This window comes from Panthera uncia, chromosome D1, assembly GCF_023721935.1.
Source record: "Panthera uncia isolate 11264 chromosome D1, Puncia_PCG_1.0, whole genome shotgun sequence".
NCBI classification, from domain to species: Eukaryota; Metazoa; Chordata; class Mammalia; order Carnivora; family Felidae; genus Panthera; species Panthera uncia.
The window spans coordinates 109835696-109979414 of NC_064808.1; the positions used below are offsets into that span (position 1 = coordinate 109835696).

At 46.6% G+C, this 143719-nt stretch overlaps 4 protein-coding genes across 4 annotated transcripts; all 4 read left to right on the forward strand.

The window, feature by feature from the left end:
- Positions 1-1621: 1621 nt before the first annotated feature.
- LOC125929798 (interstitial collagenase-like) lies at positions 1622-16965 on the forward strand. Its single transcript, XM_049641300.1, is given in 13 exon segments — positions 1622-1721; positions 2131-2373; positions 2467-2617; positions 3068-3193; positions 4193-4348; positions 4732-4849; positions 6262-6383; positions 6890-7051; positions 7636-7709; positions 7711-7741; positions 7907-8005; positions 16529-16555; positions 16682-16965. Coding segments are annotated over 13 exon segments (1692 nt in total). The 5' UTR covers position 1622.
- Positions 16966-24967: 8002 nt separating this feature from the next.
- Positions 24968-37129, forward strand: MMP8 (matrix metallopeptidase 8). Its single transcript, XM_049614292.1, has 10 exons — positions 24968-25444; positions 27372-27616; positions 28181-28329; positions 28417-28542; positions 31078-31239; positions 33161-33278; positions 34019-34152; positions 34721-34874; positions 35772-35875; positions 36031-37129. Exons 1-10 carry the CDS (start codon positions 25310-25312, stop codon positions 36132-36134), a joined length of 1431 nt encoding a protein of 476 aa, XP_049470249.1. The 5' UTR covers positions 24968-25309; the 3' UTR covers positions 36135-37129.
- A 3274-nt stretch (positions 37130-40403) lies between these two features.
- Positions 40404-53112, forward strand: MMP27 (matrix metallopeptidase 27). Its single transcript, XM_049614306.1, has 10 exons — positions 40404-41529; positions 42326-42564; positions 43661-43809; positions 43899-44027; positions 46967-47128; positions 47302-47422; positions 48689-48819; positions 49874-50033; positions 51050-51153; positions 52359-53112. Exons 1-10 carry the CDS (start codon positions 41428-41430, stop codon positions 52592-52594), a joined length of 1533 nt encoding a protein of 510 aa, XP_049470263.1. The 5' UTR covers positions 40404-41427; the 3' UTR covers positions 52595-53112.
- A 38025-nt stretch (positions 53113-91137) lies between these two features.
- Positions 91138-141896, forward strand: MMP20 (matrix metallopeptidase 20). Its single transcript, XM_049614319.1, has 10 exons — positions 91138-91404; positions 99093-99340; positions 103330-103478; positions 104894-105019; positions 105782-105943; positions 108563-108704; positions 119738-119874; positions 121080-121236; positions 140655-140758; positions 141668-141896. The coding sequence occupies exons 1-10, from the start codon at positions 91279-91281 to the stop codon at positions 141766-141768; spliced, it is 1452 nt and encodes a 483-aa protein (XP_049470276.1). The 5' UTR covers positions 91138-91278; the 3' UTR covers positions 141769-141896.
- The last annotated feature ends 1823 nt before the right edge of the window (positions 141897-143719 follow it).

Here is a 143719-nt window from a genome sequence, read left to right on the forward strand (position 1 = left end):
CTCAACTTTATGCTGATTTAATGTGCTCCAAAGAGACTTGAACTTTCAGTCATCTGTGTGGGAGAACAGAAGTAAAACCAGTCAGTTCTCACTAGTCATAGAATACAAAGCATACTTCTAGGTCTGTGTCAATAAAATTAAATAATATAACATCATGGTTTGGTTGGAGGCCCTGTGAATCAATATTTAATAATGATCTATCTATCTATCTACTTATCTATCCATCCAACTATCTTTCTATCTGTCTTCTCTCAGTAACTCATTCAAAAGCCAAGATGTCTGCATCATTCGCTGAGATGTACTTAGAGCTTGGTTGCCTGTTTTGTGTTCGAAAGACCTGGGTCGCAGACCCTCCCCAGCCAGGTGGTGGCTTTGCAACCTCAGGCCTGTCCCCTTAATTATTGTGAGGAGCTAGCTTCCTCATCTATCAGGTGGAACTAACGATATCCACCCTAAGTGCTCTATAGAAGTGTGGCGAAGACGAAGTTAAGCTCACGTTGTAAAAGGCACGAAGCTCTGCAGACGTACGTGTGGTACTTTTCATCCAGTGCGCATTTGACCAAGAGTTGACTAATTGACGAAAAGCAATAGATCAAACTAGTTGGCCTCATAGTAAATTAGGACAGAGGCATGAGTAACCTAGACAAATAAAACAACAATGCATCATGTGAAAATTCCTCTGTCCAAATTGAGGCAAATTCAGCAAAACAGAACATAATCTGTTTCATAATCAGAACCTGATTCACAGAAAAGGGATCTGAAGGCAGGAAATCAACACACATTAGGGAAGTCATAGTCTGGATTGCAGCATGACTAAGAGCCCACAGAGATGCCCCGGGCATCCCCATACATCTCAAACCTCCACGCGGGGGCAGACAAGTGAGGTCCTGGCTCGTCCCCGCCGAGGCTCTTCTTCAGAAGAGCCGCACCTGCCAGAGAAGGTCGGCTCGTGTGAGGGCGGCGCCCTCATCAAGGGTGTGCCCTAACTCGGAACACCTTCCGGATTATTTCATAAGGCACACCCGCGAGGAAACGTTTCTGGCCGCACACGAATAAAGCATGGAGACAGCGCGGAAGCGAAGTGACCTTCCCTCGAAACACCCACTCAGCAGCCACTCGCACTCTCACTGGCGTCTCTTAAAAAATTATTCCTCCCAAGGAGAGTAAAACACACTGAATCTCATCATCCAGGGAAGTGTTTTTGCAGATAATTGAACCTGTGAACTTCAGCTCCTTCGTCCAGTCCACACTTGCGGGTCCTCTCCGAAGGGCCCACGGCGGGAGTGGCTGCAAACTGTCCTTGCAAAGGAACCAATAAGAGAACTGTGTGGGGGGAAGTGTGTCTCTGTCGATGTCCTGTTCGATCATAATCACAAGATTGTAAAGACAAAAGGAAAGATGAAAGGTTACCCCGCTTGAAGTCACGATTCTTGAAAGTTGAGCCCACCCGTTGCAAATCAAGAGGATGCGGCTCTTCTGGGCAGATGTGCATCAGCTAGCCTTTGTTTTTCTGGGGCTGCAAGGACCCTACAAAAGGGGGAGCCCTAAGGCGAACACCCTGGAGCAGCAGGAGGTGGGGGGGCGTCGGAGGTCTTCCGCAGAGAAGGACAACCTAGGTGAGCATGCCCAGCCTTCCCCTGCTGCTGCTGCTCTGGGGCGTGGGGGTTCACGTCTTCACAGCGCCTGCTGAAACACGAGAGCGAGATGCCACGATGGTCCAGGTAAATGCTGATTCCCACACGCCATCCTCACGTTTTCCAAGGTCAAGGTCTAGAAGCTCAAGCAAGTCTGGGATTCATTCTGGGGTAACTACTTTCTCTGAAACAGATTCCCTCATAACAAAACGAAACATCTCTTTACACATCTGTAGACATTTCTTTGGAAGAGGGAAACAGAGAGAGAGAGAGTCCTGACTACCTTAACACTGACTTCACAGTGTTATTATTTATTGGTAAGCCTCATAAAGGCTATGAAATCATCACAGATGCAGACAGGTTTTTTCCCCCCTCTTTGCCCGAAATCTTCAAGACAAAAGAACTTCTCTATCCCCACAGTGAAATCCTGAAGATTTTCAGGAAGTAAATGAGAAGGGTTTCACGTTTCGTGTTTCGATATTTGCCTCCTTATCAGAAATACCTACAAAAGTACGACAACTTGAAGACTGGAACCAACAAATCTGGAAGGCAGAGAAACAGCGGTTTAGTGGTTGAGAAGCTGAAGCAAATGAAGAAATTCTTTGGGCTGAAGGTGACTGGGCGGCCAGATGCTGAGACCCTGCACGTGATGCAGCAGGGCTGGTGTGGGGTGCCCGACGTGGCTCCCTATGTCCTCACTGAGGGGAACCCTCGATGGGAACACACACACCTGACCTACAGTTAATGAGAACCGGCACCAGAGCAAGGACTCTATTCCCCATCAGAGCCATGACAGAGGAGGTCTGACATGTCTCTGTTTTATTTCACGTGAAGGATTGAAAATTACACACCAGACCTGCCAAGAGCAGAGGTGGACTGTGCCATTGACAAAGGTTTTCAACTCTGGAGTTATGCCTCCATCCTGACCTTCACCAAGCTCTCTGAGGGTCAGGCAGACATAATGTTATCCTTTGGGGAGGTAAGCCCTTCTTATCTCCCAAATCCATTCTGGACTTTACCTCCTGATGCTCGCAGGCCTTCTCCACTGGGGGTGGAGGGGTGTTGATTTCATGGGCCAAAGAAAGGAAGCTTCAAAGATCAAGAATAGCTTTGGGGGGCACCTGGGTGGCTCAATTGGTTGAGCGTCCGACCTCGGCTCAGGTCATGATCTCACGGTCCGTGAGTTCAAGCCCGGCATCGGGCTCTGTGCTGACAGCTCGGAGCCTAGAGCCTGTTTTGGATTCTGTGTCTCCCTCTCTCTCTGCCCCATCCCCACTCATACTCTGTTTCTCTCTTTGTCTCAAAAATAAATAAACATTATTATTATTATTTTTTTTTTTAAGAATAGCTTTGGGCTCTTTGTCACCGCCCTCGCCTTTCCCGGGGAAGCCAGGAATAACGGGGATACGCCCCTGCTGTCCTGTTCTTCACAGATCATGGTGATAAGTCCGACTTTGGCAGAATCAGAAGCCCGCTTGCTCATGTGTTCCCACCAGGAAGGGGCATGGGAGGAGGTGTTCATTTTGATGAGGAAAAAACATGGACTGATGACTTCAGAAGTGAGTCCACAAATTCTTCCTATTTCCCGCTTTTGTGGGTCAGTGTTTTCTCTACAAGAATGCCTTTAGTCAAGTGGGCCAGCTTTGTGATCAGCCTTAAATACTTTAGTAAACATAAGCTTTTATTAAAACTATAATTGGTTAGAAAGCCAATGGTAACTCTTTGATCTCATTTATTTTTTTTTAATGTTTTATTTACTTTTAAGACAGAGAGAGACAGAGCATGAGTGGGGATGGGGCAGAGAGAGAAGAAGACACAGAATCCGAAGCAGGCTCTAGGCCCTGAGCTGTGAGCACAGAGCCAACGCAGGGCTCGAACGCAGGAACAGTGAGATCATGACCTGAGCCAAAGTTGGACGCTTAACCAGCTGAGCCACCCAGGCACCCCTGGTCTCATTTATTTAAAATAAGGGAATATTATTTCTGCAAGTAATATCATTTTACCCACAAAAGTACGTTACTCTAAAAATGTTGCTAGGATGTTTTAAATCACACTGTCACAGATATTATTACATACCCAAATGGTTATTTTTGGTAAAGTGATTTGGGAGAATTTTTCTTGGTGCTTTCCTACATTATCTAAATTTTCAGAAGTAGACATAGAAGATAATATAAGATTTATGAGCAGAAAACAATAATAAATGTCAATAGAATCCTATTATTCCTCTAGAATATAACACTTTCTACCTTATTTTATGATAGTTATTAATCAGTGGGATTTTTCTTTGTCAGTTGAGTTTCTTCCGGGAATTATACTAGTCCAATCTCAGAAATTCAGACTTTCCTCAGCCCACCTAAAATTATTAAGACATTCTTCTTTCTTTGACGAAACGTACACACACACGTATACCCCACACAGACATACCACCAGCTACACACCAAATCTGCACAAAGAAAGTCAAAAATAAAGCTTCTGAGGTTTGGATGTTTATATTTCCCTCTTGGGTTCCTCAAAAGTGCATTCCAGTAATTGCAAACATGTTCTGTTGGTCTTTTTAGACTACAACTTGTATTATGTGGCGGCATATGAGTTGGGCCATTCCCTTGGACTACTCCATAGTGATGACATTGGCTCTTTGATGTTCCCCAGATACATCTACTATGGTGATGCCCTGCTGTCTCCGAAGGACATCGATGCCATCCAGGCCATCTATGGTGAGCACAAAGTAAAAATGCTGGACAAACAATTAGGGGTCTAGATGTGGGTTTCAAATAAACAGCTTTCAGCTGCGTCCTTTAACAAAGAGCCTTCGTTCTGCGGGGCAACTGGATGGCTCAGTCAGTTGAGCATCTGACTCTTGATTGTGGCTCAGGTCATGATCTCAGGGTGGTGAGATCAAGCCCTGGGTTGGGCTCTGTGACAAGTGTAGAGCCTGCGTGGGATTCTCTCTCTCTCTCCGCCCCTCCCCTGCTTGCTCTTTCGCTCGCTCGCCCTCTGTCTCTCTAAAATAATAAAAATAGAGGCTTCATTCTAAATGTTTTTGTGTTAACATAATATGCCAACTTGACTTACTTCAGAACTTCTATTTATTTTTTAGGACCTTCCAAAAATCCCATCCAGCCAAAAGAACCGCCAATCCCACGAGCCTGTGATAGCAAGTTAACATTTGATGCTGTCACCAAAATTCGTGGAGAATCATTCTTCTTTAAAAACATGTAAAAAAGAAAGAAAAAAAGAGGGGCCCCTGGGTGGCTCAGTCAGTTAAGCATCGGACTTCAGCTCAGGTCATGATCTCACGGCTCATGGGTTTGAGCCCCATGTCGGGCTCTGTGCTGATAGCTCGGAGCCTGGAACCTGCTTCGGATTCTGTGTCTCCCTCTCTCTCTCTCAGCCCCTCTTCCACCCATGCTCGCTCTCTCTCTCTCTCTCTCTCTTTCTCTCTCAAAAATAAATAAACATTAAAAAATTTAAAAGAGAGAAAGAAAGAAAGAAAGAAAGAATTGAAGAAAGAAAGAAAAAAATCACCATTAATACTGATTTATGCTTTTAAGTTGTTCTGACATTTTTGTTGAATGGTCTCTGTTTCTTTAGCAATATATTTTAATTGGTCATTTTAATGGTAGTGCATTTGCATGAAGTGATTTATTCTTCAAAAATTTTTATCACAGATAAGGGGCACCTAGCTGGCTCAGCCAGAAGAGCATATGACTCTCGACCTCAGGGTTGTGAGTTCAAGCCCCACGCTGGGTGTAGAAATTACTTAAACAAAAATAGAAAGAAGAAAAACAAATTTTTATCATAGGTAAGTCATTCAATCGCCAGAAAATTCATAAAGTCAAAGGCATTATAAGGCTTCCACTCCACACTGGCCCACAGGCAAACTTGTGGGTTAGGCAGACAGACAGATCACAGGCTTGTCAGTAATGGAGCTGGAACTCGTCTTCCAACTCCTTTCACCAACCCCTGAGCTGTGAAACTCCTTTCACGTTTCTGCTGTCTGGGATGATAAACGTGTTAGTGAGTAGGAACAAATAGGTTCTTCTGAGCAACACTGCTCAAATCAGATGTTTACACCGCGCTGAGGGCAATGTAGTCTAGGGCCCGAAAAGGAAGGTCCAGGGGATGTCAAGAGCTGAGAGGGATGATGGGGGCCAGTGCCGACACTGCAGGGGGCTTGGTGGTGGGTCCAGGGACTGCGAGCAGCAGCTGGGCCTGCTAGGAGGCTAACGAGGAAGGTTCTTTCCGGGACATGAGCCCTCTGGTCCTTCCCAAGGCTGGTGGCTCACTGTATACTTCCATTTGGTGTCTATGGTCTTCAGAACACTCCCGTCAGCCCACGTAGGAGCCTGTGCTGAGCTGTCACCCTGGTCCCCAGGACGTGACACAAACGCGGCAAAACTCCCAACCGGAAAACCCTACGATGGAGAAGCTTGGTCGGAGCCTCTCACACCTTCTTTAGCCTCGCCGGTCGGCCTGTGTCATCTGCTGGCATGTAGGATCTCTGTGAGATGAGACATCCCACAGGCAGAGGGCCCAGCATGTGGGGGGCAGACTCGTGTCCAGGGAGAAGAGCTGGTCATCAACCCAGGCTGCTGCGCTGACAATCTTTTCCTCTCTTCTGAATCAGGTCCTTCCTACGCACAGGTGTCTTCTACGAAACAGTGGATCCCGATGTCGTTTCTGACTTAGGTAACGGAGTAGACGCTGCTTATGAAGTTGCTAGAAGAGATGAAGTTTTATTTTTTAAAGGTAAAGCTTCCGGGGTTTTTTTTTGGTTGATGGGCTTATGAGTTACATGTTTCATCAGGTTTTTGTTGGTTGTTGAAAATTAAGGGGGCCATTTCCATAAGTCAAGAATCTTGAAACAGATCTAACGTGTGTGGAGAAAACAGGAGGGTTTATATACACACGAGGTCTCACGCTGCCTTCTTGTGAGGAGGTCGCGTGTTTGTGCTCATACTGCGGCATCATGACGTGCGATGCTCTGATGTGCTGGAGATGCTAAGCGAGCACATACCAAGTCCTTTGCCAGGAGCTGAGAGGGGCCTCCCGGGGAGACGCCATGGCCGCAGGACCCCTGTGCATCTGGGGAAGCCAGCCGCCTGCACCCCGGACAAATGCCTGGCTCGGGGACACCACACTTGGGAAAAAAACCCTGTATCCACCTCTCGTGAATGAGTGTCTGCGGGAAAGCCTGACTACTGTCCTCAGAGCCCTGGGCACAGTGTTTTCATGCTTGGTTTTTCTGTTGACAGGTGGTAAATACTGGGCCATCAAGGGGCACCGGGCACTGTATGGCTATCCCAGGGACATCTACAGCTCCTTCGGCTTCCCCCAAAGGGTGAAGAAAATCGATGCTGCCGTTCACGAGGAGGAGACTGGGATGACGTACTTCTTTGTTGCCAGCGAGCATTGGCGGCAAAGACAGGCAGATCACTCAGCGGAAGGAGTTGCCTTTTTAAAAATCATTCTCAAACCCTGCAGAACCTCCATCCTCCCTTGGTGAATGGACGCAGCTAGACCAAGAGTCACTCGGAAGCCTCTCTGTTATCATCACGCCATGTCTGTCCTTGCGAGGCAAGGGACCTGTAGGATGGAGTTGAAAAGGACGATAGAAAGCGGGAACAGAAAGGAACCTTCTTTCCCACGGTAGTTCTCCTTGATAGGGCAGACAATGGAGTCTGAGATAAAGTTTGAATCAGATTTTAGGGTTGATGCTGCTCTAGTCTGTTCCAGTCTCCCATAACCCTATTGAACTGGGACCCTTGCCAGTTGAAACCTATTATTTCCATGCTGGCAATGCACCCACTCACAACTGTCTACAGCGGTGGTTTTCTACAAAATGAAAATGAAGGCAGCCCCCACTTCTCAGATTTATTGTGAAGAGTTAAGGAAGCAGTATACTTAAACCACTCAGAACAGTGACTTGATACTTAATGCTGAGTATTACTTATTGTTATTAATCACACATTCTGAAATTTCTAATATTTTTTTTTTACCGGGTATGATGAAAACACGCAGTCCATGGATGTGGGTTTTCCCAAAGAGATAACTCAAGACCTTCCCAGAATTGGCAAAAAAAGTTGATGCTGTCTTCCAAGATGGAGGTAAAGATGTCTCCCTTTTGTGGCCATAGAAATGACAAATGTACTGTTCCTTAGATATGAAAGCAAATTGCCTGTGTGGAAATGGATATTTTTTTTCAAGAGTTCATGTGTAAAATCACCATCTATTTGTCTCATAGGATCGTTACCTTTCATTTTCTTCCTAAGATTTCTATTTCTTTCGTGGAAAAAGGCAGTACAAATTTGATCCTAAAACCAAGCAAATTTTGACTGTCCTGAAAACCAACAGCTGGTTCCACTGCAAAAGTAAATGATGATTGACTATCACAAAGGAGAAAAGAAAAAATACCCCTGATGAGCCCAGGGGAGGTGTTTCCCTGAGGACCCAGATATTTCAGTATTTTATTCTTGTCTCTCGGTGATACTGAGGCACAGGCATATGAGTACAATCTGATTTAACCTCGATCTGGAGATAGTCTGGGTTAACGAGATTGTACTCCTTCACGAACTTCCACACCGTAGCTTGACCTGAGTGCTGAGGGTCTCATGGCTGTAGCTCATCCCTAGGTTTACCTACAGAAAAGCTTTTTGTCAATATTCTATGATATTTTAAGTAATTATGCTTCTCAAGATAACACCTTCTCACATGTTGTGTCTCTAAGGCTAGGCAAGTTCACCATGAAGTTTGTGGGAGGACAAGATGTACAGAGTTTCAAGCACATTCCTTTCTCATGGCGGAGGCATCACCTGAGGGGAAGGGGCTGGTTATTGACCCACCTCTCTGGTTTTGATTATAAACTAAGCCTTAGGTCAAATAATGGAAGGGATTGGGACTGCCTGGCTGGCTCAGTCGGTAGAGCATGTGACTCTTGATCTCGGGGTGGTGAGTTCAAGCCCCACATTGGGCATAGAACTTCCTTAGAAATATATATATAAAGAAAAGAAAGAATAAAAATGAGCAGCTTTTTAATAAATAATCACAGTGGAAGGGATTTACTGAGCTTTGGCTGGGGGTCCCGGAGGGAGCCCTGGATTCGGTAGGTTTATGTATATTCCCTCAGCCCTATTGAGGTGACTTCTCTCCAATTTCTCAGTGACAAAGTCCAGAGCCTGAAGCCAGCACATAGCCTCAAATTTACTGCAGAAACATGAGCGGGCTGCTTAGACTTCTCCGCTATCATCCTAGCTATCTTCATCAGGTTAGGAGCTGGTCCCCGAACAGTAGCCTGAGGGCTCTTGTCCTCCAGGGACTGTTCCGTGCAGAGCACTCTGGGTGGGTCACATTATGCAGATACACTTTGCAGAGGCTAGTGATTGCTGCTGAAAAACAATCGAGACCGTGCAAATCCTCTCTTCTGCTCTTACAACTGATTTCTCTTAGGTTTCCTGATGCTGCTCTGTGCTCAAGGTGCCTCGATTTTATAGTGAACTATTTGTATAATGTTTGTGGTTGAGTATTTTCTTTTTCTGTTTACCAAGATAATAAATGCATGCTCAGTAATTCTGGGCAAGATGGCAAGCCGCCTGCGGGCTCCTTCCTGTGAATCAAAGGCACAGAAGTAAGGGGAGGCCGGTGAATCCTAGAATAGACGCAAGCGGGGAGAAAGCCTGAGCGGCATAGGAAGAGGAAACAGCACCGCGATGGGTGAGGGACAGCTGCCTCCTTGCGGGGGCGGGATTGTGGAAGCGGGTTCTACTGCTGCCCCTTCTCTCACGCGTTGCTGTGGACCCCACATAGGCATGGCAGGCCTGGAAGGGGCAGGACGAGCGAGAGACGAGGGGTGAGGTCAGGGCAGTGACCCTATTTCACGCTCAGCGAAGGCTCAGGTCCCTACAAGGCCCTCCAAGCCTGCTCTCTCTGCACCTGGTTGTCTAGCGTTCTCCCTCTTGGTTGCTGCATTCCAGCTTCACTGGCTTCTTTGTTATTTGTGGAGCGTGTGACATGTATTCGGACCTCAGTGCCTTTTCACCACGATTCCCCCAAATACTTGCATGGTTGAGTCCTTCACGTCTCCTGCAACTCTGCTCAAATGTCCTTCTCAGGGGGCCATCGCTGGCTGCCTCTGTCAGTAGTACAGTGTGCACCACCCCTCCACAGAGACGCGGAGTCCTGACTGTCCTACACCACTCTACAGTGGTCACCTTCTAGCATATTCTGTAATTCAGTCTCTCCTTACATCTGGTGTTTACTGCCTGTCTGCCCTCTACAAAGCAGGCTCGTGAGGACAGGGGCCATTGTTAGTTTCTGTTTGATGTTTGTCATTGTTATAATTCGGGAGCCAAGGAGGTACACGCAAAAAATTAACAAATTAATACAGAATTGAGGCGGGATGCCAGCGGAGCCGGGACGCCAGTAACAAGGTGTGGGGTCAGCTTGACCAGCTCCTGAAGGACCCGGCTCCCCGTCCCCCCAGCCCGGACACGGCAGCGGCTCCCAGAAATGCTCGGAGCCGGACACAGAATTTCTGAGCGGTTCCTGGTGGGGCGGGACCCACTGATGAGGATGAGAAAAATGAGAACAGTGGAGTGCGGACTGTCTTACCAAACATCTGCCCCAAGCTGCTTCCATTCTATCTTGGTCCAGCTCGCAGAGAACACGCCAGGACCCAGGCCTTAAAACCATCCACAGGGTCCAGGGAGACTGACAGTTTCGTGGAAATACTAGATCACAGGGGAAATGTGTGTTTCTAATACCTACATCTGACCAAGGACTTGGACCCAGTAGAGATAAAAAGTTCCTACAAAGCAATAATAAAATGACAACCCAAGTAAAAATACACAGAAGTCTTTTTTTTTTAATTTACATCATTATTGCCTATAGTGCAATAATGATTTCAGGAATCGAATCCAGTGATTCATCACTTACATACGACACTGAGTGCTCATCCCGACAAGTGTCCTCCTTAATGCCCTTTGCCCATTTAGCCCATCCCCCACCCACAACCCCTCCAGCAACCCTCAGTTTGTTCTCTGTATTTAAGAGTCTCTTATGTTTTGTCCCCTCCTTGTTTTTATATTATTTTTGCTCCCTTCCCTTATGTTCATGTGTTTTGTATCTTAAATTCCTCATATGAATGAAGTCCTATGATATTCGTCTTTCTCTGACTAATTTCGCTTAGCATAATCCCCTCTAGTTCCATCCACGTTGTTGCAAATGGCAAGATTTCATTCTTTTTGATTGCCGAGTAATACTCCATTGTATATATAGACCACATCTTCTTTATCCATTCATCCGTCAATGGACATTTGGGCTCTTTCCATACTTTAGCTATTGTCGATAGTGATGCTATAAACATTGGGGTGCATGTGCCCCTTCAGAACAGCACATGTTTATCCTTTGGATAAATACCTAGTGGTGCAATTGCTGGGTCATAGGGTAGTTCTATTTTTAGTTTTTTGAGGAACTTCCATACTGTTTTCCAGAGTGGCTGCACCAGTTTGCATTCCCACCAGCAGTGCAAAAAAGGTCCTCTTTCTCTGCATCCTCGCCAACATCTGTTGTTGCCTGAGTTGTTAATGTTAGCCACTCACATCTAATGTTAGGTGCGAGGTGGTTTCGATTTGTACTTCCCTGATGATGAGTGATGTTGAGCATCTTTTCATGTGTCTGTTTGCCGTCTGGATGTCTTCTTTGGAAAAGTGTCTATTCATGTCTTTTGCCCATTTCTTCATTGGATTATTTGTTTTTGGGTGTTGAGTTTGATAAGTTCTTTATAGATTTTGGATACTAACCCTTTATCTGATATGTCATTTACAAATACCTTCTCCCATTCCGTTGGTTGCCTTTTAGTTTTGCTGAGTGTTTCCTTCACCATGCAGAAGCTTTTTATCTTGATGAGGTCCCAATAGTTCATTTTTGCTTTTGTTTCCCTTGCCTCCAGAGACATGTCGTGTAAGAAGTTGCTGCGGCCAAGGTCAAAGAGGTTTTTGTCTGCTTTCTCCTCTAGGATTTTAATGGCTTCCTGTCTTACCTTTAGTTCTTTCATCCATTTTGAGTTTGTTTTTGAAAAATACACAGAAGTCTTAATCAAATCAAACTCTTCATAAAGGAAGACATATAAATGGCCAATAAACACATAAAAAAGTACTTAACATCATTAGTTATCAAGAAAATAAAATTCTTATAAGGCATTACTACAAAACCACTAAACTTATGGATATGAATGACTGAATACACTCAATGAGGAGCTAGAATATATATACCTTTCCTACGATATGGAAGTCACTCACAAAGTTAAATATTTACCTACCTTATGACCTCTTCAATATATTTTCCTGGGATAAATGAAAACACAAACCTACAAGAAGCTTGCTTGGGAAGGCTCGTAGAAGCTTATGCATGTAGCCCAAATCTGGAAAGAGTATATTCACGTGGTACAATACCATAAAAAAGGAGTATAAATGATCTACGAGTATACACCACCACACAGATGAAGCTAAAAACTATTATTCCAGGCAAAGACTACATATGCTTGGTTCCATTTGGATGACCTTATTGATTAGGAAAAGTAATCTGTAGGGAAAGAAATAAGAACAGTGGTTGAGTCTGGGGAAGGATTCAGATCGGGTGAGAAAGGCCATAGAGATCTTTCTAGGGCGATGGAAATGTTCTAGTTCTTCATGGGGGGGTGGGTTACACGGGCAGGTACATTTGTAAAATTCACTGAATTATGCACTTAAGACTTGTATCCTTCACTGTATGTCAGTATCTCAAAAGTATTTAAACCAAAAAGAAACTAACAGAAAAAATAAGTCTTAATCATTAGATAACTACTAAAATAATTAGAAATAGTGATTTACAAATCTTCCCCCAAACACTGGCCCAGCTAGTTCTATGGATTTTTTTGTGCAAAAATTCATTTCAAGGAACAGATGGCTCCAATATTACATGAACTCTTTCAGAGAAAACAGTGTGTATTCTACTATTACACACAGCAAATACGGACACACTTCACTCATTGTCCTATTAAATAAATGCAAATAAGACAAAACGGCCTACATCATTGATGCTTATTCCACATAGTCTTGGATACCTGGCTGACAATTAGGACAAGGAAAAAAAAAACAAGAAAAAAAATAACATGAGTTATAAGGATCAAAAGGGAAGAGTCCAAATTACCATTATTAGCAGGTCATTTGATCACTTCCACAGAAAAGCCAAAAGAGGGGCGCGTGGGTGGCTTGGTCGGTTAAGCGTCCGACTTTGGCTCAGGTCATGATCTCACAGTCCGTGAGTTCGAGCCCCGCGTTGGACTCTGTGCTGACAGCTCAGAGCCTGGAGCCTGTTTCAGATTCTGTGTCTCCTTCTCTCTCTGCCCCTCCTCTGTTCATGCTCTGTCTCTCTCTGTCTCAAAAATAAATAAACGTTAAAAAAAAATTAAAAAAGAAAAGAAAAGAAAAGAAAAGCCCAAAAGATCAAAACTCCTCAGACAGGTCAGACCTTTCAGTGTTCCCAAATATAACATCAACACATCAAAATCACTTATGCTCCTACACATTCACAATAAACAAGTAGATAAAATATAGAAAATAAAATACTGATAGCTACAGGAAAATCTATAAATCTAGGAAGTAATCTAGCAAAAACAGAGTAAGACCTCAATAAATAAAATTTTCAGACCCCTATTAAAGATAAAACAAGAAAAGCTAAAAAAAAAAGAGAGAGAGAGAGAGAGAAAGAAAAGAAAAAAAAAGAAAAGCTGATGACCTACTACTCCAAAGATGACCAACTTTCCCCAACTTAATTTGTAAGTGTAATGAAACTTCAATTAAATCCCAATGGGATTCTTTAGGAAACTTGAAAAACTGATTTTGAAGTGTTTACAAAAAAAAAAAAGCAAAGACAGAGAGAGGCCCCCCCCCCCCCCCGCCAGACATGTTACAAAACCACTGCGTTGCCAGGCGCAGAATGGATACAGAAGCAGAGATAGAAGGAAGCTAACAGAACCAAATATGAGTCCAGAAACACATCCTTGGTGTGACAGAGGTAGCGTCACCAACTCGAAGGAAAACAACGGATTATTATACGATGCCCTGGAGAAGACTGCATGGAATCCAGGAAAAAACCCAGATGCGTTAGATCTCTCCTCAGGTGTTCATGATTTATACATTTCACCACGTGTTTCCGGTCCTCTCCTGCTGGACACAGGGAAGGGTTACACGTTCCAGCCCATTTGCAGTGTTTTGGGGTCAGATCACTAGTTCTGGACAGTGAATTGGCAGTGTCCACCAATGGCGGACGTGTGAGACGAACCTCTGTTGCTTCGAGAGACATTAAAGAATTCAGGGCTTCTAATCCTAGAATAATTTAGCCTATCTTCTCTGATATAAACCACGTACAAAATTAAACTTCGAATGGATTTAAAATCTCAACGTGAAAGACAAAACTCTAAAAATAATTGTAAAAAGGATAGGCAATTTTTGCCACCTTAACGTGGGGAAGAAGGTCTCCAACAACACCAAAAACGCTGAAGCTCTATGGGGTGGGGCTGATAGGTTCGACCACATCAAAATTTCGACCGTATACCCGGGTAGCCAAGAGCAGGTAAAGGCATATCCAACTGTGCAATCAGAAAAATAGGAAATGTAGACAGGTTGTAGATTTCTACCCATCGAAATGGCAGAAATTGGAAGTTCTGGTAATCCTAAGGGCTCGTACAAACATGGGGGGCGGGGGAAAGATGTTCATTCTAGCTGGTGGCACCACTCTGCCCGAACCCCAGTGATTCCACTGCTGGGTGTTCATTCCGATCACGGTCCGCAGGAGAATTGTCGGAGGGTGACCGTTAGAGCAGGGTCGGTGACAACAGGGAGCTAGCCGCGGCCTGGGGATCTTTGCTGGGAGCTGACCAGGGTGATGGGACACATCCCCGCACGCGATCGAAATATCAGAATACCACGCAGCGGTGGGGGGCCACACACCAAACAGCACCAGACCAGCAGGGACTGACTCAAAGGCCAAGTGTGAGAATGAAGAGCCAAGGCCAGTGCCATTTATAAAAATAGAGAGTTTACACACAAAACGGGGCCATATGCTTTTCAAGAGATACGTGCAAATTTACATGAACCTTTGGAAGGAAACTGGGAGGATATATATTAAATACATTAGGTATTTGGTTTTTGTTCGGTGGCAAATCCTTTTTTAAGTTTGTATTTAAATTCCAGTTAGTTAACACAGTGTAATACTGGTTTCGGGTGCACAGAACGCGACTCAACACTCTGCACGTCACCCGGTGCCCGTCACAGCAAGTGCCCCCTTAATCCCCATCACCTGTTCCCCCATCGCCCCCACCTCCCCTCTGGTGACCATAAGTCTGTTCTCTATAGTTAAGAGTCTGGGTCTCAGCTGGCTCTCTGTTTCTTTTATTTCCTTCCATTTGCTTGCCTGTTTTGTTTCTTAAATTCTGCGTACGAGTGAAATCACGTGGTATCTGTCTTTCTCCGACTGACTGGCTTCACTTAGAATAATCCTGTCTAGCTCCATCCACATTGCTGCAAATGACATTTCATTCTTCTTTTTTTTCCTTTTTTTTTTTTTTTTTTTAGGTAGGCTTTACTCCCAGCAGAGCCCGACATGGGGCCCGTCCCGGGGCTGGAACCCACAACCCTAAGATGAAGACCTGAGGTGAGATCAAGAGTCGGGTGCTCAACTGTCTGAGCCACCCAGATGCCCTAACTTCATTCTTCTTTATATCTGACTAATATTCCATGGGGGGAGGCGTGTTTTAGGTGTGGTGTGGGTAAAGAAGAAAACAGTGATAAAAATAATAAAAGGAGTAACATAGACTAGTGAGGATAGTACAGCCTGAGGGGGAGAAAAAAAACAGAAAATAAGAAAATGGAAAAAATGGAAAAGAGAGGGGAAGAGGAGAAAGAAAAATTGAAAGAAAACTTTAAAAGCCCTAAACATTCCAAAAATAAATCATTTATAACGTTACCACCCAATGTTAAGCACCGTGAATATTTTGGCTCATAAACTTGTACTATTTTGATGCTTACGTTTTTCTTTATGAATATGAAAACACATTGTACCCAGGTTTCTATCGCCTGGATTTTCCTCCTAGCAAATGTCATGATATCAAGTAGCCTCTATATCATATTAAGTGAAAAAAGTCCTTACTGACCACCTACTATGTGGATGCTGCTTTATGCGCTTCGGCGGCATTGGCAACATAGTGAGAGCTGTCTTCATGGGGTTCACACTTCTGCTCAGGGAAGACAGACACAGAGTCAACGTAATTTAAAAAGAAAGCCTGTAGGAGGATGATACACGTTAAGGGGGAGCACGCAGGACGAGCGAAGGAAGAGTGTTGGGCACGGGGGTCCGCCGATCCCCGTAGCGTCGCAAGCAATAGGGTCAGCACTCACAGACCAGGTGTCCCTTGAGGGGAGACTCGGAGCACAGGAACGGGGCACTGATCGCCTGGGGGAGCTTGCTTGGCACAGGTCACCAGCCAGGGGGGACGCCCCAGGAGGGGACAGGCACCCCGGTGCACGTGAGAGCCGCGTGGCAGCGTGGCTCCGGCTGAGCGAGGAAGCCAGGCGTGGGAACTGAGGCAGCAGACGGGCCGAGCGGACAGGTCACCGTGGGCCGGTGTGAGGACTTTGACTTGGAACCCGGACGCCAGGAGCCAGGAGCACGCTGACCAAAGCAGTGCACGCTCACTGCTGCTGGAACACACGCCGCGAGGCACCAAGAATACAAGCAGGAAGCCTGGTGTCCGGGCACGAGATGACTGCGGTTCAGACCATGGTGGCAGCAGGGGACACACGTGACAGAAGGCACTTGTAGGTGTCCTGTTCTCCTCACAGACATCTCTTTTCTCGCAGGTTCTACTGGGCCCTGTCCTATTGGTGGTAGGTAGTTACTAAGCCTTCAACTGTTATTTGACGGACAAAATGTTTTCCTTTTACCATTTCCAAAGCAAATTGTGACTCACTGGGCCTCTGGGGACCTGCATATGAGGTCCACCTGTGAACCAGCATCCACTGCATTCGCTGAGCTGCTCTTGGTGAGAAAGCTGCGTGGCTTGGCAGCTGGGGGGACAGCCTGTGTGCCGGCCACCCCGTCACCCGGAGACCTGGCCCGGCAGCTGGGGGGGACAGCCTGTGTGAAGCACGTTCAGGCACTGAGTGTTGGCCACTGCGTGACCACGTGTGGCCTCTCAGTGACCTTGTACAACTGCTACCCGCAGCGTGACATCAAGAAGATGCTCTTCAGTCCCCGAGGGACAAAACTGCTTCGGGACTCCGTGGCTGCTCCGTGAATTCCCTGCTCTGTGTTCTCACCCACAGCAAACTGCGTTTGAACGAGCTTTGGCTGAGTCCCTAGTGCCCAGTCGTCCAGCTACCCTGCCTTGTTCAGAGCCTGGCCCGTCCTCCCCAAATGAGATGGTGGCGGTCTGTGCTTACGCTCCCATTCAGGGGCTGCCCGAGTGGACTCTGGGCGCCCTCTCCTGGCCTCGCACGGGCGTGACCAGCTCCAGCCACACCAGGGGGTACTGGTGTCCGGCATCCAGGTTTCCATGGCTTCCACGAGCCCAGCTCCGGGGTGTCTGGCATTTTACACTGGATACACCGGAGTCCTGGAAGCTTCTCCCGTAACTCATGGCAAGCTCCCGTATGTGCCACGAACACACAGAAAACTCCCTGTGTGGAGAGAACAACGCGATGACAGCCGTCACCTCTAGTGGAGGCTTAGGAGGATCACATTGATCTGTCGTGCTTAGGAGTGTTTGAAATTGCTTTTCACAGAAACGTGTGGTCCTGTATTACTAGAATATTTTCAACGATTTTTTGTGAGTCCTGTGAACTTCAGTTTATGACCTGCTTTCCATCCGCTGCCTCTAAGACGCACGGCTGTCGTGGGAGATCGTCTCTCACACGACTGACAGAAAACGGTCACTCTCGCTCCGGGTGCCGGGCAGTGGGCTGAGCCCCTCCCGTCACACCTGCACCTGCCTGGAGTCTTTACAGCGTTCCGGCCAGGGGGGCACCACTGAGGAGACCCAGGCTTCGGGATGGGACCCCGCGGCAATAAGTGGCTCATCAGGGATGTGAAACCGAGGCGCAGAGACTGAGGAACCTGTCCAGGGTCAGGTGAATGGAGGTGGGGGGTGGCGAAAGGTCAAACCCAGGCCTCCAGACCTTGGCCCCACCTGCAAAAGAGAGACTGGCCGCCTATGAGGACACCAGGCTCTTCAGTTCGGGCTCCACCCCCTTGCCCTAGGCAATCACACTCGCAGAACTGGGGACAAGGAAGAGCCAGAAGGTCCCCGTGGGGAAGGTCTCCGTGGGGACCTCAGTACACCATTTAAACAATCCTGAGATGACAGGTCAACTCTGGTCCGTGACTTCGCTGAGCTCCAACAGAAATAGCTTCGGAGGGGGCGTTATAAAACCAAACCTGGGCCCCCAACTCCATTTACCTGTTAGCTGGGTGACCTTGAATCACTCGCTTAACCTGTTTACATGAAAGTGACTTTGCAAAGGCTCTGAGGACAACCCCTGGCCTATAACGGGTGTCCAGTAGACATTTACGTGGCACAGTCTTCCTATCCAAAGTCAAACTGAGGACCGGGGTGGATGCAGGTGGTCCTGGGATTTTAGGACATAATCTCCTCAAACCCCAGGCCAACCCACAGATCCTCAGGCGCAATCACCCCACACAGTTACTAACCGCCTCCCGCTGAAAATGTTCCCGTTGAAAATGATGGCCTGCGGGAGGCGGACAAGAGCCCCCAAACGCCCGAATTCCAGGATGCCTAATCCCTGAGATCTGTGAACACGTTTGCTTACGTGGCTGAGCAGACTTTACAGGTGTGAATAAGGTTGAGGACCTTGACGTGGGGGAACCGCCTGGGTTATCCAGGTGGCCTCAATCCAATCGCGCAAATCCTTAAAGTGGAGAAACCCTTGCTGGTCGGGGCAGGAGGTGAGGCAGGGAGAAGAGGTGGGGAGAAGCAGGCTGGCTGGCTTTGCAGCCGCAGCAAGGGGCCACGGCCAAGGTGTGCAGGCCGCCCTGGAAGCTGGGAACATCTCCTCTGGAGCCTCCAGAAGGGACCGGAGCCCTGCTCACAGTTGGGTTGTAGTCCGGAGAGGCCCCCAGCAGATCTGTGACCACAGAACGGTGAGATGATCCAACGTCTTGTTTCAAGGGCACCGAGCTCGTGGGTAACTTGTTAAAGCAGCCAGAGGAGGCTGGGGCACTGCCCGGGACACACCAGTCGTCAGGGGGTAGGCTGTGTTTTTCTGGTATTTTAGGCCGAAAAAATTAGTTGAGATTCATTGACCCAGACGAGAACAGAGTCTAGTGGGGACTTTACAGGTGGGAGGCAGAGCTAGTCCAGAGGGGTTCCCCTCGACCCAGGCGGGGATGGGCTGGGGGGCGGGGGGCGGGGGGTGAGGAGCAGGGGCGCCGTGTGATGGTGTGAGGGTGTACGGAAGGGGGCGCACGGAGCAGGGGCGCCGTGTGATGGTGTGAGGGTGCACGGACGGGAGTGCACGGAAGGGGGCGCACGGAGCAGGGGCGTGGTGTGAGGGCGCACCGAGCAGGGGGCGCTCAGAGCAGGCCCAGCCCCCAAGGAAGGCTGACCGTGAGGACGGGAGCTTGGGGGGGGGGGGGGTTAGTTTTCCGCCCCAGGGGACACCCGCTGCTGGCAGACAAGGACAGGCCGTGTGGCAGGGTGCATGCTGCTGCAGAAACGCGGGCACGTCCGCGGACACCGCGGGGCGGTTCCCAGGGTCCTGGGGTGACGGGCGTCACAGGTGACGTCATCTCGCGGGATAGCTGGGCGGGAGGCTGGACACCGGACGGGAGAAGCTTCAGGAAAGACTCCGCTCCGGAAAAAGGAAATCAGAAACCGCAGCCACAGGCCAGGCCGGCTGACGGGAGGAGAGAGACTTTGGGGAGATCCACTCAGTGGCTTCCTGCCTCCAGCAGAGCCGCCTAGAGAAGTGGCATCGTGCCCTGGTGGGGACAGGTACTGACCATCCGTGCGGTCTCACCCTCCCCGCGCTCCGCCTGGGAGGAAGCACAGGCTGGAAGACCGGGTGGGGGTGGGGGGCTCCCGCTGCCGCCTGCAGCCATCCTGCATGCGCATGGCCACCACAGCTGCTCCTGTGCCCCACCTGTCACCCGCGGGACCACCCCCTCACTCATCGGGGCCCTGGATGTTAGCGGTGTGGACGCCCCAGGGCACGTGTGTGACGCAACGGTACCTCCGGCCTCCTCCACGTCCTTCCTCCCCATCCAGCCTGCCCCCCAGAGCTGTGTCTCCTCGTCCTGGAGGAAGACCCAGGTCACCATGCCCCTCACCCAAACTCCATCCCCCCCGGGTCTGCCCTGGAGGCTGTGGCCAAGGTTACCTGCACTGACTCGGCTCAGGAACCTACGGCGGCCGCTTCTCAGCGGCCTGTTGACGCTCAGTCCTGTCCCTCCACCGCTGGGTTCCAGCCACCACTGCAACTTGCTTGTCTTAATAAGCTGGACACACATTCACCAGGAACCGTGTTAACCCCCTGGTACAACCCAACCTTCCTCCTCTCTCTGCCCTAACCCACCACAACCCATCCACCCCAGCCTCCATCCCAAAATCCAGCCCACGTTCAGAATTCACCTCCTGGGCTTTGCTGAGCTCCCCAGTAGGATGTGACTGTTCATTCTTTTCAGCCCTGGAGGTGTGATGGTCCCCTCTCTTGTCGTATGTTCTCAATCCTCTTTGCAGCAAAGATTTTTTTCTTTTCTTTTTTAAGTTTTTTTTTTTTTTTTTTTTTTGAGAGAGAGAGAGAGAGAGAAAGCACATGTGGGGGAGGGGGCAGAGAGAGCGAATCCCAAGCCAGCTCACTGTCAGCACAGAGCTTGACCCTGGGCTCCCGCTCCCTGACAGCATGACCTGAGCCCAAGTCGAGAGTCGGACGCTCAACCGACCGAGCCACCCAGGCTCCCCACCGCAAAGGTCCTGAACTCCTTTTCTGAGTCACCCGGGATGCTCTCTAAATTGGCACATGCCTGGGAACCTCCCCAGAGACTCGGGCGCAGCAGCTGGAGCAGGGTGCACCTATCTGAGTTTAATGCACATCCTGAGGGTCAGCCAAGAGGGAGAACGGTTACCTCGTTTTGAGTTTTTCCTCACTGGGAGCAAAGGGGAGAGATGCTTGGAAGGATCCACAGAAAGGCCCATTTGGTGGCATCTCTGAACCTCCTTGTCCTTAACTTTAAGATAAGGATGCCAACCCCTACTTCCTCGGGTGGTTATGAAGCTTACGGGAGGTGAGAGAGACTGAACACCCGAGACCGAGTCCAGACGCCCACGCACACCTTTACCTCCGCCAACGGCAAAGACCGCTGGCTCGGCACAGGGGGTCATTCATGATGATTGGAGTGATTTCTATCCTAACCACTTGTGCTCTGCACAAGGAGTTACCACATGTCCTCTGGCTGCACCGGGCTCTGGACACGGACAGAAACTGCATGGAAGTTATTTCGTCACTCGGTGGCTTAACCGCGAACACTTCTCTTTCTGGAAAAGAGCTTTTCGACACTGCGACCTCGGTTCGCAAAATGGAAGCGCGGCCACCGCGTTCATCCCCCAAAGAGGACACCGCCCTGGAGGGTGTCCACAGGTGGTCACCCGCAGCGTCTCCTCTAATCGTCCCGAGGCCGTGCGAGGTGTCCAACGTGTGGAACTCACGACAACAGGAGAGCTGTGAGGAGTTGCACGAGTAGGAAGTGGCAAAGCTAAAAGTCGAGCCCACTGGGCACAATGTCAAGCGCAATGTTGTTTACGCTTCACCACAACCGACCCCAACAATCACCCTGCTAACCGGCTCACGTGTGTAGACCTCCATCCTGATCACAGAGTTAAAATGCGTGAGGCACAGGACGCGTTCCTTGGCTGCTATGAAGCAGATTAGCCGTGTGCCACGCGGGGTATACTTCCAGGCTTGGTGACCTTGTTTCCTACCCCAGATCACGTTCCTGTTAGCAAACTCCCACTCCGCCTCAAAATTCAGGCACACATCCACATGTCCGGCTTTCCCTGCCACCTATGCCCATCCCAGCTGCCTGGACCCATTTTTTTTTTTTTTAATTAAACAGAAAACAGACTAAATCTTGCAGTTTCGGTTCTTTGGGGCTAAGATGCAAAAGCGAACTACAACAGTACAGCTTGCGGTCGCTGCTGGGGGACAGCATATCGGATCATCAGACGAGGTTGCTGCCCAAGACGGCAATAGGGAGGCCCACCATTGCCTTGGATCGTCTGTCCAGAACTTAATTTCCTCCATCTTCTTACTCAATCCCAAACGCCTCTTCTACAGAAGAAAGCCTTCATTTTCTAACAAATTGTTTGCTTTTTTTTTTTCCAAGTAAGTTGACTTAAAAGGCAAATAGCCCCTAAATTCACACTAAAGTGTAAATGACTGACAGTCGACCTTTCCACGTAGTACATTTTCTGAGGGTAGAGGACCTGAAAGCAGTGTGGGCTCCAGGCATCAGAAGGGGTGAGGCACGGATGGCAGGCAGACAGGCAGTGGTCACGTGTGAAGGAAGGACTCAAAACCTGGAGGCCCACAAAACTTACGTCGTTTTTTCCACCTCTCGTCGCAGCTCCAGAAGCGTAGGTGACAAACGACAGGAGCATCTGGTGTAGAAAATCATGATTCTACAAGTCCACACGTAACCATGTGTTCACGGCATCGGGCCCTGCCACCCTCTGTCCCCACACAAGGTCATTACGGTATTACTGACTGTATTCCTCACCTGTGCTTCCCATCTCCAACTTATCTCTTTGATAACCATGGGTTTGTATCTCTTCCCCCTTTACCCACCTCTTCTGTCTCCCCGTCCCCTTCCCTCGGGCCACCCCTCATCCTCCATATTTGAGTCTGTTTCTGTTTTTGTGGTTGTTTGTGCATTAGGGTTTGTTTTTTTTTTTAAGGTTTAAGGTTTTATTTTTAGGTAATCTCCACACCCAACATGGGGGTCGAACTCACGACCCCACGATCCAGAGTCACATGCTGCATTGACTGAGTGAGCCAGGCACCCCTCATTTGGTTTTTTAGATTTCAAATATAAGTGAAATCATATGGTATTTGTCTTTCTCTGTCTGACTTATTTCACTTAGCATAATACACTCTCGGTCCATTCATGTTGTCACAATGACAAGATTTCATTCTTTTTTATGGCTGAGTAATATTCTATTATATATAATTATCCTATTATATATAATTTTTCACTATATATTATATATCTGTATTATATATATCCCATCTTCTTTATCCATTCATCTATCTACGGACACTTACGTTGCTTCCATATTTGGCTGTTGTAGATAATGCTGCAATAAACATAGGGGTGCATATATATATTAGTGTCGTCCTTTTCCTTGGGTAAATACCCAGAAGTGCATTACTAGAACATAAGGTCCTTCTATTTTTATTTTTTTGGAGAATTCTGTCTAGCATAACCTTTATACAAACACCACAAGTTTTGGATTCTTGCATAAATCACTGACCAGGATGTTCAGAAGAAAGTGCCTTTAGGAACCTTGTAAACAAGCCAATGCATCAAAATATCTCAACACAGGGTAGACCAGTGTTCAGGCAACCTTAGTGGGCAGAGGATTTGTCACTAGAGATCTAAACTGGGGGAAGCGGGGCACCTGGGTGGCTCAGTCGGTTAAGCGTCCGACTTCGGCTCAGGTCATGATCTCGCGGTCCGTGAGTTCAAGCCCTGCGTCAGGCTCTGTGCTGACAGCTCAGAGCCTGGAGCCTGTTTCAGATTCTGTGTCTCCCTCTCTCTCTGACCCTCCCCCGTTCATGCTGTCCCCCCCATCTCAAAAATAAACGTTAAAAAAATACTTTAAAAAAAAATAAACTGGGGGAAGCCACATCCTGATTAAGTTGTGCGCCTGGGACGGTTGACATGATCACGACCTTAGAACGGCTTGAAAAACCCGAGGAGGTTGCACACGCATTCAGGGCCTGGGCTTCTGCAACTGTGCACGTTTGCCTCGTGTTTGCCCTTCAAGGTCCAGTTCTAGCTCAACCTCGTCCGTGAAGCCTTCCTTGATTCCACCTTCCCCCACCATGGCTTTGTCCTCCAGACTCCCATAGCATTTCATCCCAACCCCTCTGACCTTCTCTCCCATAATCGAGTACCCGTCACAGCACCTGGCATATGCTGGGTCACAGGAAACATTTGGGTGAATGCAGGAATCTACACCAGGAGCCTTAATCTGCTGCCCAGATATGTTCTAACCTGAGACGGATTTCTTTGGATTTTTCCAAAGCTCATGAGAAACTTCTAGAGGGACCCGAACTAAGTACTATATAGCATCCCAAACAAAAGCCTATTTCCATATCAACACATGTCCTATGTCGTAAACATTGGTCATGTTGACAAACACATTTATACACCACACACCTGTCCTTGCAGGATATATGTAAATATATGCAAATGAACACACGCAAAGACTGTCTAGTGACATGATCTACATGTACATCAGAATAACTGTGACCAGGTGACATGATTTAAAACCTGCCCAGGGGCCCCTCAAAACCAGTGCAGCCCATTTGCAGCCACAGGGGCTGAAAATCCTCTCCCCACGTCTTTTCCCTGGGGGCACACGCACACACACCGTCTCGTCCTCCTCGGTGAACACAAGCCAGGGTCCCCCAGTTTGTTGCAGGCCTGGACCGGGTGCTCATCGTGGGGCAGCCGGGCTCCCAGGTGTGGCTGCTGGAGTGCCTGCCCGCTCGGAGTCTCAGGACCCATCGCTTGGATTGAGTCCGAGCCACCTCCCACCCCCCTCACTCAGTGCATGACGTACAAGTTCTCTTCTCCGGATCTGATCTCCTCTGCAAAATGCAGGACATGACAGCATCCCAAGGCCGTGCGAGGATGGCCGGACACAACAGATGTACATCAGGTACATGTGGGACGTCGTACGTACTCAACACACTGTGTATGCTTATCATCATCACTATTGCTTTCTTTGTCCTTCCCATGGAAAATCCAGCTTGCAGCCTGGGGATTCTCTAATACACTGACGCCCAACCCCCATCTCCCAGAAGCTGCTCCAGGACCCCACACGGGCCCTGCTTGCTGACCACACGCCCAGCCACGCTCTCCTCACATCCAGAGAGTCTCTGGGATCCCCGGCCCCAAGATAACTACCATGAATCCAACAACACCCCTGCATAAATTAACCCGGCCCCAGCATCTGCCACACCTAGGAAATGGAAACCCACAGGTAACTGCTGTTCTCGAACTTCAGGATCAAGCTTCCCTTCCTTCCCCTAGACCAGACAGCTTGGCAAGAGTAAATCCCTGACCAAAAAACCCCAAGAACAGAGAAGAGCAAGTTGCAATTGTTTTTCTGTTGCAGGACACCGCCAGCCCGCCGTGGAGTCCCACATCATGTTGTGGCCTTGCACAAGTCTCCAAGCATCATTAACCCGTGTTGCTTCATGTTGCTGATGGGGCAATTGTTCAAAACACAGCTTTTATAAGAGACCAGAAGAGGACCGTGAGGGACATCCGATCCGCTGAACTGGAGGGTACCCAGGAGGGGAGGACCCTGCCCCAAGGGCCAGAGCAAGGCCAGGATGGCGGTGCTTGTGGGAAAGGCCATGTTCAGTCTGACGATGCTTCTGCCTCTGCTCTCATTCCTCCTGCACCTCTCCGGGGCCTTTCCGGTACGTTGGGAATCCCCGGAAGAGGAGACCACGCAAGTCGTTCAGGTAAGTTGACAATCCGGCAGGCGCGTGGTTGACGTGCCGCTTATTAGGAAATCGTGTGGGTTGTTTCTTCTTTCTAGTTAAATCAGCCAGAATGGAATTGTGCAGTTGCTTTGTTTGAGCTTAAACGTCTCGTGTCAGGGGTTTGGAGGGCCCCAGGCGGGGCTCTTCGAACCCAGGAAAAATATTGCTGTTGGGCTCCCTCCGGCTGGGGAGCCGTTGAGCAGGAACGGTTTTAATTGCAAGACTAAATGATTTTCTTTCTCGCAAACCTAAGATTCCCCCGTTCGCTTATATGCAGCCCAGTGACTCCATGTCCGGTGTTGTCTGTACGGACTTGTCTTCACAGCCAAAAATCTCAGGGGGACTAGAGAGCATGAGGACAGGAAATCAGAAGGAACTAGAAAGCAATGCGTAGTGCAGTGAGACTTTCTACTCCAGATTCTGAGGCTGTCTACGAACTATTCCGGGCACCATCAAAGCCAAACCCATAGCTTTTCCCCTCATCCCACAGTACAAGAGTCAGACCACATTTTGAAGAAGCACCAGGAACGCTGTCACCGATTTGTCACGTGCAGTTTTCTTAGCGTTGCAGTTGTAGAAAAGCATTCTTTCTTTTGCTTTTTCCCTTTGCTTTGTTCTTGAATATATCTTGCAGTGAGAATACTAAGCCCCAGGCTAATAGCTAGAGCTCACGGAGTGCTTACTCCACACAAGACACCCCGCTAAGCGTTTCTCCAACACTGTCTCATGTCGACCTCACTGCAGCCCTGCAAGGGGGGATTATTGTTCCCACTGTGGACACTAAAGTGAGTCTTGAATGACTTCTGTGATGCGCCCCAAAACTCAGTTAATCTAAGGCAGAGCTAGTATTCGAACCCCAGCCTCTGTGAATCCCCCCTTCCCCATTTCTGTGCTCTGTCATGTGCCCCTAGCCCCTTCCAGAGGATCTGTGGTGGATAAGAGGCTAATGCCGATGATGGTGCCGTTGTCCCAAACCTATCCGGAGCTCTCGTGAAACTGTCCGTTCTCACTTGTGAAGCATCCAGAAGGTCTGGGACTTGAATGGGCGTCTCAGCAATTTCCCTCCACGCACGCACTTGCCTTTCTTAGCGACAGGGACTAAACCTTCTCTAGAGGAGCAAAAAGATACGTAAGAGAGACTCTGCATTGATGCAACTGATACCTTAAAACATCAACAAATGCGGGGGCACCTGAGCGGCTTGGTCAGTAAACGTCCAATTTCAGCTCAGGTCACGATCTCGCGGTTCGTTAGATGGAGCCCCACATCCCACTCTGCGCTCACAGTGTCAGCAGCGTCTCGTTGGGATTCTCTCCCCCTCTCTCTACACCCCTCCCTCCTTTTGTCAAAATAAATGAACTTAAAACACTTCAAGAAATTAGGAAGGCCTAGCCAGTCTCCTGACTGCATACGAGCATCTTGCATGCGGCCTTGGACCTCAACCCTTACAGAATACCTGTTTTTATGGTTTTTATTTTTTTTTTTAACGTTTATTTATTTTTGAGACAGAGAGAGACAGAGCATGAACGGGGGAGGATCAGAGAGAGAGGGAGACACAGAATCGGAAACAGGCTCCAGGCTCTGAGCTGTCAGCACAGAGCCTGACGGGGGGCTGGAACTCACAGACCGCGAGATCGTGACCTGAGCCGAAGTCGGCCGCTCAACCGACTGAGCCACCCAGGCGCCCCATACCTGTTTTTATGTATAAACATTCCCGGGAGCTCCGAATGGAGGGGCCGTGCTGACCAAGGGACAGCGTTCTCTCAACTCCGGGCTGCGACTCTGTGTTTGCTCCCGTGACTACCAGCTTGTTAGACGGTTGGGAGTGACTTAGGAAGGACGCCGGGAAGCCCAGAGCACCGACGGAGGTGACTGAGCGAGTCCCCTCACGTGTGTGTCTCGGCCCAGAGTTACCTGGAGAGGTTCTACCAGCTGCCGCGGGGCGAATACCGGTCCGGACGGAGCAACGGCACCAGTGTGGTTGTGGACAAGCTCAGAGAGATGCAGCGATTCTTTGGCTTGAACGAGACGGGGAAGCCAGATGAGGAAACGCTGGAGATGATGCGGAAGCCGCGCTGCGGGGTGCCTGACAACGGGGACTTCATGGTGACCCCGGGAAACCCCAGGTGGAAACATACGAACCTGACCTACAGGTGAGTTTCCCGAGCTTCGGGACGCGTTAGGGGTGTTCGCGAGCGTGTGTGACACGCCAGGCGCTGCCCCAGGACACGGGACCCACGGGACCCCGTGTCCCCACCCCGGGGAGACCAGAGTCTAGTGAGTGAGGCCAGGGGGGAAAGAGCAAAGACCCCACAGGCTCTCCTCACCCCAAAGCCTGGAGTTTTCGTGCTCCTCCTCCAAGTCTAAGGGACGATGGCCACATCAGACTGTCCCTCTGTGAACCCCCTTCAGGCCCCGACAAAGGCTTAGTCATTACTCCCCGCGTATCCTGATGAGAACGATCTCCGTCAAATACCACGATCTGCCGAGTCCCGAGTGGAAGGCCCTACATGTATTGAATCCCCCAACAGCCCTCTGAGAGGGGAGCTATGTTACGATCCTCCTCTTAGGAACAAAGACACCGAGTTTGAAGATACGGAGGGACTTGTCCGCAGCCCCGAGCCCTCATTAGACCCTGTCCAGGGGCAGCGCATCATGTCACTGACCCCCAGGTGGATGAGCTCAGTGTGGTGACACGCCTTGTGCTCATTTTGAAGGATCCTGAAGTACACCACGCAGTTGTCCCAGGCCAAGGTGGAAACTGCCATTAGCACAGCCTTTCAAATATGGGCTAACGCATCATCCTTGACCTTCACCAAGATCTCGCAGGGAAAAGCAGACATCGATATCGCTTTTTACGAAGGAGGTAGGCCCTCTGCCCTCGAGCTCAGTTTTACTTTCACGAGCTAACCTGAGACTCGGCAAGGACCTGATACGGGTTGTTCTATTTCAGATCATGGTGACAATTCTCCATTTGATGGACCCAATGGAATCCTCGCTCATGCCTTCCAGCCAGGCCCAGGTATTGGGGGAGACGCTCACTTCGATGAACAAGAAACATGGACCACAAATTTTGAAAGTAAGTTAACCAAGGGCATGTCCACATGCAGCTTCTGAGTGAACTTTGTCATGTTAGCAGCACCACGTAGATACATACACACATCCAAGGGGTTTTAACATTTCAAACCCACACAAATGGACCTTTTTAAAATTTCCCTACCTCATATTAGGTCAATTTAGGTTTTTGAAAAGCCTAAGGCTAAGTACTGACCTTGTTTCCTAGGATAGAAATCAAAAGGCTACAGACGACGGGTAAATCCAGCCGGTCCTGTTTGTATAAAGTTTTATTGAAACAAGGCCCCCTTGTTTATGTACCATCTATGGCTGTTTCCATGGCACAACAGCAGAGTTGAGTACCTCCTACAGAAGTACTCACAGAAATCACAAAGCCTAAAATATTTACTATCTAAACCTTTACAGAAAAAGTTTGCTGACCACTGCTTTAGGGTGTATCTTTCTTTTCATATTCTGAAATTTAATGATGTTTGGAAAAGGCCCCTATTTTTGGAAATCCAGAAACAGTTGGGTTCATTTAGAAACCTATCCCACTTGGAAATGAGCCGCCATCTTTCTTGTCAAGTTATGTCATCTTTGTGGAGCTCTTCTTCAGTGGTGTGTTCCTGGGGACAAACCAAACCTTTCAGGAGAAGACTCATGATAAGAGTCAGATCACCTGAAGGGAAGGATTGAGAATAAGGACAGGTGTATCTGGACCATGTGGTACTTCACAAGGCCACAAGTAACAGTACGCCACAGAACACATTCTAGAAAGTAGGAAAGGAACCTTTTATCCTTGCTTGGGACCTGTTCTTCCCACCATTTTCTCAAAGAACCAAGTTTCTCCCACCAAGTTCTCAAAGAACTTATTCTACCCAAGTCCCTGTGCTAGGAGCTGCCTATACCCTAAGACAGATAACACTCTCTGCTACTTAGAATTCCTAGAGCCCTCCTCACCGGTCCACATGGTCATTCCCTCTTAGCTGAACTAAATGACACAGGTTCCCACCTGGGCTCTTTACCTCAAGTCTCTGCTCCCTCTAATTTTTCCTAGCACGGCAGCAAAATTTATATTTGGAAAGCCTATCTTGGATTACATTACTCTCCTACTTAACCTTGCAGTGTTTACATTTTCTGCAACAAATAATATCCAAATACCTTTCCTTGGCATTGAAGCTCTCAGTAGTTTTACACCCTCATCTTTCATGGCTGTCTTCCTGTGTCGCATGCTGCAGCCACCTTGTGCATTCACCGTTCCCGCATGACAGTACCTGCTTTCCAACCTCCCTACATTTGCTCACATTGTGCCCCAAGCCCCCCCTTTCAAAATCTCTTTCTGTGCTATGTCACATGCCACCCCTCTGTTGTCTCGCAGCTGGAAATGAGGACATTCTCCTCAGAATCCCAACAGTCTTCGTGTCTCTTTCTCTAGCTGCTCTCCTCACTGTTTGGTGCTATCCAAGTTGTTGGCATTCATCTCTCCTTCTAGACTGTGCATCATGACAAATCCCCCACATCTGTTTGCCATTCAAGGCCCAACACTCAGAGATGTTTTTGGAGATGCATTCATGATTGCAAAAATACAAGGACGTGATGGTCAAGACAAAAATGTCTCGGAGCATGGGTAGAATTAGTGTAGGCTAATTGTCAATAGGAAGTTGAACGTTGTAGTTGGAGAATGGGGCTTGCCCTTGTACCTGGATTTGACCCCAGCTCTACCACTTATTATTGCAAGACCCGTAAGGAGATACCTGAAATCTGTGGGATTCAGTTCCTTTACTATAAAAACATTTCTAACAATACTTCATACGAATGTTGTGAGGACTAAATAGTATTATACTTCCTAGCATATGGAAAGTACTCTACAACCCTAGTTACTAATGTATAAGAGATAGGTGTGTAACAAAATGCTCAGCCTGTCTGTGAGATGGCCAGACTGAGAGATTCACATCATGAGTCAAATCCTCATGTGTCTGCTGGGCAAGTGAGGAGGTCTTGGACTTGGCCAAGGAACTTGGGTGCTAATTGCCAGGAGCGTGAACCTTGGAATTTTGGGTTCCCAACTGGCAAAGGCACTGTGCTCCTGGAAGTTAGAGATGGGGGAAGGAGCAGTGTTTGTCTGTTTCTGGAGGGGAATCCTTGAAGCTGCTTCGAGAATTCAGAATCTGGGAAGAGCTGGTGCCCGCTGAGACTCTACTGAAGCTGAGGGCTTGGGAGGCTGGAGAGGGCTGCTGAGCATCAAGAGACCATGGTGGCAGGGCCACCATGGTCTCCCAGCCTCAGGTCCACACTCATGGAGTACCAGAATCAGAATAAAGGCAACTTTTCTTGGTCCTAAGGTTTGATGCAAAGCTCACTTAATCTGAACGTGTAACTCCTACCTTGACTGATTCCAATCTCCATTTCTTCAGAAGCCTGCAGGGAAAATGCAAAAGAAGGCTTGGGCAGTGCTCTTTCTCCAGGAGCTTTTGGCTTGGAAGCTGCATTCCTTGAGATCAGAATTTCCTCCACCCTTGGATCCACTTGGAGCCATTCACCACATGTGCTTGCATTGCAGATTATAATTTGTTTCTTGTTGCTGCCCATGAATTTGGCCATTCCTTGGGGCTCTCTCACTCCACTGACCCGGTTGCCTTGATGTATCCCATCTATGCTGTCCGTGAACCCAGCACCTACACCCTCCCTCAAGATGACATCAACGGCATTCAGGCCATCTATGGTAAGGTTATCGGAAGAACACTGTGGTACACGGCGAGGTGTGGCACATCAAGGATGTTCTTCCCGGTCTTGTCTGTGGTGGTGGAAGTTGGAGGGCTCCTGGGGTCTGTCGGGAAGAAGGTACCGGTCAAATTTGGTGGATGTGCGCCATAGACTAACGCCAGGCAGGGACACCACTGAATTAGAAGTGCGTGTGGCAACAACAGATATGGGTCTTCAAAACTTTGTGCTTCGTGGAAAAAAAAAACAGAATGATGCATATCACACAGTGTTTAAATTACACAGTATATGATTCCACATACATTAAAGTGCATATAGGCAAAGAAGGCATTTCAAGAAACATGCCAGCAAGCAGATACATATTGCCCATAATAAAAGTGTTGTCTGTGGAGAACAGAATGGGAATAGCAGTGGAGGATGCAGAGAAAGAAACATCTTTTAAGGACATGGCTGATGCTCTCAGGGAGGGACACAGACAAGCCCAGATCTTATATGTCTCCTCCTGCTGCCTTCCTGGTCTCTAGAGGCTGTAAGAATGAGAAACTCATGAGAAGGTAGGAGGGTCTGTAAACCAGTGTGGAGCGGAGTTGGGGACAGCAGCACAGAACCAGGCACACCAGGAACCCCAGCTCGGGAACCTTCTCATGATGATAGAATTTTCCAGAAGGACGAGACCTGCTCCATCCTCCCCAACTCCTTTCCCCAAAAAACACCTCCTTCCTTTTCCCATCATTGTTTTAAATTCTCTCAGCTACTAGCATAGCCCTTCATTCTACAATGAAAAAACACATGAAAACACAAATACCCATAGGAAAAAAATACTGCTAAAATATGACTTAGGTTTATGCTACAGGTTCAAGGACCAATACCAGTTCCCTTCCTGAAGGTGGGTTTGGCAGGGAAGCAAGAAATGGATCCTGGGTGACAAAAATGTGGAAAGAACCAAGAAGGGGGAAAGGATGGGATTCGGATTTTAAAGTGGAGGGCGGGGAGGGGGAGACATAGAATTCAAATTGTCTTACTTCACAACTTGACCTGGACCTTTCTCTCTAAAAATCACCATGGTCGTTTAAAATAATGATAATAACTTTAAGAGGGCCGAATGTACATTCCCTTCATTGCCTTGTGAGATAGTCTGGTAGGGTTTCTCTTCATGCGGAAACCCTTCCCCTTCTGAGAAGCAATGGGGTACTCCAAGAGTCACACTGGATTGGGCTTTAAAAAGCTGCTTCTCTTTCTCCTCCTCCTCCTCCTCCTCCTCCTCCTCCTCCTCCTCCTCCTCCTCTTCCTTCTCCTTCTCCTCCTTCTCCTCCTCCTCCTCCTCCTCCTCCTCCTGTTTCTTCTTCTTCTTCTTCTTCTTCTTCTTCTTCTTCTTCTCCTTCTTCTCCTTCTGCTGCTTCTCCTTCTCCTTCTCCTCCTTCTTCTTCTTCTTCTTCTTCTTCTTCTCCTCCTCCTCCTCCTCCTCCTCCTCCTCCTCCTGCTGCTGCTTCTTCTTCTCCTTCTCCTCCTCCTCCTCCTCCTCCTGCTGCTGCTGCTGCTTCTTCTTCTCCTCCTGCTGCTGCTGCTTCTGCTTCTGCTTCTTCTTCTTCTTCTTCTCCTTCTCCTTCTGCTGCTTCTCCTTCTCCTTCTCCTCCTCCTCCTCCTTCTTCTTCTTTTTCTTCTTCTTCTTTTTCTTCTTCTTCTTCTTCTCCTTCTTCTCCTTCTCCTTCTTCTCCTTCTCCTTCTTCTCCTTCTCCTCCTTCTCCTTCTCCTCCTGCTGCTTCTGCTTCTTCTTCTTTTTCTTCTTCTTCTTTTTCTTCTTCTTCTTCTTCTTCTTCTTCTTCTTCTTCTTCTTCTTCTCCTTCTTCTTCTCCTCCTCCTCCTCCTCCTCCATCTCCTCCTCCTCCTCCTCCTCCTCCTCCTCCTCCTCCTCCTTTTTTAAGGACCTTCAAGCAACCCTGTCCAACCAACCGGACCAAGCACACCCACAGCCTGTGACCCCAGACTGACATTTGATGCCATTGCCACACTCCGTGGAGAAATCTTATTCTTTAAAGACAGGTATGCCATTAAACTGCTTCTTCCTTTGACTTACTTTCCTGGCATAACTTAGAACTGGCTTCTAATCAAGTCCCACTTTGCACATTACTCAGCTTTTCCTTTGAATTCTGTGCACATGACCCTTATTGGAAAGGACTGTGTTTTCTGGGTCACTCGAAACATCCAGGAAAATTTTTAAAAAAAGAAACCCTCCAACAGGCATAAACATTCATGTGTTGGTGATAGTATCACAGACATGGGCTCCACACATGGGTTTACTAGGCACAAAACCTCACCCAGTCCCACCCACCCAAATTCAGGCCAGTAAGTGGGAGCTATCCCTTCATAATCTGAGGGCAAATCATCTCCCTGGTTGAATTTTTCAATTTTCCATTGGCTGCTTTGTGATTGCGTAACCACAGGCTGGGCCTACTTGTACCACTTTTGCTGGAATACTCTAGATATTCTCAGTCATTTCTGTAGGGACAACGAGACTAATACAATGAGACTTGCCAGGGTGTGAGGAGGGGACAGGACAAAATGTAATCAGATAAGGTCATGCCTGTGACCTCCCCTAAACACTGAAGCGCCCCCCCCCCCCACATGAATGACATCCTGTAAAGCCCCGACCCTGTGCTGGTCACCGTGCTGGGAACCGTCCCACCCTCTCGGGGACCTGGTAGGGGCTGCACTGGTGCAGGACCCAGAGAAGCTGCCTACTCGGGCCACCGCATGCGGTCCTGTCCTTTGTGCTCTGCCAGGTTCTTCTGGAGAAGGCACCCCCAGATGCCAGAGGTGGAGCTCAACTTCATCTCTCTGTTCTGGCCGGCCCTGCCAGACGGCATCCAGGCCGCGTACGAGGACTTGGACAAGGACCTAGTTTTCCTATTTAAAGGTAACTGCCTAGGGTTTCATCTTATTTAGGTTGTCCCTGCAGGGAAGGGAAGGCTTCTCTGCAGCTCCCCCCACCCCCACCCCAGCTGAGAGGAGGTGAGCCGATGACAGCAGGTTATGCTGGCCAGACTTGTGTCAGGAGACCCGGGTTGGGTCCAGTTCCTGCCGATAACCACTGTGTGCACTTGAGCAGCTGTTCCCTCCTCAGGCCTCAGTTTCCCCATCTACAAACTGAGGAAACCTTACTAGACCCCCTGAGTGCTCTGTCAGCCCCATCCCCAGTATAATGTTCTCAGAGTCCCCAAGGCTCTAATACAGTCTCTGCATAGGAGTGTCAGGACGTAGGAAAGACCCAGCTGTGAGGCCCTGAATGTCAGGCTGAGATGCTGGAAATTTTGTAGGTGCTGGGGAACCACTGAGGCTATTACAGCCCAGTGAACTTGACCACCTTTGTCCGTTAAAGACTATTGTTCCCTTGCTGTTTCTATGATGATTTTACACCAAGAGGTGGTATCGATTTTAGAGGAATCGAAGAACCCTATCTAACATAAAACCTGAATCATTGGCAGGCAGCCAGTACTGGGCTCTGAGTGGCTATGACATTGAGCCAGGTTATCCCAAGGACATCTCAAACTACGGCTTCCCAAGCAGTGTCCGCGCAATTGATGCCGCTGTTTACTACAGGGGAGAAATCTTCTTCTTTGTAAACAACCAGTTATGGAGGTAAGGTAAACTATTTTTTTTGGTTAGAGGTTGAAATCTGTATTTACCTTGTCTACAACCACTAACAACCAGCGATCTGAGGATTTAAAAAAAAACCCAGGTGATCTTTCATAGGCATTTTATTTTCATAAAATCATCAGTGTTGCCATGGCCTTTGAAAATGTCATTTTTATAAAGTCAAAAAGCTTCACAATGGTATTGAGGATTCTATGTCAGGGAACAGAGCAAACCTTAATATGGTTCCAGGAAGGGATGCAAAGAAAAAGGCTAATTCTGTTATGAGTTAAATTCTAACACACTCAAGAAAATGCTGTTTGGATGGCCTGAAAAATGTGCTGTCTACATTGGACTTATCACCTCACTACTGGGGGGAAGGGGGGAGGAAGAAGAGGAGGAGGGAAGGGAGGAAAGCTGGTTATGCACCAATTAAGTAAATCCACAGGGAATACAAGCTTTTCTTTTTGAAAATCAGGTCGTGATCTCACAGTTTCTGAGTTCGAGCCCCACGTCGGGTGCTGTGCTGACAGCTCAGAGCCTGGAGCCTGCTTCAGATTCTGTGTCTCCCTCTCTCTAGCCCTTCCCCCAGTCACACTCTGTCTGTCTCTCTCTCTTGAAAATAAACAAACATTAAAAAAAATAAAAATAAGTAAAAAAGAAAATAACATTGTGCTAGCAATCAAAACCCTGTTTTAGAATTAATGCGACCCACCTATTTTCTAAATAGGAATGTGCCCTTAGGTAGAAAAAAGTTAACCATTCTTAGGCCCAGGAAATAAGACATAACAAAGACTGAATGAGAAAACATGTGTGAAGGCACTTTGTAAAGTATCTGTACTTTAAATAAAACTGTTATCATTACATACTATATTGATACATGGGACATTTTTGTTTCATCAGATACGATAACCAAAGAAAATCCATGCAAACGGGTTATCCCAAAAACATAGCAAGCATCTTTCCAGGAATAGAAAGTAGAGTTGATGCAGTTTTCCAGCAGAATCGTAAGTAGAAAAAAAAACCCTGATAATAAATTTGTTTACAGTCGTAAAATAGCACGTTTACGTTTCAATGTTGTATCGGAACAATTTTAATTGAAAATGTCTAAGACCTTCTACAAGCTAATTCAACCCTAGTTCTTTTTTTGCTTTTTGGGCAGACGTCTTCCTCTTCTTCATCGGACCCGCATATTATGCGTTTGATCTTAGCGCTCACAGGATTACTAGGGTTCAAAGAAGCAATAGATGGCTTAACTGCAGATAACGCTGAAGCAAAGTCACACGTGTCTGCATCAGTTTCCTGCGAATGGAAGGAAAGTCTAGTTTGCAAATTCATTTTACTGTGTCCTATTTATACTTTTCTCACCCATAAGTAATGTCTGCTGTCACTGTCCTCACTGGGCCTGTCTTCCATGAAAATGCATTTGGAGTAGTCCAGCGTCTACAGGGCTGATTTAGTTCTCACCTATTCCAGCTCAGGAGAAGAGATGAAGCCTTCCTGGTCACCTCATTGCTCACTATGTTGTTACTTATCTGACTTCTAGAATGCTCGTATATACCTGAGGCTCCTTAAACATGTCTTAATTATATCTGCTATGTACCGTTCAGCACTGGGTTCCAGTGAGACATAGAGCTCATGAACAACGTAAACAGAACCTCTTGCCTTTACTGAAAACGTGGTGCTATTTTCCAGTCTTGGAAAAAAATCCTGTTGACCCATGTGGTGGGTTGAATTGTGTCCCTCCAAGAAAGAGATATTGAAGTCCTAGTCCTAGGTGCCTATGAATGTACTCTGTTTGAAACTAGAGTCTTTGGAGATGCAGTTAGTTAAAATGAAGTTATCCTGGAGCAGGGGGGTCCCAGAAGAAGAGGGTCCCCGCACACACTGAGGGGGACGGTCACGTGAAGGTAATACAGGGCCTGGAATGATGCATCTACATGCCAACAACGGCCAGCACCCATCACAGGCCAGCAAGAGGCAAGGAAGGATCCTTCTCAGAGCCTTCAGAGAAAAGAATTTTATCCTCCTAACACCTCAATTTTAGACTTGTAGCTTCCAGAACTGTGATAGAATAAACTGTTTTTTAAGCAACCAAGTTTGTGATGCTTCCTTCTGGCAGCCCTAGTCCGTCCAGCAGCCAGGACAGAACATCTGCACTTGAGAAAATGAGTCAACACAAAATGACAAAGTTGATTATTGTCACCTTCCCCCGGAAAGGAGCAAGAAGGGCAGTACCACTTCCTCCTCCGCCTCCTCCCTGCTCTGTCCTTTTAGATTCCAAGCAAAAGGGCTAGTAGTTGGATTTCTTCTTCCCCATTTCTTTTTTTCCAGGGATACTCTGGGGGGCACCTGCTACCAGTAAGTGGGATTTACCGCACCAACACAACAGTGCTGGGCACAAAATACTGTGAAGCTCACGAAATTAAACTGAGCTTGGATGCATACATTTGATAATGGTTCTTTCCCACCAAGAACTGTAGGACTTCAGGGACCATACTGGCCAACCAAGACATCAAGATCATTATAACACCATATCGGCAGTTGTTAGAACGTAATGCAGATTATCACACATTAAATGAGTGCATTGTAAACTATATTTATTACCAGCACATTCTATTTTCTTATTCTGCTAGTTTTTAAATCCCGCAGATAATTAGTAGAATTTGGTATCTTATTCTGGTTCAAAAATTATTAAATGCATTTAAAATAAATATATTAAATGACTGACTTGTGATCCATAATTTCTTAAGATGCTACCACATGGTTCATATAAAGTATAAAAAGGAATAGCAGATTTTATATTTGCAGGCACTTACTGTCTTACCAGAATTATTACATTGACATTAATCTTTCAGATACCCTTTTCATTTACAAAATATTTTGTAAAGATCGGATTTTCTTTACAAATTCCCTCAAATATGTCAGCACATTTTTCTCAACTTACTTTCCGAGATGAGAAAACAAACTAGGATGTACTGTCATTCCATTCGTTCATTCATTCAACAGTAAGTAATCGCAGACATGCCCCAGGTACTGTGCTAGGGGAAGTGAGAGAGAGAAGAGTAATTCATTGCGTCAATATAACAAATGCAAAAGAACCTGTAAGAACAGAGTATTTCATTTTTTTTTTAATTTTTTTAAAAGTGTATTTATTAGGGGCGCCTGGGTGGCTCGGTCAGTTGGGCATCCGACTTTGGCTCAGGTCATGATCTCACAGTCCGTGAGTTCGAGCCCCGCGTCAGGCTCTGTGCTGACAGCTCAGAGCCTGGAGCCTGCTTCGGATTCTGTGTCTCCCTCTCTCTCTGCCCCTCCCCTGCTCATGCTCTGTCTCTCTCTGTCTCAAAAATAAATAAAAACATTAAAAAAAATTTTTAAAGTGTACTTATTAGAGAGCGAGAGCTGGGGAGGGGCAGAGACGAGGGAGAGAGAATCCCAAGCAGGCTCTATGTTGTCAATGCAGAGCCCGACGCAGGGCTCGACCTCCCAAACTGTGAGATCATGACCTGAGACAAAATGGAGACTCGAGCGCTTAATCAACCGAGTCACCCAGAACAAAGTATTTCATTTTTAACATTAGAGTCCATTTCAGACTATCATATTTCCTAAGACTTCTTACGTCTGTTTTTTCAGGCATGGAGGTAGGAGCTTCCTCTCAGAACACCTGCTTGTTGCGCTAACTAGTTATGAGAGGTTCTTGGCCCACCTATACATTTTTGAGAGCAGAACTGAGTTCCTTGTTATTTCTTTAACCATATTTCACAGAGTCCTAGGAAGTGAACAGCTATAGGAAGTGAAACAAAGAATTCCAAAATTGCTTCTCATTTTATAGTTCTCTTCTGGACAATATGTGGTATTTTCTGGCTGTTAAACTGAAGTTAACCTAAGAGCTGCCAGAATCTGAGCTTAGAACTTAATGCGGTTATTTTTTTATCTCCTTTAAATTTCTTTGAAACCAAAGCCCAAGTCCAGATGTTGCTGCAATTAATTCACTGGGGACGTGGTCCCAGGAAGCAAGAGTGGGGAGGCAGGCAGCCTGAGGTGGACGAGAAAAGCCAGTACAAATACGTGTGATCAAGTTTCCTACGATGGGCATTCTGGGCTCGATTCCAGCTGGACCCCCCGAGAAGCCAACCCAATCCCTTTTAACTGTTCACATCTCGAAGGGCTGGGAGGCTGGCGCACTCCTCCTTCACTTCCCTCCCACACAGGCGGCTCCTGGATGTCATGTGCCCTGGGAACTAAGCAGAAAGGGTCCCAGAGACATCTCCTACATCTGTTGGTGGGAGCTTAAAACGATGGGAAATTGGAGAAGTCTTCTCTGGAGAGATGTAACAGCCCAAGAAGGAAGCTTTATAGATTGTGACACTGTAGAAATCTCCAGGTGGCACATGTTGCTAACAGCCTACGTGACCTTTCTCCGCCTCCTAAGACCCCACTTGGATTGGAGGCAGCAACACATTCAGCTAAAAGACCAGATGCCATGGTCTTTATAGCCACATGGGGCCAGTGTTTCACGTCTTGCCAAAATGCATAAGCAGATTATTGCATGGGCTTCTCGAAAGAGACGGGGACCCTCCTTTCTCTGCCGTCCTCCTTCCTGCTCCCTGTAATGCGGACGCAATGGTCGGAGCCTACGCAGCTGCCTGGACCACGGAGCGCTGCACGGAGAGAGAAGTGTCCTGATGTGGATGCTGCCTGCGTCCTCGGGGTGGGGACTTGTCAGACAGGTCCTGCCCTTCCCAACCCGGACTGCTGCTACGTGAACGAGAAATAACTTTTATTTTATGAATCATCTGTCACCTTGAGTTCTCGTATGTTCAACCAAATCTTAGCCCAACTAATGCATCACACGAAGTGTCTGGCGCACACCCCACCTCCCCGCAGGGAGGGTCATCGGTTCGTAAGTCCTGGCCGTGCTCCCAGAGCCTCCCGGCAGCTCTCTGCTCTCTCGTTCTTGAATAGATGGCACAGCACAAAGGATCCAAACACGGGAGAACATTTTCCAGTGTTAAACACAGACACCCAGAAAGAAACGTTGAAGAAACAGAGGCAATTCTGGGAGTAAAAGAAGATGTCAAAATAAACTTAAAAATACTATAAGTTCTCAAAAGATAAGCCATATTTTACATCCAAACACCACTTAAAAATGTGAGAAAAAGAAAGAGTAAGTAAAATATTCAGAGAACATTGGAAACTAAAAATACAGCTGAAATAAGAAACATAATTGTTGGGCTGGGAAATAATGTTGACAGAAAACGGTAGTAGATATATTAGGAGCAAAGAGATTCAATCCAAGAGGTCCGATAGATATATGGATTCCAGAACGAGGAAGGAAAATCGGGTTGGAAGAAATTATCAAATAACATAGGAAAGTGCCCTTGAGGTTTTCATAATGACAGAACTGCTTACGCCCAGCAATGTTAACGCAAAAAAGAAAAGAGAAAAAAAGAAAAGAAAAAAGGAAAACCACATCAAAAGACATCATTATGAAATTTTAGGATATCTGCATAAAGAGAATATTTCCAACATTTTTCAGAAGCAAAAATATCAAGAATCAGAACAAAAGACTCCCCAGCAACAATAGCACATTCTAGAAAACAAGGAAAGACTACCTTCCACGTTCTACAGAAAATTTATTTCAGCCTGAAATTCTACAGACACACCCTCGATCAAGTGTCAGGATGGAATGAGGGACATTCTGAGGCATGAAAAGATTCCAAACATTCATTTTCCTTGCACTCTTTCTTAGACCAACCACCCCCATCTCGCTTGGCTGTCTACACATATATTTGCTCCCATTGGCCAGATTTCCTGTGCTTCATTTCTGCTGTGCTACCTGCTTCCTATGGCCTCCCTCCACACATCCTCTCTGGGGTTCAAATCGTACCCATTCTTCAAGATGCAGCGGAAGCCCCACCTGCCTGTTGCAGCCAGGACCTCCATTAACAGCGACCCACTCCCCCTACCCTTCTCAAGCTCTGGAATCTTCCCTGTACATCTTGCCACTTGCCTGTGTCTGGCATTCACGTCTGTGTATGTCTGAATTCTCCAACCAGATTGGAACAGTATCTTCTTCATGCTTCCATTTATGGTGACGGGCAAATACAGGTGCCCAACGAACATGTGAAGTTTGTCCTAGTTAATTAGGGTAATCTGATTCCTGAGTCCCGTGTCCTTTCACGACCCCTTTCTATCCAAGATATTCGGAAGGTTCGTTCAAAAGAAAATTATAAACTCTCAAGAATTTCGAACATAGGAAAACCTCCCAACTTCACAAGGACAAAAGTAACTTGGAGGCCGACTTGGTGTCCTATTCAATTCAGTAACGAGCAATGATTGTGTTTACTAAAAAAAAAAAAAAAAACAACTGCAGATCATGATTGCAAAATCAAGTCAACCTAAGGGGAAAAAAAAGCATATCATGACACACTTCATGGCAAGTGGTCCTTGCCTGTTACGAATTAAATAACGATACAAGCCAATTCATGCCACGTCTCACTGTTGTTTTCTAAATTCTGTGGCAACAGAGACAGGCTTCAACTGAAAAGAGAGAGGAATGAAGAGCCTTCTGCTTCTGTTTTTGCTCTGTGTAACATTTTCCTCTGCGTTTCCTACAGCCCGAAAGATGGACCCTGAGGAGAACATGCACCTGGCACAGGTACTGTCTCCATAAATGTTGATGTCGGCTATCTGTAAAAAATGAATTGTACCGATTGTCTTGGAACCTAAAAAGACAGCAAATTCTTCCAAAAGATTCCTGTACTTTCCCCCAGCTCCAAGGACACCAAGTAACCGTGTGCGGGGTGGGATGGGGGTGGGGAAGGAGATTTGCCACCATTTCTCATGACGGTTCCAAGTAAAGACAGAGGGAGGAGCAAGAGGGTGGCCCTGGGAGAAATGGACATCTCTGTACAACCACGGGGGCCCAGCTCTAACTCTAGACTGCTTACCCCCATATGCATGAAAAAGACATTGCCTTGGACATTACCTCTAAAGATCAGTCCTGTGAATTTGCCATGTTTGGTTACATTAATTAAATTTGCCAAATGAAAAACCACGTATCTCTTCTAGAATTTGTCCCAAGGAAACAAAATTTATAGGGAGTATAAGTGAAAGTAACAGCAGAAATGGGTAAGATGTGTGGTCATTTACCAAGCAGAAGAAGCTGATCGTCCTCTGTGGGGATTTGGAGCATGACAGGCTGTGTGCTTTGGAAGGTTCTGGTCACACACAGCTCAGCCACTTCTTGAAAATGGAAAACACAGGGTGACTCTCTCCTTCCTTCCTTTCTTCTTTCCCCGTCTGGCTCCTTCCTTCCCTGGCTCCTTATTTCTTTCTCCCCCCACCCCCCACCACTGCCCAAAAGGGTTTCAGGCAATTTTGTTTTATCCTGAGATACAGATCTGCTGTCTTGTAGTCTGTGCCTTTTTTTTTTTTTTTGTCTCCTTGGCCAGGCATATCTCAACCAGTTCTACTCTCTTGAAATAGAAGGGAGTCATCTTGTTCAAAGCAAGAACAGGACTCTCATAGATGGCAAAATTCGGGAAATGCAAGCATTTTTTGGATTGACAGTGACTGGACAGCTGGACTCAAACACTCTTGCAATCATGACGACACCCAGGTGTGGCGTGCCTGATGTGGGTCAGTATGGCTACACTCTCCCGGGGTGGAGGAGACACAACCTCACATACAGGTAATGACTCCGCCAACTCACTTCCCCCTAAGCCAAGACCTTGGGGTATAATCTGCGAGGAACAATAACAATACGAGTTTATTCTACCAAGCACCTGCTAGGTACATGGCCCTTCCCAGATGTCACTTATATCAATTCTCCCCACAAAACTGGGACGTCGGCACCACTCTGAGGACCACCTCAAACAGAGACACTGAAACAGAAGGTTGTTTGCCATAGTCAGTCTTACCAGCAGACTGGCTCTGACAGATTTGCTTTTGTCTCTGGCCTCGGCTGCTTCCTTGGCGGGACCAGAAGCACCGCCATCTGATTGCAGATGGCTGAAGGTGCAGGTGGAGTATGATCAGGAGAGAATGGGAGGAGCCTGGGGCACAGCCAGTTCATGTCATGGACACAGGTGGGTTAGAGCCTTCGGGTCTCAGATGGACCCCGGTGTGAAGTACGGAGTTTGCCCTCAGGCATGTCGAGGAAAGGGGGCTGGTCATTGGCAGGAAGAGGATGAAGCGTGCTTCTGACATGAATCAGTGGCCTTGACTTTGCTCTAGGGCCCTCTTGATAGACCCTAGAGAGGATTAGTTCTTCCTTCACTGTATTGGGTCTTAGGAATTAAAATAAAACTAGGTTTGGCAAGATAGGGAGTATAAACAAGAGGAAAATCTTTTTCTGAGTGAGTAATTCTTTAAGGCTCTCAAGGGAGACTCTTGAGACACATGCTCAAGGCTGATTTCCACAGGCATCTGAGAAAACAAACCTCCAATCTGTTTAAAATGTTTGTGTAATACACCCATGTCCACAGCAAGCACAGACATGACATTAATGCGCTCTCACTTCGGAGGTGATCTTAAGGACGTCATTTAACCTCTCTGAGCCCCATTTGTAAAGTGCTAGAAGACTAGCTGATCAATAGGGCAGATGGGAGGACTGGGTTGTATAGCTTTTGTGAAAGTAGAAAAGTATGATTATGATACACGTGCAACAATAGCACAATACTAGAAGTCACTGCGGCATACAATCGATAAGAAATTATTTTCTTTGTGTCTGTGTGTGCCTATGTGCATGTGTAACCACCAATTGGTCTATTTTTGAAATTTTTAAGAATCATAAACTACACTCCAGATATGTCACGAGCAGACGTGGACGAGGCTATCAGGAATGGCCTAGAAGTGTGGAGCAGGGTTACTCCACTAACATTCACCAAGACTTCCAGGGGGATCGCAGACATCATGATTGCCTTTAGGACCCGAGGTAAGGGTACAGCAGACAGAAAAGTATGCCTATTTTCATCTCTGGAGATTTGAAGAGGCTGACCTTCTCCCCTGTGAATTGTGTCTCAGTCCACGGTCGGTGTCCTCGTTACTTCGACGGCCCCTTGGGGGTCCTCGGCCACGCCTTCCCTCCCGGGCTGGGTCTGGGTGGAGACACTCACTTTGATGAGGATGAAAACTGGACCAAGGATGGAGCAGGTGAGTCCCATCTTCTTCCTGAACAAAAATTTTATCATTCCGCACAATCCCTGGAACGAATAGCTGTGCAATTAGTTGCTTTTTACTTCTCAATTCCACCCCCTCCCACCCCAGTTTCCCATATTCCAAGATGACATTGATGAAAGTATTCAGTATCCTTTCAGACAGTTGTGCTTGTACAGGTCAGGGCCTTATCCACACAACACGCTCCCAAAGTTGCTCATTCTGCTGTGATCAGCGCATTCTTCTTGTGCTCATACATCCATTCATACACCCACAACGCCTGAAGGTCCACTATGTGCCTGGAACTGTGCAAGGCATCGGACGGACCACAAAGTTGTACTAGAAAGTTTCCAGCCCTTCAGAGGTCATGATGTTGTGTGGTGCGAGGCCCAGACCACATAACCACCCCACAAGGCACAGTGTGCTGTGTGTTATACCGATAGTAGAAGTCATCTGTGGCTTCCAGATTGAAGAAGACTCTAGGGAGGTGGTCATCTTGAGTTAGTCATCGAAGGATGGTGCGTGAGTTCATGGCCTGTACAAGGTCTATTTAAAAGCATGAACTTCCTTCCTGCGAAGGAAGTTGACCCTAATCTTTACATTCAAACTATTCCTTCAGAGCAACTGTGTTGGTTTTATTTCTTTAAAACACCTGCCTGGTACTAAAATAAGAAATATTTTATTACTTTTCAAACAAACAGTAAAACTTTACTGCAGAAAACGTGCGTGCATCCAACAAAGGAGCAGTTCTCCGTAAACTCTCAGATTCTCCCCGTTGTTTTCTGTCATTGACTCCAGTTGCCTTGGGTCTGGTGTCTGGTTTCCAGGGTCCCAGGAGAGCAAGGCTATGGCTGTCTTTATGTGTGGTATACAAGATCACAGTTCAGTCCTGACCAAGTAACTCCAGATAGTCTGTGGGTCAATTTCATAGTTTGTTCAAATCAGCACGTGATAGATGCTCCACGTGTTTGGTAAATGAAGTCAATCAAAAATCCCTTACTCCACACCCACTATGATACAAATGGAGTAAATGTTAGTGTGCAAGACACAGACCCTGCCCTTCAGGGGTTTACAGTCTAGGGGACACACACTGTCAACTGGCAATTAAAATCAGTCTGACCAACACTGAGATAGAAGAAACAATGGCAATGTAGTAGGAGCATGTAAAAGAAATTTGAACCCAAACACAGAGGTCAGGGGAGGAAGTGATACCAAGCCTGCACTGAAGGCTAAGCAGGAACTCAGAAAGCAAAGTGGCATAGAGAGTGTTCTGGACAGAATAACCCAACCAACTCATGTACCAGGATTGTGGCAGAAGGCCAGGCTGAAATGGTGAATGGGACACAGACAACATAGTGTCTGAAAAACCAGGAGAAAGGTTTGGAATTCATTGAGATGACCTGAGTGTGAGTTATCTTTTCAATGAGTCACTCGTCCCGTCTTGTCCAAAAGCATACCCAGTGACACTGCCAGCCAGATAAGAGGTGCCAGCAAAGGCCAGAGCACAAAAGCATGAAGAACCATAAGAGAATTCTTGACCGGTCCAGGTTTGTTTTGTGCAAACATCATTGGACAAGGCTCCATCATAGAAGGCTCAGCCTTTTCTTTAGGATCCATAGGCTTGATTGCAAGTCCAAGGACAGTGTTATCTTTAGAACCTTACAGACCAGTGGGAGAGACAGCAGGATAAAAAGGCAATTTCACCATGCATGGCGAGCCCTCTAGTATGGGGAAGTACGGGGGATGGGGGGCGATGCATTGTGCAGGAGCTCATCTAAACATTCTTTCATGCAAACACCTGGAGATCCAGCAACCATGATTAAGCACCTGCTACTGATAGGTAGTTTAGTAACCACCAGGAGTAAAAGGCTGTTAAGACACAGTCCCTGTACTGAAAGGTTGCTTCATGCAGTCCTGTATGTGCTATGACACAATTAAGCACTGAGTCTATGGAAACACTGGATAGTAGGTGGAGGGATAAGAGAAACCTCATGAAGGAGATGACTCTAGTGGGGCTTCCTGAGCAACAAGTAGGAGAGCTAGGCAAACAGAGGATGGGGGAGATAATATTCTGGGTAGACAGAATGTAGGTGGTAAAATACAGAGATTAGAAGAAACATGCCTGGGTGGCTCAGTCGGTTAAGCATGTGACTCTGGATTTCAGCTCAGGTCGTGATCTCATGGATCATGATTGAGCCCCGTGGCCCCCCTCCAAGTAAACATTTAAATAACTTTTAAAAATAAGGACTATGGCACAAATGAGACATGCAAATGATTCAGTATGGTTAGCTCATGAAATATGAAATAAAATGTGAGGCCGGAAAAAAGGCAGGGACTAGATCATAAATGGCCATTTAAGATCTTTGGACTTGATCCAACAACAGCAGGGAACCTCTGAAGGATACAAGTAGGAGATACGTGATCCCATACAGTGTAGCCCAGCAACAAACAAAAACTGGTGGCTTCTGTTTTTTTAAGTTTATTTATTTATTTTGAGACAGAGAGTGTGCGTGTGTGCACATGGTGGGAGGAGAAGAGAGAAGGGTAGGGAGAGAATCTCAAGCAGGTTCCGTGCTGTCAGTGCGGAGCCCAAGGTGGGTCTTGAACCCAACTGTGAAGTCATGATCTGAGCCGAAATCAAGAGTTAGATGCTTAACTGACTGACCCACCAGGCGCCCCTCTATTTTCTACATAGGGTCCATTTCTGATACTCCTGCTTCCTGCCATGTACTTGCTCTGGGTCATATCTCTCCATGATATGACTAATACCAATTACTCGTATGGAAACATTTCCCAGATACATCATGGTGCATATGAGAATCATCCCCGCAATGGCAAGCCTTTTCTTCTTTCCCCTCAGTTACTTCGTAGTCTCAGATGTAACCCTTCTCCTTCTGGTTGACCCATATACCTATGTTTTTCCTGTTTTTGTTAAGGATTCAACTTATTTCTTGTGGCGGCTCATGAATTTGGCCACGCGCTGGGGCTCTCGCACTCCAATGATCAGACAGCTTTGATGTTCCCAAATTATGTCTCCCTGGATCCTAACAAATACCCGCTTTCTCAGGATGATATCAACGGAATCCAATCCATCTATGGTGAGCAACCATAAATCTGAATATACGTGAACTAAATAGGAAGCTTTCCAGAAGGGAAGTGAAAAAATCACTTCTTGAAATATCACCATGAAGAAAATACTTGAGTAAGATCCTTCTGTAGGTATTTCCACACGCCTTCTTAATTCACTGTGGTGTTTCTTTTCTCATCAAAGGGAGTCTACCTAAGGCATCTGCTAAGCCAAAGGAACCCACTGTCCCCCATGCCTGTGACCCTGATTTGACTTTTGATGCTATCACCACTTTGCGCAGAGAAGTAATGTTCTTTAAAGGCAGGTAAACCCTTTCCCTTAAACACCTCAACTTCCTGTGAATATTTTTCTTTCCAAGAGATTTGGGGATGAAGAGAGAATCACAGATAGTGAGAACACATTCCTCCTCCTTTACATTTTATAACTGCCCATAGCACTTGAATGTTTTATGATGTGTATTTATCTCTTGCTTGTTTGGTAAGTTAATTTTTAAGTGTTCGTAAGCATTTTTTTTTTTCATTGCCTTTGTATAAGAAGGTGTGGTAGAGTCACTTCCAGAGACTTCTTAGCTCAAATAGTACACCAGTCTCAGTGGTGCTGAAGCTGACCTATACCATTTCAGGAGCCGATCGTTAAATTTTGGGGACTTTTGCAAACCACTTCACCTCACTTTGGTAGCTTGAAACTGCCCATGGTTGGAGTATTTACCCCCTGGAAATCACCAAATGATAAAAATTAGGTCTTTTTCCTACTTAGGGAGGCAGTTGTTCACACTGTCTGAGTAGACCATTCCTTAATGTTGCCTCAGTGTGGTGGCTATAGTAGGAAATCTCTCTTCTCTTCTCTCTCTCTCTCTCTCTCTCTCTCGCCGTGCTTAACTTACTGGACTTGAATTGCAACACAGTAAGTCAGCTGTGTGTACCGTGACTGTATTTCCAGACCAAGCATTGGGACATAGACCATCTCACAAGGGTATGGGCACAATGGCAGAGTATCTGAGATCTGTCAGCCTCCACCCACAACTACACAGCACTCAGATGACATGCTCCTCACAGCAGAAGCTGCAGCCACCTGGGGGTCTCAGGGAGGGATCACCAGTGTGGGAAGGGAAACAGAATGTCAGGGCTTTGTGGGTCTCCTTCGTAGACTCAGAGCTTTACAGCCAGAGGGGAACATCTGAGAAAATACTATAGCATGCACTGATAACATTTCTTCATTCTAGCAAACATCAGACCCATGAGTTCCTCTTAGAATGCTTGGTGTTGCCTTCAAATCTTGAGTATTGCTGCTTTGGCAAAAATGAGGCCATTGATCTCTCAGAATTGACATTTCTGTGGGTAGGTTGCTACTCTAAGCACCCAGGAGAGTGGGCACAAAGGCACGTCCTGACCTTGACCGTCCAAAGGGTAGAACTGAGCCCACACCCACCTAAATTTGCCAAGGAAAATTGTGTTCATGCTCTAAATTACCTGATGAGAATGCTAGCCAGTTAAATAAGAGACCAGCCTAGGTTTACAGTGTTTTTACTGCAGTATAGGCTGCATGTGTAAAGTGGTTTTGTTTCACACAGGCACGTATGGAGGATCTATTATGACATCACTGACGTTGAATTTGAACTAATCTCTTCGTTCTGGCCATTGCTGCCAACGGATATTCAAGCTGCATATGAGAACCCCAAAGATAAGATTCTAGTTTTTAAAGGTAACGTTGCCCATCACGGTTTGTGTCTCTGGATGCCTGAACTGGTCAGTGGCTTTTCTGGTACCAGGAACATAATATTCATGCACGGGCCAAAGGGAGAGTGCTTCTGCCGTGACGTTGGGTTCCTGTTGTAAAGAAAAACTACCCAGGGGTTCTCGGTGACTGTGAAGACAAACATCATCCCAATTGCACGGGAGCTAAAAGAAACCTGCATGATAAAAACTAAAAACTATCTTTTTTCTACCAAATGAAGGTAACCCACTTCCCTTTTATATTCCCTTTCCACTACAGTCGCCAGATTTGGCAAATAACAGCACAAGATTACTTGAATTTCAGATAAAACACATAATGTTTTTAGTAGAAGTATGTCCCTTGCAGTATTTTGAATATACTTTTACCAAAAATTAGTCACTGTTTTTTAAAAAAAATTTTTTTAACATTTATTTATTTTTGAGGGACAGAGTGCTAGTTGAGGAGGGGCAGAGAGAGGAGACACAGAATCCGAAACAGCCTCCAGGCGCTGAGCTAGATGTCAGCATAGAGCCCAACACGGGGCTCAAACCCACGAACCATGAGATCCTGACCTGAGCTGAAGTTGGACGCTTAACCGACTGAGCCACCCAGGCGCCCCCAATTAGTCGCTGTTTATTTGCAATTCAAATTTAACTGGAATCTTATATTTAATTCAGCATTGCTACTTTTCATCTGGATTTCATCAGATTACTTGCCTTTGAGAATCCTTGGAGGCTGAAATTTAGGAGAACATGTGCAAACATAGTTGTCAGAGTTAGAGAAATGATCAATACAGTGAAACCAGTTGACATGCACACTCACGTGCATGAACACTATTAACTGTAGATGGATGTTATTTGTGTAAAACTAACGATTAAAGCAGCTCATGAAAGCAGTAAGAATAAATGGAGACATAAGATCACTAAATCTCTAGGCATTGAGCCTGAGAGATGACACATTCATTATTTTCAAACTGCTTTAGACAGCTCTTTTTCCCCCTAGGAAATGGATAAGATAATCACGTCCTCTCCTCTCTTCCTAGATGACAACTTCTGGATGATCAGAGGATATGCAGTCTTGCCAGATTATCCCAAATCGATCCATACACTTGGCTTCCCAAGACATGTGAAGAAAATCGATGCGGCTGTCTGTGACCACAGCCTAAGAAAAACCTACTTCTTTGTGGACATCTGGTGCTGGAGGTCAGTTTACAGACAATCAACCCCTTCATTTCATTCTGCAGAAAAATATCCACATAGCCTCACTTTAACACAGGCAGAAATAGAACTCACCTAGAGGCTTCTTAAAGCCAATTATGTGGGTGGCTGACATTCACCAAACAAAAGAGTGTGTCAGTGAGTCTGAAGATCTTTCTCCAACTTAAAAAAAAATAAATAAAGATAAGATGAAATAATAAAGCTTGTGAAGCCAACCAAATTGCCAATAACACAAACATATCTAGTGAAAACCTGTGAAAGCTCCAAGCTGAGTCCTTATTTGGTTTTTTTGTTTGTTTGTTTTTTTTGTTTTGTTTTAATTCCGGCTTCCACACATCACCCCGTGCACATCACATCACAGCAGGTGCAATCCTTAATCCCCGTCACCTCTTCTCCCATCCCCCCCCCCCCCCCCCCCCCCCCCGGTGACCACCAGTGTGTTCTCTGTAGTTATGAGTCTGATTCTTGTGGGCCCATACTTTGATTTAATAGTTCCCCAGGATAGCATCATTCTGCCTAACGATGTGGCTTTTATCCCTCATCTTTTCTTGTTTTCAAGACAATACAAAAGATTCAGCCAAACATAATTTTTGATATATTTTTAATTATAATTATTTTCAGAAAGAGAGAGAGAGCTGGGGAGGGACAGAGAGAGAGAGAGAGAGAGAGAGAGAGAGAGAGAGGGAGAATCTGAAGCAGTCTCCATCCTCAGCACAGAGCCCGATGTGGGGCTCAATCCCACCACCCTGGCTGGGATCAGGACCTGAGACGAAATCAAGAGTCAGATGCTCAACCAACTGAGCCACCCAGGCGCCCCAACATGTTTTTAATTATTTTAATTGTAATTATTTATTGTAATTATTTTAATTATTGACCTGATAGTTTTCCTCTACTAGAGGCTACTTCCTCTCCACATCCCAATTTGAGTCCAAGCAGTGAAGGATTAAGTCCTCCCCACCAAGCAAAGATCCCCTGTAAACCTTTCAAATCCATGCATCCAGGTTTGATGAAGCGACCCAAACCATGGACAAAGGGTACCCACGGAGGGTGGTGAAGTACTTCCCAGGAATTGGTCTCCGAGTTGATGCCGCCTTCCAGTATAAAGGTAAGCATCAATGCCTAACTTTTAGGATACTTGGAAGACTTTGCTGGCTGTGAAAGAAGGTAGCACAGACACGTAGGTGTTTCCATTTTAATGTAATTTTACTATTCTTTTTTTAAATTTTTTTAACGTTTATTTATTTTTGAGAGAGAGAGAGAGAGATCACAAGTGGGGGAGGGGCAGAGAGAAAGGAAGACACAGAATCCGAAGCAGGCTCTAGGCCCTGAGCTGTCAGCACAGAGCCCGATGCAGGGCTCGAACTCATGAACCATGAAATCATGACCTAAGCCAAAGTCAGATACCGACCAAGCCCCCCAGGTCCCCTGTAATTTTACTATTCTGGAGCGCACGTAATAATAAACTCTAACCAGGCAGACGTTCTCACAAACTGAATTAGTAAGTCCTAAATGATATTCTCTATTATACTATTTCAAATCTATGCATAAAGTACCAAAATTAACTTTACTTACCATTGATCCAAGATAGTCGCTAAAAGACACCCCCTGAAGAGTTTGAAAAGCTCTACGTGTTAAAAATGACTAAGCACATGCACTGAACAGTGACTCTCAAACTATTTAGTGCATAGTTTAATGTGCACACTTGGGGTTTGTGTGAGAAACTACAAATTCTTCAGAGTTTCCAAAAAAGATCTAGAATTGTGGGTAAGATCCAGAAATCTACAGTTTTAAATGAAACTTGCACAATTTAATGTACCATTGTAGCTGGTATATCTTCAGACTTTGACAATGAACCATAACCTAGAACATGGAGTGAGCAGGAGTCTACATTTTTTCTGAGTGACACCATCTTTTATTGCAGATAAATCTAACATAAAGCTTTAATACTTAAAATGGAGCAGAATGACTCGAGGAAAATGAGGATGTAGGGCCCAAGGCCATATCCACAGGATATGTGGCTCGCTAAGACACTGTTTTGAAACCTAGTTTGAGAACCTTTGGCATGAACCACAGTCTGGCTAGAAAGGTGGTAACTCCCTTGACATTCATGTTTCATACCTTGGCGTCTTCCTTGGGAAAATAAAAATAACGTTTTTCATGTGACAGCAGTAAAATAAAATATATCTCTATTATTGTAGAAGGTTCTTTTCTCTCCATAATGTCCAATTATTTTATTCTATACCCATTCAATTAAAAAGTGTGGAACCATTATATAGTTGTGCAAGGTAACATACGATCCCCTCTCTCTAGGATTCTTCTATTTCTTCCGTGGATCAAAGCAGTTTGAATATGACCCTAAGGCAAAGAACATTACCAGAATGATGAAAACCAATACTTGGTTTCAGTGCAAAGAACCATTAAACTCATCATCTGATTTTAGTGTCAGTGAGGAAGAAGTACACTCCGGAGGAGTAGAGATGTTTTATCGTATGAATGTAAACTTGCTTATTTTCAGTATTGTTCATGTGCTAAAAATATATATATAGTTATCAATAAATCATAGACCTAAAATAAACCTCAAGAGGTCTTTTCGTCTGAACTCTGCTTCACAGTGGAATAGAACTGTTGTTGAATGTAAGCTGCCCAACCCGGTTCTAAATATCTATTGCATAAAGACTCAACACATACTTTGAGCTGCCTGACTCTTTTTACAGGAAGTTATGATGTATAAGCAAAACTCGCACTGTATCGTAAGCCTACTTTGTGTTTGTGGACTTGGATAAGTAAGCCATGTGTCTTATAATAACTAAATACTACAGACATTAAACCAATCTTTAGCATCCTATTTTGTCTGGACCTTTGCAGTTGGAGAGGCCGCATAAACTGCAACCCTCGTCTGTACCCATGCTCTGAACCCACTGAGAAATAACGTTCAATCCTAAGAGCAAAATGGCACCTTTTTTACTGATAGAGCATATGTTAGCAACTGTAACTGTGGGCAAGCTAGCTTTCTAATATCAAATTCTAGAATAAGACATAGACTCAAGTCATGGGAAGAACTGGAAAGAAGCACATCCCCACAAGAATGTGAGCCCTCTATAGGCTGCATGGAGCCCAAAGAGAAAGAAAGAGGATGGAGCCACACGTGCCCAGTTTTTGCCCCCAAATTCACTAATAAATAAGTTATTCCACCTGCCAAAGAGGAGTGATCGCCTAGAGAAACCCAGGAGGTGTTACACAACAGGTGCTCCCCCAACAATTAGGAAACTAGAAGAAGCAGGAAAGTGGTGTTCCAGCCAACCACCCAAGCATAGGCCAACGCATGTAACCATTCCTTAGAGAGCTTAAAATCAGATTTTACACACACTGATCTCATGTACAAGAAATTTAGAGATTTCCTCCCTATGTTGAAAATCTATCTGTCACCTGAGCCTAAACCTATAAGTGGAAAGCTCCTGTCCTCTCTGCTACACCACTTATTTGTTGAGTTTCTAAATTCTTAATGCTTAGATTTTACCTTTACACCCTCAAAACTAAATGTTTGAATAAGCTCTTAATGAATTTTCTGACCCAGAAGATGAGAGGATGTCAGTTGAATTTGATTCTGATGAGATGATAGATTAAGCAGATACCAGCTGATAGAAAATATGCAGAGAAAATCTCAGGAATTACTACAACCACATTCCACCCCCCAACTTGAGTTCATTGTTCCCAGGTCCCTATTAGAAAAGGATATAGAAAAGAGCTATCACATGTTCAAAATAGAAAGAAAATTTTAAGAAGTATAGCTTAATACCTAGAATATAGTAGATACGAGGCTAGTCTTGGTGAAAACTAGTGCTGGAATAATCAAATATCCATATATACAGACAAAAAGAATCTCAATCCTTACTTCACACAGTTCACAAAAATTAATTCAAAATGAACCACAGATTTCTAGTAGAAACTTAAAGCTTCTAAAACTTCTAGTAGAAATATAAAACTTCTAAAAGAAAAAAGTTTTAAAAAAATTTTTGTGGCCTTAGATTAGGCAGAGATTTTTGGATAGGGCACCAAAGGCATGAGCCATAAAAGAAAACATTGATGAATTAAATTTCATCAATATTTAAAACATTTGCTCTTCCAAAAAATATTAAAAGAATGAAAATTCAAGCCACACACTGGGAGAAAATATTTTCAAAACATGTTTCTGATAAAATACTTGTATCCTGAATACTGAAACAATTCTTGTAATTCAAAAAGAAGAAGACAAACAGTTCAGTTTTTTAAATGAACAACATATTTGCTTTATGAGTGGCAAATAAACACATAAAAAGATGTTCAGTATCTTAATCATTTAGGAAACACTAATTCAAACCACAGTGAGATATCACTACATACCCAACAGAATGGTTCAAATGAAAAAGGCTGAAAATACCAAGTTCTGACAAGAGATAGAGTGACTGGAACTCTCTTGGAGTTAGAATAAAAAGTTGTATAGCCACTTTGGAAACTAGCTGGGCTAATCCTTATAAAGTTAAACATTCACTTACCATGTGACCTAGAGACCCCACTCCTAAATATTTACCCAAGAAAAATGAAAACACAGTCATATAAATGGAAGTACATGAAGTTCATGATTGCTTTATTTATGAGAGCTAATACTGGAAACAACTCAAGCGTCTATCAATCGGTAAACGGGTAAAGAGTGGTACATCCAGAGAGTGTAAAACTCACATGCAACAACGTGGATGAATCTCAACAGCATTTGGAAAATGAAAGAACCCAGACACAAAAGATTACATATCATATGATTCCTTTTATATGAAAAATTACAAAAGGCAAAACTGAAATGATAGAAGCTGATTGCTGCCTGTAGAGGCTGGAAGTAGGGGAAGGGACTGAACACAAAGGACCATAAGTGACAGAGATGTTCCATGTCATGAATATGGTGATGGTGACACTATGGAGCATATTTTTAGACACTCGGCATAAAATTAGTGAATTTTATTATATGTTAATTCTGCTTCAGTATCACTGATTTAAAAGAGTGGTGCAGGGGCGAGGGGGCTGGCGCCTGGGTGGCTCAGTTGGTTAAGCTTGGTTAAGCATCTGACTTCAGCGCAGGTCATGATCTCATGGTTCACGAGTTCGAGGCCTGCATCAGGTTCTGTGCTGACAGCTGAAAGCCTGGAGACTGTTTCGAATTCTCCCTCTCTCTCTCTCTCCCTCTCTCTCTCTCTCTGCCTCTACCCCACTCATGCTCTGTCTCTTCCTTTCTGAAAAATAAATAAAAGTTAAAAAAATTTAAGAATGGTGTGGCATACTGCTTAGTGGAATCTCAGATGTTGGTCAAGCTTGTTTTATGTCCTTGCACCTATTCTCAGATCAGTGATATATTATTTGTTATATTATATGTGTTATATATGTTATATTATATATGTTATATATATGTTATATATAGTATAATATTATATATTATATATTAAGTTATAGATCCCATGATATTATAATTTGGGAATCATCAGATTTGCCTGTAGGCAGTTACTTTCTCCTTGATTTTCAAGAAAAATATTGGTCCACAGGTGAGAACAAGACACAACTATAAAAATAATCCTGTTTTAAACCCAACGGAATATCTAAAAGTACAGTTTTCCAAGGAATATATGTGACTATTAGAATTATATTAAACATTTATAAGAATAACCCAGAGGTCAGATGATATCACTCAGTCTTTGAAATTGAAATAAACTTGACTTCCAAACTCCTATGGGGATTCTAAGATCATCCACCAAGCAACTGGGGAGAAACCATTCTAATTCTTACTGTCCCTTGGCCAAGCCACTTCTGGGCACCCAGCCCCTGCTCCTCCGCCTGACCCCTGCCCTGTTGTGCTCTATGAGGAACCCACAATTCTATTATTTTTTTCTTTCAAGATGTAAAGCAGTGAAGCTGTAACTTTGTTTTATCATCTCTTAAAGGTGCCATTAGGGGCTCCCCTTTCTTGGCAAAGCAATTTATCAAGGTATGTTTCTCTCCTAGAGAAGAGCACCAGAATACATGTTCACTTTACTCCATAAAGAAAGCATGTTAATTTCCCTTTGCTAGATTGGAAGCTGGACAAGATTCTGGGCTCTGGAGCCAGAGTGCTTGGGATCGCGGCTCAGTTCCTCCACTTACCAGCTGTGGAACTTGGGGCCAGTTACTGAGCCCTCTGTTCCTCAGTCTCTCCATCTGTGAGATGAAGATAGTAAGAGATCCAGGCTCAGAGTTGTCAAGAGTGTCCACAATTGGTACAGCATGCGGCATCAGGAGTTGAGGCGAATCAAGAGCTTGGTAAGTAGTGTCAGCCATCAGTATTTAGTTAGATGAGTTGAATAATTTATCCCAAACAGTTTGAAAAACAAGAAGCCAATCTCAGAGTTTCTCAAAACTGGAATAAAATATGAACCAATTCTTTCCCAGCTGTGCCATCCGCTTACTGGGAACAAATTAACTGGAACTACAGACTTTGTTCCAGTTTGCTGTGTCCTGACAGTTTTTTCAAGGGTCTGTGATCAGGTCTGGAAACAAAGAAACAGCTTAAAAAGCAAGCATGAACAAGACCATGTTGACAGCGGTACTCGTTTTGGAGATCTCGGCCGCTGACAGGGAACAGACGTGAGTTCACACGGAGAGAACATATTGGAATTTTCTCTTGCCCAGAGACAAAGAGGGAAGTCAACATGACCTTTCCCTTGTTGGCCATGAGCAGACTCTCCTAAGACATTCACCTGAATGAGTCACTTGTTGGAGAAAAATGGGAAGGTTTCGGTTGTGGTTTGCTTTGGTTCTGAAGATACTTTAAACACATGATGTGTCTTTAGGCTGAAATTCGGTCCCTTGTTGGTCTTCAGGTACAAAGAATCTTAAAAAGGAAGATCAGTAGGTATATCTATATATCTATATCTATATCTATCTATCTATCTATCTATATCTTTAACATACTTAAATTGGTCACGGAATCGTAAATTTTAAGTCTGTATTCACTCATCCAGACACCATCATCCATCCAAAGTTTCCACAAGGAAATAAAAATCCAGCTTTTCCTGATATGAACCACTTAGAATTCGATCTGTATAAGAGATCAGGAAAATCTGAACAGAAGAGTCAACACTGAAGTTAAGATTCCTTAAAAGTACAGAGTTTCCAGAACAGAGAAATGTTTCTGTCTGACTGCTCTTGAGAGTTTCATGCAGTTTTTATTGCTTCCTTGACCATAAAGCCAGATTTGGTGTTCATCTCAAGACTTAATCAACTATTTTTGTCTGTTTCTGAACTATAGTGTTCAATTTTATTGGTAATAAATAGTATAAGATTTATTTTCAATCTTGCTTATTTTTTTTTTACAAACAGTTCAGAGTTTCAGGTTTTCTATTCTATTTTTGAAACTCAAAAGGCAGAAAGAATCACATAGGGAGGGTTTCTGCTGGACAGATATAAGAAGATGAAATAGAAGGTAAAGGAGTCTAAAAGCCCTCTGGAACTGCGATGCCCGAGATTTGAAGGAATCACATATGAAAATGCATCCTAAATTGCAGGGTTCTTATAACGAATGCGATCTTGCCAAGAATCTTGTGTTAGAGAATCTGTTGAGATGGCTTTCAGTGAAGATGGCACCTTGTTATTTTTCACATAACATTTACCTGGTTGTATAATCGTGAATCAATGTCAATTTATTTAGTATATATTTATTCAGTGCCGGCTGTAGGCCAGATGCAAGTCTGTTGAGGCATATTCTTTCATTCAGCAAACATTTACTGAGTGCCTGCTGGATGCCATGGACTGTTTTAGGAGCCAAGGATATAAAAGTGTGCAAAACAGCCAAGGCCCTGACTTTCTGGGCCCTGTATTCTGGTCAAAGTGAGAAACCACAAATAAAAACAATTATAAACACGTCAAGCACGATCAACGCTTGGGGCCTCTGTGGGTGGGAACAGGGTGCTGGGCACTTCCCCTGCAGGGTGAGCCCACAGCTGGGTGCCATCATCCAGTGGGGGGCAGGGAGAGGCCAGGACCTGTCTCCCCTCCCTCTCTGCAGTCCCCATCATCTGCTCCAGTGGTACGGCCCCACCCTAACTTCTGGGTTGCTCGTTGTCCCCTCTGGCTTTCTCAGCTTCTCCCATCACTCATACGATTAATTTGCCGCATTAAATCCCTCCTCCCCCCCCCCCCCCCCCCCCCGTTTCAGATACTCAGTGATTTGTTTTCCCACTGACTCGTGACTAATACTTTGAGTAAGCCATGGCACATGTGGGGTGTTTGGGGACAAACTGCCCAGAGCCCTTCGTGAACACCTGAGCCCGAAATCTGAAGGAGCTCAGTAAGCAAACCATGTCTCTGGAAAATAACGCTCCAGGAAGAATGGTTCAGTGCAAAGGCCCTGAGGCTGAGTTGAATAGTGAAGGGGCTCCTGTGACCAGGGAGAACCTGGGGTCAGAGAAGGAGATTGAGGGAAGGAGACAAAGTTGTAGAAGCAGCAGGGAGACAGATCTTATAAGGTCTCATAGGTCACTATAGACTTTTAGAGTCTACAGAGATTTAAGAGGAGAAGCAACATTACTATTATTTGACCTGCATTGGCTGCCCTGTTACAGTAAACTGTAGGAGCCAAAGAGGAGAAGCAGGAGGCAGACTAGGAAGCTCCTGCCTCAGTCGAGGATCTTGGTGGCCGCGAGACATAAGCTGAGGGTGTGTGATTGGAGGGAGGTGATTGCATGGGAGGTGACTGGATGTGTAGTGTGCTATCAACACAGGAGTCACGTATAACCCAACTTTTATTTCCGAACATCTGGAAGAATGGAACGTCCCCTCACTGGGGCCACGAAACCCTTGACGAGAAAATCAGATGCTCGGTCTGAAGTTCGGAGGCAAATCAAATCCTGTCTCTGTGTGCAGGCACCGGGTTGGATTAGGTCCCCCGGGCAATGACCCACAGAGAGATGAGAAGAAATTGCAAACTGACCCCTGGTCATTAACAGATTAAAGAGAAATGGTGTGGGACATCCCAACCCCCATGGCAATTGCACTTAGCACGTGGGCACATCCGTCCTGCTGGGGGCTCATTCTCCAGGTGGTGTGCCCAGAGCCTGCCTCTCATCCTGCGTGACATACCACGGCTCTCGAGCCCACTGGTGGACTGTCCACGTTAGCATGGGGGCACGTCTGTAGAACAGGGATGAGGACCAGGGCAACACCAGCCCCCAGCTTCCCAGATTTAAACAAAGCAGAACTCTCCAAAGTACACGAAGTCATTTATGTCAACCATGTATATCTTGGTTTTATTTAGTAAACTTATGAAAACATAAATACATTTTTCATTAATCTGGAAAAATTTGCAAAGCGATCAAGCTTCCCTCGTGCCATGTTGAGGAGAGAACTGTTGTCCGTGCAGTGCAGGACCTCTGTCCCGTGCGTCCTTGGTAAACGGTCTGAGAGCCCAAATTCTGGCCCTGGGAGATGACTGAGACTTTAATAACTATTGTAAACTTGACTGACACTTTTTCTTTTTCTGTAAGAATGGAATTTTTTTTAAGAAACAGCAAAAAGAATCAATTCAAGACTTTACAATTAGAGGCAACGTTTCTTGAAAAACAAGAAAGCAAAATGAACCTGACTCCGCCGTTTTCCACCCCAGTCTCTGCATTCGAGTTAGAGAAACCGCTGGTCTCAGACCCCTGTCCCGAATGGCAAGAACAGTGGGTTATGGGAGTCACACACCTGCCGTGCCTGGTCACTCACTCACTGACCATTATCTCTAGCCAGTTCTACAAAGACTAAGTGATCACAATAGTGACCGTTGACCAAACACAACATGCTATTTGCTTTATGGCGTCTCGCTTGTCCTCACAGTCCCGTGAGAGCAGATGTTGTTGTGTTCTACAAATGAAGACATAAGGCTGGGAGGGGTCACCTTTCCCACCCAAGGCCACATGATAAGCATCAGGGTCCAAATCCTGCCCCATCTACTGGCCATCTTCTCCCAGAGTATGAGTGTCCCAGCACCAGGCCTGCCCCATTCCCCGAAACAACAGAGTCCCTTACGCACGCTCACCCGCGTCCCCTTCAGAACGGGAGTGTCCTCTTCGGCCCGCACTTAGCACAGCCATCGGCAGGGGCTCTCGCAATGGGTTTCCGGGCTTTTCTGCAACACGTTTCACCAAAGTCTGATTTCACGGTTGCTGTGGTTTCTTTTCTCAACGCGTGCAAAGGAAACAGAAGGGGGCACAGGACGTTCCCCATTGAGCAACCCACCAACACACAGGCGAGAAGCGCTAGAAAACTGGGCTTGGCCGCACGGGCCCCGAAGACCCACCTCAGACTGTCAGGGACCGTGGGGACCCCGTCCGTGTCTCAGCCGGCCCGCCTCTCAGCCTGGGCCCCCTTCACAGCAATACAAGGATCTAACTATACTGGTTTGCAAGCTGTTTGCCTAGAACTCCGTAAGCAAAGGATGACCACAGCGACAATCCCAAGTTTATACTTCACTGCCCGCTGTCACGTCTGTGATCTTGTCTGGTTCTCTGGACAACCCCGAGAGGTCAGGGGGAGAGTAGGTCCCTTGCGCGAAGAAGGAAGCTGAGACACCATCGTGTGCTTTGAGGCTTCGCAGGTGGAGTCCCCGTCCAGACACCTGGCTGGCACTCCCGTGTTCTTCTCCCTGGAACCTTCTTCCCGGCCGTCGGTGCCAGGAGGAGGCCCCCCGCCCTCTGAGGTGCAGGTCCCCGGGGCTGGGCTGGAGGTGAATTCAGAAGGCTTGGCTCCCTTTCACTCCCCGTGTTGGTGTTCCGTTCCCGGCTAGCAGCTCCAGTCCCTTGAGGGCACCTGAAGTGCCAGTGGCTGATGGCACCGCGGACAACACCTGGCCACATCCCCGGGACCCACCCTCCCCACAGAGAGACGTGGCACCAGTCTGCCGAGGAACATCACCTATGCCTCTGACATCTGCGAGGAGGGCACCACCTCCCCTCCTGGAAAACACAGAATGCACTTCCCGATTTCCGGCTTCGACGGTAATTCCCAACCTTAGACGCTCGCCCCGCTAACGACGACGCTTGACGGACGGGCGCGTGATCGGCAAACATGGAGGGCTCCCGGTTGTGGGGGCTGGGCGACCAGGGGCCCGCACGGCCGCGTCCCGCTGACAGTTCTCTTCCTGGTCCTGCCTTCGTGTGAGCTTTGGGTTTCTCCAAGGGCAGTAACCCCATCGTCAGGGCGCCTCCCCCATGACTGGTCTCATCCTAATTACCCCCCAAAGGCCCCACCTCCCAGTACTGTCACACGGGGGTTAGGATTTCAACACACCAATTGGGGGTGAGGGACACACACATTCAGCCCATAGCAATGCACAACTAGAACCGCCCTGGGAGCTTTGAAAATCGCCAACCGCGAGGCCCCTTTATGCCAGACCGATCTGGAATCTCGGCCAAGGTGGCCTGCGATTCTGCGTTTCCAGCGAGCTCCCGGGTGACGCTGGTCCAGACTGGTTGAGTAGCACTGACTCCCTGACTCAGCGGTTCTCGATGTCACTGCTATGGGAATTACCTGGAGGCTGCGTCACAGCACAGGTTGTGGGGTCCCCACCTCCGGACCTGCTGATGTAGCCTGTCCTGCACCGGCCCGACTTCGTCATTTCTAACAAGTTCCCAGGCATTGGATGCACCTGGACACCACACTCTGGAAACCACTAGAGTGTGCGTAGGTGGCCCACCCACCCACCTCCCCTCCCACGGCCTCCTGGGCCCTCCCTCCTGTGCTGTCCTGCTAACCCCATGCTGACCATGGCCCTGACGCCTGACAGCAGAAAGCACAACCATGGGAGGCAGGCAGAGGACCCCCCAGGAGCGCTGGCTACCCCGGGGGGTCCGTCTTGGGCCTCCACCCTGCTTTTGCCCTGCAGTGACCTCGCAGGCCGGAAGTCAGCATAGGCCCCGACCGGGTGTGGGGAGGCCTGTCGTGATCGTCCCTAAAGGGTGCACAGCTGGCCCCACTTTACATAACTCGTTGGCTGGCCCTTCACCTAACTACCTGTGACCGCATCACCATGCTCCTCGCCCTATAAAAGCCAGGAAGTAGGACCCTGATTCGGCAGAGGAGAGGGCTGGGGGGTGTCGCGTTGGACTACTCTCGTCCGGTCGTGTCATTTTTGGGTTTCGAAGGGCCTTCTCCATCTGGACAGTACTTTTCTGTTCCTCCTCCGCGTCCCAGCAGCTCTTCCCCTTGGTCTGCTCCATCAGTGCCTCTTCGGGATGAGGGATGAAGGTCCGGGCAGACGGGGATCCTTTGTGCCCCCACGGTCCCTCTGTGGGCGCCCCCAAACAGGAGCCAGATTCGCATATACTGGCGCTTCCTAAAGAGACAGCGTTCTGGCCGGCCCTGGGTTTGGGACAAGGGAACGAGGGAGGAAAGGTGGTTGTGAGGCGTCTTTCCGAGAAAGGACCAACACCCACCTGAACGCTGAGGGCTCAGAAATCTGTTTGGAGCGTCAGGACCCTCGTTCAGTCAATTTGACAACCTTCTTGGAAAGGAAACTTGCTCACAAAAATCGTCTGAGGATAGAGGCAGAACGTTCCTTTCCGACTGGGGCGGGGCAGGGGGGTGATTCCTGATTGATTCTCCTGGCCCAGGGAGCCTGCCAGCGGTCACCCCCTCTGATTTTGCACAGACACATCCCCCCCTCCCCCCGCCTGGCTCTGAGTGACAGGGGGAGGGTTCCAGCCCAGCCCAGGGTAACCAGCCAGCAGCCGCTGGCCCTGGCTCGGACTGGGCCCGTGCTAGCGAGGGTGATCTTCTCACGTCTCTAGAGCTCGGCTGCAGCCGTCGGGTTCTCCTCCTGTCCACGGGGTCATCGGGAAGAAAAGAGCAGGTGCAGCCAGTGAGGGGAGAAAGCCAGGTGATGGGAACGGGCATCCTGGGACCACTCCTGGGAAGCACAGACCTGCTAGCTCTCTCTGGACCTCGCTCTACCCTCCCCACTGAGTAACCAGCCCATCACCTTCTGCATTCAAATCTTTGAACCTTCAGCATTATTTGCAAATCCCCATGTGCCACCTAGTGAGAACTTCCGTGAGCTGAAAATGTGCTCTTTACCCCCAGGGTTGGGCGCCGGCTGAGTTAAGGGAGAAATGCAAACATGTGTTTCTCCTATTTCAATCTTCGTGGGAACTACAAGGGGAATTTGATAAAATGTGGATTCTGCTGCAAGATGGCCAAGTGTGGGGCCTGCGATTCCTGGAAGAACGCTGCGTGAAAAGGGTCTGTTCTCCAGAACTGGTGTCGTGTGTGACCCTCACAAAGCACCAAGAGCGAACATGGGAGAAGTTTTAGAAACATTTTTTCCTCTCTACACAAGACACAAGCCCAGAAATCAAAACGGAAAATCGGAAAATGTGATGAAATACAAATTTAAATTTCTCCAGGGCAACAGGACTATAAACAGGAGACAACAGAAAAAATTTGCATATGTGAAGGGATTGTTTCCTTTATTTAATTCTGAAAGCTCTCTTAACATAAGTAAGACAAAGACCTCAAGGGGAAAATGGTCCCACGACCCCCCCCCCCCATCCTTTCTGGCCAGTGGAAGGAGGGCTTATGTATGAGCCTTAGCTCAATCTCACTCATAATTAACGAAATAAGAAAAAAAGAGAAAAGCACTGACATACTTTTTTTTCTACCTCTCAGTCGAAATCCTTTGTTTGCTTGTAATACCTTAACATATAATGTTGACAAGAGTATGGGATAAAAGCTGTTCTCATGTCCTGCTAGTACAGATGTAAGCTGTCCCAATGTGCTTGATGGGCAATTAAAATAACACATTTTTCTTGGGGTGCCTGGGTGGCTCCGTTGGTTAAGCATCCAACTTCGGCTCAGGTCATGAGTTCGAGCCCCGTTTGGCTCTGTGCTGACAGCTCAGAGCCTGGAGCCTGCTTCAAATTCTCTCTCTCCCTCTGTCTCTCTGCCCCTCCCCCACTCGTGCTCTCTCTCTCTCTCTCTCTCTCTCTCTCTCTCTCTCAAAAATAAATGATAAACATTAAAATTTAAAAAAAAATCTTTTCCTAAGTGTTGGTCAAGAAACTAATACCAGAGCTACCTCTGGGCAGGGGAGTTTGGGGGAAATCCAAGAGACAGACACTTTCAAACCGAAAAGAAGGCTCCAGGGACCGCAGGGGCAGAACTGGACAATCAGAGCTCGTGGTCACTAATAGCAAGGACTCAGTAAACGTCGGCTATTGCTGTTTTTTCCTCTTTATTTTTTTATCTTTGTGTGCAAAAAAAAAATGTTTATGGTAATGGGGGACTAAGTTATTTGTATTGGCCTTCATACTGGAAATGAATGGATAAACTAGTTTTAAAATGTTGTCAGCCCTTGGGGCGCCTGGGTGGCTCAGTCCATTAAGCATCCAACTACAACTCAGGTCATGATCTCAGGGTTTGTGAGTTCGGGCCCCGTGTTGGGTTCTGTGCTGACAGTTCAGACCCTGGAGTCTGCTTCAGATTCTGTGTCCCCCTTTCTCTCTGCCCCTCCCTCCCCATGTGCATGCTCTCTCTCTCTCTCTCTCTCTCAAAAATAAACGTTAAAGAAAAAAAATTTTTTAAATGTTGTTAGCCTGTCAAATACATGATAGGACATCTCTTAAAACACCTGTAAATTTCTCCGTGGCCAACAAACCAAATGCTACAAGGCCAGGCAGGTAAGGTAGACATATGGGTGGGGGCATGTGTATTATTTGGGACATGGGTGACATTGTGAGAAATTGGAAAGAACTCCTGGACGAGGCAAACATTTACGAGACACAGCATGGGCTCCCAAAGGTAAACTTCGTTCTCCCTTCACAAAGAGATCGAGGTGTTGGCCACTTCTCCTAATTCATATTAAATTAAATAGAGAATTCTAAGTGCTCAGAGCTACCAGGCAGGCGGTGTAGCTCAAGTTTGTCCTCAGACAAATGAGGGCTCCATGCAAACTCCCAGGTACAAGCTCCCAGACCTTGGAAAAGTGATTAGATTAAGTCTTTACATGTCTTCATATTCACGGTGAAGATCATAAAAACACCCCGTCTGCTGAGCTGCTGTGAAGGTCAATGGTAGAAACCTGTGAAATGCCAATATATGGCAAAGAAATGGTATCTTCTGTCAGAAAACAATGGTAATAGAAGTTATTTGGGGCTACTTTTCATCGTCCTTCCATTTTTGTGACAGTGGAAAATGGGCAAGTCTTCAGAAGGAATTTTGTACCCCAGGAGCCAAGGTGTCGCCACCCGGCTTTCCATCCACCAGCTGTGTTTCCTCGCTTTGCCACCAGATGGCAGTGGCCTCCCAGAACGTTTGAGCTGGAAGGACGTGAAGTGGTGACTCTGGTGTTACAAATCCAGCCTAGAACCACGCCACATTAACAGGGTGGCACATCCAAGAGAAATCGTTGCCTTACTAGTTAAGAAATTCAGGGCCCCTTCCAGAAATTCAAGGCCTGAGGGGATGATGTCCAGAGCAGTTCATGACTTTTTCCATAGAAGTGCTCACTCAAGTGAAGTGAGCTTGCTCCTACCACAGGGCCTTTGCCCTTACAGTCTGTGTTCCCAGATCTTCTCACCCCAGGCGCCGGTGCAGGTGTTCACGAACGGAAGTCCCAGGGGAGAGGGGTTGGCTCTGTCCCTACCGCTTCCCCAACCCCAAGAGCTTTGCGTCTTATACAAGAAACGTTGTCTGGATAAATCGCCTTCAGATGAAAGTTACACAAATACCTGAGTTCTCAAAAGTGGCTCATCCCCCAGCTGAAAACACTTCTGCTTTTCCTCCAGAAAGCAAATCCAAGTGAAGAGAGACTGTCCACCAGCCTGGGGGGGGGGGGGGGGGGGAGGGGTTGCTGCAATTGCTCCCCACCCCTTGCCTGTGCGAACCACATCTCGCCTCCTACCATCCCTTGAGCCCCCAGTGACGATTGCAAGGCTAAACTAACGGGAGATAACGGGGTGAAGCCGGGACCCCTTTTTCTCCTTATCAGTAACATGGCCTTTAATGGACTCATCTTGGAGAGAAAGTGGTCACCGAAACCAGATGTCTCCTTCGTGGGGTCTTTTATCTACATCTGGATATCTTCCAGATGCTTCCAGCGCAGCTGACTTCACTGTCTTCTTCCAGAAACGGTGCCTGCCTTCAGCACCCCCGTGACAGGCCCTCAGGTCACCGCCCTCTTGGGACCTGCTCACTCAGAGTCACCGCCCACCTCAAGCATGTGTCTGTCCTTGTCTCCGCTCTTACCGCCATCACACGGCCTCCTGGCGCCACCGTGTTTCATGTAGACTTCTCCCACAATGTCCAGTCCTCACCGCAGTGAATTCTGAGCCAGCTCCAAGGACCAGAAGGTCCTTGAGGGCCGCACATATCTTACTCCTTTGTAGGCATCTTTTTTATGCCTGGCCCTGAAAAATGGATCTGGAGCATTTTGATGCCATAATTGGTCCCCATTACCTACCAACCAAGTAAATCCCAAGCCGACTTCCCTGTCCTCAAGGTCACCAGCATGTCCCTTAATTACTTGCCTACATGTCCCATCCACTCCCAGCCTGGCTGAACACCCTGGGTGTCTACCTCATGCCCCTGGAGAAAGGCCCTTGAATGATTAATGCATGAGGGTAGATTGTACTTAAAATGTTAGAGTATTAGTTAACAGGAAGGTTCTAGAGCCAGACTGCCTGGGTTCATATCTCCCTCCCTCCACTGTCTCCAAGGCTGTGTGACTTGGGAAAGCATTATTTTACCCTCTCTGTGCCCCAGTTTCCTCACTGGCAAAAAGACGCTAATAATGGCACCTTTCTCTTAGGTTTTCATTTATTTTTGGAGAATTAGGTTAACATGTTAAAGCTCTGGAACAGTCCTGACACACAGTAAGCGTTCAGTTGATTTCTAAGTATTACTGAGTGTGTGCTGTGTGTCAGCGTTGATGCTAGAAATGACGGGTGGTGCATCTCATCCTACAACACCGCGGGAGGGAAGCAGGCCACGTGTTCCCACCTCCCCATGGTTGGGAAGCACGGAGCACGGACTGGAGTCCAGGGCTGGCCCTTTCCGTGACGCTCCCACTTTCCAAACCGGTCCACGGCCACGCGTGAACCACCATCCTATAATTTGGCCCTTTTACCTTTAAGTAATAGCCACATAAATGTAAACCTCATTTGCCTGCCACAAATGAGATCGAAAAGTTGGCCAAGTCTCCTACTTTGTATTAAACTAAATAGAGAATTCTTAAACATTTGTTATCTGCCCTCTAAAAATTCTGACCATTACACAGGACTGGGCAAACAGTATGTGCCACACTGCTTAGCCTGTTTTTTCTTTTAATTTTTTTCAATGTTTATTTATTTTTGAGAGAGAGAGAGAATATGAGCAGGGGATGGGCAGAGAGAGAGGGAGGCACAGAATCCGAAGCAGGCTCCAGGCTCCGAGCTGTCGGCACAGAGCCCGACGTGGGGCTCGAACCCGCGAACAGTGAGATCGTGACCTGATCCGAAGTCGGACGCTCAACCGACTGAGCCATCCAGGCGCCCTGGCCTGTTTTTATCCGTATGAGCTTGACCAGAGTAAAGTCGTTGGTCTGCTGTATAACGACAGCGCTATAACAATGGGCACGGTAGTTAACAACACTGGACACTTAAAAAGTGGTTACGAAGGTGGCTCTCATGTGATGAGATCTTTGCCACACCTAAAACAAGAGTGGCAAAGCAAAATGAAAAAGAATAAAAAGTGCAAAACAATAAAAGTGGGACAGGGGAGGAGGGCGCCAGAACGGTGTGGGTAGGGAACACGGGACTCGGCGCGTCGCACCTGCCTTCTAGGCTTCTGTAGCTTTGCGGATTCACCGAAATCCCTCACCTACGAATAAAGCCACGTGTTCCTCCTCTTCTCCCTCCACACTGGAGGAAGAATAAAATTATCAACTGTGGAGATAAATTGTGAGAAATGGACTCTACACATCAACACTTTAATTACTGTTTGAGGAAATTAATCCTAACTTGCATTCCTATCGGAATCTAATGGTAACAACGCCGGACCCCTCCGAGAAGGTCTGTTGTTCAATTCCAACCTGCTCACTCCTGCCCAGGGACACCGTGCTTCCTCGTAAAACTGCAATTTCCTGGACGGAGTTATTCTCCAGAGAGGCACAGGGTTCCTCGTTTGGTGGGCACATACTTCGGTGCAGAAGCAGTCCGGAAACTCTTCTAGGAATGAAAGGTCGAACGCTTCCTCCTGTGCAGACTAGAAACGAGGGGGGCTTGAGGGAAGGCCAGGCCTCCCCTTGCAGCTTGCAAAGTCCCCTATGCTCGGAGTTTTGGGGTGTTCCCAGGGGTCAGCCTGGTCCCACACAAAAACAGGCGCTTGTGAGGTGCACGTTGACCGAGACTTCACGCGGGATCAGCGAACAGCCTGCACACAAATACAACCCAGGACCGCAGGCGACGGTTACGTCCGCTGTGAACTCAGGCGTTGACTCACATCCGTGGCGTCTCCTTGCCGAGGAAGGGCGTTCGGCACCACTTCTGTCCAGCTTCCCGCTTTGCGTAGCCAAGGTGATCTGGGATGTTTGCGGTGCAAATACCAGGAGGGTTTACAATCTCTGTCCACCTAAGGGAAAGTCAAGCACAGAATACGTTGTATATTTTCTTTGGTCTCCATGTATTTCTCTGTCTCTTCTTTGGTCGCTTCATGGACACTTTTGTTGTTTGGTATCATGCTGTTTAGACTCCGCGTGTTTGTGTTTTTTCCAGCCCTTTTCTTGTGATTTATTTCTAGTTTCATACACTTGTGGCCAGAAGAGAGTCAAGACTCTGGAAAGGCCATTTGCTTCCAGGAAGAAGCCGGGGGAGCCAGGGTGGTCGTCTGGAATGCCCCTGCGGCAGGCCCAAGACAGGAGGCCGTGATGCTCTCTGCCAAGGGCGCAGGAGGCCGGGCCGGGGGACCGGTCACCTGTCTGCCAACCCTCTCAGCTCCTCGGAGCTCATTCCCTGCTAACTCGTCCTTCTCACCACCCTGGCTCCCTTCCGGGAGAACCCGGGCAGCCAGGCTGTCCCCAAGGAACAGAGGACAGAAAATGGAGCAATGGTACCGCAGGAGACACACAGGGGACCAGAGCCATTGGGAAGGCAGCTCGAAGGGCTGCGAGACGCTGTGCGTGTGGGGCGTTCAGGTGCAGAGAGAAAGGACCATCTTTTCTCTTTTTCAGAAAGTGCGTAAAGGACCTGCAGGGAGAGCATTAACATGGCAGCCTTAGAAAGCTGTGCAGCACGGCTGGCCGTCGGCTGGCTGGCTTCTAGAAACTTACATTTTGGAAGGATTCCCTCCATTAATGGATAAGAAAGGCCCTCCGGGCTGGAACCGTGCGAACAGCCTGGCTTACGCGGAACACCCGCTTTCCTTCTGGGATTTGAAAGCACGCCTGGCAGAGGCAGGCAGAGGGGGCTCGTCACCCACTCTTCCAGGAGCTTCCCGGGTCGACAACACGGCACGCGTATTGCGAGGAGATTCTAGAGGGTATTATGGGACTCCACCGGGAAGTACCCTTGCAAACGTGCACCTGGCTCCCCCTGGACGTGGCCTTTCCACCTTCCCCTGTGCTGACTTTTCTCTGGAACAAATCACAGCCATGAGTACGACTCCGAGCAGAGCCCCGTCCCTTCCCTGCGACGCGTGGAGCCTGGGGGTGGACACGGGGGTCCTCCGACCGCCTTGCTGTGCTCTGGACACGCAGGGAGGTGCTCATGGCCGTAAAACCAAGTAGATCCGAGCTACGAATCTGCAGCTCAGGTAGAAGGCTTGGACTCCACACATCAGCCAGACAGTTCATCTACGTCCCGGGCATGTGAGGAAACAGGAGGAACGTTTGTAGCAATTGGAGAAGGGGTGTTTTGCCCTTGAAAAGCACCATGTAGTGTATGATCCAGTCTTAGCCTCAAGCAAAGAAAGTTGCTGCATAAGTTAAATGCTAGTTACCAGAAATGATTTTCCCCGAGGTAGAATCAAAACTAGAAATATAAGGTTCCTCCTTGCTTTTTCTTTTTCTTTTCTTTTCTTTTTTTTTTTTTTTTTTTTAGTCCCTGCCTGCCTGTTAAAAGGCATTTAGTAAAACTTGGAGTTAAAAGGGTTCTCAGGGGCCATTAATCTCCTATCCCTGTAGTAATACTCTAGAACATTCCTCCCTTACACTCAGGGCTTCTCACATTTTCCCTCAAAGCTCCCTAAGGAAATATCTCTAATTGACAAAGAAGTAGTTACAGATGTCGTACAAATGAGATTTGCGAATATAGATACCTCCAAACAGGCCTGGTTTTGCTTAAAAATTCCTCTGAGTTCGGCTTTTGATTGCATCGTGTGTCTGTTTTTCCTTAACGTAAAAACATTATAGATTCAGGCCTAACCTGGCGCATGTGTGTTGCTGTGGGGGTATTAATAAGCACAGTCTGAAGTAAGATACATTCTTGTAACATTTTTCCTAATTAAAAACTACATCAAAGTACAAAGGAAAAGGAAACAGTCCCACATAAACTCTCCCAGCTCTCGTGGTAACCGCATCTAATATCTAGGTGCCTGTCCTGGAAATTCTTTAAAGAAAAAAAAAACAATTATAATATATAGTGATACATTAGGGGCACCTGGGTGGCTCAGTCGGTAAAGCGTCTGACTTCGCTCAGGTCGTGATCTCATGGTTTGTGAGCTCGAGCCCCACATGGGGCTCTGTGCTGACACCTCAGAGCCTGGAGCCTGCTTTGGATTCTGTGTCTCCCTCTCTCTCTGCCCCTCCCCTGCTCATTCTCTCTCTCTCTCTCTCTCTCTCTCTCTCTCTCTCTCTCTCTCTCTCTCCCAATAATAAATAAATGTTAAAAAAAGTTTTAAATATATAGTGATACATTCTAGTTGTGAAAGAAAGAAAAAGAAAGAGAGGGAGGGAGGAAGGGAGGAGAATTACAATTTCGATGGAAGGAAGGACCTGGAAATCTAACTTTGGAAGACCTCAAGATGGGATAGACAGAAGATTAGATATAATAACCATGTTTCCATTGTAAAACACACCTTTCCAGTAAGGATCCCAGTTCTTTAGCTACAGCATGACAGAGTCTAGAACACTAAGAAGGGATGTCTGCACAGTTATCACCTCGATGCCTTGTTAATGTCAGGTTAGGCATCCGTATGCTCTTTAGTTAGCCTTACTCAGCGGCTGTCAGCAGTCATCGCACAGGTGAAGAACACAGTTGGAAATTTATTTTCCACTTCTACAAGCAGGTCTTTCCAAGGGACTCATAAGAAAATAATTGTGCCTACGAGACTATTCAACTCTGTGGTTGGCCACATAGAAGACCCTGGAGGGTTTCAAGGGCCAGAAAGAAGTGAGGGTTACACACGCACACACACGTGCACATGTGCGTGCATGCACACAGCGAGTAGAACCATGGGGAGGGCGAAAATCCTACTGGACAACAACCTTCCACCAGACATCTGGCTTACGGGCCAGAATTTACTCCAATGCTGGACGCCTGCAGGTAGCAACAGTGCTCAAAAGACACGGAATGTTTGCCACGGAGAGGTCCAAGCTGTACTCGTGGTTCTGGTATTCAGCAACGGGTGAGCGTTTGCAAGCCACCGCTCTAAGCCTGCTTTCCTATCAGGAAACTAGGTATAACAATGCTCACCTAGAAAGACTAAAGTTATATTTTATGATGCCTGGAACATAATAAATACTTAATATATGATCGCTCAGAGGGTTGTTATGCTGGTAAATAAAACAGTACACGTGAAAGCACTTTGTGATCTGCGTAGTTATCTGAGGCTGGGAAGAAGCCAAATCTTGCCAGAATGCTAATGTTTAGAACTAAGAATCACATTGGATAAGGTCCTCACTGACTCAGGAAGGCAAACAGATTTCTCCTGGACGAACAACTCCAGTCACTGAGGGGCTGTTTCCTGGAGTGCTGCCTTGTGGGAAAAAATCCTGAAGTCATGTCCAGACACAGAAAGAAAGGGTTTTGTGAGAAATCAGTTATGTCTTCCAACAACACAGAAGGGAAGAGACTTACAGCATTCGCGTCCGGCCCTGCAGTGTCAGACCGTCGCGAGGAACATGGCGCCCACGGAAAGGCACCGGCCTGCACCCTGGCCCCTGATCTGCAGCTGCTCCACTTTGTGATGCAGAGAAAGTTTTCATGAACAGAAAACGGCAACCAAACATCAGACCTGCAAGGTGCATATGCTGCTCGAGAAACCCACGATATTGCAACCCTTTCAGGTTTTTCCAAGTGTGTAATCTCCACCCCTTCTTTTCACTCCCTCTCTACTCAGATCCTAATTTTTTTCATTAAATCAACAGTTTACATTTGTTATCATGTAATGATCATCTACTTCCAAGTCAAAATAGTTTAATGTGAGTAACTTTCCATTTACATACAACTTTTGTTCCTAAAAAGGTTTTTTTCTAAAAGTTAGTTGTTGCTTTACTTTTCATTGCTTAGTTTTCTATGTGCCCATTCCAAGTTTTTTCAAATGTGCCAGCCGATTCGATGTGTGCCTATTGACAATTATCCAACTCAAATCTTATCTAACCCTTTAATTTAGCTCTACTTTTCCTCCCTGAGGTTGAAACTGCCCATACTGACCTTAATGGTAGGTCTCTAGCCTTAATGCTCAGCTATTTTTCCCTTCATTTCTCTTCTGAGTTGGCTCCTCTACCTCACAGATACCATTTCTTTCTCTTCCTTTACTCTATCAATTCACTGAACCATATTCTCCTGTAACTTCCTGAGACAGGGAACTCCCTCCCTCTACCATCCTGTCCCCTTTACCAGGCCTTCTCCTTCACGTGCCTTAGGGCACCAGACAGCCCCTCCTCCGGGAAGTTTCTTGATTCCCACAGCTAGGGTTTCCCCCCACGTTCCACTCCATTGGCACAGTGACTGGTACTTGTATCATCACATTTATCAAAAGTCTTTCTCAAGACAGGAGGCCAGGAAGTCCACAACCAAGTGATCAGAGTTGGCACAATCTGTGTGCCTTGAGGTGACAACCAGCTCATACATGATGTTGACCTTCAGCATCCTTTGGCCTTGAAGAGTAGACAAAAAGGAACAGCCCTCCTCCACTGTGTCTGAGAAGAGGACAAAATGAGTAAGCATGAAAACCTAGAAACCAGGTGGGAAACAACAGAGCCTTAAAGACAAGAATGATCTGGCAGAGTTTGCAAATGGTGGTGTTGGGCAAATCCCAGGAACCGAGTCACCAGCCCTTCCAACCGCCCATGAACGCTACCATTGGGCCTTTTCTCATGCCCTGTCATCAGATCTGGGTCTACATCCAGATGGGGGATACTGACCTGAGCAGAGGACCAACCAGAGAGGAAACATGAGCATGTCATGGTTCTGGGAAGGAAGCACTATGTCGAAAGAGTGAAGGAGCAGATTCGTTTATATAGAAGAGTGCATGAAAAAGTAATGAGATGAAGAAAAACCTCGGTCGCCAAAATCCCTGTTAGGGAAAGCACTACATTCGTCCTGGAACAAACATCTTCAGCACAGCTGAGACTCACCCTCAACCTGTGGGCACACGTTCCAGAAACAAGAACTGATTGCTTGGTTGCTATGTATGTAGAGAAGCTAGAGGTTTAAAGTTCCCTTCCAGGCACATGGGTGACTCGGTTAAACGTCCAACTTCAGCTCAGGTCATGATCTCACGGTGCGTGAGTTCGAGCCCCGCATCGGGCTCTGTGCCGACAGCTCAGAGCCTGGAGCCTGCTTCGGATTCTGTGTCTCCCTCTCTCTCTGCCCCTCCCCTGCTCGCGCTCTGTCTCTCAAAAAAATAAACATTAGAAAAATTTTTTTAAAAAGTCCCCTTCAAAAAAAGATTCAGAGAACTCCCAAAAGGGGCAAGAAAAGGAAGAACTGAGGAGAATCGTATATCAGAGGGTTACACCATAACCAAAAAAGACTTTGATAAAATACTATTTATTCACAACATTATAACTAGACATCTGTACCTCTTAATCCCAGACAGCATAGGGAATATAACCAATAATATTGTACTGATGCTGTTTGGTGACGGATGGGGATGACATTCGTCGCGATGAGCCCTGAGCAATGTATAGAATTGTTGGGTCCCTGTGCTGTGCACCCAAAACGAATATAGCATTATATGTTCATTGTACTTGAATTTTTAAAAAGGCGAAAGAAGTGGACCTCTATGTGTCCTCCCTTTTCCTGGGTATTTTAGAAGAAAACTGTAGGGTAAGCAGTTGTTTGCCAAAGTTTAAACTCCTGTCTCCTTAGAGACGTTCTGAGACCTTCTGAGTCCTGTGATCCTCGGCCTTTCGTGGGACCAGGCGCGTGATTACACCTCAAGAACTATAATAACAACAAGCGCGAGACATAATTATAAACCCAAAAGTGGCGGCTTCGTCTCTGCTGCTGGGGCTTATATTCTTCGCCCAAATTGCTTCAAACTGCAAGTTAGCGTTTTAAAAAAGATCCTGGGTTCTCCAGGGGGAAAAAGCAAATATTTCTGGGTTCAGAACACGATTCTGGTTCTAAGGCAATCTTTTGGCTGCTATAGTTGGATAGAATGAGTATTTGCTAAACTGCTCTCTGCATTCATCTTACAGGGGTGGGACAGCAAAGGTGAGTGAAACGTGATTTCTGCTTTCAGAGAACTCATAATCTAGTTTGGGGCTCAGAAATACAATCAATAACCCAAGCAGAATGGAGATAAACGTACTGAAACAGAGTTTTGTGGAAAGGCTACCTGATAAGACACATTTGGAAAAACACGTTCACTGCAAATCTGAAGCCTGTCTCCTGGGTGCTAGTCTATCCTGTTTTCTTCCTATCAAAACACGAGGACCATATCAGCAGGCTTGTGGAGAGAAACAACCTTGACAACAGATGATGACTCCCCAGAGAGGAAGAATAAGGCCGGGACTAAGAGGAGGAGTAGGACTCCATAGAGGCGACCAGCCTGGAGGTCAGATGAATTTGCAGTGGAAGCCAAAGTGTGGCCTCACCCCTGGAGAGGTCACAGGGGGTCGGAAGACACAGCAGACCCCAGAAAGTGTCCCTAAGGAGGCATCTCTCACCCCCGCCGCCAACATTTCATGCGGGTGAAATCAGGTTCAGATGAACATCAGGGAAGAGAAAGATGTCATCAAGGGCAATTTGCCTCTTTCTCGGGCTGTGCGTTGGTGTGATGATGATGGTCCTGGGGACCAACCCGGCAGGGTGCTGTAAACGCAGCCTCCGAGGCCGGAGGTGAGGCGCACACGCCAACAACTTCTTTCCGTCCCCGAGGGCTCCAATTTCTCAGGAATGCACAGCTTCAACAGAGCCAAGGTTCTATTCTTGGTACTAGAAACACAACAATAGGTCAGTACAGGAAACGTCAAGAAACGAAACCCTCCATGTTTATCCCTCACCTCCAAGGTCAAGTTCAAGCGCTGCCTGGTGTGCTCAAGACTCCCGCCATCAGGCTGCTGGCCTCTTCTGCCTTGCGTCCCACTGCTCTGCTTGCCCTGTGGCCTCGTGAATTCTGGGTTGTCACGTTCTTGCACCACCTCATTCTGTCCTCTCCTTAGCCTGGTTCCTGCTGCCCGTCCCAACACGCCCAGGAAGGCTTCCCCGACCTCTGCGACGATCCCACGACAATAACAGCCCGCATCCACCCTTGACTCCGGTTTCAATTGCCCTTTTGCAGGACCACCTGTTGGCCCAGCTCTTGAGCTGCTCCCCTGCAGAGCCAGGTCCTGTTTACCACTTGTGACTGGTGCCAGGCAGGTGGTAGTTAAGTGAATGAGCAACTGGGGTATTTGTAAACTTCAATCAAATATTCTCTCACCCTTCGTTTTGGCTGGCATGAACATCCCGAGCACCAGGGACTGTAGGGACACCCAAGAGAAAAGAAAAAAGAAAAAGTGAGCCCATATCCTCAAAGAGGATGCTTCTTAATTGTGCCGTGTGGGTGGGTGGAGGCAGGAGAGAGAAATTTAGAGTATGTTGGGTTTTTTTTTAATGTTTATCTTTATTTTTGAGACAGAGAGAGACAGAGCATGAGCGGAGGAGAGGCAGAGAGAGAGGGAGACACAGAATCTGAAGCTCCAGGCTGTGAGCTGTCCACAAGGAGTCTGACGCGGGGCTCGAACCCGTCAACTGTGAGATCATGACCTGAGCCGAAGCCGGACGCTCAACCGACCGAGCCACCCAGGTGTCAGAAATTTAGGGTATGTTTAAAAGACTGGGAAGGAAAAATGAAGGGGATAAGAGCAGAAAAACAGGGAGTATTCTTGTAAGCACTCATTACGCCCTGCTCGCGTCCTTAGCGGTTCTGAGCATGTGTGAAGGACCCCAGTCAAAAGGGGTGAAATTGGAAGACTTGTGCAGATAAATTAGATCTTATGATTATAGTAATTAGCATCTGTGATATTGAATTATAATTGTACCTTGTAGATGAACATAATGTGCAATGGTGCATAATATGTCCTATATAGTATATGTATCGCTGTGTAATGACAGCAAGCCCCACCCAGAGCTCTCTGCACACCGTCTACACACCCCGTCTCGTTCCGTTTGTACAACGTGGAGTGGACTCCAATATCCTCAGTCCGTGGTGAAGAAAGTAACGCTCAGAAAGACTAGCTTTCCCCAAACCAGACAGCTGTGGCACCTGCCTGTCTTGTGTGCATCCAAATAGCCAGAGAAATCAATACCTTCATTAACTGAAACGTGCCATCACTGTGCCTAAACGCACTTGCCCAAGAAGTAGGTGTTCTGGAAAGAGCTTGCGAGGACTACTGTTTTCTTACAAACACGTCACCCGTGTCTCAGACCAACTAGTCCTTCCCAAAATGGAATGTTGCCCTCAGTTAGAACCTGGTTAATTGTAAGGGAATCAAAACTACTGAAGTGTTTCCTTTGAATCTGTCCCAGATTATTAGGGAAAGGGCTTATAAAACAAAATGAAGACTTTATGTAACCATTCTCTGGGTCTTGAGAAACCATTTACTGACAGAAGCACTTTGGGATTACCGAATGGAGAGAGTTAGGGATCTGTCCTCACAGAGAGTAAAATAAAATTATTTGAGAAGCTGGATGAACACAAAATACATTTGCAATTGCTGTGAACACTGCTCAGGAAAGTCTGAGGTCAGGAATCACTAAGATTATGCGGTTTAGGACAACGAGGCTTTATTTCCATGCACCTCCTTTAAATCACCACCACCCACATTGTGCCTTCTTCACCATTTCCCTTCTTTAAAAATGCAAACCTTCACATTCAGCTACTTGAATCCTATCTCTGGAGATTTTTAAATGACTGCATTTGTAGAATTTCGATATCTGATTTTGTCTATTCTTTGGGCAGAAGCACTAAGCATCATAAAGGCCCCTGGGAGCAGGAAGGGTGGGAGTTGAGGTATTTGAAGTCATTATTAGCAGATTCGGTTCACGCTGGGCCCACAGCATGAGTTCCATGGACTCTGGCCTCTGTCTGCATCTGACGACCCAGCTCTCCTTCTCCTCCCTGCACAGCTCACTCAGAGGAGGAATTTTCCACCTGGCCCACAGCTCCCAGCCCGGTGCCTTCGTAGCAGGAAGGGGGGGCTCTGTTCTGGCTCCCATGCTGAGGTCAGTGGGGGGCTGGGTGTGTGCCCCTGGCTGGCGGGCCTCCTGCACATACTCCTGCTGCGTCCACGGGAGCCTGGGGGTCATGACCACCCCACCCGCACCCCATACACTTGGTACTCATGGGGTCCAGACTCCCCAGATTGCAGAACTCATAGATGCAGCACCCACGGGGGCATCTGGATGTCCCTCTGGGGATGTACTGATGTCCCCAGCTGTCATGGGTCCTACGGCAGACGGCCCTCAACGTGGGCTCTGATAGGAAGAGATGTCCCCTTCCAGCCACCCAAGACTGGCCCGTGGGGAGGGCAGATATCGAGGCTCAATGACCACACCCCAACGCGGGTCAGCCCAGAGCTGCCCCCCGGTGCCACCGTGGTGAGACTGCATCACCCCAGCCTCTCTCTCTGCCCAGTCCTGTTCCTTCCCTGCCCCACCCCAGGCGGTGGTCCCACACAACCCCCGGTAACTTCTTGTCCCCTACTGCCCACCGTGGGGTCTACTCCCAGGGGAGCCTGGTCTGTGACAAGGGACAAATCACTCTGACGAGGGCACCACAAAAATCAAATACTTCGATTCAAACCTTATTATGTTTGAACACTTTCTCGAATCTCTAGAAACGACTATGCGATATTCTTCTTACAAACCAAGTCTTCCTGTTTCCCGTTGTCCCCAGTGATTCTGTTCATTCGTTCACCAAATGTGTTTTGTTAATTTATTAGACGTCTGGCCATCAACAAACGTATTTCTGGGTGTCAGCCTTCTAAGGAGCATAGCAGGGTGGAGGGGGACAGCCACCGACCCAGCAGCGTCAGTACTGTTGCAGACACAACACACAGACAGGGGGGCATCCCTGGGCCGCATTAGAGCCCGTGACACAATTCAGGGGCCACACGGGGTTCGTCACGGGTGCAGCAAAGGCCACAGGGAGAGAGAACAGAAAGGAGGCTGGTGAGGCCAGGCAGGGCAGGAATGTCCCACAAACCACGGTGGGTGTTTTCTGAAAGGTCAGTGGAGCCCTTGGAACCTTTACGTACAGGGTGATGTGATTCTACCTTATTTTTTAAATGTTACCTTGGTAACAGGACAGAGTTTGAGTCAGAAAGTTGCAAGACTAATAATGCAGGGGGACGGGTCAGGAGGGTGTGTTAGTGACCCGAGGGCAAAACAATGAGGCCGCTCAGACAGCCAGAAGCAGACCCCGGGAACATTGCAAACACTGGCTTCCAGGTTCTGGTACACCATTTAGAAATGAGGTTTGGGGGTGCCCGGGGGGGCTCAGTCAGTTCAGCATCCAACTTCGGCTCAGGTCATGATCTCACAGTTTCATGAGTTTGAGCCCGAATTTCCCTCTATCTCTCCCCCTGCTCTCTCTCTCTCTCTCTCTCTCTCTCTCTCTCTCTCACATGCTGGCTTCTGCTTCATTTTCTCCTACAGCCCCCTGGCATTTCCACCCATGGGTGACATGGCCACCAGTGACCCCACAATCTCACATCTCCGTTCCCAGAAAGAGCTCAGTCTCTAATCCCAAATCTACTCATCCTGGAAAACCTGTCTAATCCTGGGAAATGGGTCCCCGATGGCACATTCCTGGACCAATTCGAGGTAACCAGGAAAATGAGAGCCTGTCCTCAGCCCAGCACAGCTCTATGGCTCACAAGGTTGCCTAAAGACCATGCACAGATGAGAATACATAGGAGTGAACACTCACACAAGATGATTAAAGATGAACCCTGGAGAAAACGAACCAGCATTTCAAGGCCTGAATACAGGAAGGGCGATAGATTAAGGAGACTAAGAAGCAGCCCAGGGACAGGGTTCCACATGTGCACATGGTTAATAGGTTGGGGGTGAGGCCTCAGTAAGCCACCTGGTAAAGGTTCATCTCTGTACAAATGTGCTCATAATTTCTTGTTTTCACTATGCAACTTGATGCAATTTTTGAGATACTTAGAGATTCAGAAAATAAAGAAATCTGTTATTAATAGGATGACTTCTTTCATGTACATTTCCAACCATTGTAATTTTTCCTGGGCATCTGCGAGATCTTATAAATCTCCTTCCCCAGTCAAGGCAAGACCAGGGCTATACTAATATTTATCCTGGTGACTTGAGATCCTTTCAAATCCATAATTGTTGAGTACTTCTCCAATTCTTATTAAAAGGAGATCAGAAGAAATGTTTTCTATGAATAAAGATCATATCTTTCATGTATAAAATGAGATTTATCACAGCACTTAAGGAATCACAAAATTCTAACTTATTTGGACATATTTGTAGGTTTTTCCCTTACATAATCAAGCTCAGCTGGAGTATGGTTTTACCGATTGTTTATAATTTTTAACAAGATTTTTTTGGCTCGAGGGTTGTCAAAGCAGCTCCCACTTTCCTTCTCTTTGGTTGATACAACAGTTGAAGTTTATAAATAACTTTCTGACTGTCCAGTTAGCTCCTCAGAGCCACCCTGTGAGGTATGCCCCACTGTGTGCATCCGAGTTCTATTTTTCCAGCATAGGAAACTGAGTCTGAACTATTTAGATGACCGTTTTTTATGATTTTTGAAAAATATTTAATTTTCGAGCAGATTCAAACTTAGAGAGGTGGCACGAATAGTAGAAAGACACTCGTCCAAGACCTCATCCAAATTCTGTCACTTGTGCCTGTGACATCCTTTCCAGCAAAGGATTCGTGTGGCACCAGGTTGTCCCGTTCCCTCTGTTTTCTCCAACCTGGGACAGCGCTCGGTCTTTCCTTCACTTTCAGGACCTTGACCTTTTAGTTAAATTACTGCAGTTATTTTACAGAAAGTCTCTCGGTTTGGGTTTGCCTGCTGTATTCTCATGAACAGGCTCAGGTTACGTATTTCTGGCCAGAGTGCTACAGAAACTCTGTTCTTTTCTTTGCAACCTATTGGGCGGCACGTCATGTCCGTTTATGTCCTTATAGGTGACGGTAGCTTTTCCCCTTCGTAACTGACGCACGTTTTGTGGGACGACGCCTTGGAACTAGGTAAAAACCCCTTGCCTCACCCACTTTTACCCACTGCTCTTAGCCTCCCTTGCTGTTTCTGGCCTCGATCGATCATCACTAAGATGGCTTCCAAATGATTATTTTTCTCAACCGTCATTCCCTTTGCATTTATTTATTAGTGGGCTTTCTACCAGAGGGAAGAGCTTTCTCTTCCCTCCACAGTTTGTTTGTGTGTTTATATCGGTATCGATCACGGGTTCCGATTTCACCCAATGGGCTGCAACCCAGTACTATCATCATGTATTTTGGTGCTGAGTGTCCCAGATTCGGCCAGAGGAGGCTCCAAGAAGCCGCCTTGGGTCCTTCTGACCCACCTCCACCACTGCCTGGGCACCTCCTTACTACCGGCACCACAACATGCTCCAGGCCCGTCTCTTCCTTTCCTTCCCTTCGCTCTAGACTCTTGCATTTCCCAGAAGCCCTGCTTCCTTTCTGTGGAGGTGGCTTTGGAAACAAAATCTGGGTGCAAGATGTGCACGTCATTACTGCTGTGTCCCTGCTCCCTTGCCATGGACACTGATGGGAAATGTACACGGCGGGGAGGGGCGTGTGCACCCGCGCCCTTGCACACTTAGCTCCACCTTCATTTCTATGTTGTCTGAGTTTACAAGAACACCTGCATTCCCACCCTCTCTGGCTTCATTGAAGCTTCCCTGCATATCTGCGCCTCTCTTTTCTGACAGTGAGAAACCTGCCTCCTATTATCTTAGTCCTCCCTGTGAGGCCAGTCTTGACCCGGCCAGGCTGTGGCCTCTCACTGTACCCCTTACATGTGCCCTGACCCCCGCTCAGGCCTGTCTTTCCCAGCTTACCATCTCCATTTGGCCTTGCTTAATGGCTTTTGGGGAAGGAAGGAAGGAAGGAAGGAAGGAAGGAAGGAAGGAAGGAAGGAAAGAGGGAAGGAAGGAAGAAGGAAGGAAGGAAGGGAAGGAAAGGAGGGAGGAAGGAGGGAGAGAGGAGGAAAGAAGAAGCCCAATAAGTTATTTTTTTAAGGCAGGGGAAGGGAAGCTCAAGATCCTTCTAGAAAGAGGCGAGTGGATGTCTTGTTTAATGTCAGGGTCAAGGCTGCCTTCCCTCCCTTCTCTGCCTGCTCCCCCCACAAGTGAACTCATCGACGGTTGTGGCTCTGACATCACCTACGCCTCATGCCTCCCACGTTCACGTCTCCAGCCTCGACCTCCCCGACTCTGGGTGTGCGTCCTGCTGTCCACCTGCACTTAGGCGGAGCCCCCAGCGCGGAGCCCCCCGCCCCCGGCTCCCAGCCTCACGCCGTCTGCGTCACAGCCACGGTCAGTGCCTCACCCGTCCCCCTCAGCCTGCGTCGGAGGCTGCCTGGATTGGAGGTGGCAGGCAGTCCCCATGTCTTCCTGAGGGCAGTGCACACCTGGCAGGTATGTGACACAGTCACGTGTGACACGGTCCGCATGCTCCGGAAGATGAATGTCTCAAGAGCAGCCTCGGGGGCCAATGGCTAAACAGCCCAGCTCGCTCGTCCTTCCTGGCACAGTTCTGAAGGACGCTGCATGCAGGGTCCCTGGGTCCTCGGTGGGGCTGAGTCCCAGATGCCCTCAGCGGTAACCTTGTCGTTCACGTACCCCTTTTCCCTGGGAAATGACACAGGAAGTCCCCCCCTCATGCTTGCAGGGTCACTGCACCCAGATTGAGGTCTCGGGGACACTGGGCCCGGTTCTGGGTGATGGAGTTAGAGTCTGCACCCAGGCCGATGCCCCAAACGGATGCAAAATCGCCGTGATTTACTGCATTCCCTTCACCCCTTGCTGGGACAGACTAGGATTCACGCTCACTCCTCCACAGCTCGTGCCACGTTTTTGCCATCAGCATAGCCCATAGACTCTGTGTGTCCCAGATCGGACAATGGCGCCCCGTTTTAAGCCAGTGGCCCTCATATTTAAGCGCGTGTCAGAATCTCCCGGGGTCGCTGGGCCCCGACCTCCAGGTCCCATTCAGTAGGTCGTTGGGGGAGACAGGAACTTACAAATTCCCAGGTGGTGCCGAGGCAGCTGGTCCAGGGGCCACCCGTCCACAACCACCGGTCTCACGACCACCGTCTCTGGCCTGGACACAGAACAGCCCGCCTGGAGTCCCAGCTACCACTTGAGGCATGTTAGGTCCTGACGCATCTGCTAGGAAGCCCTCCAGTGTCGCTGCCAGGCGGAGAGCCCGCTGCCGGGGTCCGGGGTTCGAGGCCAGCCCGGACTGATCCCGTTCCGTAATCCCTCACTCACTGTGCCCCAGCTTCTGCCCCACTCCTGGCTCCTCCCCAGACACACCAGGCCTTTGCAGCCACCCTTCCCTATGCCTGGAACGTTCTTCCCCCTAAATAGTCACGACCCTGGCCTTTTCGGCACCTTCAGGTGTCTGTTCCAATGCCCTCTTCCCGCTTCCTTGCCCCACGCCCAGCCGTGCCCAGCACACGCGCAGGACGCTCAACAGACATTCTGGGACATGTGTGACAGGAAATCCAAGAGCGGGAAGTGGTGATGGGGTGGTAGTGCCTTCAAAATGGCCACATGTTTATGTGTAGACAAAAGCAGAGCGGGAAAAGGAGATGTTCAGAGGCACCATGGGCAGAAACCGCTGACGCGGGCGCTGACGTGCGTCTCTGATTCAGCACGCTGGCTCGAGGGCCCCCGGCAGGTGGACTGCGTTCTCATGGGGCTCCTGCCACCCCACCCTTCACACGGGCCATAAACACGGCTCCTTCTCAACCTCAAACGCTGGCCTTGGTGGCCTGGGATTGCACAAGAACACACAAAATGCTAACTCCACGGACACACGTGTCCTTCATGGTTCATGATCTAAGACGTACATGATGTCAGCCCCCTTGGCCGGACGTCCCACACCCTCCTCCTTGACCCCTCCCCCTCCATGCCCGCTCGCCTCCGATCTGGGCCGCACCTCCCCTCGGGACAGGCTTTCACTAAATGCAAACCCAGTCCTGTGTTCCCGGACAGGAAGCCCTCCAGGGTTGCCCGTCACACACCCTTATGTGTGGGTGCCTCAGCCCAGCCACAGTGACCTGCCTGGCGCACCTTTCTCCAGGCCCTTCCAATGAACTCGGCGAGCCCTCAAAGCCTCGGCGGCCCCTGCTCCAGACTTGCTCTGTGACACTCTGCTCACACCTGCCAACCACGTTCCGGCTCTGAGTCCTGGAGCCTCGCTTCGGCCCTGCGCCTCGGACCTTCAGCATGGCTTGGACCCTGGCCTCTGCCTTCCGGCTTCATTGTCCCATCTCCCCCCAGTCACCTTGTGCGTAAAAACACCTTCAGCGTCCTAGACTAGGTGCTCCTAGACGTCTCCGCCTCCCATCATCCCTCCCCGTTGGCCTCCACCACCCCTCCCTGTCCCCCGACCCACTCCTTTGCCAGTCAGCACTTAACCCCACTCCGTGGACGGCCCACCCTGACCCCTCCCCGCACCCTCTCCCACTCTCAACAGCCCGGACGCAAACAGGTCCTCCCGTCTTCTGCTCTCATTGGACCGTCACGTACCCCTCTTATCCCCCTAATTACACGGTAGGATATTTTGAGCTTACACCCAAGTCTTTCTCTGGAGACTCTGAGACCCTGGCAGGCAAGAACAGGTTTCTGTTTACCTTCTGTGCCCCCAGCACGAAGCCTGGCCTGGGCATCGGATGGAACGTGCCCATGCCGGACGGGCAAACACATGCGTCCGTGAAACACCCAGTTCACCGCAGGTCTTCTCTTTCCGCAGATGCACACTAAAACGTACATTGATACAGTCATTCAAAATTCCACTGAGTGTCTTCAAAAATGCGTGATGGCTTTAAAGGAAAATGTACGAGAATGGTTAAATGGAAGGTCTTAAGACCCTGACCCTTGGATTTAGGTACCGTCAGCTTCCTTCCCGCTGTTTGTCTACAACCACATGCTTTTCTGTAGCAAACTAGCCCCAAATTTGCCCAATTTTGTAGTTTGCTCTTTTGGTTAAAATTATTCTTTTAATGTTTTGCGCACTGCTATTTTATTTCTAATGACTAAATTATATAATATTGAGTTGCCATAACTTCTGTAACCACTTCCGTATTTTTAGACACTGAGGCAGTTTCCACGTTTTTGCTCTATAACTAGGCATAAAATAGACATTTTTGTTTCTATTCTCGTAAATGGCTTTCTCAGTGGAAATTCTTACGGATGGAATGCGGCCCAAACAGCATAGCCCCCTTTATGGCTCCTAGTATATATACGGCATGGCTGCTTTCCGGAAGGATTCTGCCCACTGCAGCGTGAAGGCACGTGTTTCTCTCACAAAGTCTGTCCATGTTTACCTGGGGTTTGCTCCAAGGTCACCGTCCTACTACAGCAGCCGATCTGGGCTCCTGCCGCATACGAACAGTGCCTCACATCCTTGTATTTCCAGTGCCTAAAAAAGAGACTGATGGTCATGAATTGGGTATGAATTAAATGAAATAAATGGATGTGATTGAAAGAAATTGATGATGAATTTATTGAAAAACTTTACTGAAGACATATATTGAACATAGTGAATTGACCTCTATTTTAAATATACTTTCTATTTATGTATATATATTTATAATTGTGTGTGTAAATACATACACACAAATTGAAAAAATCATCTAATCTAACTTCTCCACATACACCCAAGCGGCAGGCAGAACGCCACGTTAACTCAACCCATTGCTGTCCTCAAAGCCTCTCTGTCCTGTACTCCAAGACTCCTGGGGGCAAGTTCACAAACGTCTTCAATAGCTCCTTTGAATGCTAACAATTCCTAGACGTTTCCTTCTCTCCAACCAAACTCCTGTGCAGTTCTCCGCCTCTCCTCCCCTCGCTACCCTCTCCCCTCTCTTCCCTGCCTTTCTTCTCCTGTTCTTGGTGACCCCTCCTCCCTCCCCTCCCTTCCCCTCCCTTCCTCTGTCCTCCCCTCCTCTTCCTTCCCCTCCCCTCTCTCCCCTTCTTCTCTTCTTCTTGGTGAACCATCCCCCCTCCCCTCCCCTCCCCTCCCTTCTCTCCGCCCCCTCTCTCTGTTCTCCATGTAGACACATAGGTCAGCTCCCCAGGCCCTCTCTGAGATGTTCATTCTCACAAGTGATGTCAGATCATTTCCCTTATTTTCTGTATGGGATTCTGAGGGTAGTCTTTGATTTCAAATACACTTTCATAAACACTAAATTTTGTTTTTTATTTTTATTTTTTGATGTTTATTTATTTTTGAGAGAGAGACCGAGCACGAGTTGGGGAGGGGCAGAGACAGGGAGGGAGACACAGCACCCAATACAGGCTCCAGGCTCTGAGCTGTCAGCAAAGAGCCTGATGTGGGGCTTGAACTCACAAACCATGAGATCATGACCTGAGCCGAAGTCGGTGGCTCAACCTACTGAGCCACCCAGGCGCCCCTTCATTCTTTTTTAATGTGTATTCATTTTTGAGAGACAGAGACAGAGACAGAGCGTGAGTGGGGGAGGGGCAATGGGAGAGAGAGACCCAGAATCCGAAGCAGGCTCCAGGCTCTGAGCTGTCAGCACAGAGCCCAACGTGGGGCTCGACCTCAGGAACGGTGAGATCATGACCTGAGCCAAAGTTGGAGGCTCAACCGACTGAGCCACCCAGGCACCCCTCAAATACACTTTTCTTTCTTCTATTTTTATTCCATCTGATTCTAGAATATTTGCTTACTTAGAAATTCATAATAGCAGTTGTTTTTCTCCATTCTTAATAAAAACTTCTAAACTTCCAAAAGGCAAAATACAACTACAAAATAGACTATTGTGTGACTTACAAGTTAAATAAGTGAATATTTTGTATAAGTCGGCGTTCAAAGTGGCGTATGTTTACTGGAGAGGTCTGGAAGGAAGACCGTGTTGAGCTGGGTGTGGGCTGAGGGGAGGTGGAAGCCGGCCCCACTGGGGGGCATTCTTCCCGGTCGGGACTGAACTCCTTGGACATCCAGAAATTTAATCCAGTAAGCTACGTTACTAGAGATGGAAATACAGAAAGGAGGGTAATGGTGGATCGGTTGCAGGGACAAAGGCTATCGGCGGTCAGGGAGCTGGGCAGTCGGGCTGGCCGTGTTCTGTGAGGCCAGACCCAGGAGCGCCCGGGAGCCACGCGTCCTGCCTGCCAGCCCCAGAGTCCCATGTGCGCCCGGACGCTGCAGGGCCCAGGCACCAGGGCACGGACGTTCCTGTGACTATCAGGGGCACGGGCTCTGAGCTCAAGCAGGTCTCGGTTAAAATCTTGGAGACCACACTGCACTTGAAAAATGAGATGTCTTGGGCCTGGGGGGCTCAGCCGGGTAAGCGACCGACTCTTGATTTCTGCTCAGGTCATGATCTCAGTTCATGAGCTTCAGCCCTGCGTTGGGCTCCATGCTGACAGCGCTGAGCCTGGGATTCTACACAAACAAACAAACACACAAACATAAAAAAGGAAACTGAGATGTCTTGAAGTTGTGTGGAAAACGTACATCGGGCATGATGCGGGTTTAGGAACAGTTCTGACTCCCTGGAGAAGTGCTACACGCCTGTGTTTGATTTGAAAGTTACCCCTCCGAGGACCATCTTGATTTTCTTACTGGCTTTAGTCAGTCCCTCATCCGCGAGTTCGTACATGCAGCAACTGTTCATGGCACCACTATTTTGTGCCAGACCCTGTTCTGGGTACCGGGGACACCGCTGTGGACAGAATGACATGATGCTTTATTTGTTCGCACAACTGGTGTTTTAATCAACGCTCCATCCAGTGAACGATGGTTGCTTCCAACTAAGAAAATATCTCACGTTCATTTTTTTTATTAACCCATCACAATACTTGCGGGAAATCGCTGTGATTCGTACCAAAAGTAGTTCTGGGGTCTCCCATTTGTGACCCGGCCTGCGCACTAAGCGTCCGTTAGCCGTTTGAATCTTCTCCTCGTCCTATGAGACGCGCCCATGTCACAAGGCGGGAGGCGGTGCCGACAGCCTCCTGGACTGCGGTGGGCATTTTCCGGGTTTGGTTCTGCTTTGTTCTTTGGCCGCCTGGCACGAACTTCCTCTCTGGGAGGCGTTGCCCTGCACGTATGGCCGGTGGTCTCTCTGGAGCGCGTCCTGCAGCCCGGCCGGACGCCAAGCTATGGGGCCCTCCTGCTTCTTGACTCTGCACGAGGGTGAGGGCATGTGACCCAGGCCCAACCTACTCACCCAACACTGGAAGACTGGGCGCTGAGGGAAAGAGACCGAGGCTATGAGAACCAGGAGCCCGGCAGCGGCCGCCTCCCTGCTCAGCTGACATATCGTCTGGTGACAGGAGCCAAGGGCCCCAGCAACGGGTCCCTCTTTGGCTTTGGTTTCTATGGCCTTGGTCCTGCTGGTTCCTGTGGCCTGGGGCCCCAGCCTTCCTGGAAATTCTGAGATACCAGCTATTTTTTCCTGGAGAAAAAAATTTCTCTTAAATTAGCCAGAACTGGATTTCACAGCTCAAGACACTGACGACTAACACACCTAGAAGGTGGGGAGTCGATGTTTGATTCGAGGTCTGTCTGATACCAAGTCTGTGCCTCTCAACAAGGCGGTCAGCTGTCTGGTCAACAATTATTCATCAACCCATCCCACCACACGCAGGACAGACACTGTCTCAGGATGGTGGATTTGTAAACGTCCAGGATTTGCTAAAACTCCCATGGAACTGAATTCAGCCGGGATCGGGCAAGAAGCATTCTCTGTAGTGAACTTGATTCTGTGATTTAAACCCGTCTCCCTTTGCATTATTGGCACACAGAAACTCCCGTTTAAAGTGCCTGGGAAGTCTGCAGGATCCCCAAAACATGACCCCTGCTCGAAGGCTACCGACCTCCTGTTTCATGTGTATCTTTTTTCCACAGATACTGTGCTCTCCGTGGTTCTCTACGATACGGTCTCTCATTTCATTTCCTTTTACTTGTTGACTGGCTTCAATATGATCTCTTTAGGTTGGAACAGCTTGGATTTAAATCGAGACTTAACACGAGAATGATAGAAAGGAAGCCGACTTTGCTCCCCTGTAATGAGGAGGAAAATCGGGAAAAGGATACACCTAGTGAGAAATTACCAGCCTGCTTGTCATGGTTTTTTGAAAGGTCAAGGATGTTGCCTCGCCCTGGCCTTGTGGTGAAACTTATTCACACTAATGTGTAAATGACTTATAAGAACATAAATTGCGAATCCTCTGTGGTGTTTGCACGTTACAACTGAAGACTCCCAGTGGGAACGTAGTGATTGATCGCATTCCTGCATTAGAAGAGAGGATGCTGGAACCTTCTAGAAATACGTAGGTCACTGCCTCTTCTTGATCTCAGTCTGCTTCCAAAAATGGAGTTGAGCAACTCTCTGAGTTCTGTAGGTGAGAATAGCCTCTGTTGACTCATGTTTCTTTACTGTCTTCTGCTCCCCGGCTGCCTTTGCCTCAAGACCATCAGAAGGACTCAAGCAGTGACCTGGGGAGAATGCAAGTCAAGTGGAAAAGAGTTTCCTCTCTAATTTGGGCAGCTGCATGAAGATGTGGGAGAACAGGAAGCCGCAAATGCAAGTTTTGACCTCTTTTCCTCTCCTCAGACCAAAAGCGACCAGGAGTATGTGTGGCACATCCTTTCATTCATTTATAAAACGAACTTGATTGTGACTTTTGTATCATTCAGTCTTCGGGGAGCTTACAACTTGTAAGTCGAATGAGTCTCGTAGATCTCTGATTTGCCTTCTGTCACACAACAGAGTGCATTCTCAGGGTGCTCGATAGACAATGTTCACACGTGCGACAGACACTCGTCGAGGACCTGGCTGACTCATGAGACCCCACACACGGGCTGCTCCCTTCTGTGCAGGAGAGAATCTCAGAAGGCAACTGAATGACAGAGAGAAAGCAAAATCACTATGGGAATAACCTTGAATCTAGTGCAAGTGGAAGGCAAACCACTTACACATTTTCAGGGCTTAACAAGTATGAGTAATAAATTAGTTGCAACAAACTTAAAGAATGACGTTCAAATACGAGGTATGTCACCACTAAAAATCACTGCTCTGGATGGCAAGGGCAGTACTGAATACCTTCTGTGACGGGGATATTCTTGGCACTTTTCCTATATTTTTTTCATCCCGTCCCAGACCCCACAATGCTATTTGCTCAACGAATCCAGTGTTTTCCAACTGTAGCGTGCCTCAGAATCACCCAGGGGCTTGTGGAAACACAGACGGCCAGGCCCCGTTCCCAGACTCTCTGATTCAGCAAGGTGGCATTTCCAGCAAGTTTCCGGGTGACATGGATGCCACTGGCCCAGGAGCCACACTTTGGGAATCACCGATGGAGTCATCCATTCATCCATTTGTTCAAAGCTTCCAGGTGCCTGGTCCAAAAGCAGAGAGATGAGTCAAACATTACTTTGTAGGACCTGATGTCCCCTGGGCACTCTGCAAAGGGCTTTCTCTTGACCTGGTTTACTCTTTTGTGATAATCTAACAAAGTAGATCTCGACCCCCCCCCCCCCAGTTAATAGCTGAAAATGCCACAGAAAGAGATTGAGTAACTTGCTCCAAGTCATGTGGACAGGTGTCAGCCTGGGATTTGGGTCCACGCGTCCTGGATGCCAAGTGGCCATCAGACAGCACGCTGTGTGCTGTGCCTCTCCTAGAACACTGAGCTTACACCAGTACTGTCAATCTTCTGCAGATGGAAACAAACAAACCAAAGTTCAGAGAGGTTAGACAACATGCCCAAACTCACACAGCTAGGAAGTGTCTCAAGATTGCGTCTCACTTTGATGCCAAAGTGCTTTCTGCGCCAGGAAACCCATTTCTCCACGCCATCTCCAGACCAACATCTAAATCAGAGCCGGGAAAGAGAGTACGAGCCCAGGTAACCAGAGTGCACAGAGAACGGGTACTTCTGTCCAGTGTTCCGGTGAGCTAATATAGATCTCCCGCACCAACTTATTCAAGAGTTTTCAAACAGCTCAGTCTACTTTCCAGCCTACGTCAGCACAGTATAATGTAACGTTTCCTTGATGATTCAGGATCCTACATGCCCAGAACCGTCATCATGAACAGAGTTCGTTACTGAGAAATGTGGATGCAGAAGAGGCAGGTGACCGGATCGAGTTTTGAGGGGCGGGGGGCAGAACTACTGAGGACAAATTAAACTGTGTCCGAATCACTGACTTCTTCTGTCATCAGAGTGGAAAAAGGCCCCCCTCGCTGAGGCCCATCAAATGTCTCCATTGAGTTGGGTTAAAATTAATCCAGTTTACCCCAATTTATGTAAGCAGCTGACAAACTTCATTCAATCCGACTGTCTTTCTCCTTTCGCGACTCGGTAAATCACAAAGAACGGAGCTTTCCCCGACTCCCGAGTCCCGGTGTGTTACCCCATCATCAGGGAGAGAAATGAGCTCTATAATTACCTTTTGAGACATGAGTCATCCTCGCTCCGAGGGCCCAGACCCGGTGGACGCTATAAAAGCCGCTCAAGGTCGAAGTGCAAAAGCGCAGTCTGCCTTCCCCGGGACTGATATAACTGCCGAGCCGCCCCAAGGAGATGAAGGTGCTCCCCGCGTCTGGCCTTGCTGTGCTCCTCGTCACGGCTCTGAAGTTCTCCACCGCAGCCCCCTCCCCACCTGCAGCCACCCCCAGGACCTCAAGAAACAACTACCACCTGGCACAGGTTTGTGAGTCTCTGCACGCTTTCCCCTTCCCGCCTCCACCCCGGGAAACCTGAAAGGGTGTAACGAGAAAACAAGGAAAAATCTGTTACTGTTCCGCAATCGTCTTGTGAGTCCAGTAGAGTCTAACGGATACCGCCTCCCATACGGCGAAGGTTGCTGTCTAGGGCGCGTTCGGGGTATGTGCTGCAGGGCTAAGCAAAGGGAGAGCTAGGTAGCTGGTGTCCCACAGAAATGAAGCGGCTCGCCAAAACGCATGCGATGCTGAAAGACACGGTGTTTGAGGGAAAACGTAGGAGGAAAACAAGGACAGAAAAATAAAAACCGAGGTGCAAGTTTTGTGCACTAGAGGTAGGTTGTGAACTTAGTGTTGGGTTTCCTGGCAGTCACCTCAAAAAGATTTCTTGTGTCCACATGCTAGAAAACGGCTCTTCCTTCAGGGAAAGCTGGATCAAAATCTAAAGTGAGCCGAGTTTTTCCTGGGCGTCTACTGCTCCTCGCTTGCGAGCCTTTCCTCTCTAAAGCGTACTCCCCGAGTATCTTATTTACACACGCTTTCTGTATTTTCTTCTTGGAAGACTTCTCTCAACTGGTTGGAGAGGATGCGATACAAATGATGCACGGTAGAATTTTTGCAATGATCATGTGACTCAAAGTGATTCATGTCTAGTTGCTTCCAAGTGGTGTTTGCATGTAACGGAAGGTGGTGATCTTTAACCTAAAGAAACATCCTAGGGGCACCTAGTCGGTGGGGCGTGCGACTCTTGAACTCGGGGCTGTGGGTTCGAGCCCCACGTTGTGGGTAGAGATTCCTTAAAGATAAAATCTTGGGGGGGAATAATCTGTAAGGATGGGACTCCCAACGTTAGTGACAGGTTTGCAAATGAGACGTGTCTGTGCGAAAGGCGCTCTTTCAACGGTCTGTCAAGTGATAGCACGTCCGGGATTCCCAGCCCTGCCTCCAGGTTGCTTTCCGACCCGCCAGGCTGCACCCCTACACCGCGCTGGTGGGGGCACTGAGGAAATGGTTTGCACACCCGCACCTGCGTGGCCTCACCGACTGTGTGGACCACTCGTGCCTTCTGATTAGTGAGCTAACTAGTAAATATGTTCACTCTCAGCCCTGCTTACGAACAGCATCGTGAATGCCAAGCACAGAGCAGTTACATTCAGCTTCGCAAGACGTGAACCCACCGTTACATAAACTCATTTCAAGAGAACGTGTCTCAGAATTGCAGGGTCTATTTCAAATCATGTTTCACAAGTGCTGGCTGGCTTTGGGTCCCTTCTCCCCACATGTAATGTCCCCTCAGCACTCGTCATGCCACTTTGAGGAACCACAGAGTGTTTGTGGCCTCGGAGGGAGAGTCACGCAGAGGCCAGAATGGATCCGAGGGAGCCAAAGACCGTGATGGTAGCCCTGGTCCTGACAAACGAGGGTCATCAGGCCAAACAGTCCCTGGCCTTCTGTCTGCTTCTCACCTACTGCTTCTGGACCACAATGGCGAGGTGTGGCAGAACAAAAACGTTACCCATTGGCCCTCTGCAGAAGAAACCAGCTAACCCTGAGCCATGTATACAGGGAGAAGACCGGAAAGTCTCAGGAAAAGATATGCTTACAGTGGGTCTTGGGGAAGAGTGAAGTGGCCTTGGGATGCTGGGGATCCCTCACTTCTCCCTTTCAGAGGACCTTCAAACTAGGACCAGGGACCCAGTCAGCGCCTTCTTCTGCCTACAGCAGGCCCCGTCACCAGCTAGGGGCAGAAACAAACCGTCACTCTTTAGCAGGCTAGAATGATCTGGGCAAGAGTCACCGGGGGGGCTCAGTCAAAGCAGCTGACTCTTGATGTCAGCTCAAGTCATGATCTCGTGGTTCGTGGGTTCAAGCCCTGCATCAAGCTCTGTGCTGATAGCACGGAGCCTGCTTGGGATTCTCTCTCTCTCTCTCTCTGCCCCTCCCCTGCTCACTCTCTGTATCTTTTTCAAATTAAATAGAAAGAAACTTTAAAAAAAAATGATCTGGGCAAACCTTTCAAGTGGATCCCAGTGACTAGAAAGAATTAATCCCCCCCCCCCCCCCCTTAGAGTTTATAGAAATAGAGCAGTCACTCCTTATTTCTTTGCACGGTTTCAGTTACCCACAGTCATTCATGGTGGGGAAATCGATGATCCTCCTTCTGACATATCAGAAGGTTCATCGGCAGCCTAACACCGCGTCACAGCGCCTACGTGGCTCACCCGCCATGTCACAGCGCCTACGCCATTCACCTCGCTGCATTTCGTCACCTTACATTATCACAAGAGTGTGAGTACAGAACAGTAAGATATTTAGAGAGAGAGAGAGCCCACACTCACATAATTTTTATGACACTATATCGTTGTAATTGTTCTTCGCTGTTATTAGTATCCGTTGTCAATCTGTCACTGTGCCTAATTTATAAATCAAGCTTTCTCATAGGTATGCGCGTGCAGGAAAACGTGTTTATATAGGGTTCAGATCTACCTGAAGCCTCAGGCCCCCACTGGGGCCCCTGTGGAGAGGGGGGACTTCTACACGTAACAGCTTCGGCAGCCTCACGATACAACAGATGAAATACTACAGAAGCATGCAGCGTAAGCTCATCTGTTCAACGATCACTTACTGACAGCTTACTGTGTGCTGTAGGCCAGGGTCTGTTCCGAGCACTCGAGAAACACCAGTGAACAAAACAAGTCAAATCCTTGGGCCTAGGGCACTTACGTGGGGACAGTGGGGATGGGGGAGGGGAGGGCGCTGGGAGAAGATCAGCAAGTGGTCAGTCAACAAGCACCCAAGGTTATTTCAAAGTGATAAGTGATCCTGAGGGCAGAAGGAGTCTGGATGGTAGTGACTGGGGCAGCGGGGAACATTGTCGCTGAGTAGTCCCGGAAGGCTTCTGTGAGGAGGTGGCACTCAAGGTGAACCTGAACTCTAAGAAGGAGCCTGTCACATGACTGTCTGGGGGTGAAGGAGCCTGGCCGCCACGCCAGGCTGGTGGCAGGAGCCGGGAGAGGGCACACAGCGGGACTGGCCGAGTCCCTTAGCCGGTGGCCAGCGGACCGGGGGTGCCTGTGAACCGGGTCAGGATAATTAGCTTCCGCACGGCTCTCTTCTCCCCAGACCACTTGTTCAGAGACAACGGACGGTCTCTTGTGCCCAGAAACACCAGACCAGCAAAATTTCCAAATGCCAGATGCTTCCTGCAAACCCATGAGTCCGATAACCTGCACTTGAAAAAATGAACAAGGGTTTAGGTGACTTATTTGACGCCCTCTCATAACTCTTTAAATTCTGCTTTGCTGATGAGCATAAAGGCTATGAAAATGATGGAACGATAAAATGCTTAGTCTCTTAAACCAAAGTTTTATTGTATTTTTGTTTTTTTTTTAAATCAGTAATATCAATGCAACACTTAAAACAACAACAGGTTGTTAAGTTGTCCTTAAAAATAATATGTTTCATTATCACATTATTATAAACTCATAATTAAAGAAAATAAAAAATTGAAATTGAAACCTTTCAAATACAGAATGTTAAATTCAGGTGATTTTAATACCACTTTACTTTCTGTGCACGAAGAGATACTCTAATTTTTATATTTGGTTCCTACCTTAATTACTGATTATTGTATCATAAGAAAATTTTTATTTTTATGCTGTTTTCCTAAACATCACCTTCAAGAGTTACAAATATTCCAGAATATAAGTGAGTTATAACGTATTTAATTGGGCCCGTAGATTATATGCAACCTAGGAGTCCTCACACAGCATCAGAAGTCCTCACAATTCCTGTTCCATGGCTTAGCCACAACACAAGAAATGCTGAAGAAACCATATCTAGAACTTTTACCGTGTTTTGAAGCACACTTGACTCTGAGTTTTTTAAGTTCTTGATTCTCTAGACGGATGCCAGGAAAGTGCACTGAACAAAGATCTGGGGACAGAGAGTGGACCTGGGCCACTGGCTTGCCAGGACTGACCCTCTAGGCCTCCATTATCTTATTCTTTCAAACACTGAAAGAGAAGCAGAGAGAGACCACCCAAGAGCCAACCTTAAAATTCTATAATTTTAACAACAGGGGAGGGGAAAAGGTGGGGAGCAAATAGGACACTTCCGGGGGTGCCGAAAATCCTTGACCAGGGCCAACCTCACCCAAGGGTTCGGATTAACACAAATGCAATTCTAAGTGCACATCTAAGTGCCTCCCCGAATGTTTTGACTCTGAAAAGATGTTAAACCTTGTCAATAACTTTGACAAGAAAGTTTTCAGAATGATTTAGGCCCTCGGGACATCTGATAATTCTTCAAAGAAGCAAATTTGCATATTTTACCTAGAGAAAAAGAGCCCAAATATTAACTGAACATCTCCTCTGAGCCTAGGACCGTGTCGAGTACTGTTTTAATACTGTTGTTTATGATCGGACTTAAACCTTTTGAGCTAAAGATCTAGCATCTTCTGCGTATTTATAAGAAAAAAAACATTGTATAAATTATATATGTTCACAGTAGAAAAATTATAAAACGGGGCCACTTGAGTGGCTCTGTTAAGTGTCCGACTCTTGGTTTTGGCTCAGGTCATGATCGCACGATTCGTGGGATCGAGCCCCATGTCAGGCTCTGCACTTACAGCACGGAGCCTGCTTAGGATTCTCTCTCTCCCTCTCCCCTGCTCCCTGGCTCTCTCTCTCTCAAAATAAAGAAACAATTTTTAAAAAGCAAAAACAAAAAAGAAAAGAAATATTATACAACACAGATAATGAAAAAACTCAATTCCATCACTAAGATAAAACCACTGCCCACCCCTTCATCTATATTTTTCAACACACTTTGCTGTGACTCAGGGCTGGGATTAGGATGAGCGAATGAGGCAGGATTGGACCTCGTCTTAGTTAAAATATTGATATTTTGTTCATCATGGATTTTTTGCATTAATTTTGATTTTTAAATGTTGCACTCCATATTATTTTTCTTGATTACTGAGTTTTTGGCCACCCCTCTCTTCCTCAGCCTAGTCCTGGCTTATGAGGATCTATCTGTGTGTGCATCATTCTGCACACATTTCTCTTCACAAACATGGCTTATCCTGTAAGAGTAGTTCTAAACCTCTTTCCAACTTTTTTTTTTTAGTCTTTATTTATTTTTGAGAGAGAGACAGAGTGTGAGCAGGGGAGGAACAGAAAGAGAGAGGGAGACACAGAATCTGAACCAGGCCCCAGACTCCAAGCTGTCAGCACAGAGCCCGGTGCGGCACTCGAACCCACAAACCGTGAGATCATGACATGAGCCGAAGTCGGACGCTCCACCGACTGAGCCACCCAGGCGCCCCATCAACGTCTTTCCAACTTAATCCATCTTCCCTTCTATGACTGTATTTTGTAAACCAAAATTAGAACCCAGAGTGTAAGACTCACACATAACCTAACATGGGAACAAAATATTTGAATTCAAAACTGTCTCAGAAAACATAGAGTGTCTGGTCTCCTGCACAGAGCTTACCCCTGGAAGAGCCTAATCTAGACTTAGCGTGAGCGTCGTGTTGTCACAGCATCAACCTGAGCCAAGAGGAATGGCTCGGAGAACCGTTATCTGCCAAAAAGATCAGAAAGAAGGACATAAAATACTTACTTATGATGGCCTACCCAGAGATGGAAATGAAACAAGATGGTCACACCTTTGTTTCAGGGCTCGCCTGGGCTCCAGGGCTGGGGGCTCCAAGATAACCCCCTTCTTCTCCTCTTGGGTCTTTGCCTCATTAAGAATCTCACAAGGATGGGGCGCCTGGGTGGCTCCGACTGTTAAGCACCCGACTTCGGCTCAGGTCATGACAATCACAGTTTGTGAGTTCGAGCCCCGTGTCGGGCTCTGTGCTGACAGCTGAGAGGCTGAAGCCTGCTTCGGATTCTGTGTCTCCCTCTCTCTCTGCCCCTCCCCCGCTCATGCTCTGTCTCTCTCTCTCTCAAAAATAAACATTAAAAAAAAAAAACAATTACAGTCTGCATTCACAGCAGGAAACCTTGGGATATAGGAAAGGATGAAAAATAAGTTGCCACCCTTGGTATTACAACCCAGAGGTAAACAAGATTGATATTCAGATATATTTCTTTCCGTTATTTATGTCACTCGTGCTCATTATAAGTTATATGCATGTAGTAACTATCAATACGTCAATAGATATCAATTTTCAATGCTAATTTGCACATTAACCTTCTGTTACTATACATATATAACAAACATGAGTATAATATGTACACGTATATATGGTTTGGTTTGTTTGGGGAATTATGATTATAATCTGTATAAAGACTTCACCTAGGCTTTTCTCAGTATATTGTCATTATACTGAGTGCATTACTCCATGCCACTAAATATTTTTCAAAAATGTGATCTTAGAGGCCTAGTATTGCTTCACATGAATATATAAAAATATAGCCAACAAAACCCCTATTGTTAGACATTAAGGTTGCTTTCAATGTTTTAGTATTCACATATATAAACGTGTAGATACAGCAGAAATCATATCCATAATTTATACGGAATCTAAAGTAACGCGATACGTAAATATTCATAGGCAGTAAATAAATACCTCATGCCTAAAATGTAAATATAAAATTTTGCATCTAATGCAACACACACTGAAATCTTCAGCTGCTCGGGGTCTCCCTGCAATAAGGTGGGTCGTTGAAATCCTGGACCAGTGTCCAACTCCGGTCCCGCATTTACATGATGCCATCTCACTCCACCCAGGAGTTCTAGAAGAGTTTTGAATGATAAATGTAGAGGTTTTAAGCTTTAATGTGCAAATAAAATACTTTAAGGCTAATTTTACTTGCGGGGCCGGGGGGTGGGGGTGGGGGTGGGGGGTGTTGGCGGTGTGGGAAACAGAGACAGTCCTGGAAGCCTGGCCCCGGAGAACAGGTTCACGGACCTAACAATGAAAAGCCACTGGAGAAACAGATTGTCTGACGTTGTGTAGGATGTCAGGTTGGACTGCAAGGCCTCTGTGTGTAGAAACACATTGACCGTGCATAATGTTTGATGAAAACATGACACCAATAGCCACCTCCCAGAGAATAGTCTTGGATTTTGCCAATTGGGTGGAGATTTCAATGACAAACGATCCCTGGGGAAAATGTTCACATTATTTCCTTCTATTGTTATTTCCTCTTGAAGTTTATTTATTTACCTTGAGAGAGAGCATGAGTCCGGGAGGGGCAGAGACAGAGGGAGAGAGAGGAGAGAGAGAGAGAAAGAGAGAGAGAACCCCAAGCAGGTTCCACACTATTAGTGCAAAACCTAATGGGGGGCTCGAAGTCAGGAACTGTGAGATCATGACCTGAGCCAAGATCAAGAGTCGGACGCTTAACGGACTGAGCCACCCAGGAGCCTCTATGTTTTCCTCTTAAAATAATTAGTCCTTATAGGAAAACTATGAAAGATAAGTGGGTAAAAGGAGAAAATCTCCAATCCCAGCTACGCAAACGTAATTAATATTAGTAATGCGGCATACGTCCATCAAAGCTTTATCCATGAGAATGTACCTAATTCTTTTCAAGGCGGGAGTACGCCCTCCACACTGCATGTCGCTTGTGGAGAAACGGTCCCCTCCTAACCTGAGCACGAGTCTCTCCCGGAGACGGTGCACAGACGTGTCTGCCTGCCTGTCTGTTCCAGGCCTATCTTGACAAGTATTACACCAGGAAGGGAGGCCACCAGCTCGGTGAGATGGCCGCGCGAGGAGCCAGTTCCCTGGTCAAGAAGATCAAGGAGCTGCAAGCCTTCTTCGGCCTCCGAGTCACGGGCAAGTTGGACCGGTCCACGATGGACGTGATCAAGAGGCCCCGCTGCGGAGTTCCCGACGTGGCAAACTACCGCCTCTTCCCAGGTGAACCCAAGTGGAAAAAAAATACTTTGACCTACAGGTAATGAGATGGAGTCCTTCCAGGTCAGAGAGAAGCACCCCTCTTCTCCTGTCTGTGCTTTCTGTCTTTTCTTTCCTTTCCTTTTCCTTTTCCTTTATTTTTTCTTTTCTTTCCTTTCCTTTTCTCTTGCCTTTTCCTTTCCTTTCCTTTTCCTTTTCTTTTTTTCTTTTCTTTTCCTTTCTTTTTCTTTCCTTTCGTTTTCTTTCCTTTTCTTTTCCTTTCTTTTCTTTTCTTTCCTTTTTTCTTCCCTTTTCTTTTTTCTTTTCTTTCCTTTTCTCTTTTCTTTTCTTTCCTCTTGTTTTCTTTTATTTTTTCATTCCTTTCCTTTCCCTTTTCTTTTCCTTTCTTTCTTTTCTTTCTTTTCCTTTTCTTTCCTTTTCTCTTTTCCTTTTCTTTCCCTTTTCTTTTCTTTCCTTTCTTTTATTTCCTTTTAGCTTTTTCTTTTCCTTTTCTCTTTTCTTCCCTTTCCTTTTCTCTTTTCTTTTTCTTTTCCTTTCCTTTTCTCTTTTCTTTTCCTTTTCCTTCCTTTCTCTTCCCTTCTCTTCTCTTCTCATTTTGAAACATCTTCCTTCTGATCTGTATAAAATCGTGGCTCATCACAATCCTAAGGAAGACTTTTTAGGGCTGATCTTAGTCACAGTGAAGGATTTACTATAAAATATGACCTCAGGATTATCGTGATGACTGGCCATTTTAGACATTACAATAATTTTATCGGTAAGAGACAACACACTTGTCTTTGAAGAAGAATAATCTAATCTAGGATTAATAACCTGATGGTACCAACCAGTTTTCTTAAAACAGTTTCCTCAATCAGAGGGAAGCAATAAAACTCACCTATTAAAAAGTAACTTTTTATCAACTGCAAAAATAATTTATTGATGGTTTACTAAGTGCCTACTATAGGCATTCAGTTTTGGAGATACAGAGATGACTAGACCACCTTCCCGACCTCAGGGAACTCACAGTCCTTTGGGAGAGACACAAAAACAAACAGACCATTGTGGCTGCAGGTCTAGCAGAGAACTCTGGGAGCAGCTGCTGGGAGCACAGGGACCCAGGTCGGGGGGACAGCAGACCTCCTTCCTGGGGGGCCCCTCCACCCTAGGGTGGCTCAGAGACAGGCAGATACCGCTGCCCACCTGGGCCCGCACCTGCCAGACAGAGGGGGGATCTGGGCCCTCACCTGCATTTTTGCCCAGGCCTCACCAACGGTGAGGATTTCCCAAGTGCGAGAGGAGTCGTGACAGACAGGGGCGCGCAGTGGGGCGGCCCGGTGGGCAGGTGCCCAGGGCAGCAGAGAGCCAGGCCCGGCTTGGAGCCAGACTTTGTTCTTAGGACCAGCACATTTAGTCGATGCCTGGGGATGGGGCAAGGCCGGACTGTTAAAACAGTCCCCACAGGGCTCACAGAAGCCCCTGACGCTCTGAGGAGTTTTACACCCTATAAGCCAGGTGCTAAACACAGCGATTTTTTTTTAAGTTTATTTATTTATTTATTTTGAGAGAGAGAGAGAGAGAGAGAGAGAGAGAATCCCAAGCAAACTCCACACCATCAGTATGGAGCCCGATGTGGGACTCAAATTCATGGAACCATGAGATCATGACCTGAACCAAAATCAAGAGTCAGACACTTAACTGACTGAGCCACCCAGGTGCCCCAAAACACAGCCATTACTAAAAAGTAAGCCCTACAGGGGCACCTGAGTAGCTCATTCAATTGAGTGACTTCGGCTCAGGTCATGATTTCACCAGTCATGGGTTCAAGCCCCGCGTCAGACTCTGTGCTGACAGCTCAAAGCCTGGAGCCTGCTTCACATTCTGTGTCTCCCTCCCTCCCTCCCTCCCTCCCTCTCTCTCTCTCTGTCTCTCAAAAATAAATAAACATTAAAAAAAAGTAAGCCCTACAAACCTGCAATTCAATTGTATTTATGCACAAATTATTATATATTACTTTGTGTATGTTATATGGAAAAAGCCAAGGTGACCAAAACATTGGTTTCTGATCACGACACCTTCCTACTCTCTGTGCTCACGCGGTCATTCACGTTTTTATCCGAAGGGCTGCTGCTCATCTCTCCCCAAGGACACGTGTGGGGGCGGCCAGTGGGCGGCTTGTAACTGCCACACCCAGTCCCCGGGTCCCTAGGGTCAAGGGAGGACCTGTACCCACGAGCACAGAGGCTCCTCCGGGCCACCTGTTGGCGGCTGGGAGACTGAGTCCATAAGGTGACACTCTGAACACAAATGTTCCCCTGCCACGGTCCAGGAAAGCCTCAAAATCCGAACGCGAGGGCAAGAACTCCCAAGTGTGTGGGGGGCGGCGGTGGGGGGGCGGGTACGGGGGGCAAGATGGGAAAAATGTGTATAAACCCAGGAAGTCTTTCCAACATTTAGCTGCGTCACCGAACCGTGACTAAGCGTGGCCAAGACACCGGGAATCAACGCTAACTGGAAGCTGCGAGACGTAGAATATTGTGATAATATTCCTCGGACAGCCACGCCCCCCCCAAAGGAGAGCGAGAGAAGGAGGGAAGGAAGAGAAAGCATAGAGGCATCTCAGTACTCTACGTAGCCACTGGATCTCAGAATAACTGCTAGTAACCCACGGGGTTAAAACAGGAAACGTAGCTTAGTGCTTATGTGTGTTCGTCTTGGAGCCAGACTGGGCTCGGATCCCGACTGATCACACGATGTGGATCCGCATCCTTATCTCCGCAGGTTGTTGTGAAGGTCAGGTAGGCTCAGGGCCGTGGCCCGCACGAAGCAGGTGCTCGCAGAGTCTGACCGTGACCTCTACTGCCTCAGCGGTCTTCAGGCGCGGACTCTTGTCAGGGCGCCTCTGTCCATCCCTGCGAGAGGGCTCCATGCTCCCGCCTCTCCAGGGCGGATGGCCACCTGCATGCGGGCTCCCTGTGGGACCCCGCCCCTTCCCTTCGGACCCCCAGGATGGGCCCCGCTGCTTTCTGGCTGGGACGGCCCCACCCGCGTCAGAACACCCAGGATACTTGTCGAAATGGGCGTTTATGCTCACAGCTGTGTATCTCTTGACCCAGCCTCTCAGGTGGTTATCACAGGTGCTAACATTTGACCACCGCCCAGAAGCCCTTGAGAACCACTAGCTTTGACTCAGCGCTTCCTGAGCTTACCAAGTATTTGTTGGGCTCCGACTGTGAGCACGGGACTGGACGAGGACCCAGAGAATGGAAGCAGGGGTGAGGTCCGCTCCCCAGGGTGGCTGTCGCCGGGGCGGCTCCTCACTCTGTGCCCCTGGCTCCCTCCGAGGTCCCAGGGGGCACCTCCTTCCTCCTCCCCTTCCTCTGCTTGCCGTCGGAAGCCCCAGCCCCCGCGTCCCGGAGGCCCGCCAACGGCTCCACTGTTTGCCCCAAATGCCCTCCACTTCTCTGCCTCCAGAAGTCACTGTCGCAGCAGCACTTAATGAAAGACTGCAGCCTCTTTCAGTCTACGTGAGCACCCTTGCTTAAAGCTGGTGTTTCCTCTTTGAGGTAGCGTATTATTTCAAGAGAAAGACCTTCCCCCCCAAAGGGGGAAATCCCAGTGGCCTTTGAATACGAATTTGCTCCATGTTTTTACTTGTTACGATTGAAAATGTTCAGTCCAGTTGGGGGAAAAAAGCCCTGCTCAACTAAAACCATTTTAGGGGAAAATGGGCTTCTGACTCCCTGTGAAATTGCACCGGGTTCTGATCTTTAAAATCAAGGGTGATGTGATCACAGTGAAAGCCAGCCTGTCTCAGCACCACAGGATCTCAACCCTCATCCCCCTTCAACTTTTCCTAATTGTCCACCCGTCCTAGTAATGTAACAAAGGTGGAAGCAAAGTAAGAATTGTTTGGGAGAAAAATTCCCAAATTGTAGATTCGTGTTCGGCCTCTCGATCCTCAGCCCCACCTCGACCTCAACATAATGGTCGCCCTTCTTCACCAGGAGCGTCTACTGAAAGGAAGGCCCGTTCCTTGTGTCTTCACAGGATATCCAAGTACACACCATCCATGGCGGCCGCTGACGTGGACAAGGCAGTGGAGATGGCCTTGCAGGCCTGGGGCAGCGCTGTCCCCCTAACCTTCGTCAGGGTGACTTCAGGAGAAGCGGACATCATGATATCTTTTGAAAGCGGAGGTACCGTGGGGGTCCCTGGGCTCTGCCTGCGAAGCCAGCTGTTTCCTCCTACAACCCTCAGTGCAAGGGTGGGCACCGTCCTCTCTTGCACAGGGTGAGACGGGCGGAGGCCGAGGTCATGGCAGAGTGATGACGGCCGTCAGGCAGAGACTAGAACCAGGGGGTCCCGGCGAGGGCTCGTCATCCTGGCCTGGACCGTTCGGCAAACTCGGCCCAACCGGCTTCCGCTGTGCTGTGGCCACGTCAGAGACAAAGTCTGTCCCATCTGGCTTCCCTGTTGGCCTGGGGGGGCCACCTGACCTCACCCCACCCCCTGACGGTGTCTGCTACACACCAGGAATCTGCACCTTGAATCCTCACTGAAGGACACACACGCCCCGTGACCCTGACCGCTTCTTCCCTGCAGCAACGGTCGGGCGTGGTGGGGGAGGGGGTTTGCTGCTGTCCCGTCCACACGTTGTGGGGTCCCCAGGCCTCCACCCTGCTCACCCCAGTAAGGAGTGGACGCATAACCTTGCACGGGGAGCCCTGTCCAGAGCCGCGTGTCTAGCGGGCAGATTAAGGAAAGGCCGCGAAATTCCTTCCCTTTGCTGGCTTCCAAGCAGCAGGGGGACGAAGTGTCCTGCCCTTTCTAAGGGCCCCTGAGACTTCAAGTCTCCATCTGAAGTTTAACCTGCTGTCCTGGGGTGGGCGCGCCCAGAAGCCAGGAGAGAGGAGGTCAGCAGGCCCCGGTGTGAGCCCTCCGAGGTGGCCCTGGGTGTGGCCAGGTGCGTGGTGGCTCCCATTCCTCCTGGACAGCAGGGCCACCGTGGCCACGTGGCTCAGGCCGCCTTTGGAGACCGCTTCTCTCTTGATCGTGCAAGCCTGCGCTCTTTCCCGTGAAACACAGGCTGGGTGGGGGCCGTGCTGCCATGTAACAGGGTCCTCGGAGCTCACAGTCTGAGGTCCCCGCACTGTGCTGAGCCCCTCGAACGGCACACCAGAGCTTTGTTTTGTTGGATTTTAACAAAACAAGGTATTCCCGCTAAAATCCTCAAAACCCATGAACGTAGCTTTACAACATTGCCTCATTTTGTTCTTCCTCCTTTTTAAATTAAAAACTGTCAGTGAGGGGCGCCTGGGCACCTCAGTTGGTTAAGTATCTGACTTCGGCTCAGGTCATGATGTCACGGCTCGTGAGTTTGAGCCCCACATCAGGCTCTGTGCTGACAGTTCAGAGCATGGAGCCTGCTTTGCATTCTCTGTCTCCCTCTCTCTCTGCCCCTCCCCTGCTCATGCTCTGTCTCTCTCTAAATAAATAAATAAACTTAAAAAATCTGTAAAAAAAAGTATTGTCTGTTCCCTGTAATGTGAAATATGCTTCAAAAATCGTCCGCAGGACTAACTTCTGTTGACCTCTCTCCCCAACTGTCTAGACCACGGGGACTCCTATCCGTTCGATGGGCCTCGAGGGACCCTAGCCCATGCATTTGCACCTGGAGAAGGTCTGGGAGGGGACACGCATTTCGACAATGCCGAGAAGTGGACTATGGGAACGAATGGTATATATGCACAATTGACCATAACCTGGAAACTATTGTACCTTCTTCTGGGCCTCCACCATGAAACCTTGAGGTCAACGTCCCAGGCCACCCTTAAAGTAGGGGGGCTGGCTAGGAAAAACAAGTAAGCCAAAAATCCACAAGGGAACACCATAAGGGGAACGCCCCACCCCCAAGTGTGCCGTAGACTCTCCCGAGCCCTGCTCAAAGCGAGGGGTGTCGAGGACACTCAACCCTCCCTCCACAGCACTCTTTGCACAGCACTTACAGTCTCTCACTCGTGCTGGCAAGCAGAGTCAGAAAGGACCTGAGGGTCGTACTCTCCTAACAAGTGTGCTGGGGATGGGTGGAAAGGTTCCAGAATGTGATGCCTGTCATTGGAAGTCTTCCTCGGGAAGTGTGTGTGGATGACAAGGGGTGGAGGCTGTCACAGCAGGGAACTTACCCCAAAGTCGTGGCCAAATCTAGATCTCATTGCCGCCATGAGCTCTAACTGGGCCCTTCTCCACCCATCGACTGAGTGTCGCTGACAAGGAGCCAAATGGACCGAATCACATTTCCATCCTTTCCCAGTCCGAAACCCCATCCAGCTGAGGGGGAAACATAGGTAACGTCAGCAAAGCTCAGCACCAGAATAACCTGGTTATGAAAGGCAAAATGGTTTCCTACTAGGATTTGGGTATAAATTCTCCTGTAAAGACAGAAGGCCCTAACAATAAATCCCCACATTGATGCTGTATTTTTCTGTCTCGCACTGTGTAGGTTTCAACTTATTCACCGTAGCTGCTCACGAATTTGGCCACGCGCTGGGCCTGGCGCATTCCACAGACCCATCGGCACTGATGTACCCAACCTATAAGTACCAGCACCCCTACGGATTCCACCTGCCCAAGGACGATGTGAAAGGGATCCAGGCACTGTATGGTACAGTCACTACACTTCTCTACTAACCCTGAGAGTCACAGGCTTTCAGCCTCCAACTTAGAGAAAGTGTATTTTGCCAGGAGTTACCTGCAGGGGTAAAGATCAAGCGGGGACCACAGCCCCCACTGTGGCCTTTTATGAGGAGCTTATCTACCAGATAAGAACATGGCTTTCTTTTCTAAGATGTGTAATTAAATTCTACACCTTTCCTCCAGGGCACTTGGTCCCTCAACAGCCATAGAAAATATAATCAATTGTCTTTTGGCGGGGGAGGTTTGGGGAGGGTGAGGGTCAGAATTTAGATATTGGGAGAGGATGGGTATGTTTTATAGTTTCCTATATATGGTTCTGACCCATCTGCAGATAATTGTTCTGATCTTCCTAAAAATGTCAGGGAGGATGACGACTGCATTCCTAGTGGTGTAGATAACCCACAGGCTCACGTCGCTCCTCCTATCACCCCATCCTCATGACCAGCCTGCTTAGAGTGTTAAGTGTTTTCCTCACTGGACAGCTGAGAAAGTGGAGGCTCAAGACAGTAGGTACCCCGAGATAATCAAAATTATCCCATGGCTTACCATTCTTTCAAAGGTAATAAGGAATTATTAAAAACTCTAGACCTAGTCTTCCTTAAGAGAAAGATCCACAAGGCCCTGAGAAGGAATCTTGGAAGTCTTAGACCTTGACACTTTTGCTTTCATGTTTTATCCCAGAAAACTCTGGGCCACTGACTGTCCCCTAAACCCGGAGGGTGGTTACTCCGCCGTAAATTGCCAAAGCCTGTCTGCATCCTCCCAGCCTAGAAAAGGGCCCGGAGAGCCCAGATCCCTCTTGCAAGGTGTTGGCCAAGCCACCCGGCAGTTCAGACAGGAGCACACTCTTTCGCAGTCAGATGGCATCTGACTCTTGGGAGACCGATCTTCTCCAAAGAAGTGCTCAGTCAGCTCTGCCCGCTGCTCCTCCCGGGAGAGATAGGAACTAATAGCGTGAACGTCTCCACTGTACAAACTTGGCTGCAGAGCACCGAGTGCAGGGCTCCAATGTGAAGCGACCCCCCTGGGCCACTGAGCCCAACGATTTGCCTGCCCTCTACAGATCCTTCCGTACTGGAAGGTCACCACCATTCTGATGGCCGTGGTCCCTGGGCCAGGGGCTGAGGCATGTATTTGGACATGGTCAGTCCTGCACAGGTGAACAAAATGTAAAAGCATGGTTTTATATCTCTTGGCGCATACACATCACCCAGCCCTGACTAGGTGATCACCTAGTCACCTCCCACCCCCAGGGTGCTTGGCTCACAGTACCTGTTTACTAGCTCATTTCTGACCTGACCACCTTCCAGTTTCTAATAGTTTCCCAAAGCCTCACCCAGCCCCGATCTTCACCCCATCGCTGACCCTACACCCTAGATCTTACCCATCTCTTTCTCTCATGGGTCCTCTGTCTCTGACCCTCACCTCTGTTGACCACGGGGCTCGATCAGGAGCAGGCACCTGCCAGGGCCAGTGAGTGGCCCAGGCAGCCCCTGCTCATTTCCTGTAGATAGCAGACAGCCCTCGGGAGCACAGAGGGGGAGTGAAAACTCACCAGCAGGCCTCCCAAGGAGCAGGATCCACCAGAAGCTACCTTTAAGTAGTGCCCACCTCAGTGTAGTGTGTTGGCACTGGAATTCGGTCTTTCCTGGGTGCCTGCCAAAGGCTTATGCACAGCAAGATGCCCAGAAGCAGATGTGCACGACCTGAAAACACACAAGAAAATGACCATGTTTCTTAGAACAAAGAATTTAATTACAAAGAAATAATCAGGGGCGCTTGGGGGGCTCAGTCAGTTAAGAATTCAACTCTTGATTTCGGCTCAGGTCATGATCTCACGGTTCGTGAATTTAAGCTCCATGTCGGGCTCCACTCTGATAGTGCAGAGCCTGCATGGGATTCTCTCTCTCTCCCTCTCTCTCTCTCTCTGCCCCTCCCCCGCTTGCTCTCTCTTTCTCCAAATAAACTTAATTTAAAAAAAAAAAGTGGGGCGCCTGGGTGGCTCAGTCGGTTAAGCGGCCGACTTTGGCTCAGGTCATGATCTCGCGGTCCGTGAGTTTGAGCCCCACGTCGGGCTCTGTGCTGACAGCTCAGAACCTGGAGCCTATTTCAGATTCTGTGTCTCCCTCTCTGTGACCCTCCCCTGTTCATGCTCTGTCTCTATCTCAAAAATAAATAAACATTAAAAATAAATTAATTAATTAATTAATTAAAAAAAAAAAAAAAGAAAGAATCAGTGGCAATTTTTAAAAGACACCTCTAATCTGGGACTCCTGCAGCTGCGATCCTCTAACACTTACTACGCGCCAATGTGTCAGGTGCTTTACAGATATTCCTTCTCACAAAACCCTCTGCTCCCTCCCGTTTCACTAACGAAAGAACAGAGGCGTGGAGGGGTTAAGTGATAGGAACGATTTTCACACAACTCAGCAACTAGCACAGCCGGGATTCAAACCCGGGTCTGCCCGCCACCAGCAGCCATGCACCTCCTCACCTCGTCCTGTACCGACAAAGAGCGTCTCTGGAGTGCGAGTGTACAGACTCTAGATTCCTGGTACCGTGCTGACCAAGTCACTTTGAATCCTAGGACCCCGGAAAACATTCCCGGGAAAGCCCACCGTGCCGCACGCCCCACCTCAAAGTCCATCCACCCCCGACCTCTGTGACTCCAGCTCGTCCTTTGATGCCGTGACGATGCTTGGGAAGGAGCTCCTGTTCTTCAGGGACCGGTAAGCCCCAGACGTGCCACCAAGTCCTCCCAGGCCTCAGCTCCACGCGTCAGTCACTCTAGAAGTGCTCGTTGCCGCCACGAGGGAGGACCGTGCAGAGATGCCGTCCTGTGTGGCGGTAGGGTGGGAGGCGGGGGTCTCCGGGGAGATTGAGAGCTGCCAAAGCACCATTTGTGCAGCACCCACCATGCTCTTGGTGCTGGGCGCAGAGTTTTCCGTATACGTAAGGTACTTCTCACCCTCTTCGTGGCGAAGTAGAGATTAGAAGCCCCAATTTACAGATGAAGAAAGAAACTCAAAGAGAACGAGGCACTTTTCTGAGCTAATAGTTTCACTAAGCGTCTGAATTAGAGCACAAGCCCAGATTGATCTGATGTCTCTTCTATCATGTATCCCTAGTGAGAGCGCATAGGATATGCTCAAAAAATATTCAGTAATGGGGGTGGATAGATAGCCAGGGGGACAGACAAGTGGATGGACAGACAGGTGGGTGGGTGGGTGGATGGAAGGATGATCAGAGGGATGGGTAGATGGGTGGGAAAACTGCAAAGACGGCCCTCTTGTGAAAACCCTCTTTCTCGGTGCCCCTTGACTTTTCCACTGTCAGCTAGAGGTCAGACAGTGTAGAGAAGGCAGGAATATTGATGGATTTTAGCTACACCACAGCTGTTGCTCCTGAAGAACACCCTGAGGTTTGAGTTTCTAGTACTGTTGCCTTAGGACTGTTTCGTTTGGACTTATTAGCAGAAGCGTTTGCAGTTCTGTGAGTTGTAAAGGATGGTGAGGCCGAGCTGGTATTTAAATGCGATGGCATAGGAGTAATTTATGACATAATTTGTGATGCTGGAGAAGCTGGGATTGTTAGTGTGGACGCTGTAGGGATCGCTGCCTTTACAGCTGTGGGAGGTGATAGTGGGGGTTCTGGTTGGTCTTTATTTATTAGTGTTTTTATTGGCATGGACATCACTCAGGAAAATTAAGTAGAGTAAATTTAAGATTTATATAATAAGGAAAGAGGAAATAAAATTTGAAAACAATGATACTCAAAAATTCAAAGCTGTTGGGTTTGAAACTCATGTAGAAGTTTTACTAGAAGACAGGAAATGGTTGGTGGTAATACTTTTTCTACTTAAAGTACATCTAATAATATCGTTGTGAGTTTTCTGTTGGTTGAAAGAGTGATGAATGGTGAGAGGCAGTGATTATCCTCCGAAAAAAACGCAAGGAAGTTGGCAAACGTATGCAGGGTGAAGGAGAATTAAGTTTCCCATTTTATGTTACAAGGTCATATTCAAGTGCCAGAATGAAAGCTGGGGCGGTTCTGCCAAGGACTGTCCATTCCAGTAGGCGTTGGTGGCGTTCACATAGGAGATGACAATTCTGGTCACCGGTTCTGATGCGGGGGGTTTTCCCCACCACCCAGCAATTCTCTGACACCAGCTGCGTGTCCTACAATTCAACTCCATTCTGACACCATCTACCTGGAAATAACATCGGATGAGTCCACAGGTTGAGGGCTCTGTCCACTTCAGATGTCACTTCTGCCCCACCGGCTGTGAATCACGGGTTCCTGTGACCCTCCTTGAGTGTGGCTGCCGTACTAGAGCAGCTTTACTCTACTAGACTAAGTTTATTATAAAAGGATAGAACTCAGGAACGGCCGGAGGGAGAGGTGCCGAGACCAGTGTATGGGGAAAGAGTGCAGACCTTCCCTGCCCTCCCTGGATGCACCACTCTCCCCACAGCTGCACATCTACATGTTCACCAGCCCAGAAAATCCCCAAAACCCCCTCCTTTGGGGATTTTATGGAGGCTTTAATCACAGAGGCATGACTGATTAAATCGCTAGCCATTGGCCACAGATCCAAGGCCCATCCCTCCCCCCACCCCAAGATGGGGGTGAGGTGGGTGTTGGGATTGAAAGCTCTAATCCTCTAATTGCCTGGCCATTTCCTCAGGCAACTAGCCCCATCCAGAGGTGCGGTCCAAAAGTCACCTCGTTAACATAACAAAAGACACCTTCATTGCTCTCCTCACCGGAAATTCCAAAGCAGCTCCGTGCCAGGAACCAGGAGGGAGACCAAATACATACTTGCTATTATAAATCACAAAATCACGGATGTATTAGTGGTTTTGATCATTCTTCTGTGGCCGAGAAGTCTGTAAGGAAAGGCATACCTGTGGGGTTAGTCTTCAAATAATAAGGAGGTTGTAGAAAGGGGTCAAGCTTCAAGCCACCTACTTTTTGGACATCCTTGTTCGTTGTTTAACTGATCAATAATAGACCCACAGCATATGAATAACATGCAGTTGAAAAATGCATGTGTGCAGATGTGAAGGAACATCTGTGAAGACTGTGTCTGATGGTTAATATCAATAATGACCATGATTAAGCCTAACCGGCTTGAGGTAATTTGGGGTGTCATTTCTAATGTCATTTTGGGTGAAAGCCCAGATTGCCGTAAACAGCGTGGTGATAGCAGCTAGACAGAGTGCTCATGTTTGAAGAGCTGTATCATTTTCTGCCGTTGGGTAGAAGCGAATTAATAAAGAGACCCCCGTTCGAACGAAGTAAAGCTGAGACCGCGGTAGGTCTTTCGTGACTGAGGGAGGCCAGGGGTGGGGGCCAAATTGGATTCACCAGTTGCAGTCGAACAAAGTGCGCTTAGTGGAATCCGATCATGACTAAGGTGAAATATACAAATTTGCTGGAAATTTCCTAAGTTTACGTTAGGTGGTCCCTTTTGTCCTGGGGCTCTGGCCTCGCAGGGAGCTGGGGGACTTGCCTCCGTGACGCTGATTGCTGATTACTGTGGTCGCTTCTTTTCTTGGAGGGAAAGAGAGACCCACCAACGCTCTCCCCGCTCCCCGCTTTACCGGGGACAGAATCCGTTCACACCGGAACAGGCAGAGGTAGCTGAGGCATATGCGTGTCTGAATACCTTTTTATTCCTTTTCTTCACTGAAAAAGTGTTCATGGAGCCCTTATGGGGGCCCAGGCACCACTGTAGTGGCTGGAGGTATGAAGAAAGAGAAGTACTCGCCCTGCCTTTGCACACCTCGGTTCCATAAGGGAGAAAGACATTCACAAACACTGCCATCATCGTCCGTGCTCACACAACCTCTCTGTGCACGTTAGGAGAGACAGCAAGCTCTCTGGGGTCTAGTTTTACAAGGGTACCAGTCACGTCAGACTAGGGCTCCACCCTCAGGGGCTCGTCTAACCCGGTCACCCCCGACGTGTCCCGTTGGGTGGTTATCACCGCACCATCACACTGGGGGCTATGCTTCAATATATCAATTTGGGGGTAGGGAGCGGGACACATTCAGCCCATAAACAGAGTAATCACATTTTTAAACATGTTGTATATCCTTCCAGATTTTTTTCCAGATAGAGAGAGATACTAAATATGGGAGGGAATCAGGGATGTCCACAAAGATGGGATTTTATTAGATGATCTAATCTATAAACCTTTTTTACTCAACAGTATCTCATTTTTCCATGCCACTGAGTTTTGTCATCTTTTTTATATGTATACAAACATTACTCCAGCGAAGAGATACATCATCATGTATTTAACCAATCCCATACTTAGAAACATCTCAATTCTTTCTCACTTTTAAAAATTAGCAACCGCTTGAACTCAGTCTTCCACAGTGGGTGGGCGTCAGGGGCAGATTGGAGCAGAGCCCAAGTTTTAGTGGCGGGCGGACTTGGTGTAGATTCTGGCAGTGTCTCTTACTGATCAGGTAACCTCGATCAGAAAGAGCACCAACACCACGGGCAGTCAGTAATGACAGATGATATATTTCGGAAGGGGAATCTGAAAATCTGTGTCGTGGATTAAGGCTTAGGAACAACTTGAAGGCTTTTTATTATTATTAGCTTTTAATGATTTTTATCGATACTTATTGATTATAGAATTTTTATTATTACCAAAAAGTAAAGCAAAACAGAATTGGTGGGCTTTGAGCCAGGAGGGCCAGGCGTGTGGCAGGAGGGGCCTGGGTGTGGGGAGGGGCCGGGCTGTGCTGGTGGGGTCAGACAAGGGCAGGTGGCCCTGGGCCCCCCCCCCCCCCCCCCCGAGGAAGAGATGAGATGCTGGTTGTAGAGTCGCACCGAGACACTGAAGTCAAAGACATTACGCCCTTAGGTACAATTGTAAGTGTTTTCTTTAAAAAAGCAAAAACGTGTTTCAAAACCCTCAATTGATCAAACCATGAGTGTTTAGCAATTGCTAACAACTATTTGATAGTGTCGCCATAAATCCTGGGAGTGGTAACAGAATGCGAAGGGAGGCCTGGGTGCAGGAGACACTGAGAAATGGGGGGGTCAAGGGACAGGCATGCTCAGTCACCACCCCCCCTCGTGTCCTCCCATTCGGCTGGGTTGTGGGGGCGGGGCCGGCAAGCCCAAAGGTTGAGGAAGTACCCGAGGCAGGGAGTAGGAGTGGCCCCTTTCCAAGCTGTCTGGGGGCCCTGAACCTCTCCTCCTCCTCTTTGGGACGGGTCGCTCGGACATCACAGGACATCACAGGGACCCCCATGAGTGCGGCACTTACAGTGATGAGCACTCTGTTATCAGGTCGTTACGATGGCCAGTGAGGTATGAATGATGGTTCCCTTTTCACAAGACTCTGAAAAGCCACAAGAGCACAGAGCTGGGGACCGGCCACCTTGTGAGCAGCCAGAGCCCTCACCCCCACCGCTGACTCCCTGGCTCCCTAGGTGCCATCTGGAGCTCGAATCCCATGGCTGCAGCTCTGATCCCCTCCTGGTTGTCACCTAAAGTCCCTAAGTGCTTGCTAAGCTTGGACAAAGAACAGAGAATTCTTTCAAGGCACAGCAGGCCATTGTTCTTCCCCAGCCCAGGGTTCCCCAATAATCCATGGAGGAGACAATTCAAACCGTGGACGTCATAACCACACGGTGTGCAATGCAGAGCTTTTCACGGTCACCGTGAGACGGTTGCACACTCTCGCGTTGTGTACAGGTCCATTGGAACATTCCAGCGTTCTGTTTGGAGACTGGGCTTCGACTATACTAAGGTGAACGTCATAAATACATACGACTTACATACAAGTGTATGCCCATGTTTAATTCACACACATTTATTCTTTATGGTGGACGGCAGAATATTAAGGCTTTCCCACATCTCCTCAGGCAATTAGGGAAGAGAAGGGGACAAAATTGTAGTTGTGTCTCTCAGACTGTTGCAGGTTTTATCCAATTTAATGTTACCGATAAAACCAAGACTATCCCAGCCGGCAATAGACCTCACAAGAGGAATAGCATTTTGCTTATGGAATAAGCCTGAGGCTTGACTGTGTCCACATCCTTCGTGTTGGAGGTGAGAAAGGTGGGCCCCGTCTGTCTGGCAGCCCAGCAGACCCTCCTGCCAGCCGGGTCTTCTCACTCCTGGTCCAGAGTCCATCTTGTCCCTCACACAGAAAACTGGCCATGCAGGGGACCTCCCAAGGGAAGCACTCGACGTGAATGCCGTCTAGCCTTCTGACCCAAATGCGCTGGAGTGTGCAGGGAAAGGGCGTGAGGGCCTTCATCTACCACAAGGAGAAGAAAGTCCTTAGACCATGGAGGTATGTGGAAAATGTTTGAGGGGCTTGTCTGCATTCTGTTTTATTCTCAAAACACAATTCTTTATTAAGGATATCCGTCCCTCACTAATGGCTGCCTCCTGCACGATGTTACGCATCTTAGATCATCACGCAGAGGAAAATATTCCCATCAGGCTACGCAAGGAAATGCAGAGGATGAATGAAGGGGCATCCTGAAGGGAGTCGCCTGCATGACCTGGCTCATTCAGTGAGGAGATAGTGGAAGAGAAGAGTCAAAGACAGCAGACAGGAAAACCACAATCTGTGAGAAACACTCGGTGTTAGATGTCCACAGTGATGGTGATGGTGATCTAGTTTTACAGAAGCTGGTGCTCAGGGGAGCACTCACAGTGGCCCTGTGGGTCCTCCCATGTGGACGAGGCAGCGCAGGATCTGAAAATGAACGCTAATAACAACATCTGACGTTCCACGATCACCTACACTGTGCTGTGCTAAGCATTTTCCAGACGCTTACTCATGTATGCACAGTGTTCTTTTCCCCAGCTGGAATTTTAAACCTACTGGACATCAGAGACAGAAACCCTTCATGGAACCTCAAATGAATGAAGGAAAAGAGGATTCCCCGCCACCCTGGCCCCCCACCAAACGTGATCAATGGTGGAAAAGGATGCCGAACCCATCAGACTGAGGACTGAAGTAAAGAGATAGGCTGGCCAGGATGAGGGGTGTCATTTCAGCGGAGGAGTGAGGAAGGAATCCAGGTCCTGGGGAGCAAAAGAACAAAAGTTGGGGGGCATGTGGAAACGGTAGATACGGGTCGTTCACCTGAGAGTCTTGTTGGTAGCAGAGAGAGGTAAATTAATGGCTGGGTCAGGCAGCAGGGTCCAATGTGGGAAAATAACCAGACATGGTAGAAGGCATGACAAGGAGCCAGTGGAGAAATGTAAGTGCGAAGCTCCTGGGGAAGGAGGGACAATAAACTAGAACTTTCTATGTCTGGCATCTCCCAGGACTCCGTGGCTTTGAGCCCAGCCTGCACACCTGAAGGCTCCCTGGCAATGTGTTTTTTCTGGGTATGAGATTGCATCATGGAAAGGGAGCGGGAGGCAGTGTATTTACTTGGACTGATTCTCCATTGTGTATTCAAGAATTCCAACAAAGGGGCAGAAGGTAGAGTAGGAGCCCGGACTCCTTGTCCCTTCCGAACACCCTCCTGGCTGAGGACGAGCCTTGACAGCTTCACAGGTTCTGGCTGATAAATATGGACGCCCAGGCTCCTCAGAGGGGTATAAACAAGCTAAGGACCCCACGCTCTGCTCTGGCCGTTTTTAAGCACTGTCTACATACGGGTCTTCAATTTTATAAGCTGTGTCTTCCTTGGGCTCCAGGAGATGAGCGACGACTGTTTTATTTCTTGGCGTCTATCTGGTTAGTGGAACCCCCAAAATGAGTGGCCTGTCAGCCAATGATGTGATAGTTTGGACTTCAGAGCTTCCAATGACAAAAATTTCACATCGGCGAGACAGATTTAGAAAGAAACTTAGCTCTACTAACTTCAAGGTTACCTATCACCAATCAGTACGTTTGCAGGGTGGAAACATGTCTTCCTACGGTATCTACAAATAATTGTAAGAGTAGTCGAGAGCTTCTAAAACACTTCTCTGTGCATTATCTCAATCGATCCTCTGAAGTGTCAGCACAGATAGCATGATATCTCACTTTTATTTGACAGGAAATTGAGTCTCAAAAAATTGAGTGACACACATGAGGTCACACATCTCCCCAAGCTCCCTTGCTCCTGTCACAAGGCCACACAGCCCCATCTCCATGGGACGTAAGCAGAAATTAGACCAAAAGCATCAAAAACGTAGAAGAAAGATCCTTCTTCCCCCTGAAACTAGGGAGCAGGATTAGAGAGAAGAACGGTCAAGGAGGACAGAGGGTCGAAGTCAAGGAAAAGTGAAGGTCCCCATTCGGCTCATGCTGAGTTGCTCTGACAGTCGGACAGTGAAGAGGTGGAGGCCTCTCCTGAGATGAGAGGTGAGAGACAGAGAGACGGACAGGCTCAGCCCACACTAGTGGGGAGTGAAGACGGTTGGTACAACCAAGAAAGAACAAAAGTTCAGCAAATGTGGAGCAAGTGCCCTGGTGTTCGGGGGCTAGAAAGATGGATAAGCCATGACCCGGCCCCAGGTGAACGCCAGGTGAAGGTTGTGGGTAAACGAATCTCAAACTTGGTGAATTAGCTGCTGTTCTTTAGGAAAAGGGAATAAAAATTTCAGAGACTATGAAAGTTGGTGATCTCTTTAGCGCCTCTCCATCCCTGGCACCGATTTATGAAGTCAGCAAATATTTACTGAGCCCTGACCACGTGCCAGGCACGGCACTGGCTCCAGGGAACCAAGAGATAAACAGTGCAGCTAAATGTATGATCAGCAGATCTATCCTGTCAATAAGTCCCATTGTCCTGCCCCTCTTATCAAAGATCAGATTACAGACTATCGATAGGGGTTTACCTATTTCCACTGCCAGTTCCAATACATCCTCCAGCTGGCCTTGTCCAAGAAGTACGTGGATTGTCTTTCTTTTTGCTTAGATTTTAAACCCATTGACAGATGAATCAGGAGATTATTTGCTGTACTCGGTGGGAGAGCGTTGTCAATTTTCATTCATTTATTATTGTCATCAATAGCTCCAACTTTGTGGATCCTCTGAGTATGGGTTCTGTTGCTTCACTACCCACCATTAGCGTCCTGAAAATGTTCATGATTACAGATTATTCTGGAACTCGCGCTGTTTTACGTAAGTGATGCATAGTATTTATTTCTACCTTATGTGTCCAGTTTACGCATTACAATACGTTGTGACAGTGTTTCAACCAGGATTTCATAACTTGGGCACTACTGATGTTTGACCAGGTAGCTCTTGGTTGGCTGGGCTGTTCATGGATGGTTGGATGTTTAGTGGCATCCGTGGTCTCCACCCATTACACCCAATAGTACTGACCATCCCCAGGTACAACAAGCAAACTTGTCCCCAAGCATTGCCAAATGTCTCTGGGGGCGCAAGATCGTTCTTGGTTTAGAATGCCGACTTTCCTTCGATCTGGTCCTCACAATACCTGCAGTATCTGAAGTCAAGGTGTTTTTACAAAGGAATTTTAGACTCTACCACGTGTGACAAGTTCTGACAGTACGTTTTCTCCTGATCACTACATTTTCCTCCCTCTCCTCCTGAGTCATTCGGGACATCTGTGTCCCTACTGCACCTGAGAATGAGGCTTAAGTTTGCCGAAAGTCACCTGTTGACTTTTAAATGAAAATTAATGGAAATATTTCCCAGCTTTATAGTGCCCAAGGAGAAAGAGGTAGGAATTTGTCTGAGCCTTGTCAGAGACCGAATGCAGGTGGTGACTCATCCCCAGAGGATATGTCTGCTCCTCTCTGCCCGCTCTCCTCACCTCCTCTTCCCCAGCATTCTCATCCCTGCAGCGCATGCTCGCTCGGTGCCTCGGTCAGCATCTAGCACCGTGACATGAACAGTCAGCATTTCAGAACTACATATTGAATTAAGTGAAAAACACTTGATTTTTTGGATTTCTCATCAGGTTTTTATTAACAAAAGTCAGACGACAGACTATGAACTTGACCTTTTTGTTTTCATTACCCAAATCTTCTGGGTTCCCAAACCTGCCCTCCTGTCCTGGTGGTGGAGAGAGAGAAGGGAAGGGGGTCCCTCTTGCCTTCAGACGAGGATAGCTCTGATTGGACGAGGCACCAGGTTATGAACAGAGGAAACCTGAGATCTGGGGCTAGGAGTGATCATGTGGAGGAGATCAGTGTGAGATGAAAATCAAGACAGCTCTGTCTGCCGCTAACCACCAGATGATCTCTGGGCCCACCAGCCTTCCTGGGTCTTGGTGTTTCATCTGTTAATACATGTTCTAGGTAAGACTGTGATGTGCAGGGCGTGGACGGCGGGGGGGGGGGGCGCCCTACGTGGATGCCTGCCACCCTGGGGTGCCCAATTGGTGGGTGGGTAGCAACTAGGCAAATAATAATTTTTAGGATGGACAGTATCTAGCTGTTTGGCACTTTACAGTTGGTAATACACTTTCCAATCACTATCTCGTTACCCTCGTAATGACCTCATGGGACAGGCCAGGTATCAGTAGTTGTATCTAAGAGATGATAGGACTGAGCTTAGAGATGCCGGTCAGAGTTAGAACCCAAGCCCATGTCTTCTAAAACACGATGTGCTTTCCCTTCTGCATCATGATGCTACTTAGGAAACATGAACACATGTCTCTTGTAATAAAGCTCTTTTAAATTTCAACATCAGCTTACACCACCTCCCCTGGGACACTTTCACCACAACGCTGAATGCGACAGAACTTCTGTCCTGTGGGGCACGCGCTGTGCTCCCAGGGCGTCCTGAACTTGACTCTGCAGCACAACTACCCGGTTGTAATTATGGTCATAACCGCCTAATCACCTACCTGTCTGAATTATACTTGCCTAGTTACATACCCGTCTGGAGAACTGTAGCTCCTTGTGGGCTAGGCCTGGGTCTGTTCGGTGCTTCTTCTTTGGTATCTACCACAGTCCCTGCCGATAGGCGCTCGCTGTATCTGTTAAATTAACTGAACACGAAAACCTAACGTAAGATTGAGGAGTTCCTACTCTAACTACCCAGAAAATTAAATGTCAAAACTTTATCACAGTTTCACTCTCGGTAAATAATTTTATGTATAGATTCTAGTTTCTACAGAGTCAAGTAAGCTCTTCATATTTTGTAAAAATGACTTTCACCTCCAAAATTCAAAATGGACCACATTTATATTGATATTTTCAGCCCAATGCCCTTGTGGTACTACCATGGTTTTATGGAAACAGTATTGGAAGGGTTGTTAAACCTCGCATTAACTTGTGCGTGCCAGATTTTCTGTTAACAAGCCATCAGCTTCAAGGATATGAACACTTTGAATAGCTAAGTATATCAGCAGTATAATTGATCACGGTTAGTGTTCTTGCTGGCTAATGGTTCTGGCGGGAATAATTCGCATCTCCTAACTACAAAGTTTTGGTTCATTTGTAATATTCATAATGTTAACCTGGATTGAATTTTCTTTTTGTGAGATCTTCATTTTTAAAAGATCAGAGTAGGAAAGGGACATGTGTACCAAGAGATAGTTCCGATGGAAGGTGCACAGCTTAAATGTGTAAATCACCAGTAAAAGGGGATTGCAGAGATGCTAAAAGAACAAAAGGGAACAAAAAAGAACAAAAAGGGAGAAGAGCTATTTACCAAGGTCAAAAAACTGATGTTCTCTTTGCAAACAAGGCAAGGGTGAGAGGCATTTAGAAATGGCCTCTGATGTGTGGCTGGCAGTACGTTTCAGTCCGAGTCCCATTTAAGATCAACCTCAACCTTGATGTCTTGTCCACTGGCCAACAGGATTTTCTGGCGTCGTCAGGTGCACATGATGGCAGGGATCCGGCCCAGCACCATTACCAGCTCCTTCCCCCAGCTTATGTCCAACGTGGACGCAGCTTATGAAGTGGCCGAGAGGGGCACCGCCTACTTCTTCAAAGGTACTCGACAGACCCCCGAAGGGAAGACACGGCAGGGGGCAGGGCCCAGAATGCTGGGATATCTGGTGTGGTCAGCCTCTGTCCCGTGATCATGGAGCGTGTTCCAGTCACACCTTCTCAGGTTGGGTGGGAGATGCCACTCTGCCATTACAACAATGGCAAGAATGGCAATGACTGTCAGAGCCAGGACTTTACCCGAGACAGGCACCGTGCTAAGTGACAGCACCCCCGGGGGCTACAGACCTGGCTCCTGCCCCGCAGAGTGGCACATCCCACTGAGATCCTCCAGTGAACAGAAGCCAACACAGAACCCCGTGTGAGGACAGCACCCTTGCTATGTGCCCTGCGGGAGGCAGCTGGGCATGGAAGGACCCCTGTGGTTTCAGGAGGTGGGCATGCACAGTGTCACTCCCTGACTCCAGCCCTTTCCTGTTTGCGTGACTCTGGCCAATTCTCTTCATGATTCGCTTCGCACAGTGATTATAGGAACACCGACCTTGGAGATGTGACAATGGCTAGCCAGTAGACGTTACCCAGTTAAGGACAACTGTCACTTTTAGCTCCTTTTTCTTGATGCCGAGGTTAGGTAAAGATGGAAGGCTGGTGCCACCTTAAGAATCACAGCACTGGCACGTCCCACACCCATCCTCTCCCATGCATGGGTATGAGACCCAAATGAGATTGTACACATGGAAAGTGTCTTGAAAAAATTAATGTGTTAAATGTAAGACACAATTGTATCAACGTTATTGCTTTCTTAAGGCATCACTTGAGATTTTTGCCTCAAGAGTAGTTTTAATTGAATAAAATCTTATATATTGGTTAATAGCCACCGTGACTATCCCATAAACCACTCCCGTCGTGACCATGCGTAGAAATCCTCATGAATGAAATGCCTTACTGAGTGGCACAGAATTTTTGTAAACTTTTTTCATATATAAATTTTTTAAGGTTTATTTTTGTTTTTGTTTTTTGTTTTTTTGTTGTTGTTTTTTTTCTGATAGAGCGCACAAGCAGAGAGGGGCGGGCAGAGAAAAGGAGAGAGAATCCCAAACATGCTCTGCACCATCAGCACAGAGCCCCATTTGGGGGTCAGACTCACCAACTGTGAGATCACGACCTGAGCCAAGCTCAAGAGTCTGACGCTCAATCGACTGTGCCGTTCAGGTGCCCAGAGTTTTTGTAAACTTAATTTCTGTTTTCAGGCCCCCACTACTGGGTAACAAGAGGATTCCAGATGCAAGGTCCTCCTCGCACTATTTATGACTTTGGCTTCCCAAGGTATGTACAGCGAATAGATGCTGCCGTCTACCTCAAGGATGTGCAGAAGACCCTTTTCTTTGTCGGAGACGAATACTACAGGTATGGCTCTTCTCCTTTTGATTTTCCAGATGCATTCAACGAGAAGGGAAAATCCTTCAGCAAAAAGAATGCAAAGCAAGTTAGCAAAAGGCCATGGGCTCCTCTTGGCCCCTGGGGTGCCATTTACTCATGGTGGACACTGTCTCAAAGATACAAACTATCCAAATGAGTGAAACATTCATTCAGTAATCCCATTACATGTTCTCTAGCACATGAAACACACTCATGTTTCAATGCACTGGATCTCCAGTGGGTGCAGCTTCCCCAAATACATGGCTACCCGCAGGGAGTGCCTGGGGGTAGAACTGATTCCCTGGATGTGGGTACCAGTGTATCCCAGAATACTCTGTGATTTTGTGCGGAATGGATGTGGCCATGACTGTGGGGCTCTTCGAAGGAAAGTTCCGCTGAAAGGAAAAGCACTATTGCTAAGTTCTTTCATGCAACCCAGACCATGAAGGCTCTTCCTATCCGTAGTGGATCACATAGGATAGCCCTGTCCCACCTGCAGGGGTCTTTATAAGCAGACTGAGCAAGGCGCCATCTGTCGACCAATCCCTGCACATGGGGCCACACCTCTTCCCACCTGCTGGGTTCCTGTCCTTAACTGACTGGAGTTGAAGGCAGAGCACACTCTGCCTCTACTCCCCACTCTCAGTTCCGAATTGCCTGTTCATCCAAACTTCAGAAGAGGGAACTGAGAAAACCAGATTCTAAGCAGTTGACTGTGCTGAATACATCAGGTCCATGAAGGATCTGTTGGTAAGTGGGAGAGTACCCAACTTGGGCCCAAGGGTTTTCATCTTTATTTTATGTCACTTAACTATTTTTAGGTTTTTATTTTAACTCCCGTTGGTTAACGTACAGTGTGATATTAGTTTCGTGTGTAGACTATAGTGATTCCACACGGCACCCGGTGCTCATTACAACAGGTGCCCTCCTTAACCCCCATCATCTATTTCCCCCATTCCCCACCTACCTCCCCTCTGTAACCATCATTGTGTTCTCTAGTTAAGAGTCTGTTTCTTGCTTTGTCTCTATTTATTTTTCCCCTTTGACCCTATGTTTCTCAAATTATACATACAAATGAAATCATATGGTATTTGTTTTTCTCTGACTTATTTCACTTCATTTCTCCAGCTCCACCCACATTCTTGCAAATGTCAAGATTTCATTCTTTTTGATGGTTGAGTAATATACCATTCTATATATACACCAGCTTCTTGATCCATTTATCAGTCACTGGACATAAGGGCTCTCTCCACAGTTTGGGTGTTGATGATAATGCTGCTAGAGACATGGCGAGGGTGGGGCCTGTATCCCTTCGAATTAGTATTTTTGTATCCTTTGGATAAATATCTAGTAGTGCAATTGCCGGGGCGTAGGGTGTTCTATTTTTAACTTTTTGAGGAACATCCATACTGTTTTTGCAGGGTGGCAGCCCCAGTTTGCATTCCCACCAGCAGCGCAAAAGGGATCCCTTTTCTACACATCCTCACCAACATCCATTGTGTCCCAAGTTGTTAATTTTAGCCATTCTGACAGGTGTGAGGTGGTATCTCATTGTAGTTTTGACTTACATTTCCCTGATTATCAGTGATGTTGAGCATCTTTTCATGTGTCTGTTGGCCATCTGTGTATCTTTTTGGAAAAAATGCCTATTCAAGTCTTCTGCCCATTTTTAATTGGATATCTGTTTTGGGGGTATTGAGTTTTATAAGTTATTTATAGATTTTGGAGACTAACCTTTTATCAGATATGTCATTGGCAAATATCTTCTCCCATTCTGTATGTTACCTTTTAGTTTTGTGGATTGTTTCCTTCACTGTGCAGAAGGCTTTCATCTTGGTGAGGTCCCAATAGTTCGTTTTTGCTTTTGTTTCCTTTGCCTTTGGCAACATGTCTAGTAAGAAGTTGCCATGGCAGAGGTCAAAGAAATTACTACCTGTGTTCTCCTCTAGGATTTTGGTGGTTTCTTGTCTTACACTTAGGTATTTCATCCATTTTGAATTTATTTTTGTGTATGGTGTAAGAAAGTGGTCCAGATTAATTCTTCTGCACATTGCTGCCCAGTTTTCCCAGTACAGCTTGTCGAAGAGACTTTTTTCCATTAGATATTCTTTTCTGCTTTGTTAAAGACTAGTTGAGCATATAGTTGTGGGTTCATTTCTGTGTTTTCTATTCTGTTCTATTGATCTATGTGTCTGGTTTTGTGCCAGTACCGTACTGTCTTGATGACTGTAGCTTTGTAATATAGCTTGAAGTCCGGAATTATGATGCCTCTAGTTTTGCTTTAACTTTTTTCGAGGTTGCTTTGGCTATGCAGGATCTTTGTGGTTCCATACAAATTTAGGATAGTTTGTTCTACTTCTGTAAAACATGCTCTTGGTATTTGGATAGGGATTGCATTGAATGGGTAGATTTCTTTGGGTAGTATAGACATTTTAACAATATTTGTTCTTCTAATCCATGATCATGGAATGTCTTTCCATTTCTTTGTGGCCTCTTCAGTTTCTTTCATCAATGTTCATAGTTTGCAGAGGACAGATATTTCACCTTTTTGGTAAATTTCTTCCTAGGTATCTTATTGTTTTGGATGCTGTTGTAAATGGGATTGATGCCTTAATTTCTTTTTCTGCAGCTTTATGATGACTGTATAGAAACGTAACAGATTACTGTTGATTTTATATCCAGCTACTTTTCTGAATTCATTTATCATTTCTAGCAGTTTTTTGGTGGAGTCTTTCAGATTTTCTTTTTTTTTTTTTTTTAATTTAAATTCAAGTTAGTTGGCATACAGTATAGTCTTAGCTTCAGGAGTAGAACCCAGTGATTCATCTCTTACATATGATACCCAGTGCTCATCCCCAAAAGTGCCCTCCTTAATGCCCATCATTCATCTAACCCATCCCCCCACCAACCTCCCTCCATCAACCCTCAGTTTGTTCTCTGTACTTAAGTGACTCTTATGGTCTGCCTCCCTCTCTCTTTTCATCTTATTTTTCCTTCCCTTCCCCTATGTTCCTCTGTTGCATTTAACAAATTCTGCATGTGAGTGAAATCATATGATATTTATCTTTCTCTGACTTACTTTACTTAGCATGATACACTCTAGTTGCATCCACATTGTTGCAAATGGCAAGATTTCATTATTTTTCACCTCTCAGTAGTATTCCATTGTATATATATACCACATCTTCTTTATTCATTCATCAGTCCATGGGCATTTGGGCTCTTTCCATAATTTGGCTATTGTGGAAAGTGCTGCTATAAACATTGGGGTGTGTGTGCCCCTTCGAATGAGCATTTTTGTATCTTTTGGATACATTTGTCTTTTGGATAAATTCCTCATAATGCAATTTCTGGGTCATAGGGTGGTTCTATTTTTACTTTTTTGAGGAAACCTCCCTACTGTTTTCCACAGTGACAGGACCAGTTTGCATTCCCACCAACAGTGCCAAAGGGTTTCCCTTTCTCTGAAACCTCACCAACATCTGTTGTTTCCAGAGTTGTTAACTTTAGCCATTCTGATAGGTGAGAGGTAGTATCTCATTGTGGTTTTGATTTGTATTTAACTGATGATGAATGATGTTGAGCATCTTTTCACGTGTCTGTTAGCCATCTGGATGTCTTCTTTGGAAAAGTGTCTATTCATGTTTTCTGCCCATTTGTTCCTTGGCTTATTTGTTTTTTGAGTGTTGAGTTTGGTAAGTTCTTTATAGATTTTGGATACTAACCCTTTATCCAATAAGTCACTTGCAAATATCTATTCCCATTCTGTTGATTGCCTTTTAGTTTAGTTGATTGTTTCCTTTGCAGTGCAGAAGCTTTTTATCTTGACGAGGTCCCAATAGTTCATTTTTGCTTTTGTTTCCCTTGCCTCTGGAAACATATCAAGTAAGAAGCTGCTGCAGCCAAGGTCAAAGGGGTTGCTGCCTGTGTTCCCCTCTAGGATTTTGATGGTTTCCTGTCTCACATTTAGGTCGGGTTTTCTATATAGAGTATCAGATAATCTGCAAATAGTGAAAGTTTGACTTCTTCCTTGCCTATCTGGATGCCTTTTATTTTTTTGTTGATAAATTGCTGTGGCTAAGACGTCCAGTAGTATGTTAAATAACAGTGGTAAGAGTGGACATCCCTATCTTTTTTTTAATGTATTCATTTATTGTTTCTGAGAAAGAGAGTCACAGAGAGTGAGCACATAGAAGTGGGGAGGTGCCAAGACAGACAGGGAGACACAGAATCAGAAGCAGACTCCAGGCTCTGAGCTGTCAGCACAGAGCCCGACATGAGACTCAAACTCACAAACCATGAGATCATGACCTGAGCTGAAATTGGATGCTTAACCAACTGAGTCACCCAGGCATCCCATCTCTCTTCCTGACTGTAGAGGAAAAGCTCTTAGTTTTTCCCCACTGAGGATGACATTAGCTGTGGGTTTTTTATATATGTCCTTTATTATGCTGAGCTCTGTTCCTTCTATATCTACTTTGTGGAAGGTTTTTATCGTGAATGAATGTTGTACTTTTTCAAGTGCTTTTTCTGCATCTATGGAAATGATCATATTGTTCTTATCCTTTCTTTTATTAATGTGATGTATCACATTGATTGATTTGTGAATATTGAACCACTCTTACAACTTGGAAATAAATCCCATCTGATCATGGTGAATGATTTTTTTTAATGTATTATTGGATTCGATTTCCTAGTATCTTGTTGAGAATGTTTACATCCATGTTCATCAGGGATATTGGGCAGTAGTTCTCTTTTTTAGTGGAGTCTTGTCTGGTTTTGGTGTCAGGGTAATGCTGGCCACATAGAATTAATTTGGAAGTTTTCCTTCCTCTTCTACTTTTTGGAATAATTTGAGAAGAATAGGTATTAACTGTTCTTTAAATGTTTGGTAGAATTGGCCTGTAAAGCCATCTGATCCTGGACTTTTATTTGTTGAGACTGTTTTGATTACTCATTCAATTTCTTCACTGCTTTTTGGTCTTTTCAAGTTTTCTATTTCTTCCTGTTTTAGTTTTGTATGTTTCTAGGAATTTATCCATTTCTTCCAGGTTGTCCAATTTGTTGGCATATAGTTTTTCATAATATTCTAAAATTGTAATTGTTTGTATTTCTGTGGTGTTGGTTGTTAGTTTTCCTCTGTCATTTGTGATTTTATTTATTTATTCTTTCTCTCTCTCTCTCTCAATAAGTGTGGCTAGGAGGTTTATCAAATTTCATTAATATTTTCAAAGAACCAGCTCCTGGTTTCATTGATCTGTTCTATTGTCATTTGTTTGTTTGTTTGTTTCTATCTGATTTATTTCTCCTCTAATTTTTATTATTTGCTTCCTTCTACTGGTTTTAGGTTTTGTTTATTGTTCTCTTTCTAGCTCCTTTAGGTGTAAGGTTAGGTTGTGTATTTGAGATTTTTCTTGCTTCTTGAGATGGGCCTGTAAACTTCCCTTTCACTTTTGCTGTATCCCAAAGGTTTTGGACCATTGTGTTTTCATTTTTATTTGTTTCCATGTATTTTTTTATTTCTTCTTTTGATTTCCTGGTTGACTTACTCATTGCTTAACAGTATGTTATTTAACCTCCATATATTTGTGGTGTTTGCAAATTTTTTTCTTGTGATTGACTTCTAGCTTCAGAGCAGTGTTGTCAGAAAGGTGCATGGTATGACTTAAATCTTCTTGTATTTGTTGAAGTCTGTTTTGTGACTTAATATGTGATCTATTCTGGAGAATGCTCCATGCACACTCAAAAAGAATCTGTATTCTGCTGTTTCAGGATGGAATGTTCTGAATATATCTGTTAAGTCCATCTGGTCCAGTGTGTCATTCAAGGCCATTGTTTCCTTCTTGGTTTTCTGTTTAGATGATCTGTCCATTGGTGTAAGTGGAGTGTTGAAGTCCCCTACTATTGTGGTATTGTTATCAATGAGTTTCTTTATGTTTGTTACTGTTTTATATACGTGGGTTCTCCTATGTTGGGTGCATAAATATTTACAATTATTAGATCTTTTTGTTGGATAGACCCCTTAATAATGATATAATGCCCTTCTTCGACTCTTGTTCCAGTCTTTGTTTTAAAGTCTAATTTGTCTGATGTAAGTATTATGACCCTGACTTTCTTTTGGATCCATTAGCATGATAGATGATTCTCCATCTCCTCACTTTCAGTCTGCAGGTGCCTTTATGACTAAATGAGTTTGTTGTAGGCGGGAGGGTCTTGTTTTTTTCTCCATTCTGACACACAATGCCTTTTGATTGGAGCATTTAGTCCATTTACATTCAAGGTAATTATTGATAAATATGACTTTATTATCATTTTATTACTTGTTTTGTGCTTGTTTCTGGAGCTTTTCTCTGGTGTTTTCTTGTCTTTGTCACTTCCATGTGTTGCTGATTTTCTTTAACAATATATTTCAGTTTCATTCTCTGTCTTCTTATGTGCTTATTAGTGACTTTTGATCTATGGTTACTATTAGGTATGTATATAACATCCTCTGCAAATAGCATTTCTGTACTAGGTTGATGGTCACTTGAGTTTGAACCCATTCTTCACTCGTCTCCTCCCCATGGTTTAGATGTATGTTTTTGTATTTTCTACCCTTTCTTTGTGAGTTCCTTGGCTGATTTTTTAACAGAAATATTTTTACTGCTTTTGTGTTTTCTGCCTTTATACTGTCACTTTTGGTGTCTCCTTTCCACCCAAAGTGTCCCCTTTAATATTTCTTACAGGGCAGGTGAAGTGGTCGTGAGCTCCTTTAGTTTTTGTTTGTCTGAGAAACTCTTCAACTCTCCTTCTATTCTGAATCATAGCTGTGCTGGCATATCACCTACTCTTAATAACCATTTCTAGGCATAAAGGAAATTTTTAAATACGTTTTTGGCTTCTTCCATCTGACTGATGGCTTCTCCAAATTGGAGCCAAGAAAGTAATATAACTGGAGAACAGATCTGTTTTGTGAGAAGGGAATTTTATTTTAGAAATGAGTGCCAAACAAATATAGACCTGCTGACTCCAGGCCACTGAGAGCCCTGGGATCACTGCTCAGAGCATCATGCGTTGTCCTGACCCGTCACTTCCAGTCCAGTGATTAAACCAAGAAGCCAGAGATCTTTCTTTCGGAACTTCCTTTCTGAAATCCTGATTGTAATTCATTTATTAAGTCTCTGGTATCTGCCGGGCAGATTCCCCCAGGTCCTCATTTAAAATAAAGTGGCTGTAATCACAGTGCTGACATACCGGAAGATAGACATTGAGAAACCCAACTCCCATTGCAGATTTTCCAAGAATGAGATTGGAAATGCATGTAGAAGTCTGTGTGTGGGAGTGTGAGGGCATTTGTGTTAATTCAGTTAATTTCTCAAAGATTGCTCACAGCCCGAATCTCACTTGGGAGATTATCCACTCTTCCATTATTTCAATTCTCCATTCATTGCCTAGTCTTTGAACTAATCTACCATCTACTGGCAAAGCATGCACCTCCAGCCAGGCGGAACTGAGGTTTAACAGCTAACACAAGAGGCTTGCTGAGAGGTTTTTAATTCTCTGAGAATGTAAGGTTGGGGAGGAAGGGTGTCTCTGATTATAATGATGCCTGATTCCCCCCTGAGGAAAGCACAGTGCACCTTTCCAACTAGGCTTCTGTGAGTGTCTATTAAGGAAAAGTCTTAGTAATCTGGATAAAGCAGATTCATTAAAAAGTTGGTCTAGGGGTTTAACTCAAATGTCAAAGACCTGTTTTGGTATTATGGGAAGGAAACCCAGCAGGCACTTTTAAAATTAACTTTCCAAGGCTGGGGCACCTGGGTGGCTCAGTCGGTTAAGCGTCTGACTCGTGATTTCGGCTCAGGTCATGATCTCGCGGTTCCTGAGATCAAGATGCACAGTGGGCTGTGCGCTGACAGTGAGGAGCCTGGTTGGGATTCTTTCTCTCCCTCTCTCTTTGCCCCTCCCCTGCATGCAGTCTCTCCTCTCTCACAAAATAAATAGTTAAAAAATAATAATACAAGAAAATTACCCTTCCGAGGTTATTTAGAGTATCAAGTGAACAGTGCATGGAGACACCTAGACCGAGCCTGGCACATAGTAGCTGTTCAAATAGAGTAACGTTTCAGTAACTGTAGGAACTTACATGGTGCCTAACAACTGCTTAAAAACTTGTGATGATTAACAAATGATTGTTGAAACCTCAGCAGTTCTCTGAGCAGCACTCCAATCAGAGAGCTGGTCACAGGGAAGTTCCTTTCACCAATGAGAGTCTTCTGTGTCACATGCTCCAACACACCTGGTTTCTGCACCAAAGAACAAGACAAACAACCTGGACTTACAGCTCAGAAGTCAAGCAAAGGCTGTCGTTAGCTACTCCATTAACAAACTCTCCCACCCTGAACTCCGCACCCCTGGTTTAGCAGAGCCTCAGATGTATGACATCTTATTGTCATATGAAGCCATGCGTTGGTTAGAAATTATGTTCAGCTGCGAGTGAGAGACACCTAGAAATAACTGTAGCTGAAACACGTAAAGGTCTGTTTTTCTCATGTACATAATGTGTCAGGAGTTTAAGAGACTTAGAATGAATCCATGGTCACCAGGGACCCAAGTTCCTTCTAACATTTTGCTCTGCTATTAACATGTAGACGCCACTCTTGTGGTTGCCCCAAGACTCAAGGAAGCCTCGGTCACTACGTCTTGTTCCAAACAGGAAAGGCAGGAGGGGCAGCTGGGTGGCTCAGTTGGTTAAGCCTCCAAATCTTGACTTTGGTTCAGGTCATGATATCATGGTTTGTGGGTTTGAGCCCCACATCAATGTGGAGCCTGCTTGGGATTCTCTCTCCCTCTCTCTGCTTCTCTCTCTCTCTCTCTCTCTCTCTCAAAATAAATAAATAAACAAACTTAAAAAAAATAAACAGGAAAGGGGAGAAAGACCAAAGGAGACAAATGTTGTATCAGTAAAGCACATGACCATACTCAAAAACACAGAAGGCCGCAGCCTCAAGTTATAGACCAAGAATTTGTTTGATGTGTTACGACTTATTTTCTTTAGTCATTCATCAGGTTCTTCTTCGGTCGTCATGCTGGTTCAGTCTGTGACATAAATGATGTGCCAAGGGAAGAGAAGTCTCTGGATAGGCTTAATGTCAGGGAGATTCTCCATGACGTCCGAGGGCTGGGACCCGTTTCAATGACTGATGTGCCGTGAGACAACTATAGAAGAACATCCCCCACTGAGGATTGACGGTTAGCCTGGGGCCAGGTTGGTTTAGGCTCTAAGAGTGAGAGCCCACATGTCACTGTAGTAGTAATCCACAGGGAGCAGCTGCAGAGAACTACAAGTTGAAATCCAAAAGGGAGCTCTATCATGCTGACACCACCGCGTACCCCACCCTGTGCTCACAACACCACAAGCTACATGATGTGTTGCTTAAACGTAACAACAAAGGCTTCCTCCCCATACATCCATTTGCTTTCACTCCTTCCTTTCCTCTTCCTGGCGGGCCCCAATGGTCCAGCCACTTTTTCTTCCTTTACGTTATTTCCGTCACCTTTGGCTAATTTCTCCCTGTAAATGTTCTCTTTTGCTTACCAACAGCAGAGGAGTGGCTACACCAGGGAGTTCCTGGGGACTGGGGGTGCCCTCAGATCCGTCATTCTTTGAGGTAGTCAAAGAATTTTGTGTACAGTAACCTGCACATCTGCAGGTCCCACCCCTTTCCATCCCTAGGGCACTCTTCTATGCAGACAGACTGGAGGCGTGATTGATGCAAAGTAGGACACATTCTCCCCTTCATGATGCCCCAAGTATACTGAAGTCACCATAGAGAAATAAGTGATAAAAACCAGAAAGATGGGTAGAGTTCAAAATCTTGCTTTTTAATCTTAAATTTGTTAAACGGCATTACCCAGCTACCGCTTCCAGTCTACACATGTTGGGTACGTTTCTGCACCAGGCTCTGTACTAGGACCCTGACACTCAAGAGAGAGCTCAGAGTTTGTGGACTGAGAGTGCAGGCAGGACTAAGAGAGTGTTCATCTCAGCAGTCCTTGGGCAACAGGGATGGCCTTTCTGTTTTGGTTTCATCATCGTCCAAAGGGAGGCAGAAATAGTATCTGCTTCACAGGGCTGTGGGTGTGAGTGAGAAGGATGTGAAATGACTGTCCCATAATAAATCCTGAGCTCCTATGGGGCGCCGCCCAGGCCCTCAGCAAGGTGCACAGTTGAGAGTACATGTATGGACAAAGATTTAACAGCAATCCAAGTGTCACAGGTGCCCCCGTAGAAGACTGGATGGGGATCACTGGGGCAAAACAAATAGGAAATGGCCAGCTCTAGTTAAGGTGTCGAAGAAGGAACTCTTAGAGGAAGTTTAGGTGTCGAAGAAGGAACATCTTGAGAAGAAAGTAGGAGTTTCCCAGGAGGGAGGCGGGGCGGGGGGGCGTGGCTTCCAGACAAAGCAGAGGCACTGATAACGCAAAACAGCCTGTGCGCCTGGGGACAACTGCAGGCAGCTCCAAGGGTCATAATGCAGCTAGAACGAGAGACGGGGCCCAAGGAGAAGGAGGTGTAGGTGACAGGGGGCCTGCACCTTTCCAGAGAGACGAGTGTGAAGTTATAAAAAAAGAAGGATATCTTTAAGTGTCCTGAGTAAGGGAGTCACCCGGTAAGATTCATGTGGTAAAAATCTCAGTCTGGCAGCAGTGTGACTGGAGCAGAGCGGACAAGATGGCAGGTTGGCTAAACCAGGCAGGCCAGGATGTGCTGGGAAACGTCTTCAAAGAGCTCAAAGAAAAAAACTCTCGACCAAGAATCCTGCATTTGGCTAAACTATCTCAAAAATGGAGACCAAATACGACATTCCCAGATAAACAAAACTGAGAGAATGTGTTGCTAGCATATCTGCCTTACGAGAAATACTAGAGCAAGTTCTTCAGGCTGAAGGCAAGTCACGCTGGACAGTACTTTGAATCCACATTAAAACAACAAAGAGCACCAGTAAACGTAATTATGTAATTATGATAGAATAAAGGTATATTTCCTCCCTTTCCTTCTCTTAACTGATTTTATATTTTTTAACGTTTATTTATTTTTGAGAGAGAGAGGGAGAGATAGAGACTGAGCAGGGGAGGGGCAGAGAGAGAGGAAGACAGAGAATCTGAAGCAGGCTCCAGGCTCTGAGCTGTCAGCACAGAGCCCAACGTGGGGCTCGAACTCATGAACCGTCAGCCAAAGATCATGACTGGAGCCAAAGTCAGACTCTTAACCAACTGAGCCACCACCCAGGCACCCCCAATTTTAAAATTAACTGTTTAAAACTGCACGTATATATGTTTATTATTTATATGTATAAAATTGTATCGTTGGGCCTATAATATTCAGAAACATGATATATTTGTCAACAAGAGCATCAAAGAAGTGGGTGTAAGGAAAATTGTATTAAGCTGGGGAAATGATATCAAATGATATCAAATCTGTAATGCAGATTCACAAGAACAACAAAAGAAAGGAGAAATGATTAAAAAAGGCTAATATATCAAAAACTGTAAACATATACTTTCTCTCCTCTCAGCTTATCAAGAAGACATTAAATTATCTAAAATAGTAATTAGAACAACGTATTTTGGGGGTTCATAACATATACAGATGTAATAAGTATAACAATACCACCACCAAAAGGAAGACCAAAGAATGGATTTTATGGGAATAATGTTTCTGAATCTCAGTGAAATTAAGTTAGTATAAATCCAACGGTTTGTGGTAAAGTAAGGTATATATGATATGGTCTACAGCAACCACTAAGGAAATAACTTTTTTAAATGTACTGAAAAAGTCATGGAAGAAATTAAAATGGTACACTGGAAAATCTTCACTAATGCAAAAGAAAGCATTAAGGAGGAAAAGGGGAACCAAAAAGACAAGAGACGTGTACAAAGCAAAGTGGTGGAGTCAGATCCAATTACATCAATAATATTAAATGTAAATGGATTAAACAGTGTAATCAAATGACAGAGATTATTAGACTGGATGGAAAAAAAAAAAGAACAAGACCCAGCTCTATGCTGAAGGAGACACACCTTCATATTCAAAGATACAAATAGACTAAAAGTAAAAGGACGGGGAAAATATCTATCATACAAACAGCAATCATAACAAAGCCAGAATGACTATGCTAATATCAGGCAAAACAGACTTTAAAATAAAAAGCATTACTAGGGATTCAGAGGGACATTTTTTAGTGATCAACCAAGGGTTGTTGATCAAAACAAGGGTTGATCAAAAGGGTCAATCAACCAAGAAGATAAAACAACCCAACAACAGACCCCCAAAATTCAGGAACCCCCCCCAAAAAAAGACTTGACAAAAATGAAGGGAGGAAACAACTGAATAATTATAATTGAAGGCTTCATTACATCACTTCAGTAATGAACGGAGCAAACACACAACAAGATCTATAAGGCACAGAAACTGTGAACAGCGCCACAGACCAATGAGCCCTAACGGTGATCTAAAAACTAAATCACGTTCTTTTCAAGTGCTTATTGCCCAGGATAGGTGACATGTTAGGACGCCACACACGTCTCAACTGAATCATACCAAAGATCTTTTCTGATCATAATGAAACTAAGCTAGAAATCAATATCAGAAGGAAAACTGGATAATTTACAAATATGTGAAAATGAACAACCGGTGTGTCAAAGAGGAAATCACAAGAGAAGTTAGAAAATACTTAAAAGAAGAATGAAAACAAAAACACTGCTTTTGAAAACGTATGGATTCAGTGACAGCAGTACCCAAAGGGAAATGCACAGCTCTAAATGCCCTTTAAAAAAAGACCTCAGGTCCATAACCTAAACTTCCACCTAAGACCCTGGGTAAAAGTTGCAAATGAAACCTAAAGCCAGCAGAAAGAAGTAAATAATGAAGATTATGGTGGAAATAAATGAAGTAGAGAATACATAAGCAATTTGAGAAAAATCAACAAAACTAAATTTGGTTCTTTGAAAAGATCAACAAAATAGATACGTTTCTCACGAGTTGACCTAATTAAAAAGAGAAGATTCAGGGTGCCTGGATGGCTCAGTCAGTTGAGCATCCAGCTCTTGATTTTGGCTCAGGTCATGACCTCAAGGCTCGTGGGAATAAGCCCCACATCACGCTCTATGCTGGCAGCCTGCTTGGGATTCTCTTTCTCCCTCTCTCTCTGCCCCTCCCCCACTTGCACACACTCATTCTCTCTCTCAAAATAAATAAACTTTAAAAAAATGAAAAGAGAAGACTCAAATTACTAAAATCAGAAATGAAAACGGGAACACTACTACCAACCTTACGGAAATTAAATGGATTATAAAGGAGTGCTATGAATAACTGTATGTGAGCAAATTTGATAAAAGACCTGAAATGGACAAATTCCTAGAAATAAATAAAAGAGTGAAGCTGATTCAAGAAGAAATAGCCTGAATCAACCTATAAAAAGTGAAGGCATTTAATTCATAACCAAAAAATGATCCATGAAGAAAAACCCAGGACTACGTGCTTCAGTAATGAATTCTACCAAAACATTTAAAGAGGAATTAATGCCAGTTTTTCACAAACTCCTGTAAAAAATAGAAGAGGAGGGGCCATTTCCCAACTCATTATATGAGGGCAGTATTACCCTGATACCAAAACCAGACCAAGGCATCAGAAGAAAATAAAACTTCAGAGCAATAGCTTTTGTGAATATGGATGCAAAAATCACTCAAAAATACTTCTGAAAATCAATTAACGTAATACACCATATTGATAGGTTAAGAAACAAAAGCCATGTGATCATCTCAAATGCAGAAAAAGCATTTGACAAAATCCCACACAGTTGCAAAATAAAAACTACTAAACAAACTAGGAACAGAAGGACATCTGGGAAAAGGCATCTATGAAAACCCACAGCTGACCTCATACTCAATGGTGAAAGCCTTGATGCTTTCCCCCTAAAATGAGGAACAAGACAAAAATTTTCACTATCACCACTTCTATTCATCACTCTAATGGAGGCTCTGGGCAAGGCAATTAAGCAAGAATGAATAAAATAAAAGGCATTCAGATTGGAAAAAAAGTAAAACTGTTTAGATCTCATGACCTTTTATATAGAAAAGCCTAAGGAATTCTCAAAAAAAAAAAAAAAAAAGCCTGGTAGAACTGATAAGTAAGTTCAGCATATTTGCAGAATGTGAGTTCATTTTGCAAAAATCAATTGCATTTCTATACACTTCAACAAATAATCCAAAAATGAAGGTTAAAAAAAACAATTCCAGTTAAATAATACCAAAAAGAAAAATAATATTTAGAAATCAATTTAATAGAAGTGGAAAACTTACAACCTGAAAATTAGAAAACACTGTTGAGAGAAAGTAAACAAGACCTTAATGGAAAGATATCTCATGTTCATGGACTGGATGCCTTAATATTTTTTAAATGACAATACTCCCCAAATTGATCTACAGGACTCAGCACGATCCCTATCAGAATACCACTGGATTCCTTTGTAGAAATGGACAAGCTGATCTTAAAATTCATATGGAAAATCACAGGACCCAGGAAAACCAAAATATCTTGAAAAAGAAGAACACAGTGGAGGACTCAGCCTTCCCAATTTCAAAACTTAACTACAAAGCAAGAGTAATCAAGACAGTGAGATAGGAACATGAGGGTAGACGTAGAGATCAATGGAATAAAATCGACAGTCCAGAAATACACCCATATGGTCAGCTGATTTCTGGCAAACATGCTAAGGCCATTCAGTGGGGGAAAGAATACAATTAAGTACAGCAGAAATAAAGGAATAAACAGGAGTTCCATTTTGTACATGTGGCGTTTGGCATCTTGGTGAAACCCAAGAATGGAAATGTCCAGAAGACAGTTCTCTATACAGGTTTTGAGCTCAGAGAATTCAGGCTGGCAATGCCAATTTAAATGTCATCATACAATCAGGTGGAAATGGAGGCCATCAATATTTTTCCACATTGTTACAGAGTCTTTGTTCCAAAATCTTCCCACAGCCCTTTCCCTCAAAGGCAGGGTTCCTGACCCCGACGTGGGATGGTCTCCTCCCTTCTTCCCACTCCTGACCACTCTCCTCCTAGACCACTTGTAGAGAGTGGTCTGCACTCTGCACAAGGCCCTTCCTCCCCAAAAAGCCATTAATTCCTAGCTTGAAGTAGATTATGAACTTCAAAGGGGATTCCAGGTTTTCATCTCACTAGAAAGGTCTCCTTGAAGAAACTTCCTGAAAACATGGAACTTAGATACCTTATCACTGAATTACCCATTTTGCCCTCCTTTTTCACATTTTCCTTATGCAGACACAGCTCTCTTTCAGTGCTTCAAAGCAGGCAGAATGGGGTCAGTTTTTGCTACTGGCACATGCTAGAAATCATCATAATCGACACACCAGAATTCCTACCCGATCTAAATTCAAAGCATTAAGTTAAACCACATGCTGGCACTTTACCAAAATAGTCCCCCAAGCCCTTCGATTACCAAGGTGGAGAGTAAGATAACATATCTGAAAAAAAGCACCAATGTGAGGTGCTTTTTACAGCGCTATGATATCGCCAGTAAAGTTTAACTGCCAGTCGTGATTTCTTTAATATCTATTTCCATTAACCAATATTAAATGATGAAACAGAAGCTCATAGAGGAAATAAACATGGTTACGGGTCAATCATTTTTAGTTGGCGTTCAGGTTTTACAAACAAGATAAGACATTGCGGGCAGTGATTTTAGGAGGTACTTGGTACATGACAGATGCACAATAGAAACGCATTTCTTTCCTGAACATTCTCATTCAGCTAGTTTTTGGATGGCTTATGTGTTAGGAATCATGGTGAGTATTTCCTCATATTCTTTCATTTTCCCTCTGCCTTCTCAACAACCTTGAGAAGTAGGTGCTCCTATCTCCACTTAACAGCTAAAACATTGCCTCTCAGAGAGCTTACATCACTAGTTCCAGGCCACCTCGCTAGAAAGTGGTCCATCTGAGGCTGGATTTCATGCCCTGTGAGTCCAAACCCAGAGGTCCTCGCCATCCTCCACACAGTCATTCTTCGTGACCCTTTCCCCATTCATGTACCGTCGTCAAACCACGCACACCCGTGGCTCTCATCCTGTCTTACAACTTCCTTTTATCCTCAGCAGAATCCGAAACATAACAGTAGACCTTCTGAATCGTAATCGCATCTCCGCTGCGTTCTCTGAACTACCTCCACATTCTGTAGTCCTCCTTTCTCCACCTCTTCTCACCCTTGCCTCTACTGCAAAATGTTACCCGGATGAAGTGTGCTTGAAGATTAGGTAAAGATTAAGCTCTTGGATGACTTAAGGGCCCAGGTCAAATCACCAAGTTTACTCAACCCCATACTAGCAGGTCAGTTAATGGTTCTTGGTGTCTACATATGCCAGGAACGTGTGTGTGTGTGTGTGTGTGTGTGTGTGTAAATTGTCTCTCATCCTCATGACCACTCTTTTCCAAATAAGAAAACCAGAGCTCAGAGCTCTTTCCCCTTGATCTTAGAGCCGGGAGGTGACAGAGTCAGCTCACACCCAGAGCCATCTGATAGTACACAGTATGCTTTTTGCTCTGTAGCAGAAATCCTCAAAATCTGCCCACAAACCAAGGACTAGATTATCACAGACTTTGCACCAACCCACAGCAAAATAGGAACAGAACAACTTTATAAATGTAGGGGCACAGTCCACGTCAGTATAAAGACACATTGTTGGCAAGAACCGTCTTTTATGCTGAGATTATGTCCTTTGTGCCTTTTTGGTGTTAAGGTCTCTTTTCTTTCTGAAATGATCATGAAAATAAGCGGTAATTCTTTTCGATGGTTTGATGGTAATGCTCTTCCTGTTTCTCCCGAAACATTTTTATGTATGTTATTACCTCTGTTATCCTCTGAAGAGTTATGTATAAGATCTTAGGTATTACTGCCACCCCTCTTTGTGAATAAGCAGACAGATAAAAGAGAAAGATCTTTCCTCCATACCTTCCTATTGGGTTGATAATCAGTATTCTCTCTTTAAAATGTATTCCTGCCTTTAAACTGTTTTTCTGTTCTCAAGAACAACAGGTATTTGCTCTGTCCTTTCCCCAGCCCTCCCCATCCACTGTGATATAACACCCACCCACTGTAACATAACACCCATCCACTGTAATGTAACACCCATTGACTGTAATATACCACCCACCCACTGTAATAAGAAGCATGCAATGCCTGTAACAAGCAGACCCCCACTTGTAAGTGGTTTCCCTGCAGGCGTTCTTTCATCAGTCACTTGTTTGGATGGAGAACACATTTTGCCGCAAAACAGTATAAATGGCGACTATGTTTTCAAGGTCCCTCCTAAATGTTTGGTTAACATGCACAAACCTGAGGCACAGCCTGGTGTACAAAGTGCAGCCTCGAGGGCTCCATTCTGAGCAGGCGAAAGAGAATACAGACACGAAAGTCCTTCCACCACTCCCTGAGCACGGGGCTGGCTTCAGACAAAGAATTTGAGGAAGGCAGGTGCACCACCCTCCCACCACCTCCCTCTCCGCCTGCAGACCCTCCCCTCGCCCTCCCCTATGCACTCACTTCCCAAGTATTCTAGGCTTTAGATCTCTCTTCCTCAAAGCTTCCATTTCCCCCATACAACTGTGTCAGGGAAGCAAGAAGACACAGCCTAGTGAACAAAGATTAATAAGCAAAGGACTTTGAATGAACGACTGCAGATTTTTCACAGCCTGGAAGGGAGTGAACAAAAGAAATGTAGGAGCCAATGTGCCTAGGCCGTTCCTATTTTTTCCTCCAGCTTTGCCCTGACTGCTCTCCTGAGACATTGCAGTCGCTCCCAACACCCAGGTGCCCCGTCCCCACACACAGTATCGACACTTCTGGTGACACAGTAAATGCTTCCCACTTTTATCTGTGTGCAGTGACTCCCGAAAAGGGAGTTGGGGACACTCGGCATCCACTCCCATCCACACCACTCCACCAAGCACCTCAACCCACTTGTCACTTTGGCCCACTACTTCTTTCCTGGTGTGGGGTCCCTCCCAGTGTCCAGACAGGTCTGTCCCCAGCCCACAGCCTGCACTCAGAGCCACCCGCCAGGCGCACTGGGCAGGCAGCTGTCGTCTGTGGCAGCAGGAAACTGCCCCACACTCCAGGCACCAGCAGGAACTGGCTGACCTCTCGGGGCAGGGGCAGGAGGGGGCGGGTGGTGTCCGCTCTGGGAATGTGCCCACAGGGGGCTCCGTGCCGACAAAGAAGGAACTTTCTCACACTTGAGACCAAGTCTGCCTAACTGCCTACATGCCGAACCGTACGAGTCACGCTGATTCATACAAGTCAGTCTCTTTCACAAGGGGCAACGCAGATCACAAAGAGATGTATCAAACAGTCTTCTGAGTTATCACTGCGTGGTGGTTGCTGATCCAGAAAAAGAAAGTTAATCTATTCGGTCAGTCGTATAATCTTTCCAGGAAACAAAAGCGATTTAATTCAGTTCAACTGATTTAAAAGCAGAGGCTCAGTTATCCGAGATTTTCTTGTTTCTGATCTTTATCTATTGACTGTTCACATCTGTGTTTATTTGCTCTGCATTGTTTGTTTGATCCTTCCTCCACGGCTGCGAAGCAAGAAGCCCATGACTAAAAAGTCCCCGTGAAGGGCTTTCAACTGATTCTTGGATGAGAATCTAAGCCCACAGATTTATGCGTGGAGGGGGGTCGGGGAATCATTGAAATAATAAAGCACCAAAAATATATGTAGAGTTTCTTTCAAGAGGCAGCGTGTCTTTTTTTTAATTATAGGAACATGTTGCTATAACGCATAGAATAACTCTAAGAATTAATGACTAATTAATAATTCCAAGAATAATTCTAGGGGCGCCTGGGTGGCGCAGTCGGTTAAGCGTCCGGCTTCAGCCAGGTCACGATCTCGCGGTCCGTGAGTTCGAGCCCCGCGTCAGGCTCTGGGCTGATGGCTCGGAGCCTGGAGCCTGTTTCCGATTCTGTGTCTCCCTCTCTCTCTGCCCCTCCCCCGTTCATGCTCTGTCTCTCTCTGTCCCAAAAATAAATAAAAAACGTTGAAAAAAAAAATTAAAAAAAAAATAATAATAATAATTCCAAGAATAATTCTAAGAATATATCTGTTTAGACTGTTTGGAGCAAATGATTGCCAAATTAGTGGTCCTAGAATCCCAGGAACTTGGAAGAGAAGCGATAGAGTGTGTGTGTGCATGCGTGTGTGTGCACATGTGTGTGAAGAGACACACACACGTGCATGTAAAGCCACAAATCAGCCCTGGCTAAATATGCCGGCGTAGCACCGTGTCACCTGCAATCGATAAGAACCTCTTATTAACATCATTCATGAAATAACACTTCTTCCAGCTATGACGAACGAAAAGGGAAAATGGAAAAGGACTACCCAAAGAATACTGAAGAGGAATTTTCAGGAGTTAATGGCCAGATAGATGCTGCTGTGGAATTAAATGGTGAGTGTTGCCACCAAAAACTTTCTTTGTGGAAACTGTGGCAAGAAATCCGGGCTGTGTGTTCACATGGCAGAAAACAGGTTTCCAAATGGGAGTTCTTGTTCTTAATGTCAGTCCTGAGTCCCTCATAAATTTAGCGAACCACGTCGCTAGAAAGAGTATAAAATGTCTGCCATCCAGAATCTCTCTTTGCAAATAGAAAAGTTTTAAAAGTACAGCTTCAGTCCATCAGTCAGGTACATCTTAAAGCCCATCCAGTAAAAACTGCCCTTTTCATCTCGAAAATGTGCATATTCTTGGCCCTCCCAGGGCCTTTCCCTTTCCCATCACTCAACTCCTGAAATCTATCATGTAGCCGGGAAAGTTGAATTGAACTGAACCAAGTGGAATAAATGCGATTGGTTCTGGTGGACCAGTCTACACATTCTTCTTGAGTATATAGCACAGAACTGGACTCTGTTCAGAAATTCAGAGACCCTTCCTGATACATTCTCTGCTCTTGGGGAGAGGCTAACAACAGTCAGAAATGCCCCTCCATCCAACATAGATAAGATTACTAGAAAACAAGACAGTCTGTAATTTCGTACTGAGTTGTGTGGCCATCTTCACAACAACTGCAGCAGGTGATCTAAGAAAGAAAAGATGAGAACCAACATTCCCAGTTGGAGACTTCACGGTGGGACTTCAGCTGAGGTTTACAGAATGGCCAGTGGTTTGCTAGGGAGAGACGGAGGAGGGGATTTCCTGGAGGGTATACCCCAGCGGAAGGTGAGGGATGAGCGACAAGTCAGAGGTCCTGTGCTCCAGCTGACAAATCCCCAATTCGCCTCCAGGACGACCTCCAAATCCTCCATTTACAGATTTCTAGGTCATCCTCAGTAACCACATTTTCAACTTTGTCTCTTCTAGGCTACATTTACTTCTTTTCAGGACCCAAAGCATACAAGTATGACACAGAGAAGGAAGATGTGGTCAGTGTGCTGAAATCTAGCTCCTGGATTGGCTGCTAGACAGGAAGGTCTCGTGTTTTCTAGGGAACGAACGCGAGCACAAGCAGCTGGTCCCTGGACGTAAGGACCAAGGCAGAATGTAGGATGGGGGTTCTTCCCGTGGCCTTCAATCCTAAGGGCAATTTCCAGTTCATCAAAAATAATTACACTTCTACATTTCTTCACGGTTGTGAATTCATAATTTTAATCAAAATGGGAAATTTCTATAGATGGTCAACTTCACATAAAATCGGAATCAACACAATGCTCTCCTCTGTGAGACACCCACTGCTGTTGTTTCTTACCCAACATACTGAAGCAAACTGAGAAATTTGGGTTTTTATTTCTGAGAAGAAGTCTATTTGTGGATTCCCTGACATGTATTATAATTCTTTTAAAAGGACATGTCATTGCCGTGCAAATTTTAACTACTCTTCACAGTAGTGGCTTTTGCTGCCTTTACATGTGTTGTGACGACTATAAATTTGTCCCTCTGTGCTTTGAACATCTCACAAACAAAATACCATATAAGTTTTATTTCTCGTTTGTTTGTTTAACTGTGCTCACTGTCTTTGAAGCAGGTCGCGGTGGGCAAGCCCACTCAAATGAAATTTCGGACTAGGCAAGAGAAGGAAACTTTGCAACAGGAAAACTTTTAACAACAGCCAATAAAAATGCTGTATGAGAACCGTCGCTCATTTCTCTCCTCAGTCAGTATCTACTAGCTTCTATCACACATTCTTTGGCAACAGACTCCACGAACCTAGAGAAAACTCAAAACTGGAGATAGTTCATACGCAGACACAGGAGAAATGGCAGATATTCAGTCCATTTCCTGCCTCCTGACAATAAAACACCTACAGTGACACTGTCTCTAACCACGCATGTGAGTCCCTTCAGAGTGGTTTGCCATGTAGGGGAGTTGGTCTGTTTAGTTTTTCTTCAAGTTAAACCTTTTCTCTTTCTTACCTGCTCATCAGTACAGAAAAAACACAGGGGTTTGTCATTCTTGTGATTTTTTTTTTAATCTGACCCTCTAGAATGTAAGGAGTCAAAAGATGAAGTGATCCTAACGTTAGATGATAAATACATTTAGTAGACTTCCCAGGCTGCCCAGGATGGCCACAGTGTCACCCTGTCAGCTGTTACTGTTGTGTCCTTTACTGAATTCCTTCCTAGTGTTGAGAAGGGACAGGGCCGGGTGCCTGGGTGGCTCAGTAGGTTGAGCATCTGACTCTCGATTTCATCTCAGGTCATGATCTCACAGTTCGTGAGTTTGAGCCCCAAGTCGGGCTCTGCGCTGACAGTGTGGAGCCTTCTTGGGATTCTCTCTCCCTCTCTCTCTCTCTCTGCCCCTTCCCACCTTGTTCTCACTCACTCTCTCAAAATAAATAAATAAACTTAAGGAAAAAAAGAAGGGCGGGGCCCTCACTGGAGGGTTGACTCTCAACCCTCCCCTTGGCTTCTGTTACTGAAAGTGGCTATTGATGGCCAACCAGATGTCGAATCTTTGACGGTTGAAGACACATTCGAGTATTTGTGCTTTCCAGAAGAAAAGTTACTTTTGCAGAAGCAGCTAGCTGAGGCGAACTACTTAATAGCAATGAGCAATGAGGAAAAGCGGTCTGGCGGGTCCTCGAGAGGCTAAAACCAGAGTTTCCATGTAACCATCCCACCACTTTCCAATGTCTGCCTGCGAGCCAGGAAGACACGTCCACACAAAAATGTGCACAAAACGTGCCCAAAAACCTTCATGGAAGCGTTATTCAGAATAGCCAAAAAGTGCAAATGTGCTCGTAAAATGACGAATGGAGTTTGTTTATTGTGGTAAATCCATACAATGGAATATTATTGGGCAATAAAAAAAAAAAAGAGCCACCGCGTGGAACAGCACAGATGGAGTTTGAAAACGGTGCACTGAGAGACCAGATACAAGAGGCCACAAAATCTAGGATTCTGTTTATGTGAAATG

Coding starts and splice junctions, on each gene's coding strand:
- MMP27 (XM_049614306.1), top strand. CDS start 41,428: ATGAAGAGCCTTCTGCTTCTGTTTTTGCTCTGTGTAACATTTTCCTCT. Junction 47,129..47,301: donor CGGAATCCAATCCATCTATG/GTGAGCAACCAT, acceptor TTCTCATCAAAG/GGAGTCTACCTAAGGCATCT. Junction 47,423..48,688: donor GTAATGTTCTTTAAAGGCAG/GTAAACCCTTTC, acceptor TGTTTCACACAG/GCACGTATGGAGGATCTATT.
- MMP20 (XM_049614319.1), top strand. CDS start 91,279: ATGAAGGTGCTCCCCGCGTCTGGCCTTGCTGTGCTCCTCGTCACGGCT. Junction 103,479..104,893: donor GATATCTTTTGAAAGCGGAG/GTACCGTGGGGG, acceptor CCAACTGTCTAG/ACCACGGGGACTCCTATCCG. Junction 140,759..141,667: donor TGCTGCTGTGGAATTAAATG/GTGAGTGTTGCC, acceptor TGTCTCTTCTAG/GCTACATTTACTTCTTTTCA.
- MMP8 (XM_049614292.1), top strand. CDS start 25,310: ATGGCGGTGCTTGTGGGAAAGGCCATGTTCAGTCTGACGATGCTTCTG. Junction 33,279..34,018: donor ATCTTATTCTTTAAAGACAG/GTATGCCATTAA, acceptor GTGCTCTGCCAG/GTTCTTCTGGAGAAGGCACC. Junction 34,875..35,771: donor GTAAACAACCAGTTATGGAG/GTAAGGTAAACT, acceptor TTGTTTCATCAG/ATACGATAACCAAAGAAAAT.